Source organism: Clytia hemisphaerica, unplaced genomic scaffold, assembly GCF_902728285.1.
Source record: "Clytia hemisphaerica strain Z4C2 unplaced genomic scaffold, Clytia hemisphaerica genome assembly, whole genome shotgun sequence".
NCBI lineage: Eukaryota > Metazoa > Cnidaria > Hydrozoa > Leptothecata > Clytiidae > Clytia > Clytia hemisphaerica.
The window spans coordinates 252,808-374,703 of NW_027104378.1; the positions used below are offsets into that span (position 1 = coordinate 252,808).

General features: G+C 36.0%; 6 protein-coding genes across 6 annotated transcripts; 1 reads left to right on the plus strand and 5 right to left on the minus strand.

Annotated features, from left to right (window-relative positions):
- Positions 1 to 32,574: 32,574 nt before the first annotated feature.
- LOC136819084 (laminin subunit alpha-1-like) lies at positions 32,575 to 112,740 on the plus strand. The gene is made up of 53 exons (XM_067075252.1): positions 32,575 to 32,960; positions 33,772 to 34,017; positions 34,440 to 34,508; positions 35,122 to 35,199; positions 35,940 to 36,168; positions 36,729 to 36,847; positions 38,682 to 38,870; positions 39,216 to 39,321; positions 39,847 to 39,899; positions 45,687 to 45,795; positions 46,273 to 46,375; positions 48,021 to 48,093; positions 49,080 to 49,364; positions 57,863 to 57,969; positions 58,983 to 59,059; positions 59,713 to 59,856; positions 70,899 to 71,126; positions 71,459 to 71,565; positions 72,361 to 72,538; positions 73,757 to 73,906; positions 74,182 to 74,333; positions 75,183 to 75,296; positions 75,914 to 76,025; positions 76,708 to 76,907; positions 77,943 to 78,116; positions 79,938 to 80,054; positions 80,265 to 80,478; positions 81,509 to 81,726; positions 82,374 to 82,558; positions 86,180 to 86,318; positions 86,766 to 86,871; positions 88,106 to 88,333; positions 89,034 to 89,276; positions 89,621 to 89,645; positions 90,822 to 90,922; positions 91,238 to 91,426; positions 98,040 to 98,235; positions 99,454 to 99,586; positions 99,856 to 100,027; positions 100,868 to 100,968; positions 101,439 to 101,824; positions 102,225 to 102,404; positions 103,210 to 103,366; positions 104,222 to 104,377; positions 104,907 to 105,058; positions 105,385 to 105,567; positions 106,051 to 106,278; positions 106,743 to 106,947; positions 107,488 to 107,827; positions 108,532 to 108,689; positions 108,882 to 109,006; positions 109,383 to 109,495; positions 111,942 to 112,740. Exons 1-53 carry the CDS (start codon positions 32,637 to 32,639, stop codon positions 112,073 to 112,075), a joined length of 8,610 nt encoding a protein of 2,869 aa, XP_066931353.1. The 5' UTR covers positions 32,575 to 32,636; the 3' UTR covers positions 112,076 to 112,740.
- On the minus strand, positions 40,541 to 44,773 carry LOC136819022 (galactosylceramide sulfotransferase-like). Its single transcript, XM_067075180.1, has 3 exons — positions 44,428 to 44,773; positions 43,622 to 43,846; positions 40,541 to 41,936 (listed from the first exon to the last, which is right to left on the minus strand). The coding sequence occupies exons 1-3, from the start codon at positions 44,649 to 44,651 to the stop codon at positions 41,042 to 41,044; spliced, it is 1,344 nt and encodes a 447-aa protein (XP_066931281.1). The 5' UTR covers positions 44,652 to 44,773; the 3' UTR covers positions 40,541 to 41,041.
- On the minus strand, positions 50,486 to 51,538 carry LOC136819023 (uncharacterized). The gene has a single exon (XM_067075181.1). The coding sequence runs from the start codon at positions 51,510 to 51,512 to the stop codon at positions 50,529 to 50,531; it is 984 nt and encodes a 327-aa protein (XP_066931282.1). The 5' UTR covers positions 51,513 to 51,538; the 3' UTR covers positions 50,486 to 50,528.
- On the minus strand, positions 51,640 to 55,579 carry LOC136819078 (uncharacterized). Its single transcript, XM_067075246.1, has 2 exons — positions 51,747 to 55,579; positions 51,640 to 51,669 (listed from the first exon to the last, which is right to left on the minus strand). The coding sequence occupies exons 1-2, from the start codon at positions 55,146 to 55,148 to the stop codon at positions 51,640 to 51,642; spliced, it is 3,432 nt and encodes a 1,143-aa protein (XP_066931347.1). The 5' UTR covers positions 55,149 to 55,579.
- Positions 55,774 to 56,496, minus strand: LOC136819079 (ribonuclease Y-like). Its single transcript, XM_067075247.1, has one exon. The coding sequence runs from the start codon at positions 56,368 to 56,370 to the stop codon at positions 55,774 to 55,776; it is 597 nt and encodes a 198-aa protein (XP_066931348.1). The 5' UTR covers positions 56,371 to 56,496.
- Positions 112,741 to 112,939: 199 nt separating the features above from the next.
- On the minus strand, positions 112,940 to 118,211 carry LOC136819021 (uncharacterized). The gene is made up of 8 exons (XM_067075179.1): positions 117,977 to 118,211; positions 117,678 to 117,811; positions 117,343 to 117,454; positions 116,721 to 116,932; positions 116,025 to 116,287; positions 115,221 to 115,246; positions 114,769 to 114,929; positions 112,940 to 114,093 (listed from the first exon to the last, which is right to left on the minus strand). The coding sequence occupies exons 1-8, from the start codon at positions 118,191 to 118,193 to the stop codon at positions 113,218 to 113,220; spliced, it is 2,001 nt and encodes a 666-aa protein (XP_066931280.1). The 5' UTR covers positions 118,194 to 118,211; the 3' UTR covers positions 112,940 to 113,217.
- Positions 118,212 to 121,896: the final 3,685 nt, after the last annotated feature.

Sequence of the window (121,896 nt, forward strand, 5' to 3'; positions counted from 1 at the left end):
AAGCAGCAATTGGTAACTGATTTTAGCCTGTAGCTAGGGGGGACTAACGGCCATGTTAGGGGTCACCTAAATTCTTTCAGATGGACCTGGGGGCTAAATTCTATGTCTATGTTTGGTGATTTTTTTCTGAGCTTGTTTTTCTTTCATCATAAACTTCACTATGGAATGACTTCTGTCTAAAACTATTGTATTTGTTTGATTGTTTGAAAAGGATTTTCGAAAAAATTTGACGTGTCATTGGCTTAGGGGTCACCTAAAATATTTGGCAACCATGAAAATGAGTAATATGTTCTATCTAATTTTTCCCCCACTCGAAAGTGAGATGTTCCTCTATAGACCCAAGCTTAGAAATGAATATAATAATACCCTTTAAACTGGGAAGGTTTTGACTGCAGGAGTTTATTATACCTGTAGTTCAGTAAGATGTATGTGTTATGTTAATACCATTTATACCATAATTTCTCATAGACAAATAAACGAATAAGGCACTATAATCATCACATGATATATAAAAACCTTTTCTCAAACTGTGATGCTACACTTCCTCATATGTCGAGAATACTTTTTTTCCGCTCTTGATGAGATTTCGTTGATAGTAATAATTATGATTTGACTGTGCAGGTTATAAGAACTATCCGATGAACTTCGGTCATTTCCTTGTGCGAAATGGGCCATACAGGGGGAGGGTGAACAAACCTTTTCAAGGCAAAAAATTATTGGAAAGGTGTGGATCCCCCCTGGAAAATGACAAAATTTACAAAAAAAACATTTCATACCTAAAAGTGAGGGTGGACGAACTAAAATCAGTTTCTTACCCCCTGGAAATTTTAGAATAACTTTTTACCCCCTGGAAAAATGAAAAAACACGCCCTGGAAATTTTCCTCAGATTACCCTCTGGAAATGTTCGTCCACCCCTCCCCCCCTGTATGGATATAAAATGGAATGGCCCAATGCACATTTTGATTAGGTGGCACAGGTTTTCAACCTGTCACTTTCATTCCAAAATGAAATTATTAAATTAATCACTGTACAACAATTCATTCCGTAACATAGAGTTAAATTACGAATCTCCAGCCAGATTTTTCAAGACAGTAAGATTAGCGTCTGTGCTCTTTTCATACGTTGGAACTTTTTCGTACTTGACCGACCCATAAACACAAACCACGAGTAGTATAATTATGATAACTCCCAAAATTGTAAAACCGATGGTATATCTGAGTTTCCAATATTTGAATAAATTCCGGTTATCCTGTATCCGACTGATATCTGAATCTGTATTGTTTTCTTTTTTCGTCGGTATTTTTGTGTCGTTTATGACGCTCATTTGTGAAGAAGAGTTATTAATGTGCGTGGCTGTATTTCGGTTCGTTCCAATCTTATTTTGTTGCAGTCCTATTGCAGATGCCAGCGGTATTCTTGATTCGTAAGAAATCACATCAAAATCACATAGGAACAACATTAAGAAAATCCATGACATATTTCTAAATGTTTTTTTTTTAGTGTATATTTTCTTCCACTGCTTGACTTTCTGTGAAAACGTCTAGCTAGGTAGTACTCCTTTTTCTCTCTAATGACATTCTTAGTTCATAGATGTAATATTATCTTTTCAATGTTCAAAAAAACTTTATTAAGCTCTGTGGTTCTATGTTAATGAGACCCTTAATCGCACCCTAAGAATCCATACTTAAGCCAAATGAATTTACTTTTTCTTTTCCTTTCCAGATACACCCATATTGAGGGGTTTACCTTCGGTCATCACTCTAATCTATTCAAAAACTATCTATCAATACAAGGAGTACCGGTTATTTCTTCGACCTCTTATCCCATTTCACGAATTCCAAACTGGAAGAAGAGAGGCTGCTAGAGTTTTGTTCTGCAGAAGGCCAGGTAAAAGCACTTGATCATTAAACCTAATGTCTATTTCAACCAATCAAATTACGTTCTTGTCACACTCAAAAGTTCAACAATTGACGACTACATTTTGAACAAAGTTTGACCCTGCTACATATTATTATCAGGCTTTTTCGGGTTTGGTATTCTCAGGGGGGGGGGGGTGTTTTCCACCACCCTTGTATAACTTTTGATATAGAAAAGTTATGGACTTGAAACTTGGCAGAAATGTTTTCTACCATAAAAGGAGCTCACAGAAAAAAGTGTCTACTTTACATCGAGCCTTGATGAAACAATTTTACTACAAGAACAACGAGGCTTAAAATCACTAAAAAAATTAGACCAATTTAAGAACAATTGCTGTTTAATTTTTAAGAACTCTTACAAAGTATATGCTTATAAAAGATAAATATGCTCATATTGTGCGCCGTCCCTTGTTTACTTTGTAAGAACTAATCACCAAAAGGTATATCACCGTCTATCAAGAGTTATTGATTTGATTCTTATAAAGAAAATGCTTATAAGAAAAATAAATATGCTTATATCGTGCGTCATCCCTTGTCTACTTTGTAAGAAATAATCACCAAAAGGTATATCACCGTCTATCAAGAGTTATTGATTTGATTCTTATAAAGTAAATGCTTATAAGAAAAGTAAATATGCTCATATTGTGAACCGTCCTTTGTTTACTTTGCAAGAACCAATAACCGAAGGGTAAATATCAATCATGAGTTATTGATTTGATTCTTATAAAATAAATGCTTATAAGAAAAGTGAATATGCTCATATTGTGCGCCATCCCTTGTTTACTTTGTAAGAACTAATTACAGAAAGGTATATCACCGTCTATCAAGAGTTATTGGTTTGATTCTTATAAAGTATATGCTTATAAGAAAAATAAATATGCTCATAATGTGCGCCGTCCTTTGTTTACTTTGTAAGAACTAATTACCGAAAGGTATATTACCGTCTATCAAGAGTTATTGATTTGATTCTTACAAAGTATATGCTTATAAGAAAATAAAGAAAAAATTCAAAACTGTGAAGCTTAAGACACAATAATATATGACGTAATTCAAAGAAAACCTACGAAAATCGTCCGTGGTTATACGAGCATGTAATTTGTAAATTGATTTTAGTGAGTTCGTCCACCGATACTTTACTTTCGATTTCGCAAAAAAAATTTCCGACCCGCGACCCAGCCACGAACGCTGATTGTAATACTTTCGCTAGGCGAAATTAAAAAGAATATCTTTAACGTATTTGCCGGTTTTTAACATACTATTAAAATTGACATTTAAAATCTATGCAGAAGATGAGTAAACTTTTTCAAAAAACAATGATGTCGTTTTTGATGACGTCATCAGTTTTTAAAAAATGTTCTAGAATATTTCTTTAAATTTATTATTGACACCTAAAACCTGTCAAAATTTGCGGTTTGTGTAATTTACGATGCGCGATCCAACGATTCACGATGCGCGATGCACGATCCATGCATATATTATGTTAATTATTCTAATTATGCATTTACAGGTTTTAGTAATCACATATTTTAATTCCTTCTTTTGTATTCCTGGAAAATAAATGTAAAGTATGCGCGTATATAATTTAACCTCAACAATCAAATCACATCAAAACATAAACTTTTTTTCTTTCTTAAAAAAAAACGTTTCTCCGATTAAACCAACCAAAAATTTACAATGTTGTGGTAAAGTAGGGAAGACGTTTTTTAATGAAGAGCGCGTGTATAAACTCACCTTTTTTGAGAAAGATCAAATGAATTAACTTGATCATCAAACAGAGAAAAAGATAAAATAAATAAAAGCACCAGTTGCCATTGAGTTGGTGAAAGGCTTTTATAAGAACATGCCAAAAGTAATGTAGCCAGTAATTCCTTTTTTACCTTATTCACTGTTCTTAAAAAAATAATAAACGTACAAAAATGAGTTTGTGTTTTGATAAATTTTTCGCGCCAAAACTTTTCTATGACGTCTAGGCTTTTTCTTTCATTTTAAAAACGAGTGAGGCATGCGGCCAACCAACGGATTAGAATCCGTTGGGCCAACATTTTCTTTCTCTCGCTATCAATTTTTGTTTTTTCTACACAGAAGATATAAGTTATTTTGAATTATGAAAACTTATTCGTGCATAATTAGAATAATTAACATAATATATGCATGGATCGTGCATCGTGCATCGTGAATCGTTGGATCGCGCATCGTAAATTACACAAACCGCAAAATTTGAAGTCAGTTTGATGCCTAGATCAAAAGTTATGCTAAATTTAAGATTTAATTATAATAATGGTATATTTCAATCTCCAAAATTTACATTTGGCTCTTCGGCTGAAAATATTATATAGTATATATGTGCAAAATCTAGAAAAATATTTATATTTATAAGATTATTATGTATACTAGTGAGATGCTCTGGCCGGTTACGCTAGCAAAGTAGAAATGGTAAGTAGAGTGTTAGTAATTATATCTAGAAGAGTTGGGACGATAGCTAGTCCCTGCGACTAGAAGTAATAAAATTCCAATGCAGCCAAACGAAGATAAACCGGTATTGCAAGGCCTGTTTGTCATTTTCAATATTTCAAGGTGAACATAAAATAAATAACTAACTTTACCTAAAAAAACAACAAAAAAAAAACATGATGCTGGTAGACCACCAATGAAATAAATGATGAAATTAGAAATTAGGTTGGACTATACAAAATTGGATGGGAGATAGGAATTGTAAATACTAACTTGAGCTTGATTGATTGATTTTGGGATTTTACAGGGTTTTTTGCAGCCGAAAAAGTCTTTAATTTCAAACCCGGGGGAGGGGCACTGGGTTTGCGGACTGACGGTATGTGCGGGCCAAAAATTGGCTTTTAAAATTGCACCCTTACAGTGCAGCAAAAGTCAATGAAAATCATACCCTTAGGGTGCATTTTCCCTCAAATTTTCGTTCCCTTTCGTGCAAAAAATGGTCAAAATTCTAGCACTTATGGTCAAAATATCTATTGGAAAAGGTACCCTTAGGACCCGCACATACCCGTCGGTCCTTTTTCCCAGCTGCCCCCCCCCCGGGATTTCAAAGAATTATACATCGCAACACATTGGCAAATTCGTTTAAGGTGAGGAAAATATTGAGTTAAAAAGAGTTATTGAACGGTTTCGGGGTACGTAGGTAGTACTAAAAAGTTTTTACAACAATTTTTATTTTTTTTATTTTAAAAAGTTAAAATGGTCGACAACTTCATCATAGTTTTGGACTTGATAGGTCCCAGCTTCTGTCGTAACAACTTTTATCTTCTGCATACAGTAAGTTGTCAAGTCATCAGTGACAACGTTTCTCTTTGGTTTTTTCAGCAAACCGATCTGTTTGTCGCACAATGTGAAATAATGTAGCACCACTTTTTCCTCTCCATCTTTCACATATGGCTCTTCAGCAACCAAAGCTAATTCAAGCCTTTTGTAGACTACGGCTACATAATCTCCCTTTCTTAGGGGCTCTGGTGGATATTGAGCAACCAGTTCGTACCATTTGGGAACTGTGGTAGTGAGGAGTGAATGAGTAGGGATTTGAGAGGAAGGAGCTGCAGAAGGGGGTGTTGCTAAAAGAGGAGGAGCCGTAGAGAGTGGAAGGGCCAAAGAGAGAGGAAAAGATGCAGCAGGAGAAGGAGTTTCAGAGACAGGAAGAGCTAAAGAGACAGGAGATACTAGAGGTGGAGGAGCTTTGGAGACAGGAAGAGCTAAAGGTGGAGGAGCTGTGGAGACAGGGAGAGCTAAAGAGACAGGAGATACTAGAGGTGGAGGAGCTTTGGAGACAGGAAGAGCTAAAGAGACAGGAGATACTAAAGGTGGAGGAGCTGTGGAGACAGGAAGAGCTAAAGAGACAGGAGATACTAAAAGTGGAGGAGCTGTGGAGACAAAATTGATATCTACGTAAGCGTGACCATTAGACAATCATTCAGAACACAAATAGTGAGAATATATTAAAATTCGTCGTTTGTTTCTTGTAAAAAACACGTTTAGAAACCAAAATTTCATGCTCAAATACTAATACACTTCTGTGCCAGACCCACTGTGAGACCTCATCCCTGCTGGAAAACTTTGCAAAAATTCGTCCCTGCTGGGAAAAAACCCTGGAATTTCATCCTCATTCGAGATTCAATGTTTTAGAATTGCACTCCAAAACCATCCCCACTGGATTTTTGTTCCAACATGGAACAATAAAATTCCCATCCCAGTTGAGAAAAAGTTCCACCGGGGCTGTGAAACATCTATCCCATCAAAAAATTGAGTAATTTGGCTGAGAACATTGTTGTATGCTTATTAATAGTGGTTCTTATAGATAAAGATGCGTTTTTTGAGCCGAAAAATCTTTTTTGCTAAAATCTGCTTCAGCCATCTTTTACCTACGATAATACCCTACTTTCGTGCAAAAAATCAGAAAGAACTAATGATCCAATCGGGCTCACATTCGAGGGTCTATAGTCATGCACCTTTGTGCCAAAATCAGAAACTTTGAATGAGCCAAACTTGAGAAAAGTTGATAACAAACGGACGCACGAACATGGGTTAATTTATAGGACCTCCACCGGGGTAGGTCCAAAAGACCTGTAGGGATTTCCAAGGAACTTAAAATACAGGTTGAAAAAGCCCTAGTTGTTTGTGAGCTTCCGTTACTAATGTGTTGTTCTAAAGGACAAAAAGCCTTCTCTTTCTCTAGAAGCAGAGGCTAAAATTTTAAGCGACTTAAAAGTTTTTGATATTGAATATCTTATCCATGAAAATGTATTATTAACAGCTCCGAAAATGTCTTTTCCTGGGAGGAATACTTTTAAATAACGTCATGAAAGCCCATTCTTCAGGAACGTGTGAGGAATAGATGAGGAACGATAAAGTGAAGAAAAAATATCTCCATTCCTGAGGAACGTTCGAAGAACGAGTGAGGAACACTTAAAAATAACGTCATAAATGTCCATTCCTGAGGAACGCTCGAAGAACAAGTGTGGAACGTTTAAAAATAACGTCAGAAATGTCCATTCGTGAGGAACGATTGAGGAACGAGTGAGGAACACCTTAAAATTACGTCAGAAATGTCCATTCCTGAGGAACGTTCGAGGAACGAGTGAGGAACACCTTAAAATTACGTCAGAAATGTCCATTCCTGAGGAACGTTCGAGGAATAGATGAGGAATGCTAAAACAAAGTTTTGAAATATCCATTCCTGAGGAACGTTCGAGGAACGAGTGAGGAACACTTAAAAATAACGTCATAAATGTCCATTCCTGAGGAACGTTCGAGGAATAGATGAGGAATGCTAAAACAAAGTTTTGAAATATCCATTCCTGAGGAACGTTCGAGGAACGCTGAGGAATGGTGAGGAATAGAAGAGGAATAGTGAGGAATGGAGATGTCCGTGAGGAATGGTGATCGGGTTAGTAGTGTAGCTGGATTTTTATGATGTGCCACAAAAAAGCCATAAAACCTGATCTGGTCGGTGTATAATTGTAAAATTTGGTATACATGATGCTAATAAGATTATATTAAAAGTCAATAACTTTCGGAGTGTTAAACTTTTTTTTTTTCTATTAGCAAAAGAAAAGTGGAAAATACAATGCTGGACAAAAGGTTTGTAGACTTCTGCAATATTTGCAAAATACTTCAATATCGATCAAAAACAAGTCCCCAAGAGGCTCTGGGTGCTTTCCAAACCCATCCAAAGCTGTCAAAGTCACCCATTGCAGTCTAACCGCAAGGGCAAACCACAAGGGCTTGATTAACTGGCTTACACCAGTATCAAAACGCTGATTTTTTGCTTGTGGTTCCCTCAGAAGCAATTCAAAAGCAATGCAACGACTTCAAAAGTGTTTTTCTTAACTTCCATCCACTTTCAGACACATTGAAGAGTCATTTTGCTCTATTTCTCATCATTTTTTACTGAAATTCCATTTGTCTACAACCTTTTGTCCGGCATTGTACCCCCACTCTGATAAGAATAGGATTAATAACAAATTAAAAGCAATTCCAGCCTTTGACTGACTCTCATAAAAAAGAGAACAATGCTATTGAAAATAAATATAAATCAATAGTCGTCAATAATGAAAAAAGATGAGCTAAGTTAAATTCGACCTATCCCCGTTAAACATTTTAATTCACTGGTTCAAAAGTTACGATGGAAAAGTTGAAAAAATTTATATAAAAAAACCGCAATTAGCCTCCGTCTCAGAACGCGGTCAGGAAATTTTGCGGATAATTTCACAGCGAAAATGCATCCAGTGAAATGTGAGTAATGTATCATGATTCAAGTAGACTGACATAATTATACACATAATGCATGTTACAAGTTCTGCCTACGGATTCTCAAGCTCTGCTATAATAAAACTATTACATGTTAGTAGCAGACCCGACTGACCAATGTTATGTAGCAGGTTGAAACGTGAGTTTCTACTGGAAAGATGCAGTTTGTTTTCAAGTTAAATCTTCAAAATAAAACAAACTGTGGGTTTCTTTACTTCCAAACAACCTACCAATAGTTTTGGAACACTCCATAATAAAGGAAGATGGCTCTTCTTGCGGATTGGCTTTCTGATACCCCATATAAACACGATGTGACATGAACAGATGAAAGTGAAGAGACATGATTTGTTGGTTTTTGTTTGATTTGTTGACTCATATATCCCATGGCAAATGGGATAGCAAATGACTTTTCATGTATGCTTAGCTCTACACATGATACCTCTAACTTTGAATGTTGAAAAAAGCATTTTACGAGATGAGTTTCAATTATAATTTTCATGGAAATTTTTAATCGACAGATTTGGCTTGGCGTCAGTTTTATTTGGTTGATGTTTGGTATCGTGATCATTAAAAACAATGAAATGTCACACAGTCACTCTACACATCATGCCTCCAGCCATGATTGGTATCAGAATGTTGGAAAAAAACATTTTACGAGAAATTGTCGATGATAAAAATTATATATATTGACTTATTTTTACAATTTTGGCGGTGTGGGTTTAGTTGGTTGATAATGTTTACACTGTGGGATGGTTTTAAAACAACTGTTATATTGATTGTTGTTTGTTGGAATTGATTACCAAAAAAAAAGAGAACCTTTTTTTGATAAATACTTTTGGTTTCATGAATCGAAAAAACCGTGTGGATAGTATGTCTTGTAGTAACCAATGCAGTGTCTGTTTTCAAATTTTGAAAGCTCTATACCTACTGAATTGAAGCTCTGACTAGCTCTGTTTTTAAAACTTTGAGCCATGTTTTTTTCTTTGTTGCTATTAAAGATAGATTTTTAAATTGTCGTAATGTAAATTTATGGTAAAGTTTTAGTTTTTGAGTTTTTAGTTCATCAGTAGTACATACAGTAGTATGTTTTCAGTAATCATTTCTTGTAAATATAGTAACATTTAACCAGACTCAATGCCCTCATTATATTCGAATTTGTATATTTTTAGGACTGATAAGTACATATTCAGCATATTTTTAGACACCAAAACAAAGCAAACAACATGCCAGTTCTTTCTGGACAAATATATATTTGAGTTCTATTTTAATCAACCCTCTCAACTGCTGATCTTTCAACTATCATTTAGGAGTATAGAATGGGCTTCCATAGTACCATTTTCTTTAAGTATTTTGTGCAAATTTTCAACAAAGAGAAGTAGACTTCTTGACTGTCCTTGTCCCTTATGTTAAAGTTGTTCTGATGGAGGACATTGCTATTTTTGGTAGCCTTCACATATCAATAAGGAGCTTTGGTGTAAATGTTTTTTCTGATGAAATCATACTAATCTGAAACTATTAGGCCTTTATGAACTTTCTAGAACAATCATCTTGCTCCAATCTGGAGAAACACTGGAAAAATAGGTTAGCATTCCCTGCCATAATTTCACAGATTTCCTCTGCTTTCTGCTTGAAAACGCTGTCGTATAGCCGAAAACGAAAGTGAAACTGTGAAAACGTCCGCAAATTCAAGCCCAGTCCTCTTCCGAGACGGAGGCTAATTACTGAGGATTTTGCGAGTTATGTATTCCCAAGGACACTGGCTTCGCTATACAAGTGTCCTTGGTATTCCGTAATCGATTTAAGAACGACCATACGTGCAGCCCAAAATTAGGCCTTTGAAATCAGTGAGAAATCAATCCTTAAGCTTTTTTCACATGCACGTAAAATTTTACTTTAGACCTTACGGTAAATCGTTCGTATATCTGTCTTTTGGGAATTTCCCCGACGTTATGTAAAAACACTACGCAAGCTTAGGGAAATTCCCCACCCTTCAAGGTGTTAAGTAGGTCTTTTGACATTTGAAAAAAGCTCGTTCATTTTCTTGAAAATTGTTGGCCATTTTCAGGCAAAATATGGTCAGATTCTCGAAATTTTACATCTTTAGAGTGCAATTTTTCTCATCTTTGTTGATTTCAACCCTTACACTGCACTTTGGGAAGCTTTGAAAATATACCCTTAAGGGCAGTACATATTGTAGGTCCTTTACCTCGACCCCCCCGGACTTTAAATGTTTCTCAAATTCTCAATAATTCTTTTTTCGATTCTCAAAAAATTATAGATTATAAGGTTTAAAGATTATAAAAAGATTAAACAATTTCATAACCATTATTCAGAAATTCCAAGATATCTTTGTAAACAGACTGGAAGTCGCCCGTTTAAATATTCTGCACCAAAGGACCTCAAACAAGCCAGTCTTGCAAAATGTTTCAAAGTGATATCATGAGAAAGAAGTCTCACAATCTTAAGGTGTTTCTCTGGTTTATCACCATTTGATGTCCAAAGTGCAATTTCACTCAAGTTCCAACTCAAATCAAAACGATGAATATATTCATTTTCAGAACCTCTGTATAAAACCTTTTGTTCTCCTGTTGTAAGGTTATAGGACCAAACTCCAAAACGTTCTTCTACCAAGAATCCTTCAACTCGAACAATGGCACACACTAATGCTTGGTTAAAATGGCTCACAATGTATATCAAGCTTTCGAATCTGTTACTAGTTATTAGATCTGATGTTGGCAAAGTGATTGTTTTTAACACGGTTATCCCAGAAGGAGTAATACTGAACGTTTTCAAGACATGTTGTCTAGAGAAAAAGGAATGTGTCAGAAAAAATGACTTCCTGATATGAAGAATACTTGAGACATGATCACAATCTAAAGTTTCATTTATTAAATAATTTCCAGAGAAATCAATCGCATTGCAAATTAATAATTTACTGCTACTCATCCTGACCACATAAACAATGGAAGCATCGATATCGAGAAAAAGGGATTTGGAAAGGATTTGATGGTTTATAGAAATCCGTTTCAAATGAAATATTTCATTTTCATTGAAACATACAAGATCTAAGATTGACTTGCTGCAACAATCATTACTCGAAGGTGATTTAATGACCAACGTCTTTGCCACCAACCTACAAAAAGGGATACTGCACGTATTGCATCGCCGAGAGTTATTAACTATAGGTGGCAACGTAATTCTGAGTTTTACAAATGATTCTTGATCGCAGTGTATAGTTGTCCCGTCAGGTTCTGTTCCGTCTACAACTCCAGAGTAAACAACAATTTCACCTTGTGGATTTTCTTCGTCCACCACGAATCCAATGAAAAACCATCGTCCTGATGAATGGTCGTAAAAAACGTCATCAGCGTTGATACTACTCTTTAGAACAAGCTTGATGTGATTTTGATTGAGAGTCTTGCAATCTTCACCGACTGAGCAAACCAATATTTGTTTGTGTTGTGATCCAAATTGATCTAAACTGTACCTAACTTGAGACTCTCGTATGCTGTAAAGTCTCTTTCGTGACGAAAATCCACCATCAGTTAGAAAGTACCGATCATTATTAGTTTTCTGATCGTCCTCCCAAGAACTTTCAACTGACGTTGTCGAATTTGGTAGAAAGTTCACTCGGTAGCAATTTTTTTCTAATCCATCCTGCATATTCACTAATAAACACGAAATGGCATCAACAAACACATTTAGAGAAATACGATACCATTCTCTGAAAAGATAATTTATTTATATACAGACAAGAGAAAGAAAGCAAAAAACTATTTGTTGACTCATTAACGTCATATCAAATTTATCTAAACGGGGTACACGTTTTTTTTTATAAGAACAAACTATATAAGAACATAAGGCTTCGAGGCCCAAAAATTTAAGAACATTCTAAGAACATTCTAAGGCTTTGGAGACTTAAAAACATGCATTTTCTTAAGAAATTACATCAAAATGTTCAAATAATGCTGAAAATAAGAATATTTTAAGAACATCCGAAGGCTTCGAAAATTTTTGACGTTCTTATAAAAAAAAAACGTGTACAGATTTAATACGTTACGATGGATTAAATTACTAATAGAAACATACTGTGTATTTAAATTTGAGAGTTTTATCTTTAAATACCTTAACAAACTAAACGCTTTTTTTATAAGAATACTTTATAAAAATAATGATGAAAATAGCCAAAAAATTAAGAATATCGTAAGAATATTATTTCTGCTTTTATCTTCCTATACTAAATGACTTTATAAAAGATGTGTGTAACGCAAGTTGGTAGCAATGCTGCAATTTCGAATGGTCTGTCAGGGGGTTGATTCGAGTTTGAAAGGGTTGATTCGAGTTTGAAAGGGCTGAAAGAGGGATTTCGTGCAGTTTTGAGAGAGAAAAAGTCTAATTTTCTTTCGAATAAGCAGTTGATGGTACATCGTGGTTTTCATTTTCATCTATGATTGAGCGCGAAAATTAGCACTACCCTTTTTTTATCTGTCATCATTAAAAATTATTATAACTAAACACAAAAGAAGCAGTGGAGACCTGGCAGGGTGTGCGGTGCACCACCCAGAAAGATCTGAGAGGGGCGCCAAAAAAGTTTTTCAAGGGGGCGCCAGAATTTGTTGATGTTTAATTTGGCGACGTGGCGCCCTTCGACAGGTTTATAGCGCGCCTTCTATAAATGTAATGTCAATAATTTTTCATCTTTTATCTTTCATTTTTTCATAACCTTTCCAGCACGCTGTTTTTTATATTTTCACGCTGTCTGCGCGCAACTTTTTTTGAGAAAACGCGGGATTTGGGAAATTTGCCATAACTCAAGAATTAGAAATCTTTTGGCAAAAAGTAAATTATCCCTGAAAAGCTAATTAAGTTTTGCAGCTTTTAGGTTGGGTACAAGTTCAATTAAAGTATTCTAACTTAAATGGTAGCTTTACATACACCAATGCTTTTTTCCTCATTTTTCGACAATGTCACTTTTTTGGCATTTTTCACTTTCTATGCAAAAAAAAGTGGGGGAAAGTTAATTATTACATCTTTCTTTACTATTTTATCAATATATACTTACTCATGAAGCCATATACCAAAGATTAGCATCCAAAAACAATTCTACTGGTCACAAGGGCTTTTCAAACATTGTTCACTTTTCTCCTAAATCAGTGTTTTTCCGTCTGCCATCTTGAATCAGTGTTTTTATTTGAAAAGTGCTGACTCACACCGTGATTATAACATTACATCATTATATATCAACGGAAAGCTTAGACTCTCTACTTTCTTTTTCTTTATTTTTCAACGATCAGAAAGCAAGCCAATTAAAGATATTGCGCGAGAAAGACATACCTATCAAATTGCGTATATGTACGGCATTCGGGTTCAAAAGGATAAAACTACTATCAACATTGAATCGCGAAAAGTCAAATCAAGAGAAATGTTGTGTATTCACCAGGGGTTAAAGAGGATGCTAACCCCCAAAATGAGAGATAGCCAAAAAGATCGAAACTTGATGATACTCGCTGTGGTTTATGTAGTCTTATGATGAATAACTATCTCCTTTTTAGAAGATCTTTTATAGCTGTTTGACCTTTCTTACACCAAAATTTTATAATTTTATAATTATTTCTGCCAATTTTGGGGCCTCTTTCAGCCATTGATCTTTTAAGGAGAGTAAAGTAAGACCAGCGGCGGAAAAATTTAAAGATTATCAGGTCATCTTTCTGATAAATTTTTAGAAAACAAAAGTATAGACCAAATCGACTTAATAGGTATAAAATTTCCATTTCAAGCATCAACAGCTCATGTTTTTTATTTGAGGAATTTTATTTGGTGCTAAATCGGTATAAATTGGGGCATCTTTAGACATTTCAAAAGTTGAAAAATAAGAAATTTTCCTTGTTCCGAAAACTATGACATTTCAAATTATAACATCATTGCTTTTTTTCCTTACTGGAGTGAGATTCGTTCTTTCTTTTGTTTAAGGAATTTTTTGTAAGCAAATGAATTGTAAAAATCATGCTTAATCTGGCTTAATTAAGGAATTTTATAGTTATTTTATTTTTTATTCATTTTAAGGAGTAAAGTCTGCCATAGTTTAAGAATATAAACATAAAAGGGCTTACAGTAGTACTGATATCAAATGAGTCACCAATAATGTCATATGATTAGGTTTTTTGTAGTTGAATTAAAAATTGAAAACAAAGAGATCTAATTAGATCTATTCCAAGACAACAGAATTATTGATGCTGGTCTTTTATTTACATTCCTCCGTTTAAAAAATACATTCTTATCCGTTTTTTAAATATCCTTTTAACATATAGCATTTAAAGTTGGTATTTAAAGACTCTATATTGTGTCATTGATGACTAATCACACTGTAATCAGATGATTAAAATTCACTTTGTTTATAAGCAAAACATACCTTGCGAAAATAAGGACAAAAATACGAGAAGCGCCAATTTCATAGTTTGCACCACCAAAATAATTAATTATTAAAAAAGTCGTGTTATGCACAGATATGTAATATGTATTTTACCTGTAGACTCACTCCTCCTAATGCTCCAGTAATCTCCTTTAATAATTCTAATATCGCGACCAGTGAGTACCAGAAACATCTTGGTCTAATCTTAGATTCAAAACGTTCTTTTGATCGCCATCTAGACGAGAAGATAAAAAAGGCCAATAAAGGAATTGGTCTTATTAACTGACTTCGCAAGCATGTGCCTAGGAGATCTCTACTAACCATTTATAAATCTTTCATTAGGCCTCATCTTGATTATAGTGATATCGTATATGACCGCCCGGGAAAGGCTACCTTTGTGCAGAAGCTTGAATCTATTCAATATAATGCCTGTTTAGCTATAACAGGCTGTTTTCGTGGAACGTCTCAAGAAAAACTATATTCAGAACTTGGTCTTGAAAGTCTTGCTGACAGGTGCTTTGCTAGAAGAATGACATTCTTCTATGGAATTATTAACAATTTAGCCCCTTCGTATTTACGTAACTACCTGCCAGTAAGACTTACAGCACCAGGTGGCCTTAGAACAAGAAATCCTATTTATCCTCTTAATATACGAACTGAGCGTTTCCGTAACACTTTTTTTCCGTACTGCATATCTCAGTGGAATGTTCTGGGAGGTAATATACGAGATCTACCTTCAATTATAACTTTCAAAAAAGCAATCTATGAATTTTTGAGACCCAAGCAATCTCATGTTTTTGATGTTCCTGACATTCAAGGAGTGATCTTTCTTAATCGACTTCGGGTCGGTTTCAGCCATCTCAACGAGCATAAATTTAGACATGGCTTCCGCGACACTTTAGACCCTTTCTGTGGTTGCCGAACTAACTCTGTTGAAAACACTCAGCACTTTCTTCTGCACTGCTCTATATATTCCCATTATTCCCATGCAAGACAATCTTTGTTCGACAAACTTCAGACTCTAGGCATTGTTTTTCATCCGCCGCTTAACCCTCCTTTTTTCTGTCGGCTTTTATTATATGGGGATGAAAGTTTGACTTCAAATCTAAATAAATCTATTCTTTGTTCTGTTGTTGAATTTCTTAACGAAACTGGAAGGTTTAGCGGTGCTTTATTTTAGGCTTTTACCTAACAATTGTAGCTTCCTTCTCCAAGAATTTTTCTTTCTTTCTTTATTTATTTTTACATAGTCTAGTACCTCTGGCGATATAACGTTAGTTCCTAGCGGGGGGAGGGACTATATTTTATGTTTAAGTGATGTTTTGTAATATATGTTCGTAGTGTACACTTGTTTTTGTTTCAATAAAGAAGAAAAAAAAAAAAAAGATATGTAATTATTTTGCGCGAAAATGTAATTATTTTGCACAACTATGTTATTTCAAGCTGCGCAGATATGTAATTAAATTTCTGCGCAGATATGTAAGACACGACCTTTTGGACTTCAACTTTATAAGAACACAATACATAACTCTTAAACTAATGATTATTAGCTTTCGGCGTTTGGTTCTTTCAAAGTGAATATAGGATTGTGCATAAGCTAGAAACATTTATTTTTCTTATAAGCATCAACTTTATAAGAACATAATTCATAGCTTCTAAACCAATGATTATTAGTTTTCGGCGTTTGGTTCTTTCAAAGCAAATATTGGATTGTGCTTAAGTTAGAAAAATTCATTTTTCTTATAAGCATCAACTTTATAGGAACACAATTCATAACTTCTAAACCAATGATTATTAGCTTTCGGCGTTTGGTTCTTTCAAAGTAAATATAGGATTGTGCATAAGCTAGAAACATTTATTTTTCTTGTAAGTCGGCCAACAACTCTGATAATTATTGATAGAAACAAATGCATTCCACGCCCATTGCACCGTTAGCCGCGAAAATGATTGGTATGTGAACGTTCCATTTTCATATTGTCGAACGCGTTCTCCGTACATACGTTTTTTCTCGTTTAGAATTCAAAGTTAAATAAAAAATTTAAATCACGACACAAATAAATAAATATAGTGAAACTTGAATCGCAATCCTGTCGAAATCGCACAACAGCGGGTCATGCCAGCCCCAAAAGCATAAGCAAAAGCAATGAAAAATACGGTGAAAAAAAAAATAAAAACCAGAACTGTGAGATGAAAGGCTAAGATGTTTTCAAAATATTGTTATTTAACAAATCAATTCGTTAAGGTTTGGTTTTAGTGTTCGTGTACCGCGAATCTTGTTAGAGCAAACAAACTTTTTGTTCGAATCATGGCAAATTTTTGCATCGCTTTCAACACCTAACACTGCAATAGAACGACAACAGTCATTCTACCGAACCAAGCAAACAAAATACTCAACCCAAAACCGAAAGGAGAGTATTAACCATAAAAATTTGTACGCTTTTAAGGTTAAAAGACTTCGCATTTCGAAAATTGATTTTCCCATGGAAGAAACGTTAGAAAAGGCAAAAATGAAGAGACGTTAGAAAAGGCAAAAATGAAGAGAAAAGAAAAATTACCGTCAATAGGGGAAACTTTTCTAGTTATGAATTGTTTACATCTTAACTTCACAAATTGTAGATCAGAATCATTGAAAAATTGCAGCTTCTCATACCTATGAAAAGTTAATCAACTAAAAATCACGGGCAATTTCAAAATAAATTCCTGTGTTATGAAAACCCCTATTGACAGTTAAATAATGCTACCCTCAAAAAAGTTATAACTTGTCAATTAATTTATCCATCATTGCCATACTTGCCGCATGTAATGTTTCTTTTCTCTTCATTATTGCCTCGTTTCGCTTTGCCTTCCTCTCCTCATATCCTTCCATGAAAATTACCATTTCATTTCTCCTTCTTCCTCCTTTCGGTTTGGGCTTTGACTTTTTGTGACGGGGTTGATTGTTGTGCAGTGCTAGCTAATGTAGACGGGACCTCTTGGTCATCCTTCTTTGAATTTTTACGTGTAACCTCACCTGTAGAGGCCATGGTGTAATCTGGTACTATGTCACGTTTGCGACCTTCAAGGTCGTTTAGTTCTTCTTGGAATTTGCAAGTAGCCCTGCCTTTTGACCACTTTCTCGATTTAGATTTTTAGTTTGTTTGAAGCCTTTGGTGACGGTTCGATGACACTGCATGCACTGGTCGCCTGAAGGAAAGACAGCACCTGCACCAGCGTCAACAAGTTTACAGCTCAGGTCTTGAGCTATCTTCTGCCAAATCTGAAGAAAAATAATAAAATCAATAATCGTTAATTGAGTAGAAACGCCGATGATACTCCTTTTGGGGATTCTACTATTACAGCATTTTGACTTTTTACTCTAATTGTTTTTTTTTTTGTTTTACATAGCCTAGAAAAACTGACAAAATCAAAGTTTTAAAGCAAAAAATAAAGATAAGCAGATTTTTGGAATTTAAAAGCAGGAATTATCAAATTTTAGCAGGATTTGAATTTGCGCGGGATTTGCGCACTACAAGCCTTTTGCCAAGAAGTTGAAGATCGATCAGTCCTCTGCGATTGGTAATAGGCAAATATATTGAATTCTCAAAACTATAGCTATTTTAAAAAAAAGCACTTACCTGTTTTTCTTCTGTACTTTCCAGAATTCATCAAAGAGGTGTAATTTTTGTATGCCTCCAGAAGGGAATGGGTAGCAGCATCTAAAAAGAAATAGGATTCCTTTTCCTCCTTTTTCTTTTGTTTCTTAGCTGGCGGCTCGTCATTTTCCTTTGTTTCTGTTTGTTGTTTGTCTGGGAATAACACCCCTGTATCAGTGGCCCGGTCAGATTCGCCCCGGTCGATAACCCGGTGTAAAAATCGAGTGAAGAACAATGGAAATCTCAGCCCGGGCAAAAAACGAAAACTTTATCAAAAACCCCGACGAAATCTGATTTTTCTAAAGTGCTAAGGCGAGACAAATTTAATTCGTTGTTCTACGGGCAGATCGTTAGTAAAATATGGGTCGGTCGGTCGGTAAAATAAAAATAAAATTTCCATTTATCAGGGTTGTTAAAGTACCGAAAATGTTTTCCAAAAAATATCTGGATGAAAAATTCACTTTTTTTATCTTCCATGAAGATCATGATAAAATCTTTGTGTATGGAATGCTTGGTTTTCTAAATTTTTCAATTTCTTGAATTAATTTTCAGCTTTATTCAAATTTGATTCTTACAAATAACTAGTGTGTAAAATATATTGTAGTGGAAATTCAATATTATTTTTGATTTTAGCAAAAATAGCACAAACCCAGGGAAAAATCTTGACTTTTGACTTTGGCCGGTATTAAAAAAATACCGATTTTCTTGACATACACTGCAACACCTAACTACTACCAAAACATCTCTTACGAATCGTATCATACGATAATAACTACCATTGATGACGAACAAGTGAAGTCGTGAGAAATTTTTACAGACTGAAATCTCTACTCCGGTGGATATTTCTCATTTGAAAGTCACCCCAGTGAACTTTTAAGACCCCAATGGGTTACTGAGACAGGGGTGTAATAGGTTTGGCTCCAACCGCTACTGCCTTCATCACTGTACCCATCAACAACCTTCCCAGGGTAGATACCCATCCCCAACCGGCTCATTTCCATTTCATCAATGGTTTCGAAGGTTTGGGTATCTTGACTGGAATCATCTCCATAATCGTACTGACCTGTAGGTCTTCTTGACTGTCTTGAGTTCATTTTGAATTTTGTGAAGATGCAAACCAATTAATAACAGTGTTTTGGTTTCAATTTTGTTTACATGTAGCCTGGATTGGCCTTAAAACGTTATAAAAAGTCGCTTGTATTTGTGCGTAATTTTATTTTTGTGTCTAGGTTAACTATGTTCAATATGGTGGGAAAATAATTAGTTTGGATGTTATAATTATGCAAACGTCACATTTTAATTTCCATAAATTAATTTGGGGAATTTGGCATTTATAAAAGCGAAAAAAAACACAGGTCTCGTGGGAACCAAAATGCAGCCCAAAATTATGCCTTTGAAATCAGACCCTTTTACAGTGCAGAGAAAATTGTGCCAAATTTGAGCGAGAAATCGATCCTTAAGCTTTTTCCACATGCACGTAAAATTTTACTTTAGACCTCACGGAAAATCGTTCGTAAGGCTGTTTTTGGTGGATTTCCCCGACATTATGTAGAGTTTTTGTTGATTAAGAGGGTCTTACCGGGATTTTCCTTCCGTTCAAAAAGTTTTGAACGTAAGCAAACTCTACATAAGGCCTTAAACACTACTTAAGCTTAGGGGAATTCCCCACCCTTCAAGGTCTTAAGTAAAATTTTACGTACATGTGAAAAAAGCTTTGTGCATTTTCTTGAAGAATTTTGACCATTTTCAGGCAAAATATGGTCAGATTCTCGAAATTTCACATCTTTAGAGTGCAATCTTTCTCATCTTTGTTGTTTTCGACCCTTACAGTGCATTTTGGGAAGCTTTGAAAATATACCCTTAATGGCCCCACATAATATGGTAGGTCTTTTACCTTGAGCGTCCCCCCCCTGGACTTAAAATGTTTCTCAAATTCTCAATAATTCTTTTTTCGATCCTCAAAAAATTATAGATTATAAAGTTTAAAGATTATAAAGAGATAAAACAATTTCACAACCATTATTCAGAAATTCCAAGATAACTTTGTAAACAGACTGGAAGTCGCCCGTTTAAATATTCTGCACCAAAGGACCTCAAACAAGCCATTCTTGCAAAATGTTTCAAAGTGATATCATGAGATGGAAGTCTCACAATCTTAAGGTGTTTCTCTCGGGTATCACCATTTGATGTCCAAACTGCAATTTCACTCAAATCCCAACTCAAATCAAAATGATGAATATGTTCATTTTCAGAAGCTCTGTATAAAACCTTTTGTTCCCCTGTCGTAAGGTTATAGGACCAAACTGCAAAACGTTTTTCTGCCAAGAATACTGCATCTTCAACAATGGCACATACTAATGCTTGGTTAAAATAGCTCACTACATGCATCGAGCTTTTGAAACTGCTTCTAATTGCTAAATTTAATGTTGGCAAAGTGATTGTTTTTAACAAGGTTATCCCAGAAGGAGTAATACTGAAAGTTTTCAAGAAATGTTGTCCAGAGGAAAAGGAATGTGTCAGAAAAAATGACTTCTTGATATGAAGAATACTTAAGACATCATCTACATCTAAAGTTTCATTTATTAAATAATTTCCAGAGAAATCAATCACATTTAAATGTAGCCTAACAGTTTCTTTACTATGACCTGACGATGGTAGCATTTTACTATGTCTCCTCTTCTGGAACACATAAACAATGGAAGCATCGATATCATCGAGAAAAAGAGAAGGGAACACAAAAGTATTCTTTATAGAAATCCGTTTTAAATGAAAGATTTCATTATCATTGAAACATACAAGATCTAAGATTGATGACTTGAAGGTGCAGCAATCGTTACTCGAAGGTGATATAATGACCAACGTCTTTGCCACCAACCTACACATGCGAAAGTTTCCGCACTTTCTGCAGCGCCAAGAGCTGTTAACTATAGGTGGCAACATAATTCTGAGTTTTACAAATGGTTCTTGATCGCAGTATATAGTTGTCCCGTCAGGTTCCGAACCGTCTATAAATCCAGAGTAAACAACAATTTCACCTTGTGGATTTGCTCTGTCCATCACGTATCCAATGAAAAACCATCGTCCTGATGAATTGTCGTAAAAAACGCCATAATCAGCGTTGTTACTTCTCTTTAGAACAAGCTTGGTGTGATTTTGATTGAGAGACTTGCAATCTTCACCGACTGAGCAAACCAATATGTGAGCAACAATTTGTTTGTGTTGTGATCCAAATCGATCTAAACTGTACCTAACTTGAGACTCCTGTATGCTGTAAAGTCTCTTTCGTGACGAAAATCCACCATCAAAGCGAAAAGAGCGATCAATATTTTTCTGATCGTCCTCCCAAGAACTTTCAACTGACGTTGTCGAATTTGGTAGAAAGTTCACTCGGTAGCAATTTTTTTCTAATCCATCCTGCATAATCACTAATAAACACGAAACGACATCAACAAACACATTTCACATACCATAGTGAAATGCAATACTATATCTGAAAATATAATTTATATGTACAGACATTACACACAAAAGGGAAAACAAAAAATTTATTGAGTCATAAACGTCATATCAAATTTATCAAAACGAGGATTACGATGGATTAGCTTTAATTACTAATAAAAAAAATACTAATTAAATTACTATAGTAATAATAAAAACATACAGTGTTATAAACAGGACCCCTCCTCCTTTTTTCAGCCCTATCCAACCCCAAAAGTACCAAAGTAAACTTGAGCAAATTTATCGGCAAAATAAGAGTGAAGATTGTGAATTTTAGAAGCCGTCAAAGTACAAGCTGCATTCACTCCAAACTTTTTTTATAGTCTTCTGCATGCGCTCTACCAATACCGCAATACCAATTTTCAATATTCAGCCCTGATTGTGGTATAAAGATACTTTTGAAGATATATTGCTACATTTCGTTTATTTGTTTGCCGTCCTCGGGATTTGCTCAGTAGTTTTTTTCTGAATTTTTTGCACCATTGTGCAAAAGTGGTAATATCCAAAATGTAATTATTTTTTTTTTTGGGTAAATTTGGGCCAAAAACTTGGACTTTGTGTGTGATTTGATGTATTTGTTTTTTCAGATTTCTTACATGGGCAAGGATGGCAGCAAGGCTCTCTAAAAAGTAACTGAAGTTGATTTCCGGAAAATTTCTGTTGGCTTAAAAAAACGATTTTTTTTTTTGGGGGGGGGGGATTCCTTGCATCATCAGGAGGGGAATCACGATGATACAGTTGACCCTCTCTAATTTGATCTTCAAGGAACCAAAAATTTTCTTCGAACTCTTATAGAGATTCAAATTACAGAGAGTAATCTATAAAACACCCCAGTTGAAGGGACCAATATTTTATTTAAAATTACAGAAAGGTTCGAAAAATAGATACCACAGCTGAAATTAAGCCGTGGAGACATACTGTACGAATTCTATTGCGTATGTCTCAATCACAATAATATCCAAGGAATGCGACGATGGAGAGCACATATTCCAATGTTCAGTTCAAGTTGATGATATAATCTTTTATGTTCTGAGATTATTCTTTTTCACTGACTCTTTTCTACCTTTCTTATTCGTGATGATTGTCATGGTTATTTTTGTTGCGTGTTGAATGAAATCTTAATTAAAGTCTATTCACGATAAGTGTGCACTCTTTTTTCATTTACCTATAACTTTTGAAGAAATTCTTCAATCTTTATAAATTTGGTATCATTGGAAAGATATTAGTGAGTGGAACAATTTGAAATAAAAAAAACCAATAACTAAAAATTTTCTTGATACGGCGCTCTATTCAAAAACACAACCACGCAACTTTGTTGTCATTCCCAGTCCTTTTATAGATGAACGCGATTCTTACAAATTTGAGATAGCTTATTCGTCGGATTGTTATGTTTTCATTCACTCATCCCTTTAGAGCTTCAGTGTGGTGTACAGAAAACAATCACAATCTGATCTCAGGTTACAAAACATAGGATTAGTGAAGAACTATGATCTTTAATGCTGATATCTCGTACGAGGAAGTTTACAAAATCGATTGTACAGCACTTTATGAGAAACAAAATCCGAAAATTCCCCTAGGTCATTATACAAGTAATCAACTTCAGCTATGACGTTAATATTCTTCCTGCTCAGTTCGTTCTTATATATAATCACTGAGCTATATTTAAACCCTAGATGCAAACCCTGTGCCTCAAATGCTTTGTCCATGATTTTAGGACACTCAACAACTCTAACGTTGCAATCTCAGATTTTCTCGATGAAATATTTATAAGAAAGATATCCCACATTGATGTCGTGTCGTTATATGTAAACATTTTCTTTAATTTTTACTTGCTTGATGATGTTTTTCTCACACCAGATTTCATAAATGCTTGGTATTCTTGCGTATTACTTTCAAATTTTTATCCAATAAGGTTACAAATAGAACTTTTTAGAAGATGACAGTCCTTTGAATCGCCATGATAGTTGTCCTTTGCGGACAAAGCCAGTACATCGATTGTTTTCTGAAATAATGAAAAGACAATTCTTCGCTCTCCGCCCTTTTATTCGATGTTTATCCAGAGTCTTTGGGTCTTTGGGGTTAGAGTGAATACGTGTCATGTGTGGAGATCAGTCTGGCTGTTTTAGGGGTTATGGAGGTTTCAGTAACAAAAGCCCTTCTCACTAGCAACTGGAGGACTATCCTATTTTGCTTTGAATTGTTCCGCGCTTTAGATGGCCCTTGCTTCGAAGTACGCATAGCGGTGCATCTCTTAAAGGGATGCAAATCGCTTTTAGGAGACAGGCTGTAAACCAGAACTAAAAGTAATCACTAGACTGTGAAAAGTTTACCCTGGTATCCAGGCTAATAAACCCGTATCACATTTTTATAAATTTGATACGACGTTTATATGAGTCAACAAATAGTTTTTTGTTTTCTTTCTCTTGTCTGTAATGTCTGTATATAAATCGCATCGCACTTCTCTATATGTGAAATGTGTTTGTTGATGCAGTTTCGTGTTTATTAGTGATTATGCAGGGTGGTTTGGAAAAAAATTGCTACCGAGTGAACTTTCTACCAAATTCGACAACGTCAGTTGAAAGTTCTTGGGAGGACGATCAGAAAAATATTGATCGCTCTTTTCAATTTGATGGTGGATTTTCGTCACGAAAGAGACTTTATAGTATACGAGAGTCTCTAGATAGGTGCAGTGTAGATCATAATTTGCCACAACACAAAATTGTTGCTATCATATTGGTTTGCTCAGTCGGTGAAGATTGCAAGACTCTCAATCAAAATCACATCAAGCTTGTTCTAAAGAGTAGTACCAACGCTGATTATGGCGTTTTTTACGACAATTCATCAGGGCGATGGTTTATCATCGGATTCGTGGTGGACCAGACAAATCGAATTGGTGAAATTGTTATTTACTCTGGATTTGTAGACGGAACGGAACCTGTTGGGACAATTATTCACTGCGATCAAGAATCATTTGTAAAGCTCAGACTTATGTTGCCACCTATAGTTAATAACTCTTGGCGCCCTATCCGCATGTGTAGGTTGGTGGCAAAGACGTGGTTCTTATACATCACTTGAGTTAACTTGAAAGAACCTCCAACTCAATCTTAGATCTTGTATGTTTCAATGATAACGAATTACTTCATTTAAAACGGATTTCTATAAAGCATACTTTTGAGTACACTTCCCTTTTTCTCGATATAGATGCTTCCATTGTTTATGTGTTCCCGAAGAGGAGATACAGAAAAAGACTACCGTCAGGTCATAGTAAAGGAACTGATAGGTGTTACATTTAAAATGAGATTGATTTTTTCTCTGGAAATATTTAATAAATGAAACTTTTAGAATTCATATCAGGAAGTCATTTTTTCTGACACATGCCTTTTTCTCCTCTGGACAAGTTTACGAATTAGGAAAACGTTTCATATTTACGCCTTACTGGGATTAACTTCGATTGTTAAAAACTAGCACTTTCCCAACATTAAATTTTAGCGTAATTAGAAGCAAATCAAAAGCTCGATATATCAATGGTGAGCATTTTCCGCATTATGTGTGCCATTGTTGGAGGTAGAGAGTTAAGAAAAAAACGTTTTGGAGTTTGGTCCTATAACCTTACAACAGGAGAACAAAAGGTTTTATACGGAGCTTCTGAAAATGAACATATTCATCATTTTGATTTGAATTGGGATTTGAGTGAAATTGCAGTTTGGACATCAAATGGTGATACCCGAGAGAAACACCTTAAGATTGTGAGACTTCTTTCTCATGATATCACTTTGAAACATTTTGCAAGACTGACTTGTTTGAGGTCCTTTGGTGCAGAATATTTAAACGGGCGACTTCCAGTCTGTTTACAAAGATATCTTGGAATTTCTGAATAATGTTTATGAGATTGCTTTATGTGTTTGTTTATATTTCTAGTTTTTTTATTTCTTATTTTTTTTTTATCTAATTACAAATTAATATAATTACAAATTTCCAACGAAGTACTACCGATTTTGACTCCTCTACTACGAGTTTGCTCATGTTTCAATGGGGCCTCGTGAAAGTCTTACGGATGTTTTTCATCATTAGACATGACTTTGAGTTAGCCTAGAAATCTAAGCTAGTTTGATTCAGCCACTAAAATATATCTGATGGTAAGTTGTGACTTGTGTATTCCAAGGCAAACTTAAAATTCGTAAATACAAAAAAATCTTTAAAGCGCCGAAATGAATTGCCGCTGGTTTGCCTAGCCTTGGAAACGTAGGTCTTAGTTAACTTAAGGCTAACTTTGAGAACGCTTTGAAAATCCTGACGTTATCCTTTTTGTTCGTTTGTTGCAATTTTTCTTGTATTGAGTTTGCGGACAAAACTCATGTGCAAAACACTAGCAAGTGGTGTTGGTGTTAGAGGAAATCCTTCAGAATTGAACCATCCCTTACCAGATAAACTACTTCAAACCGTCACTTGATGATTGGAACTTATTTGAGTTGGTTATTTTATTTTTAAACTTTGTTTTTTGAAGCATTTTACGAAATATTTCTTGTCGATTTGTACCTAAATTAAAACCTTAATTGTTCAATCGTGTAACTATATCGTGCAGCCACCTCCTTAGTTTAGCTTTTTTGACAAATAAATTTATTTAGACAAACAAATCATTTACTTACTTACGTACTTATTAAACCATCGTAAGTCGTAATCTTTGCCTAAACTCACACAAAAGTGTTTAATTTTCTAGGGACAACATGAATTCTTATAGAAAGTGATCCTGGATGTCATCTATTAGATATAGCCCCCGGATGGAAGAAGGTTTGAAGCTGCCGAGATTGCACTATGCAGTAGTGTACTGTCGAATATGAGTGTAGATGTCGATCTGAGTTACTTTGAATCTAGTCACTGGCTCAGCACAGAAGTGCCTCCTGAAACGCCTTTGAGTCAGTTTATTTATGCAATTTTTGATTTTGATATTCACTTTATTTAACGTTGGAAAATTATGAAAAATAGTAACTTAATACTAATACAATCCAACAAGCTCTAATTAAAATGTATAAAAAATTCCATAAGATATATATAATATATATTAAATAAAATATTGAAAAAAAAGAAAAAATACTATACTAGATTTTGGGTAGAAGAGGAGATAATTCTGCAATAGTTACATCTACATGAGATGGTAGTCTCATCTAGTTTATTTTTAAAATCCAAGAGAGTTTCGACGCTTTTGATAACATTCGGAATTCATTCCAAGTCATTGTGGCGCGAAAGGCAAAAGAATCGGTGTAAGCATAGTTTGGAATTTCAAGCAAATCTCCTGATCTTTTTTTACATATGGTTTTCCCTAGAAAGATTGTGTACAATTCATTATATTTAGGACGTAACGTTTTAAATAGCCCGGGCGTTTACCACTAGTTTTATTTCAGAATAATTGGAAAACGCCCGGGCTATTTGGTGTGCTTCCGTATAAAATATTACGTCAAGAATACCCGAATTTTTGTCCTATTTCTCATCTTGTTCCAGAAATCACGTGCTGTTCAAGATTTGATCACGTGCATCATCATCTCCTTCTTGGTGTTCGCTGTAGACGTCAGCATCGCCTTCACCACACTGCAGGTATATAGCGAGTTTACGTATCTACACGTTTTATTTAAAGGTGCTGATTTATCGCCGTCCTCCGCCAATTATTTTTTTCTGCATTTTTTGCAAAGTGTAGCAAAATGGGAATACCCAAAAATTGACGGAGCCCGATTTTCTAAAACAGAAATTCTTTTGGCCCAATTTGGGCCAAAAAGTGGGTTTTTGGACTTTGTTTGAAATTGCTTCATTAGTTTCTTCTGATTTTTTTTACATAAAGACAGAGAGCAAAGTTCTCAAAGAAGTGGGTAAATCTATTTTTTTTCGGAAGTTTTTTTTGGCCGTAAAATCGGATTTTTTTGGGGGGGAAATTCCTTTTTGCCATTTTTAGGGAAATAAGCATTTCTAAGCAAATTTGGGCCAAAAAGTGCTTAAAAATAGGGTTCTTTGGACTTTGTGTGAAATTGTTTCATTAGTTTTTGGCACAGTTATACAAAATGGCAATACCCAAAGTGTGATGAAGCCCGAATTTTCGTGGAAAAAGTGTTGGGGTAAATTTTGGCTGAAAACTACCTTAAAATGGGTTTTTTCAAGTTTTATCTGATTTTTTGATATTTTTTTGAAGGGAAATCACGCAATGTTTATCCCCTGTATCAAATAATATCTGGTGATCTGAAAGACCATTGACAAACAATGAACATTTTAACGTTTTGATCCAGTATATTGAATTTTTTTTTTACAAACCAGAACCTTCACGGGTTAAATAAAAATCCAAATCAACTTGTTTTCAAATAACATGTCTTGGAAAGTGCTATGAACTTGAAATCTTGACCAGTGATAGATAATGATATCGCAGCTTAAAATTTTATTTTTTCGATCCAGTTTTTTTTGGACAACATAGTAGATAGCGCTGTCCGAATCACAAAGCTGAATCTTTTTAGTGGAGATTTTTGAAAGTACCCTAATGGTGGTACTATTCAATGTTGGTAAAAAAAATTTAAACGGAAAATTTTATTAAATTATAAATTGACCCACGTGATTTTTCACGTCTTTGCCGCCATTTCTATTATCAAATCTTACACATGAAATCAGATGAAATTATAAGTGTCCCATATTCTTTATTTAGTAAAATTTACAAGAAAAAAAGGGGTGCTCCATTTAAAGTGCATCGTTGTAAAAATCAGTGCGAAAAAATATTGAGTCAATTTGAAATTAATATGAATTTACATAGTTGAATGTCAAAACGTTTGTTCTTGACAATAGATAATGATTTCGTTAATCTCTTTCAAAAGTTATCTTTTTCAGTCAATTAGTACTTTTATCATTAGTCCTGTGAGAAGCCAAAGAGTGATGAAATGGGTATTGGCTTCGATGATATTAGCATGGTTTGTTGGTGATGGTGGGTTGGTAACATTAACGAATTTCAAATATTTGGTTGAACTATAAGAAGAACAACGTGAATATACGCACTTGTCCATCCGTTCATAACTTGCCCATGTAATACCTATCTCGTCCTCCGGCTCTCTCTTCACAAAAAAAGCCTCGCACTCTCTTCGACACGCATACGCTGTTCTGTTCACATAATATTCTCGCAAACCCACGCAAAGCGTTTGACCATTGAAGAAAGCTTGTATGTCATAATCATTAATTTCATAATTCAAATTTACCGGTTTGTCTATCGGTAAGTAAAGATTTCTCCTGATTGGTTCTTTGTCACATGTTTCTTGCCGAGGATAAATTGAATTTTGACAATGATATACATTCACTGTTATGCTTTTTGCGAAGGGTTCACCATCCAAACCATCGATAGCGTTGCAAATCTTCAAGTTGCTTGTGCCACTTATTTTCGTGTTCACAAATTTCAAATATTTGCTGTCAGCCCAAACACAACCGCCATCGTCACCACATTTTTTTATTCTTTCATAGCCAGCCCATAGAACGCCATTTTCATTCTGAGGTACACCTCTTGTTGTACCTGTGGATGTTTCAAACATATCAGTGCATGTACTTGAACACCGTTGCGTACCAGACCTATGCTCTTGCGTGTCAAAAAAATAAATTCTCTCGGTGTCATTCACATTGTAATCACGATTCTCCACGCACAGTGTCCTACCCATAAACTTCATCATCGTTTCATATCCATAAAGGGTGACATTCAAATCTGTAGTTTTTCCTTTTTCAATGCGCCAATCTTTCTTCAAGAGAGTACACGATTCTTTAGGTGGGATGAGGGTATTTGAACAATCATAAACGTCAACTGTTAGGTTCTCTTGAAGATTTTCTTTGTGATCATCATAATCGTCCCATGTAAAAGTTCCGCTTACTGAACTTTTATTACTACCACAGTAATTGAGCTCCGTCTCAGATTTTTATACCTTGTTTATGTCAAAAATGCTTTGAATGTTGTTTGTCTGCTATTTATTTTATCTTATTTATTTTATCTATTTTATCTTAAGTTCGGTTTACTGAACTTTTATTACTACCACAGTAATTGAGCTCCGTCTCAGATTTTTATACCTTGTTTATGTCAAAAATGCTTTGAATGTTGTTTGTCTGCTATTTATTTGATCCGTTTTTATACATTTCCATTGGTACATTCCTTTTTTGTTATAATATAATGTTTTGATTGAGTATAATAGTTATAATGGATGCCTTGATCAGAAGGTTTCGAATTATTCATTAAGTTTAACCCAAGCTTGTATAATCTATAATCTTTCATCTTTATAATTAGATTTAATTATAGCTTTGCTTTATTATTTTATCCGATTTGGATTTAATTAAGTCTCATCTGGCACACAATGTTGTTTCAACGTTTATCTAACGTTCACAACGTCCATATAACGTTAGATGAACGTTAAAACAACGTTGTGTGCCAGCTGGGATGCAAAGTCACCATTCTCACTCCCTCCCCTGTTATAGAATCCGTCTTTTAAAGAAATCTTTAGCGTTTTTATCATACGTTGTACGTTTTCACACGGTACCGAGCTGGTTTTAATTTTTCTGACGTCATAATTAAGGTTTTTCCCTAATAACTTTTTGTGTGTTGTAAATATCAATGGGCCTAGGGGTGGCATGTATATTGTGGAGGGTATTTGGTCCGTATTTGGTATATTATCATCTCGGGACCTTGAGACCTTCGGGACCTAGGGGGTGCATGTATATTGTGGGGGGGGGGTATTTGGTATATTCTCATCTCGGGACCTTGGGACCTTTGGGATCTAGGGGTGTATGTGTATTTTGGGGTGTATTTGGTATATTCTCATTTTGGGACCTTGGGACCTTCGGGACCTAGGGGTACATTTATGTTGTGAGGATATTTCATATATTCTCATCTCGCAAACATTTGATGAATATTGTAGAGGGAATAGTGTTTCTATATTTTACATTACATTTCCTAGTTTTGCCAAACCAATGTCTTTTGTTTAAAATGAATTTTGAAAACAAGGAAATGATTTCCTTGCTGTTCTGTAATATTCAGAAGTTTTTATGTCTTATAAAAACCCCAGACTGACCAACAACAAACGCTGTATTTCATATTGTACCGTAAAAATACAAGACCGTGTTCATAAAGGGGTTCAGGTAAGCAAGGGATCGTTTTTTGTACATTTTTATGATTAAAAATGTTTGCTTTTTGCTTGCAATACATAACAAATTATCAAGAGAATACTTTTATCTTTTTAATGACCATTCGATTCTTTTTTCGAATGTTTGATGTTCATTTCATCAAAAAAGAGGAGAATTAAAAAGAATTGCAGTGGGAGAAAAACAAAACAAAGAAAAAGAGAGGGGCCCCCCGCCAAGAGACACAAATGGAGAGAGAAAAGTTTGTTGATATTTTCAAGTTAACAATAACCAGTTATCACACTTTTACTCGTACAATATAGGTAGGATATATTTTTCTCGTTCAGAGTTTTCTATATTTTCTATATGACGAAAAATCTGAACTCAAAAAATATATCCCATATTGCACTCGGTACCCTACGATAACTATTACGTATTTATTCTTTTGTTTTTCATGTCATACATATAAGAAAGTCTTCTGTTTTTATATTATTTTTCGATGTTTTTGAGACTATGACTGGTAAAATCTAAAAATTCACCTTAAGAATATGTTAAGAATATTACCTTACCCTTATTACCTTGCCCTTTTTACACCAGCCCTCATTGACGTTATTTTTGAGCTCGTGGCGTAATAAGGGCCGGCGTTAAAAGGGCAAAGATTTTGCAATTCTAATCTAAAAGCGGCGTTAATTCTTTATCATTATTTCTCAATTTAAAGGATTTTAAGTATGATTCTAAGAAGAAAATTATCGATTGTTTTACTCCATATTTAAAACTTCAGTGAAATATTTAATATATTTAGAAATCAGTGATTTTCGATGGAATTTTCAACAGTTTACTACTGAAAAATGACATTTAATGTAAATTTTAGTCATTAGGGCCGCCGTAAAAAGGGCCGTTAAGGTATATGATGATGAAATGGATTTACACCATTCTTATAAAAAAGTGTATGGTCAGGGCCCTTAATGTAAATTTTCAGCTTTTTGTGCAGTGGTTTAGCTTTAAACCCAGCTCTCTTTGAGTTATGCACCCTACCTCGTATTTCAATAGATTTTATTGAAGCGACATCGAGTAGAAGAAATATCATACACATTTTTTATGAGAACATCAAAAAGGCTACGAATGTTCTTTACTTTTTTATGTCTTAAGCCTAAAAATATTCTTAACATGTTCTTATTTTCACCATTTTGTGAGTATTTTTGTCCATTTTCCCAAAAAATCAGTTAATTTAGAGTTTGCCTTAAAATGTTCTTAACTTAAGTTCTTATATTTTGGCCATCGAAGCCTTATGTTCTTATTACACAGTTTGTTCTTATAAAGAAAACGTGTTTTTGACATTGAGGTGTATATACTTGCTTTTGAATGGCGCTTTCAAAATGTGATGAATCAAAAAATCTGTAATTCACTATTCCAGAATATTTTCTATAAGAATTTGAAAGGTTCTTAAAGTATTCTTACTCTGAAGGCTCGTTTAATTGTGACTGACAATTTATCAATAATATTAAATTCGTTTCTTTATCGGTGATAAGAATATAATAAGTAATTCACTCTCCTGTTTTAGATTCCTAAAGTTTTCTTAAAATTCCTTAAAATTGAACAATATCTTTCTAGTAAAATGTATCAGTCTTAATGTAAAAATAAGTTTCTTATAAAAAATTGATTGCTCATTTTCGGTATAAACAAAAGTAGCTTGGTTCAAAAAAAAATTGTAGAAAATGCTTACATTTTGATATCAGAGAAATATAAACCGTTACATCAAATGTGGACAGAATAAGGGTGAATGAAATTTGGACGAAAAAATGAAGAAGAAATCCATTATATCTTTTATTGGTCTGTTTGCCTTAGTTACCGGTGTACGAGGAGAAACAATAGTTGCTAAGGGATTTGATGCTTTCTTGTATCGTCCGGTCACGGCAAATACGACATGTGGCTCACCTGCGGAACAGTATTACAACACTAAAGAAGGTTACGTAGCACCGCGTTCCCGTCTTCTTTCCGTATGCGATGCGTCAAATCCGCACCTGGCGCGACCACCATCTTTCATGACAGATGGGAACGATACGTCGTCATGGCAATCTATCAATAACCAAGATAAAGCTTACATCTCTATTTCTCTCGAACAGGTATTTTTATTACACCCCTGTGTCACTGACCCGCGAAAGCCCCAGCCCCACTGGAAAATTTGGCAAAAATTTCGTCCCCGGTGGGAAAAATACCCTAGAATTTCAGCCCCACTGAGAAATTGACTTTGATTTCATCCCCATTCGAAATTTCTTGTTTAGAAATTGCACTCCAAAACCATCCCCACTGGATTTTTAACAAGGGGGGGGGGTTTAGAAAAACCTCAAATTTTAATAAAGGGGGGGGGGAGCTAATTGCCGGAGTTTGTAGACTGGAGTCGTTTATAATGCGTGTAATACGGTAGTGTAGGCGTTTATTACGATTATTGTTGCGGGATTTAGTTTGTATAAACTAAAAGTAAACTAAAATTGTTCCCTCCATTACTTTTTGCTGAATTAGTCGTCTAGCTTGCTAGACTAGGGGGTTGGAAATTGTACTTCAAAATATGCCGTCTATAAATGAGCTGTCTATAGTTGAAGTAACAGTGAAATAATCCGCCATTTTTAATAGGTAGACCATAGTTTGGTGCTGGCATTTTGATCGATCAAGTCCATTATCTCGTCTCGTTGCTTCGCACCGTTCAGGTTTTTTGGTTGGTTGAACAGATTGCCGGTACCGAACAGCAAAGAATTATATCCTTCAACTGCCATTGCTTGGGAAATACAGAGTAGCTCTATCTAGGTGATTTATATAAGATATCCGTGGTTCGAATTTGTAGAGGCGATCCCATACGCAACATTTTCTTCAATAAGGTTGAAAATTACGTAACTTATTATTAACAAAACTTTTATTCTTTAACTTCTTTCTCTCTAGCCGGTGTATGGTAAACAACTCGTTTTCCAGTTTGGTGATTACCGACGACCAGGACAAATCGCCATTTACAAATCAACAGATTTCGGACGTACTTGGCAACCATGGCATTTTATGGTAACCCAGCAACACGAATGTACAACAGTGTTCGGGATACCTGAAAGTGAAATTTACGTATTACCGGACGAAAATGTTCAACGGGTTTTATGTCAACAGTATTCGGGCTATCCGTTTGATTTTGGTGAAAAGGTAATCAAATATTTTCTTGCGTAAATCTTTTTAGGCCTCGAATAGAAGGGGCAGGGTGGGGGTGGTTCGGAAGTCTTTCAAAATCTAATGAAGGGTCCAAATAAAAGAGATGGTCCGAAATCGTACCCCCAATACCCCCCTCGAAATAGGCTAAAACAGACTATTTAGAGTAATCCAACTTGTGATAGTTGGTAGGCAATTTGATCAATCAAAACTTTTTTCTCGCTTCCTCGTGTTTCTCGCCATGTTAGTTTTTGTTCATATTGAAGAAATTGCTTGTACCGGACGGACTGTGGCCTATAACTGTGGTCTACTCAGCAAAGATGGCGCATTTTTCGCTTCAACTGCCGTGACTTGAGAAGGACAGAGTAGCTCTATTTACTGTTTTATATAACATATCTGTTCATATATCTTTTTTGTAGGTGGTGATTGAATTGAATGGAGACATACGTGGTGACGGTTCAAATATACATGAAGCAAAAGCATTGATGGTATGTTCATTTACCTTTTTCTTTTTTTGCTAGGCTGCTGGCATCCACTAACGGATTCGTGCTCCTTATAGATAGATATATGGTAGATCATTAAGCAGACCCATACTACCTGGGGTTTTGTAGAGGTCTGCGATTCAGACAACTTTTTTGCTTGAGTAGTGACATTGTTTAATTTTGTAGGTTGAGGTTTTTTGCTGTTGTGAAGTAATCAGTAAGTGAGTTTATATATATCGCAAGATATCGAGGGCGACGGTAAGTGAAGTCGAAGCGTGTGTAGTTGTTGTGACCTTTTTAAGGCCTCCTTTAAGTTATTTGATATTTTTAGACCAAAATTGTCGCCTGCGGCTCCAAGATTACAAGGAAAACTCTCTGCAACATGAAATCTTATATTTTCTACAATTTTTGTGATCTTATTCTCGCTAACTTCCAATGCCTCTTTTTTAAGCTATTTGAGATTGCTTAGCAACAATTTACGCCCGTGGTGCATAAGTTTTCTTTCCCCTAAAAAGGTTTTTCCAATCTCGCCTCCCGAAACGAAAACTCGTGGCTACGCCTCTGCTACACCCATCAATTTCGCTTCAGCATAACTAAATCATTTTCATTTCATTTGTAGGAATGGATGAACGTCACCAATGTTCACATTCGTTTTTCTGGACTGTTCAGAAAGTTTGATTACATTGACACTAGATGGGTAAGACCAAATTCCACTTCACTGCCTTTAATTCGATGTTTAAGGGGCCAAAAAAATTCTCTGGGTGGTGACGGTTGTCACAACTGACCTTTATTAACCCTTTATTATCTACCATATTTGATTTGAGCTTTTTGAAGATGTACCCGCAAGAAAAAGTGCTAAAGATTATCTAAAGTATTCGACGAAAAGAGGATCTTGTGCTCTAGATGCACCACTATTGAGTTGGGCTACTATGTAGGTACCACTTTCAAAAACTCCGATCATAGATTTTGGTTAGACGGGATTTAGAAACTGCCAGGGTTTATATAAAGCTCAGTGGTTACGCCCAAATTTGAAAGATGCGGTGCTAACAAAAAGATAGACGATAGAATTATTATTTAATCACTTTTAAACCCTTGACCAGGCTATATTCGCCATATTTGAGTTTTCCTTGACAGTATTACCCGCAAAGAAGCCATTGCAGTGTTAAAACTTTGCCTAGCGACAGACGGCGCTACATCGATTGTGTCCAGCTAAAGTGGGTGGAATCAGCTCTCCAATTTGAGCTTTATATTATTCTGTATAATTATTCGATTCTTACTATAATCCGAACTAGTTATTATAGTCCATATCAAGGAGAAAATAGTGTAAAACTATTTCTATGATTTTAATCTCTCTGTAATTCGAACAAGTTGGACATCCCGTTTGAGTCCGCATAAGTTAAAGTCCACTTTTTATCAATGTGTTTGAATTCTTTTTAGCATCATTACGTGGTGAGCACGATATCCATGATCGCACGATGCGATTGTAACGGTCATGGTGACGGCTTATCATGTCCGCTCAACAAAATTACCGGTAACCGAAAATGCGATTGTCTTGATAATACATGTGGTGATCGATGTGAAAGATGTTGTCCTGCGTTCAATCAGTATCCTTGGAGGAAAGGTTCGCGGACGTCCTGGATTTCTGATAACACGACTGCTTGTGAACGTAAGAACTATGTGATTAACGATTTTTTCAGTATTTTGCGCTATTTCTTATCAAACCCCCTTTTCTAAATGTTAGTACTCTTAATGTGTTAGTCGAACTTGCGGATGATTTCATAATGCACGAAGCAAGAGAACTTGTTAAAAGGATTTGTAGATAAGTCGACGACAATCTTTTAAAAGCTCCGATCGCAGGTTGAATATGAGACTATTTTAATGCAGATGTCGAAAATCAGAACGAAATTGTAAATATAATACTAGCCATAACTTCACTAAATGCCCCTTCTATATAACTACTATAACATGAAAAACAGACAATAATAATTCATAATACAGTAACATTCATCTCAAAAGCATTTTCCTTGAAAAATAATATACAGCTCTTCCGGAAAAAAAACTTTAACACTTTGTATGATATAACTTCCCCGGACAGTACCGAACAATCCCGAAAGAGGGTAACTGCGGAGCTTAAAAGACGATAAACAAACACAATAGAAAAAATTCGAGATGTCAATCCAATATTATCCAAAACCAATCCAAACTTATTTTCTCTTCTTTTCCCAGAATGCAACTGCCACAACCACAGTGACACGTGCCGTTATGATGCTGACGTAGCAAAAAATGAATTGAGTTTAGACATGAAGGGGCAGTACGCTGGCGGTGGTGTTTGTCTCAATTGCAGGGTAAAAATCTTTTTCATTCTCATGAAATAACTTAATTTGTCCAGGGATAACATAAGAAGTTGATTTCAATATCTTTTCCAAAACCCAAAATCTATTGGAAAATTTATTTTGAGAGATGAACTAGAGTATGTCAAAATTAGCTTAATGGTGGTCGATTGGTTAAGGTGCAACTCCTGACCGATCGGTTGTGGATGGCTATCAATATCCTTTGGACCTTTGGATACACAGCTGGCACACAACGTTATGGAAGCCGAGAAGGGTCAGCTGGCGATTTCTTTCACAATCTGTCGAGATTTCTTTCAAGTTGTCCAGAATTCTTTCAAACTGTCGAGAATTCTTTCAAACTGTCGAGATTTCTTTCAAACTGTCGAGATTTCTTTCAAACTGTCGAGATTTCTTTCAAACTGTCGAGATTTCTTTCAAACTGTCGAGATTTCTTTCAAACTGTCGAGATTTCTTTCAAAATGTCGAGAATTCTTTCAAACTGTCGAGATTTCCTTTAAACTGTCGAGATTTCTTTCAAGTTGTCGAGATTTCTTTCAAGTTGTCGAGAATTCTTTCAAACTGTCGAGCTTCCAAAAAAGCATCGAACATTACACTGGGGGAATCACCCTATTATTATCCACTTGTGAAAAGTCCACGTGCCAAGCTTTTCTTTAACGATGTTTTGCCATCATGTGGCAATGAAATTAGGGACATCTTTTGTGGCAATTGTGGCACACAAAAGCAGAATATTATCGTCAACTCTCTTGAAACAGAAAGAGATGTAATTGAGTACTATTTCAGAAGGGGCTTTCAATACTAATCAATTTTATTGTTTTTGGCTCATAACCATGCGTTGAATATGAGTCTAAGCACATTGAAAAGAAGATTGAGAGATTATGGGCTAAGTAAAGCTGGTGGTGAAGTCAGCGACGATCAACTTCGGTAAATCATAAGTAATGAGATTGAAGGGCCAGGTTCCCAACTTGGCTATCGAGGAATGTGGAATAAATTACGGACTACGTATGGGATAACAACTCCTAGAGACACTGTAATGATAGACTCTTAAGAGAGATCGATCCTGAGGGCACCGAAATGAGGAAGGCTAGAAAGTTAAGAAGGCGTGTTTATCAATCTGATGGCCCTAATGACGCGTGGCATATAGATGGCTACGACAAATTGAAACCCTACGGACTTCCCATTCATGGTTGTATGGATGGTTTTTCCAGAAAGATCATATGGCTCAAAGTTTGTAAGTCAAATAACAACCCAAATATCCCGGCTAACTTTTTCATCAGTGCAATTAAAGAATTCGAAGTGCTTCCAAGGGTTGTACAACTCCGACTGGATTGGTGCTTCCTATTTTTCTTTCCCGCGTGTGGAGGTGATACCCATGTCCTGCGTTTAGTTTATGTTCCCGCGGTTTTGATGAGGGAATCTCTATATTTTTTCTGGAAAAAAATGAAATCGCGATTCTTTTGGGAACGCGACACTTATTGGAAGCTCGACAGTTTAAAGAAAATCTCGACAACTTGAAAGAAATCTCGACAGTTTGAAAGAAATCTCGACAGTTTGAAAGAAATCTCGACAGTTTGAAAGAATTCTCGACAGTTTGAAAGAATTCTCGACAACTTGAAAGAAATTTCGACAACTTGAAAGAAATCTCGACAGATTTTGAAAGAAATCGCTAAATGACCCTTCTCGGCTTCCATACAACGTTGTTTCAACGTTCATCTAACGTTATATGGACGTTGTGAACGTTAGATAAACGTCGAAACAACGTTGTGTGCCAGCTGGATACGTTCGTTTTTGGCAAAGCTTTTTTAACTTCAAAACGTTTTTTCATTCGCAGGACAATACAGAAGGAATAAATTGCGAGAAATGTCAAAAATATTTTTATCGTCCACCCGGGGTCGACGTAACGTCACTTGACGCATGTCCACCATGTAAATGCCATCCAGCCGGAAGCCGAGCGACGGGACAAGGGATCAGCTACTTGGAGTGTGTGAGAGATCGAGAAATGGCACTATTTCATGATAGGGTTAGTACTTGACTATTTTTCAGTTAAGTTTGATTAGTACTTTTTTCAAATTAGCTGCAGCAATCATATTTCCGATAATTACTTGAGAGGAAAATACAGCCTGGTAAAAATTTCCTCGGGTCAAATATGGTCAAATTTCAATCGGGAAAAATTCGTCACTTTTGTGAATTATAGAAAGTATTTTGAAAGGGTTTCTCCTTGACAGGAACTGGAAACAAGTTTGAAGACTCGAATAATTGAAGTTCGAATAAGTGAGTGTTTACTGTACCAACAAAATTCACTATTTGGCCTAGATTAATTTGAGGAAAAAACTTGGTTCAACAAATCATGTTTATTTTCTTTTAGAATGTTGGTGATTGTTTTTGTCGGTCCAATGTAATAGGTACCAAATGTGACACCTGTAAAGATGGCTTCTATCGATTGGAATTGAGTAACCCTAATGGATGCAGGTGTAAGTAGCTTAGCTTCAACCCTATTAATTGTATGAGATTTGTTGTAAGTTTAAATTATACCCATCCCATTGTATTGTAATAAGAGGGACTCACTAACCGCCCGACCCGCCCAACGGGAAAGATGGGCTCAAGAATAAATAAAAGACTAACAGTTTGTCTCTGTTTGTAAAGTGGACTTACTTTTGTCTAACTTAGTTTTATAAGAATGACGTATTTTCCTAGTTGTAAATACAAGTTGTATACTTGGAGCAGTTCCCTTTAATTCTACTGACAGTTTTAGAACTGGCATTCATGATATGCACCATTATAATGTCTTCTGCGGACCCAACAGCTGATTGGTTGTAAGTGACATAATTGACTAATTTTACGTCACTTACAACCAATCAGCTGTTGGGTCCGTAATGTAATGTCAGAAGACATTGCACAATGGTGCATATCATGAATAGTGAAAGATTAAGTTTTTCTTTGATTTTATTGCACATCAAAACTCGAAGTTGCATTATTTTATGTTCTATTATATATAGCTTGTCGATGTTATCTAGCTGGAACATTCCAAAGATTGAATATTTGCCATAAGGTGAGTGACTGTTGAATGGACTGACAAATCCCTTTGAAAACATTTTGAATAAATTAGGAGGATGAATGTAAGCTTTAGCAAGATTCACACTTTCAGAAACGGTTATTAAAGCCTCGGGTATTTCAAATTTTCAGAGAATATTTTAAAGGAGCCATTTTTTTAATACAAGCAAGGATTTATTATACACTTGATATACAAGTAACAGATTTTTGCCGATTTCTCGTGTACTAGCTATATCCGCAGTAATGATATTATTGTTCACTCTCCTTCCCTCGTTAAATGATTTTTCGAAGCATTTTTATTTCATTTCTTATTGAAAATCACTCATCCAATTCCCAAAAGAGACTTAAAAATTTCCTGCGAGAGTCAGATTCTTCCACTTAATGGTTAATTATAAGTCGTTATGACGTTTCAAGCTGTGAGAAAGATGCAAAAGACGTGTTGTGTATAAGAAATTTAATGTTGACACCGGAAATTTTCAAACTTCAACCTCGAAAAAACCACCTTGCCACCACGTGCCTCCAAAGGATTTTCATACCACAGTGGAGCCAAGACACTCAAGTCTTATGTATGTTAATTTCAGCTCTTCTGGGGACAGTCTTGGAAAGATATTTCCAATTGAAAATTTCGTGTCACTATAAGCATTTTGTCTGAATTTCTTGTCTATTGATTTTTTTCTCACATTAGATTTCACAAATGTATCCAGCTTGGAATGCTAGCCTTACTTTCAAACTTTTTTTTCTGCAAATGTACAAAAAGAAAGAGCCAGAGAACTTTTTAAAAACAAGACTGATAAATATTTAAAAAAATCAGACACCTTCGAGCCGCCATGACAGTTGTCGTTGGCGGACAAAGCTAGAACATCAATTGTTTTCTGAAACAATGAAAATACAATGATCGCTCTCCGCATCGTTTTATGAGTCGTTTATCCAGTGTATAATAAATCTTTGATACAAATTCTCTGCATTGTTGGATGGTTATTCGAATTTCTTGATCTTCCAGAAGTATGAAGGAGCTTTAAAAAATTTCTCGAACTTTTGTTGATATTACTTGACCAACCAACCAAGCTGAAAGATTCTGATCAAAATAATTACTGCATTTACCACGGCAATCCTACATACTTCCAAATAATCTCTTCGTGATCAACTTTTCTTTTTCAAAGCACGCGTCCTTAATGTTTTTGCCATCCTCCGCTGTAGGATATTCTTTCTCTGAGGAGGTCTCAAACCTTCATCTATCAAAATCTTTTGATAACCATACTGCTGTCCTAATTTCTTCCGAAAATATGTCAAATATTCGACTTCAGTTTTCAGTAGTTTTTGACACAAATACCGATGGTAGGGTATCACCTTCGGATTCATGACATACTTTTGTACATTAACATTAATTTTGAAGCCTTTAACGGTCATTACCCCCGGATCGCAGACATGTTCAATCTCATTTCTCAACTGCTGAAAGTCTTTCAAATCATCCCAGAAACGTTGACCGTAAGATTCGACTTTTTGCCAGAAAGTCTGATTGAAATGGTGATATAACATTGAATCTGCATGGTTCCATTGTAAAATCCTTTCTCTCAAATCTTCTGTTAAATTTGATCGTTTTGTCCTTTGGTTCTGTTTAATATATGAAATATCTTCCAACTCCCAGCATAATTCTAATTTCAATAACACTAGACTCTCGTCGAAATACTCCATAATCATCACTAGCCTGAACTCCGTCTCCATATTTTTAATACGCTTTCTAATCGCATCATCATCTCCCAAATCTAAGAAATCTTGTCCTAAATCGTAGAACATTCCACTTTGGATTAAATTAATCGTTTCTGGTAGGTCATTCAAAACAAGAGTGATATTGTATAAATATTCGTCTGGAAATTCCATAAATGCCCGGACAGGGTCTTTACGATGACGTAATTGTAGAATTCGATCAAATTCAAAGTAAAAGAATGAACTTTCGAATTGTGTGGCTGGATTACGTAATATGGTGATGTAATCGGTATCATCCGCCATTATTAAATCCATCTGTTCCCGATTGTACCTGAAGACGGGAAATAAGAAGTTGGACTTCAAGTTTGTAATCGGGTTCAGAGACTTCCAATAGAATAGAATACTGTGGAATTTGGTAAATTCACTGTTCTTTCGGTAAAAGGAAACTTCGCCAAAATTGAATCGCAACTTTGAGGGTTTCCAGAAGAAAATAAACCGTTTCACAAATTACGTCACGAACATCACTTGCTTCGTTTTGAAAGTATTTCCGTGGTATTAACTCTCAGCGGATTTTATTACAACTATTTCTTATTCATAAAAGAATCATTCAATGTCTCAAGGAACATAATCACTATGGTAATTGTTTCAAAACGAGGCAAATGATGTTCGTGACGTAGTTTATGAAAAGGTCTATTAACCAGAATATCTAGGAGGGGCATTATTGAGTCTTCTTGGTATCCTAAAGTCTATTCACGATAAGTATTTACCTATAACTTTTGAAGGAATTCTTCAATCTTTATAAATTTGGTATCATTGGAAAGATATTAGTGAGTGAAACAATTTGAAATGAAAAAATCTTTAGAAAAATTTCCAAAATGAAGATGCAAATGAAGAAGAAAAAAATGAAGATCTTATAGAAAAGTGCTATGACTTTCATTTTCACTTAAGTGAATCTTTGATCATCAAACGTCATCACTGTGAAAGAATTGCTCAAAAATAATCATTCAATCAAAAGATATCAAGCAAAGTTATAAGCTGATTGACGTCTAAAAACGTTGTTTTCTGCAGTTTTTTGGGGTCAATCACTTATTAACTTTGTATCATAACTTTATATTGAATAAATATTTTAGTGAAATTTTTTCACAGTGATGACAACCTAAAATCAAAAAATCTCTCCAGTGAAAATGAAAGTCATAGCACTTTTCTACAAGATCTTCATTTTTTTTTTCTTTATTTTCATCTTCGTTTTTAGGATTCTTTTAAAGACTTTTTTATTTCAAATTGTTCCACTGACAAAATATCTCTCCAACGATACCAAATTTATAAAAGATAAAAGAATTCCTTCAAAAGTTATAGGTAAAAGAAAAAAGAGTGCACACTTTTCGTGAACAGACTTTAAAACAGTATTGTTAGTTTTATTGAAATTACACCACTTTTTGGTTTTACTTGATTGAAATGACCGTTATCAGAATCATAAAAAAGTGAGCGAAGGGACAAGGTTGGAGTTTCATTTCATTGTTGAAAAGCGTGAGAAAGTCGACTGTATACGCATTAAAAAGCGAAAGAACTAACAGCTGACTGGTTGTAAGTGACGTATTAACTGATTCTACGTTATTTACAACCAATCAGCTGTTGGCCCGTCATGTAATGTCAGAAGATGCATATCATGAATACTTTTTCTAATTCGAAGAAATTTCGTTGATTCTTGAAAAGCGTGTTAGAGTAAGAGAGAGAGGTAGGGTCGCAAAAACACCAAAATAGAAAAATCAGTCCCTCGTAGGGCGCCTTTTTCGGAAAATTTGGGGAAAAAGTTGAAAATTTGAGAAAATTTTGGAATTTCAGTCCCATTCAAGGTCACTTTTTTCGCAAATTTCGGCAAAATTTTTGAAAAAACGAGTCCCACGTAGGGTCCATTTTTCAAACCTCAGCGGAGCACCCCCGTCTGTCGGCAAGGGAACCACCCCCTCCGGGGTAAGAGAAAGTCGACTATATGACGAGGTAAAAAGTAAAAATCACCTTGCATGATTGCACAAGATATTTCCTGGCTGCCCATCCAACCGCAGCAGATCGACATTTGACCAATGGAACATTCTTGGCCAGGAGAATCTCATTTGATCGGCCATTGGAAGGACCATATTGAGATCACGGAGATCACCATATCTGTTGAGGATGTTGGTGACTGTTGTGCTCCCTGTTTTATGAGTCTTAATGAAGACTATGTTTTGACGTGGTTTGCATGCTCTGTAGAAAGATATATAAAAATGAGGCTTTTTTAAACGTGCCTTTCATCTTTCAAAAACTCGACCTTGATATGCCTCGTTTCGACATCGATGCATCGAGTTCGAATTGGATTGTCGCCGTTTGCCACATCCTCTGTCGTCTCTCAAATTTAATAGATGCAAGACAGAAAGTGGGCTGTTGAAAAGGTTTAAATACTCTGAGAAAAAGGAGCAGGCCCAATGACTAAATTGACGTACACCATTTTAACAGGGCCTCTGAAAAAAACAAGGGAAAACACTGGAGAACCTATAAAACCATTGAAACCAGAAAAATAGTTCGGCCTATCAGATCCACTTGCTTAGCTAGAACGACCAATATCTCTTAAAAACACCAGAGTGCGTATGCCTAATGTCTGATGTAATATGTTTTTAAATAGTATATTATATATATCATGTTACAACCATACTACTCTATAATACGTCTAATGTTTGTTGGAATACCGTCAGATTCAGATCTGACGTCTATTGAAAAGGCCGACGATTTCGCTTGCCCATACATTGCGAGCTTGCCGAAGGCTATAAAGTTGAAAAAGCTTCCGTTACCTCTGAGTGACATTCCCTTCCTCCTCAAGCAGCTTTAATGGTTTCTTCAATGTTTCCCATCTATCAACCATATCCTTGATATCTCCAAACTCTTCATCATTTTCAACTTTTGTTATTCGTTTACTTCTATATCGCTGTTGAACATCTTTTTTATCTCCATAATAATACATGATATATGAAACAAAGACCAGTGTAACCACCAAGGCTATGATAAAATAGCGCATAATAAAGCTGTAAGATCCTACATTAGTTAGACCATTCTCTCTAACTATGAAAAACCACGAGGTATCAAAAACCTTTGTCTTTTTTTTTTTTCATCTATATGAATCTTTATTAAGATTCAAATTTGTATCTGTTATAGATACAATCATGCCGAATTGTTCATCCTTTTTCTTGTTGCTAGGCAACTATTGTTTAAACAATGCTTAAAATATTTAAGTAAACAAAACAAACAAATTAATCAGCAAGAAGACCAGGAAGTCAGTCCAGTAGTTAACTGGCACAAGTTGTAGAAATTCTTTTGTGCTAAAGATCTGAAAGTCATATTGTTTCTAATATCTGAAAAATTTGGATTACGGTATTCCCACCAGACCATGCACTGATTTGAAAGCGGGACGCCCCAGCCCTCGTTTTCAGGGATTAGTGGTCCCAACCGCGGAAATATTTTCAGGTAAAAAGGGATGGAATCAGGGAAGCGACACATCCTAGGCTGTGATTATCATTGCTTTCCGATGGGATATTGGCCCATTCCTTTAGAATTTAGCGTGGGCGGCCGCCAATCCGCCTTTGAGATTTTAGATGAAGTAATCAAACTTGGTCATAACAACGTCCATCTGACAACCGCAATATATATAGAACGTTAGATGATAGACGTTGAATCGATGTTGTTTTAAGCCTTGTCTAAGCATCTTTCTTGCTCAAGGATGACACGGCCATCGCAACTCCTTGTTCAAGTCGACGATATAACTGAAAGCTGAAGGATGAAATTTTCTTGCCTCCCTCCTTCCTTGCAGTTATCGCTGTAGGTTGTATTGTATTTATCAGGACTAATTTTCCCCGAAATTATTATTCGAGGATTAGCCATAATTTTTCGCCAAACTTATATCTACCGAATCTCACTTATTTCTCAGCCGTCTGAATACTTTATTGGTTTTTACACCTAATCTAGGTCATAGGCGAATGGAAATTTAAAGTTCTTGTATTATTTCCAATTTAAAGCGCTTCACAAGATTTTGGCTTGAAATTAATTGTTTTTGTAGGATTTCTTTGGTCAGTGTCCATGCAAAGCTAACGTCAAACTTCGTGATTGTTCTTCCTGCAAAGACGGATATTTTAATTTACAGAACGATAACCCCAATGGATGTACTTGTAAGTTTTCTGTTCTGTAAAATATGATATAGTTAAATTTATCTCCAATGGGGATTCATATGGAATGAAATGAATGGTTCAAAATCTTGATTGGTGCCACCACACAACCCTTTCATGGATATATTTCCTTTTTCTAGGGGTGAAATGACAAGATCATTTTTATTCCAAAGATAGGAAGAAAAATTTTGGAATTTCCAGACCTAAATTCAATTTCCAATAAAATTCAGATGCTTTTGTCAAAATATCTTTACAGGGGATATCCTCACAATTTTAAGATTTCTTTTTGCTTGAAAAAGTTCGTCCTACTTTACATGGGTATTAAATGGAACAGCCCAATAAAAACTATAAAAAAAACAATCAAATAAATTACTTTTATAAGGCAATCAGATTATAGCACCCTTTAGGGGTAAGTCACTTTGAAAAAATCTCACATTATTTTTTTTTAATATTCATTATGCACTTTCTCGATACACACAGGGTGTGATTGTGACGTTGGTGGATCGATCAGCCCTTATATATGCGACAAATCCACGGGTACATGCACTTGCCGTGCTCATATCAAATCGAAACGTTGCAAAGAGTAAGTGAACTTGGGCTTTTCCAGAAATAGTCTGTACACCCCCTTTATTGAAAAGTTGTGACGTCCAAGGTGGTTTGTAATAAACTTTCACTGTATTGGGCTGTTCAAGAAATAGTATGTACCTCCTTTGTTGAGGAGTTGTGACGTCCAGAGTGTTTGCTGTAAAATAAAAATCCAGAGGGGTCTTACCCTGAGTATCAGAGGTTAAGTTTTCAAAGAAAATAGTAACCTCTGAAGACAAATAATAGAAATTTTATCGCGCATGTGTCAATCTAATCACTGTAGAAAAAATCAAAGATGAAGAGCAAATATTACCATATTAATGTCTAGCAGACTGTATCAGTATGCAGTTTACTATTTACGAATTCCCCAGAAACCTCCAAGTGTAATTGAAGTGAGTTTCTTTCGTTAGAAATTATTTACATGATCCCCAAATGTATAACAGTAATTACTAAACTTTTAATTATGGAAATGTCACTTTAATTGAATCGAAATAATAGACAGACTTTATGTTATGATTCTCTATCACTGACTCTTTTTACAAAGCATTGATGACTTTTTGTAAGTTGTGTTTTCAACGACGGGAATAAAAATATCGACTATGACGCTCATCCAAGATCTTGGATGGTCGTCATGGTTACTTTTGTCTTCGCTGATTGCGCGATGAATAGAATCTCGATTCGTCGGCACAGCGTAAATATATGATTTTGAGCTGTGCTATTCACGGTAGAGGGGTCTTGTTTTTCGAGTGTAAAAATCCAGGGTGGTACGTAAAATGAGGTGGAAAATCCAGGGTGGTCCAAAAAGTGAGTAAAAACATGCAGTGGGGGGGGTCCTGAAAATTAAGGAAACAGTTTGAACCCGGGGGGGGGGGGGTACTAGGTTTGCGAGGTGACGGGTATGTCCGAGCCGAAAATCGAAAATCAACCCTTTGAGAGACAAAATTTTGGTGATTTTGGGACCCTTTGTGAGACTTTTTCCTAAATTTTGGTCCATTTTTTCCAAATTTTGGTTTGATATTTTCACCAAATTTTTGTCAAAATTTTTGGAAATTGGGACCCTTTGAGAGAGAAATTTTTGATTTTTGTGATTTTGGGACCCTTTCAGAGACTAACTTTTGAATTTGTACCCCTTTGAGAGACTTTTGAGAAATGAGAAAAGGTACCCTTATGGCTCGCACATACCCGGCACCCATTTTGCCTAAGTACCCCCCCCCCCCGGGAGTTTGGACTTTGAAATTACTCACCTTTTAAAGGGGCAGGATTATTATTGAATACCATATTTCAGACCTTTAAACTCCTTTTTTGTGCCACTAAATAGGGACATTTTGACAATAAATTGAAATGTTCTCTCTTATTTTTCACCGACAACTTCAAGCTGTAAATCAAATTGCAAGTCAACTGTAGCGTAGCCAAGAGGGGCACAAAAATTGTGTAGGAGAGCAGATTTTTATGACACTGTAATTAACTATTAATACCCTGAGTAGATAATTACAGTGTGATAAAAATCTGCTCTCCTACACAGTTATTGCGCCCCTCTTGGCTACAGTATTTCTGAATATGATAACATCTAAGAAATCAATTTTCAACAAGTCCTAAATACACCCTTTCTAAAAATAATCAACTTTTTTTCTTCATTTTCATAGAGTTGAAGATGGATTTTATTTCCCGGACATGCATTACATTTCCGCATTACGGTATCAGTACGCCCAAGCTACGGTAAGCAGTGTCGCCATTATGGTTTTTAATATAGGTGACGTAATACTGTGAGTAGGAAAAGTTTAAACTGTTGGTTTTCTTTTTTGTTTATCGAATCAAATACAATAAAAGTCAGCGCCGTAGGAAGCAATTTGATATCGGGGTGGGGGCATAAGTTCAGTGACACCGTGAAAGCTAGCCATGGTTTGACCCGAGGGTGGGGGGATTTTGAGATCTAGAGCTCTAAATGGCTAAAAACACACTCAAAAAACTAAAATAATTCGAATAAAGGCAAAATATTCCATTTTATGAAAAAAATCACTTTTAAAAAAATTATTGAGGGGTCTAAGCTACCCCTAGCAATCCCCCCGGTAGCTATGGCACTGAAATGATAATGGCCTCCCCGACATCAAATCGTCAATCAACCTTTACTGCCATGTCAAATATCAGGGCATAAACCCAATCACAGATACGAACTTTGTGACATTATTTGACCTTTGTTAGAACTCAGTTCCCAAGCCCTGGTAACTGTTTAGGGTTGATATTTGTATATTCTCAAGTTCAATAGAACTCTTTATTTCTTTATGAAGTAATGGACTGTTCCAAAAAATTTCCATACAGGGGGTGGACGAACCTTTTCAAGTCAAAACGAATATCTTGGAAATGTGTGGATACTCCCTGGAAAATAGCAAAATTTGCAAAAAAGATCCTGAAAAAATTATCTTCATCTCTTAAAGTGAGGTTGGACAAACTAATATCAGTTGTTTATCCCCTGGAAGTTTAAGAATAGTTTTTTACCCCCTGGAAACATGAAAAGCACTTCCTTAGAATTCCTGGAAATTCTTCTCAATTTATCCTCTGGAAAAGTTCGTCCACCATCCTGTATGGTTAAAAAATGGAATGGTCCAATCGGCATAGCATTTTTCCGTTACTTAATATTTTTGCGTTTGGAGGATCAATTTTATAAAGATCTATCGGCAACGTTCCATTTTTTTGTTCACCTACAGGACAGTTTGTCAACTAAAATCACTATCCCGCATGATTCAACATACAAGCTTTTTATAGGCTACACGTTACTTACACGCAACATTGTCAATGTAGAGCTACGCATGTCATTAGAAGGTTCTTCGGCTCTTCTTTTCGGTCCTGCATATCCAGGGGCTAGTTTGTTCTTTTGCAATGAAGAATGTCGTGAAGGATTCCAGTCTAGTGGGAATGGTGATTTTGTTTTGAAAGCTGGTGTTTACCAAGTACAAATTTTTTCTCAAGGATCCAACAATGGCTTGAAACTGGTATGTTGTATTTTTTTTGTTTTTTGTTTTTAATTAAGGTGGAGACCAAATTAATTTTGTTTTTTCAAAAAGTCGATAAAAATAATAATGTTGTTCACCACTAAAAAGTTTTTGAACAAATAATATTCAGTTGTTAAAAATATGATCTGTTTCGTTATTTGCTCAACATTTCGGTACTTTTTGGTGCATGTAAAAAGTAAAGTTTTTTTTATTAATTATGCTGTGTCAGCAAAGTTTTTAGGCTCGGCCTGTACAACAATAAAACACCTTTGAGTCAGATAAAAGTTAAATATCTAGACAGTTACAAAACCCTGTCTCACAACCCTGGTGGAACGTTTTTCCTCAGTGGGGATAAAAATTCCTATTAAAATCCCAATGGGGATAGAAATTCCATTGTTCCAAGGTTAAAAAATCCGGTGGGGATGGTTAAGGAGTGCAATTTTTAGACACCGAATTTTCGAGTGGGAATGAAATCAAAGTCAATAGCATACCGTCGCGAATCTAAAAATAGACATTGATTTTTATGTTTGACTGAAATTCAATCCCATCACCCTTTGCGTTTATTACGCTTGCACGCAAATTACACTCAATTACAAAGAAAAAGTAATAACTTTCACGACTTTTGAATTAAGACGAAAAGGATTGTGGGATTGAATTTCGGTCAAATGAGAGAAGTAATAATCATGACGTTTGCACGACGAAGTGTAATTATTGCGGCTATGATTCGATGTTTTAGGAACCTAAATTGATTGAGAGTTCCTTATTGCTTGAATAGCGTATATCTTCTTTATCACTAAAATTTAACTCTAAAATACCCTAGAAATATTCCCTACTTATACTACTTCAAAAACTGCTGATATAATGAAAATCCTAAACAAAGCAAAATAAAAGACCTATTGTTCAAATATAATGAAGATTTAGTACGTGTTCTACGTCAGGTTCAAGCCTGATGAGTTAGCGCTTTTAAACTTGCCAAACTCGTTTATGTACAATGAGAATTGCTGAGTTCAGTTTATGTAATGTACAAACGTGCTCAGATTACGTCATAAACAACGTGTCGAGAAATTTCGAAATGTTTCTTTTCTTCGTTTCTTCTCTTTTCGAGAATGTTCTTTAAATGTTCAAATCGCATTCGCGACATTCCCGACGGCAAATAATAACGATTCATTCGTCAGTTAAATTTTGTCCGTAAATTCTATCACGAGCTTCCAATGCTGCTCGTCTGGTTGAGCGTCGTTTAGGTTGAATCTCCTTTTCGTTTGTTTGTTTGACATCTTGATTATCGTCAATGTCATCCGTGGTTAAATCGTCCTCGACTTTAAAATCATTCTCACATTCCAAGGGGTAAAGTAGATTTAGCGAACGGTTGACGGTATTTTTTGTCGCAAGTAGTACCTTTGCTGCTCTGATCTTTCCGTCTGTGCTGGTGATTAATCCAGTGATTCTTCCAAGTTTCCAAGATCCTCTTGGTGTGTCATCTTTGAGTTGGACGATATCTCCAACGTTCGGTTTCTCGTGTGCTTGAATTCGTGGTGATGATAGACGAGACTTTGTTCGTTCACGGAGATTTAGAAGGTAGTCGTTCTTCCAAATCTTCCAGAATGTTTCTAACATCCGTTGTCCTCGTTTCCATGTGTCCAGAAGTATTTCCTTTGATTCCATTCTTCCCTCGACGTATGTTGGATCATTGATTTCGTCTTGGTCCTCAAGTGTTGGTGTTCCTGTCTTAGTGTTGGGTGACAGAAAGTGTGATGGGGTGATTGTAGTTCCATCATTCAAATCTTCTCCAATGTATACCAATGGTCGTGTGTTCAATATAGCTTCTGTTTCTGTCAGATAAGTCTGTAGTTGCGTTGGTGTGAGAAGTTTTTGCCCAATTGCCTTCTTCAGTGCCATCTTGCTGCTTCCCACCATTCTTTCGTAAAATCCGCCCATCCATGGTGATAGTTCGATGATGAATGACCATTTGATTCCCTCGTTGGCTAAGTATGACGTCACTGCTTCATCGTTGATGACTTTGATCCACGCCAAGTCGATTGTAGAACTAGCTAATTTGAATTGTGCTGCATTGTCTGAAATTATATGGCTTGGCTTTCCTCTTCTTGCAATGAATCGACGCAGTGCCATGATGAATTCTTCGGCTGTCATGTCGTTGACAATTTCCAGGTGACTGGCCCTCACCACGGCGCAGGTGAAGAGACACACCCAGACTTTCTGTGTTGAACCGTCTGCTTGTTTTACTTTTAACGGTCCGAAGTAGTCAAGTCCAGTGGTTTTAAATGGTGTTGATCTTGTCAGCTTGCTCCTTGGGTAAGGTGACATCTCCGGCATCTTGTATGGTCCTCCTTGGTGTTTTCGGCAGATTTTGCAGCGCCTCAATACGTGTTTAATTTCAGCTCGTCCTTGTGGGATCCAGTATTGTTTCCTCATCTCTGCAAGTGTGTGGTTGACTCCGGAGTGGAACAGTCTTTTGTGTGTATCCTCTATCATCAATTGAACAAATCTTTCTCCTCTTGGTAGAAGTATTGGATGGATCATCTCTAGTGGCCAATCAGCGTTTGATAGTCGACTGTGACATCTGATGATACCATTTGCGTCCAGTTGTAGGTTGAGTGGGTTGGTTGCTGTCTTCTTATTCATTGTGACTTTTCCTTTGGTTGTCGTCAAGTAGTGTTTAATCTGTAAATATTTGATCCATTGCAGCTTTGCTGATGCGATCTCCTCTGCTGTCAAATCTCCTTTTGTGGTAACCATCTTTTTTATCTTGAGTTGAAAACGGTTGGCGTATGCTGTGATGCGGAGAACTTTGTTGAATGAGGAATGATTCTCAGCTTTGATTCCGAATGGTGCTTGTATGACATCTTCCTCTGGCTCTGCGTTGGCTGTAGTGGCTGCAATGGATGTCTCGTAGATAACGTTAGATCCTTTGTCTTTTGTTTCCAGTGTCCGTCTGATTGATTCTTTGTTGATTTGATCCACATCCCAGGTTGGCCATTGATTGGGTTCCTTCTTCAGCCATTCTGGTCCATACCACCACAATTTACTTTCCTTCAGCTCTTCAGTACTCATTCCTTTGGTTGGGATGTCGGCTGGGTTGTGTTTAGTGTTGACGTATCTGAAGCTGATGTCATTCTCTTTGATGATTTCGTTGACTCTGTTTCTTACGAATACATCTTTGTTATCTTTCTGCTTCAACCAATCAAGAACACATTTTGAATCAGCCCATAGTGTCATCATGAAACGTAGTGCTCTTGTGGCGATTAGAGCTGACATTAGTTCCAGTCTTGGGATAGTCATCTCATCCTTTGTCTTCTTTGCTTTGGTTTTACCTTTCTTTGTCTTCTTTGGTTTGACATTCTTCTCCTTTGGTGCGTTTCTAGTTTTAGCAAAAACCAAGTTGACGTTGGGTGTACCATCAATCTCTGTTCGAAGGTAGATTGCCGCAGCATATGCTTTCTTTGATGCATCGCAGAATCCAAGTAATTGCTGCTTCTGATTTCCAATGAATCGTGGAAACTGTATTGATGCCAGGTCATTCAATTCTTTGGTCAGATCCAGCCACGTTTCTCTGTCTTCCTTTGTCAATGGGTCATCCCAGTCCATGTCCTTCTTCCAAAGTGATTGTAGGAAAATCTTCAGCTTGATGATTGCTGGGCTCATCATTCCGAGGGGGTCGTATATTGATGCGATAGCTGCCAGGACTTCTCGTTTAGTTGTGGCTTGTTCGGCTAAGTAGCATTTCTTTGTTGAGATTGATAGCTCGTCATCTTCCGTGTTCCAGTTGAGTCCAAGCACTTTAGCGGTCGTGGTTTCAATGCGATCTTCCTGTTTGATCAGGCTGTTGACCTCCTTTGAGCTTGTCAACCATTCTCGTAAATTCATTGAAGCATCTTTGAATAATTCCTTTGCATTCTTGTACAATTCGACGGCTTCGCCCGTGTTGTTGGCCCCTGTGATGATGTTGTCAACGTAGATGTTGTCCTTGATCTTCTGTGCTATTGGTGTGTTTGACTTCTCGATGTGATGTTGGATCGTGGCACCAAGAAGAAATGGACTTGAAATAATGCCAAATGGTACTCTTGCAAATCGGTATACCATCAAGTTGTCGTTGGAGACTGGTTTGGTGACATCCTTCAGCCATAAAAATCTTGTTACATCTCGTTGATCCTCTTGGATGCCGATCTGCAGGAATGCTTTTTCGATGTCTGATACAATTCCAATCTTCTTTGTTCTGAATCTCATGAGCAGTCCACACAAGTCTTCCATGATGACTGGTCCTCTGTAAAGACACTCATTCAAGCTCTTGTTGTCCTTTCGTGTGTTCGTTGTACTGTCTGGCTTGACAACGACGTGGTGGGGAATGTAATGTTTCCTGTTAGCATTGTTCATTTCAGAAACATCTACTTTCTCGACCATTCCCTTTTCAACTTGTGTCTGAATAATTTCGTCATATCGCCTGAGAAGGTCTGGATCCTTTTCTAGACGTTTTGTTAGGGATTTCAGTCTGCCTAGGGACAGTTCATAATTCTCTGGTAATAAATCGTGATCCTCATCTCTCCACGGCCAGCTGACAAAGTATCGTTGACCTTCCTTTGTAACTGTATCGTTGAACATCTCTGTGGCGATTTCGTCTGTGTTGTCTGGTTCGTCTGGTTTGATTCCGATTGTCTCCAGGTTCCAAAAGTCTTCAAGATTGGGAGGTGTCGGTTGTGATTTGTCTGTGATTGTAGCTTGTTGGATTTCCGATAGGATGTTGCTTGATGTATGGGTCATCACAAACAAGGTGCTCTCGGAGTGATGCTTGTCTTTACTTTTGGTGCGTCCGGATATCACCCATCCAAATTTTGATTTCAATACGAATAATCCCTCCTGGACTTGTTTCCTTTCTCCTGTCATGACATCGTTATAATAGTCATTTCCAATCAAAATACCGATGGTTGAAGCTTCGCGGCTTGTAGGTAAGGTGTCTGCTAGTCTGAAAGTTCTTTGAAATTTCATTTTGTCTTCAAGATGAACGGGATGACGATTGATCTGTGCACAAATCTTAGGCACAACGTTGGCTTTTACTTGGAGAATGTTTCCATCCTTTGACTTCAACACAATGGTGACAACGGGTGAAGTCATCTCCTTTGGCTTTTTCCCGCCAAAGGTAAAAACAGTCAATCGGTTTTTATCTTCAATTTCTAGTTTCAGTTTCTCAACAAGTTCCTGGGTTATGTAAGTGCGGCTACTGCCGGTGTCCATTAAAACTCTGGTGGTTTCTGATGTCGATTCTTCTCTATCCATAGCTTCGATCAATGCGGTTTGCATAATGACATTCTCGCCAGCGGATAAGAGTCCTTCTTCTTCGATTAAGGTGTCCTCATCAATCTCCACGTCATCAGCGATCATCCCATTGTCTGTTTCCTTTTTGGTGTGAGTAGGGCAAAGACTTCGATGATGGTCAGTTTTCTTGCAATGGTAACACGGTTTTTGTCTCCTACATCTTCCTTGGTGGTTTTTTAAGCATATGAAGCACTTCCCCTTCAACTTCTCCTTTCTTTCCTTGACGGTTGGAACAGTTTTGCACTCGTCGTTCCAATGTCCCTTTCCACAAAATATGCATTTCAAGGTGCGTTGTCTGGTGTTGGAGAACATGGTTCCATCTCTGTAGTCGGGTCGACGGTTGCCCTGATGATTTGTTTTAGGCTCATGTTGGGCTGCAAGTTCGTTTGCTGCAATATATCTCTGTAAGGTTTTTCTCAAGTTCTCGACAGTCCAAGGTTCTTCTGGTGGTTTTTGCATTTCGATCTGCTTGATGACGGATTCTGGAAATTTTCTTCGGATTAGAGTGATATTCTGTCTTTGATCAATGTGTTCTCCTAGGGCTTCCAATGATCTTAGGTGTTGTTCGATTGTATCGAAAGTTGATCTCAATGAATAGGTTCTATCAGTTGCAACACTCAAGTCCGATAGCTTTGTATAATGGTTATCTATGATCAGTTGCGTATTTCCATATCTCTCCTTCAAAATTTCGATAGCAACGTTATAGTTTGTCTGTGTCAGCTCTAGTCCATTGATCGATTTCAGAGCTGTACCTTCTAGCTGGGAGCGAAGATAGTTCAATTTATCTATCTTGCTAAGTGAGTCATTCTTATCAATTGTTGCCTCAAAACTGTCCCAGAAGGCTTGCCATTTCAATATCTGTCCATTAAATCTTTTAAGCTCTAACTTTGGTACACGTTTTTTTTTTTATAAGAACGTCAAAAATTTTCGAAGCCTTCGGATGTTCTTAGTTTTTTGGATTTGAAGCCTAAAAATGTTCTTAAAATGTTCTTATTTTCAGCATTTTTTGAGCATTTTGATGTAATTTCTTAAGAAAATGCATGATTTTAAGTCTCCAAAGCCTTAGATTGTTCTTAGAATGTTCTTAAACTTTTGGACCTCGAAGCCTTATGTTCTTATATAGTTTGTTCTTATAAAAAAAAACGTGTAGTCGAACAGTTTGTTGTTTCACAGTGTTCTTTTTCTCTAAAGCTGCAGTTGCGGTCGCAGTGGCTGTGTCGGCTTTACACTTCTCCATCTGAACTTCAGACTCGATACGAAGTTTCTCCAGTTGAAATTCTTGTTCTCGTCTCTTTTCCTCAGCTTCGAGTTGGCGATTTTTCTCCTCAGCTTCGAGTTGGCGATTTTTCTCCTCAGCCTCTAGTTGGCGAATCTTCTCTCGTTCCTCCCTCTCAAATTTCTCCTTGGTAGTCTCGATGTAATGTTCCAAATCATCCAAGATGTCCTCAGCTTCGACTTGAAAGTCTTGGTATTTGGTGACTTTCTCTTCATCTTTATTTTCTGATTTCTCGTACTCTTGAATGTCCTTTTCAAATTGTGCGTTTTTCTTGGCTACGGCATTTCTAAGTCTGGTAAGCTCATTAACTTCGTAAATGTTCTCTTTTTCTTTGAGGTATTTCTTTCCCTCTTCGATTTTCTCAAATAATCTCTGTTTTGATGTCTCGATTCTCTTCGACGCCATAGTTTCAATTGTTTCTCTCGTTTACTCCTGTTAATCCTTTGTAATAAAAGATATTCCTCTTGTTTAAGTTTCTTTTTTGAAAGTTTCTCCTGTACCAATTAATATCTCCTTTTGACAAACTTTCTTGAATTTAAACAAGAAGCCCAGAGGGCACGAAGGCCCAGCGAATAAAAGTATGAACTGAACAAGACTTGAGTAGCAGAGGGGATTTGAACCTGGAGTCGCTAATACAAGCCATAGACGCCTTAGACCATTCGGCTATCTCTTATTTACAACAATAAGAAATAATTCATAATATTTAAATCTTATATACAGAGATGTTTTTTTCCTAACACGTGAACAACTGAACTGTTCACATGATAGAGAAATGTAAAAACAACTTTTTTTTAAAAGAACATCTTCCTAAAGAGAAGAAGGTTTGTTACGGTTTGTTACATTGTTTTTCTTAAAACACACTACATCTGTTATGTTCTTATAGTTTTAATAGTTAATTGTATTTTCTCCTTTTATGTTTTTAATCAATAAAGACGATTTCAATTGTTTTTTATTCTGTCAATCATGTTCTAACAGCCAATCAAATCCTTCACAATATGAATTAGCCTGTGCTTGAAAACGCCATATATGAAAACGCGTATCGCCTAGTAAATTGTTACACACTGACACCGGGCAGAATGCTAATGAAAGGCCCAGTACGCTAAAGCTAGCTGGGCCAATTATATAAATCCAATTGTTCCTTTATTATATGGTTCTTTATTTGTTAACGAAATTTCTCTCACGATAACAAAATTTATCCTTGCTTTGTTTTCCTCTGCGCTTGTTGAAGCGATTTTCCTCTTGAATCCATAAAACAACGAATTGAACCACCCTCTGCTACCATGTAATTATTGCGGCTATGATTCGATGTTTTAGGAACCTAAATTGATTGGGAGTTCCTTATTGCTTGAATAGCGTATATCTTCTTTATCACTAAAATTTAACTCTAAAATACCCTAGAAATATTCCCTACTTATACTACTTCAAAAACTGCTGATATAATGAAAATCCTAAACAAAGCAAAATAAAAGACCTATTGTTCAAATATAATGAAGATTTAGTACGTGTTCTACGTCACGTTCAAGTCTGATGAGTTAGCGCTTTTAAACTTGCCAAACTCGTTTATGTACAATGAGAATTGCTGAGTTCAGTTTATGTAATGTACAAACGTGCTCAGATTACGTCATAAACAACGTGTCGAGAAATTTCGAAATGTTTCTTCGTTTCTTCTCTTTTCGAGAATGTTCTTTAAATGTTCAAATCGCATTCGCGACACGAAGCGCTATTTCCCAGTAGGGCTGAAATTTCGGGGCATTTTCTCACCGGGGACGGAAATTTTTATTCAATTTTCCAGTGGGTTTGTGACACAGGGGTGTGTTCCAGGAAGAGGGAAGGAGATACGCCGTAGCTTAGATGAGTGGAAAATAATATATAAAATCTTTTTTTTGTTTCAATTTAGGAACGCTTGATAGCAATCCCGCTGCAATTTATGCAAGCTAGTATCTTAACATCTGAAGACCGAACACTTTTCCAAACTTCGTGCAGCGTGGAAGCAAATGACCTTAGGTAAGCTTTGAAAGTTTTCTATTATGTTTAAACCCATCAGTAAACAATTCGTGGTGGGAGTTACTAGTGGCCGCCTATAGCAGTGCCTATAGACCAAGAGTAAGGCCTGAAAGCCCTGGATCTGTCTATTATGTAGACTAATCTTCTAGTTCTACATCTACAATCAAGGCATATTATTTGAGACAAAGGGCATTTCCCAACGAAATCTTATAGCCACAAACAATTTAGAAGCACTTTAACTTAGGTTGGAAGGTAGAGTTTAAACTCTGAGTTTTAACGCTAGACCTATGAGGACCTTAGGATCTGAGGATCCAAAAGTTCGAAATGGTCTCAATATATCCTGGAAGTCTATAAACCCTCCCGAATTTAAATATTCGATTACATTTAACAAATAGCTTAAAAGCGACCTTTTCACCCGAACTTCAAATTTCTAAAAAAGAGGAAATAACCGGAAATATTCTCAATATATTTTGAACAAGATTGTAATTTTGAGTTGGTTGTGAATGTGTAGTGTGTTGCAAGTATGCATATATGGCGAGTGAAACCTTTCGAGTCTTTTGACTAAAAAATGAGGGTTTTTCGTACCATAGACGGGTCTTTCATACCCTAGACCACTCTCTGAAATAGAGGGAATGTTAAAAATGCCATAACCAACTAATATTCTCTGAATCGAAGACATCTCCAGGACATATGTGCTTATGTATATCACTCACAGATACCTTATGTAAAACACTAGATAGAGCTACTCCGTCCCTATTTGACTCAAAATAATCCGCTATTTTAATAAGTAGACTATAGTTCGGTGCCGGTAATTTGATCGATCAAGCCTTATCTTTCACTTTGCACCATTAAGTTTTTTTGCTTGGTTGAATAAATTACCAAACTGCGAACTACTTTCATCAAAGATGGCTTATTATTTTGCTTCACCTGCCGTTGCTTGGGAAATACAAAGAAGCTCCATCTAGTGTTTTATATAATTAATCTATGACATCACTATGTTCTTTTGCTTCTAGGATTGGTACAACATCAGCAGCAGTTTGTTTGGCAGGTGCTTTCAGTATGACAGTCAAATTCGAAGATGGCGCCTTACGTAAGTTGACCCGGTGGTGTCTTGTGGGTTGTTTTGTACAAAAAAAGACGACATACTGAATATCAAAAGTATATCCAGTTTCTATTTTAAAGGGATTCCGGCACAAAAAATGAAACTTTGTCAGGGCATAGCTATCATGAAAAGCATTTGGAAAATTCAGGTTAAAGTTGTTAATCAGTGATTCTATCCCAAGATATTGACATCCAAAGTTCCAAATTCAAGACATCTGGACTCTGTGGAAGCCATATATATTGATCGGAATCTCTTTAAATGGTTTCTGTTGCTCTTTAAAAGATGTATGAATTGTTGTAATTAATTTATCAATTTCATCAATTGTTTGAGGTTTCTCCAAGTATGGTTGCATAGCAAAAATGATTAGCGGTTGCATAGATATTATTATAACTGCATGACTTAAAGGTTGTGTTCCCATTTCATACCTATCAGACAAATATTTCGTATCGGGGCATGTATTGTTATATTATGCTGATAAGCAAAAAATGTTTTTCTTTTCCTCTTTCTGACCAATCTTGCTCCACATCAGTGTCAATCCAATGTGAAAAAGCTTTTAAATTAATACTGATGAGTAAGCAAACGATATCACTCTTATTTAAAACAAAACCTTTAAAGTCATATCCAATGATTTTTATTCCCAGCTTGCAACTGCAATCCTATTGGTTCAATCAACTCAACCTGCAATAAAGTGGCTGGCCAATGTTTTTGCAAACCCGGGGTCACTGGTCGCGACTGTTCACGATGCAGCCCTGGGTTTTATAACTTCACAAGTCACGGATGCCAAGGTAATTAGAATGGATTTAATAGAGAGTTTATATATATATATATGCACTTTTGAGGACGGCGGTGTGTCTGAACATAAACTAAACATGGTCTGAAGCAAGACACGGGTTGCAATATTATAGCAGTGCGGTCAAAACATGTTATTACTCGAAAAAGTTCACGTGATTTTATTCCCATGTTACTCAAATTTTTATAATTACTTTATTAGTATTGATAAAATTCGAACCAATCAGAAATAAAGGTCATGTAACAAACAAATGAAAATTTCGAGTGAAAGTGTCATTTGACTTCCAAACATTATTTTTGCAACCTGTGTATTTGGAAAAACCCGCAGTCCTGACACGTAAAATCGAGAATGATAAAAATGCTGAGTTACTGTCGTCCTCAGTCAATTAGGATGTAGACAAATTAGAAGTTCGCCATCTCCGTCGCGGAAAAACACCCATACATAAACTCGCTATTGTTTGTGCGTACGGCCGTGGAATTCATGATATTCATGACATGATGTTTTCTACGGAAAGATCCTGGTTTTTGCCAGTAGTGGCAAATTTTATACAAGTTTTGTCTAGTTTAAATTTGCCACTACTGGCTAAAAACGGGGTATTTCTGTAGAAAACATTACGTCATGAATATCATGACTAAAGGTAGAGCGTTCTACTGAAAAAACGCTGCGCAAGTCTGTGGGTTCAACACCCAGCCAAGCTGCACTGAGGAATAGGGGAAATCAGCAGTACGTGAAGAAATCAATAGAAAAAGAGTTGCGCCTTCCCCTGACTGCAGGTAGATAAGCTAGCGAAAGACGAGTTTTCGAGTCGCCCCTATCTTCAGTCGTAAACTTATTCGGAAGGTATGTATAGTAAGAAACATATCGTACGTACATCCAGTACAAACGAGTTTCCCTATAAAACTAAAGAGAAACAGTTAAATTCCTGTCTTCTATGCAAGATTTTTGTTTTGCTGTTGTCTTTTGGCCCAAGAGTCTAAATGATCACAAAAGTGAGCACTCTGTACCAGAGTGTATCTCACGATTATCGCTTTTTAGCGCTCTCGCATTGTCTGTTTGATAAAAAATTCCCGTACATAGAACTCTGTGATGAAGTATGATTTATAAATAACAACACTTCTATCATCGTCTCCACTCTCTCACCAACATTCCTTTGCAGCGGACGGTTCGAAAAATCTCAAATGAGAAAAGGCAATGACAACAGACACTCTACAGCAATGAATTTTGAAATAAGCCGTAGATACTGGGTTTGTGTACAGACAAGCAAATGAGGGCCGTTCATATACTCATTAACTTAGATGATACGCCCCTATATGTCACAGACCCGAGAGAACTCCCTACCCACTTGAAAAATTGGTTAGAATTTCGTCCACGGTGGAAAAAATAACCTACAACTTTATCCTTAATGGAAGATTGACTTTGTTTTCATCCCTATTTCAAATCCAATGGAAAAAAATTGCGCTCCAAAAAACCATCCCCAATGGACTTTTTGACCTGGAAACAATAAAATTTCTTTCGGAAAAAAAGGTGTATTTTTACCGTTTTGTGAGTATTTTTGTCCATTTTCCTAAGAAATCTGGTGCTTTAGTGTCTACAAAGCCTTGAAATGTTCTTAACTTGTTCTTAATATTTTGACCATCGAAACCTATGTTCTTATATAGTTTGTTCTTATAAAAAAACGTGTAATAGACAATGGATTCCCTGTCGATTATTATCAGAAAGAAATTTAGTCAGTTTAACATACTGTATTGTTTTATTTTCGTTTTAATGCATTGTTCCATTGATAAATTTCCAGATATCTATACAAATTAAATCCTTTTTTTTGTAATTTCTCGATTTCTTTACAAAAAACCTTTTTTAATTACCTTGAAAATTGGAAATCAATAGGTTAAAGAACATACTTCATTCTGATCTTAGTTATTTTGAATTTGAATGAGAGCTTTATGAAGGATTAACGAAATCTTTTTCGCTTACTTTTGGACACAATGTATTGTAAAAAACGAAATCTACAGTTGACTCCCTCTAATTCGATCTTCAAGGGACCAAAAATTTTCTTCGAATTAGAGAAAGATTCGAATAGCAGAGAGTAATTTTTAGTTCGAATTACAGAAAGATTTGAATGATACAGATTCGAATTAGAGAGACATGGCTGTTCTATACGTACGGCTAAAATGACGAAAATTCAGATAGTACCGTGGTCCAGCCACAAATAAACCAAAAGCAACCTGCTGCATAATCTTAGAAATACTGATAGACCTTTTCAAAAATTACGTCACGAACATCACTTGCCTCGTATTCAAACAATATCTATGGTGATCATTTCTCTTTAGACATTAAATTTTTTTTTTATGAATAGAAAGTAGTTGTAATAAAATTCGTTGGGAGTTAATCACCATGGCAATAATTTCAAAACGAGGCAAGTGATGTTCGTGACGTAATTTATGAAAAGGTCTATTGGCCATCATACTTTTAAAAAGATGGTCGTAATTATGGTATCAGTTCTCATTGAAATTGGGGACAATAAGTAACAAAAATTAGGCTACTCCAGAAAAAATTTCTATCCCTAAGAAATTTCAATATTTCAGACCTCCTTGATTTTTTTTACAGGGTTTTAAGCTCAAAAAATATTTTTCTTAGCCTAGCAGAGCCTAAGAGCCCATGTGACGAAAGAAAGTTTTGAATCCGCCATTGTGGATATGGAAATTCATGTAGAAAAATAAATCACCCTGAATTTTATTATTTGAACGCTAGGCAAGACCATGCAGGCATGTTCCGTTCAATCAATTTTTGACGACATTTCTGGTCAAAAAATTGAATTTCGATGGTAATTTTCAATTTTCAATTTTCGAGTCAAAAAATTGAAAATTGAATTTTGATTGAAAGTTTCAATTTTATTTTTATTTCTGCCAGAAATGAACTGAAATTTCCAGTATCATCTTTGATTTTCTGATATAAACTTTTTGTATTGAAAATTGAAAATAATATTTTCAAATACTGAAATTTTGTCGTGAAGAATTGAATTTGACAAAACCAAACCAATTTGTAAAAAAAACGTCTCGGATGAAAAAATTGAAAGTTGAAAATGATTTGCAACCAGTTACAAAGAAGACAAAGGAAACAATAGTTTTATTCAGTCTCTTCTTTGTTAGTCTAATTTTTCTCTTAATGTATCGATTACACACGCGTTTACTTCATTAAGAGCTGAAATGGAAGTGGCGAGAGTGAGAGTAAATAAGCACATCCAGACTCAGCCGAATTATAGGTGTTCTAATAAAAAAAATCGGCTAAAGTCAGTACCTTTTCAAAATCTGAAATCTGAGGCTCACATTTTTCTTAATCCGGGGGGGGGGTACTACCCTTGTCGACCGACGGGGGTGCTCCGCTGGACCCTACGTGGGACTCGAAATTTGCGAAAAAAGTGACCCTGAACGGGACTAAAATTCCAAAATTTTCTACTTTTTCCCCAAATTTTCCAAAAATAGGCACCCTACGAGGGACTGATTTTTCTATTTTGGTGTTTTTGCGGCCCTACCTGGGACTCGTGGAGGTTAAAAAAGGTATCCTAACCAGCGGAGCATCCCAGTAACCCACCTTGCCCTAGTACCCCCCCCCCCGGGTTCTTAATATGTTCTTAGATTTAGGCCAATTTCCAGCCTTCTTTTGAAATTGTTCTTATAAAAAAAGAGTGTAGTCAAATATAAAAGGCCAGACAAAGACCAAAGAGTATCCGAAGAGTTAAATATTACGTAAAGGAAATTGCTCCAGCGTGAAATTTATGCCATAATGTATTTATAGAACCCAAAACTAAATTAAGCTGCAAAAGACCTGGAAACTAGACAGCAACAAATAACAATAAAACCGATGAAACACTACTTTTGAGCATCTGTTTTCGTGGAAAAGCAAGCGTGATAAAAAATTGGTTTGGTTTTGTCAATTTCAATTTCTTACGACACAATTTTCAGTATTTGAAAATATTATTTTCAATTTTCAATGCAAGAAGTTTATATTAGAAAATCAAAGATGATACTGGAAATTTCAGTTCATTTCTGGCAATAAACAAAACGAAAATTGAAACTAGCAATAAAAATTCAATTTCAATTTTTTAACTCGAAAATTGAAAATTGAATATTGCCATCGAAATTCAATTTTTTGACCAAAAATGTCGTCAAAAATTGAATGAACGAAACATGCATGCATGATATCTCCAGATAACGAAATTTTCAGACCATGGTTCTGACATTTTTCATAATCAGCATAAATTTGTGATCGATTGGCATCCGTGTATGAAAACGTCCATTCGATTTTTGGTCAATTTTCAATATTTTGAAAATTGAAAAATTGATTTTTTGCAGCAATTTTCAATATTTCATAAAGTTCAAAAATTGAATTTTAAATTTTGATCAAATTTTAATTTTTTTTTCACACCCAAAAAAATTGAGAATTGAATATTCATCCAGTTTTCACTATTTTTCAGTCTCAAAAAAAATTGAAAATGTAATTTTGGTCTATTATTTTTAATTTCAGAAAATATGTTGACCTTTAAAATTTATTGAAATCCCAATAGGGGTCAAAAGGGAATGGCACTAGTGAGGAGGCCTGGGAACTAAATCCAAAACACAACAAATTAACACAGGTCAGATGGATATCTATTTATTATTTCGTATAAAACACCCCTGTTCTCATGACCTAGTGGAAGATAAAACTTCACCGGAGTGAGTCTGATAAAAGATTAAAATCGGCTGCGGGAAGATTTTTAAAGAAACTTTCCACTGGGGTGGAAATTTGAGCCTTTTTTGATTGGTGTGAATTTCGATTAGGTTCTTGGGAATTACTCATATGGCGTTCTAAATCTCCAGATCTACTAAACGGACACTATTTTGTGACGCTAGTTTTTTGGGGGATTTTCTAGTTAATATATATACACTTTTCTACCTGTTTTTTTGCCAAGTGCAAGTGTGCTTTTTGACCGGGTAGCCTGGGCTATATAAAATTTCACCGGGGTGGACAGCTTTTATTTCAATTTCTCACTGGGGTTGAGATCACTCAGCTTCAATTGCCTGGGGTGAGTCATTTCTTCACTGGAGCTTAAATTTAGGCTATTATTTTTCACCAGGTTATTCACCGGGCGGACCTGACAGGGACACTGATTTAGGGGTGTTATAAATAAGTGTTTTCAAATAAGTAAATCTACAACTCAACAGTTGGATTCATATAACATTTAATGTATTCTGTATCGTATCATAGCTGCACACATGTTTTCTTGCTCCCAGATCCCCAAAGAGAAAAGGTTGTGTTGTGGATTTAGTTCACAGGCCTCCTCACTACAACTAGTGCCATTCCCTTTTGACCCATATTGGAATTTCAATAAATTTCGAAGGTCAATATTTTTAATGAAATTAAAAATGACCAAAATGTAAAATGTTCAATCTCTGACTTTTACAACACATATTCATCATGCTTTACTAGTCCCTCTTCAAAATCTTTTTTCATAAATAAGTCCAAAGTGCAATCTCGATCTTCTTTCACAAGATTGGTGCAAAATTCATCCGTGTATGAAAACGTCCATTCAATTTTTGGTCAATTTTCAATATTTTGAAAATTGAAAATTGATTTTTTGCAGCAATTTTCAATATTTCAAAAAGTTTAAAAATTGAATTTTGAATTTTGATTCAATTTTAATTTTTTTTTGCACGCTCAAGAAAATTGAGAATTGAATATTCATCCAATTTTCAATACTTTTCAGTCTCAAAAAAATTTAAAATATAATTTCGGTCTTATTTTTAATTTTAGAAAAAATGTTGACCTTTAAAATTTATTGAAATTCCAACAGGGGTCAAAAGAGAATGGCACTAATTAGGAGGCCTGGGAACTAAATCCAAAACTCAACCTTTTGTCATTGGGGATCTGCGAAGAAAACATGTGTACAGTTATGATACGATACAGAATATATTAATTGTTATAAGAATTTGGAACATTTATTTATAACATCCATAAATTAGTGTCCGACCCTGTCAGGTCCGCCCCGGTGAATAACCCCGTTGAAAAAGATGCTCTAAAATCGGTCTAAAATAGCCTAAATTTAATGCACACGGCCTGTGTGTCAGGGGTTAATTGGAAAGTTATTGTATCACCATGACGTAATTTCAACAAAAGCGTAATCATACAGTACTCAGGCAAATTAAAGGCTATAGCGCTATACTTATAGTAGGGGTCGGATTTGGAAGCACTTCCATGGTATACTCTGAAATACATGCTGATGTCAGCCCGAAAGCTGATTGGCTTAACCGACAGTTATACGCGGTTTAAGAGTATAGCTAAAAATTTGTTATGTTTTCAAAAAAAAATTCAAAAAAAATTGGTCTTTTACTGTATGATTAGGCTTTTGTTGAAATTACGTCATGGTGATACAATAACTTTCCAAATAACCGCTGCTGACACACAGGCCGTGTGCATTAAATTTAGGCTATTTTAAACCGATTTTAGAGCATCTTTTTCAACGGGGTTATTCACCGGGGCGGACCTGACAGGGGCGGACCTGACAGGGCCGGACACTAATTTATGGATGTTATAAATAAATGTTCCAAATTCTTATAACAATTAATATATTCTGTATCGTATCATAACTGTACACATGTTTTCTTCGCAGATCCCCAATGACAAAAGGTTGAGTTTTGGATTTAGTTCCCAGGCCTCCTAATTAGTGCCATTCTCTTTTGACCCCTGTTGGAATTTCAATAAATTTTAAAGGTCAACATTTTTTCTAAAATTAAAAATAAGACCGAAATTATATTTTAAATTTTTTTGAGACTGAAAAATATTGAAAATTGGATGAATATTCAATTCTCAATTTTCTTGAGCGTGCAAAAAAAAATTAATATTGAATCAAAATTCAAAATTCAATTTTTAAACTTTTTGAAATATTGAAAATTGCTGCAAAAAATCAATTTTCAATTTTCAAAATATTGAAAATTGACCAAAAATCGAATGGACGTTTTCATACACGGATGAAAATTGCTGCAATAAATCAATTTTCAATTTTCAAAATATTGAAAATTGACCAACAATCGAATGGACGTTTTTATACACGAATCACCCGTCGTGTGTGCATGTTTCGTTCATTCAATTTTTGACGACATTTTTGGTCAAAAAATTGAATTTCGATGGCAATATTCAATTTTCAATTTTCGAGTTAAAAAATTGAAAATTGAATTTTGACTGCTAGTTTCAATTTTCGTTTTGTTTATTGCCAGAAATGAACTGAAATTTCCAGTATCATCTTTGATTTTCTAATATAAACTTCTTGCATTGAAAATTGAAAATAATATTTTCAAATACTGAAAATTGTGTCGTAAGAAATTGAAATTGACAAAACCAAACCAATTTTTTATCACGCTTGCTTTTCCACGAAAACAGATGCTCAAAAGTAGTGTTTCATCGGTTTTATTGTTATTTGTTGCTGTCTAGTTTCCAGGTCTTTTGCAGCTTAATTTAGTTTTGGGTTCTATAAATACATTATGGCATAAATTTCACGCTGGAGCAATTTCCTTTACGTAATATTTAACTCTTCGGATACTCTTTGGTCTTTGTCTGGCCTTTTATATTTGACTACACTCTTTTTTTATAAGAACAATTTCAAAAGAAGGCTGGAAATTGGCCTAAATCTAAGAACATATTAAGAACCCGGGGGGGGGGGGGGGGGGTACTAGGGCAAGGTGGGTTACTGGGATGCTCCGCTGGTTAGGATACCTTTTTTAACCTCCACGAGTCCCAGGTAGGGCCGCAAAAACACCAAAATAGAAAAATCAGTCCCTCGTAGGGTGCCTATTTTTGGAAAATTTGGGGAAAAAGTAGAAAATTTTGGAATTTTAGTCCCGTTCAGGGTCACTTTTTTCGCAAATTTCGAGTCCCACGTAGGGTCCAGCGGAGCACCCCCGTCGGTCGACAAGGGTAGTACCCCCCCCGGATTAAGAAAAATGTGAGCCTCAGATTTCAGATTTTTTTTAAAAGGTACTGACTTTAGCCGATTTTTTTTTATTAGAACACCTATAATTCGGCTGAGTCTGGATGTGCTTATTTACTCTCCCCACTTCCATTTCAGCTCTTAATGAAGTAAACGCGTGTGTAATCGATACATTAAGAGAAAAATTAGACTAACAAAGAAGAGACTGAATAAAACTATTGTTTCCTTTGTCTTCTTTGTAACTGGTTGTAAATCATTTTCAACTTTCAATTTTTTCATCCGAGACGTTTTTTTTACAAATTGGTTTGGTTTTGTCAAATTCAATTCTTCACGACAAAATTTCAGTATTTGAAAATATTATTTTCAATTTTCAATACAAAAAGTTTATATTAGAAAATCAAAGATGATACTGGAAATTTCAGTTCATTTCTGGCAGAAATAAAAATAAAATTGAAACTTTCAATCAAAATTCAATTTTCAATTTTTTGACTCGAAAATTGAAAATTGAAAATTACCATCGAAATTCAATTTTTTGACCAGAAATGTCGTCAAAAATTGATTGAACGGAACATGCCTGCATGATCCGTGTATGAAAACGTTGAGTTGTAGATTTACTTATTTGAAAACACTTATTTATAACACCCCTAAATCAGTGTCCCTGCCAGGTCCGCCCGGTGAATAACCTGGTGAAAAATAATAGCCTAAATTTAAGCTCCAGTGAAGAAATGACTCACCCCAGGCAATTGAAGCTGAGTGATCTCAACCCCAGTGAGAAATTGAAATAAAAGCTGTCCACCCCGGTTAAATTTTATATAGCCCAGGCTACCCGGTCAAAAAGCACACTTGCACTTGGCAAAAAAACAGGTAGAAAAGTGTATATATATTAACTAGAAAAATCCCCCAAAAAACTAGCGTCACAAAATAGTGTCCGTTTAGTAGATCTGGAGATTTAGAACGCCATATGAGTAATTCCCAAGAACCTAATCGAAATTCACACCAATCAAAAAAGGCTCAAATTTCCACCCCAGTGGAAAGTTTCTTTAAAAATCTTCCCGCAGCCGATTTTAATCTTTTATCAGACTCACTCCGGTGAAGTTTTATCTTCCACTAGGTCATGAGAACAGGGGTGTTTTATACGAAATAATAAATAGATATCCATCTGACCTGACAATGCGTGTATACTTCCGTCCATTCGATTTTTCACAATAAAAATGAAATAAAAATTGATTTTTATCAATTATTTTCAATTTTTCATTTTTGTTTTTAAATTAAAAATTGAAAAAAGAAAAATTGAGATTCAATTTTCAATTTTTCATTTTTTGTCCATGTGGGTGACATTTCTGTCATGATGATGTATCATTTAGATTAGACGGGGGTCTGAAATGGCAATGTTTGTTGCTTGCGCTTAGGCATCCTTTGTATAATATCTCTATCACATGAAACATTTTACACTGTTTTTTAATATTTTTTCCTTATATCATCAAATAATGGTGATGATGTAACATCATAAGTATATACTACCCTTTAAAATTATATCATACTTGGCTTTAAACGTAGCTTCTGCAGATGGGTTCAACCTAAGTATAGTCCGAGATCCGTAAATCGCAATAGGTATACTTACGCAATATAACATGCAGCAGAACAGAATTGGTGGAGTGATTCTGCAAGACAACTGCCACGCTGGAGTAATCGTCTATTTAAAGGTCCTGAAGATGCTGTAACAGGGCTGGGTGGCTCAGAAAGTTTACAAAGATTTCACCAAGTCACGGTGGAGAATAATCGCGACAGCTACAATTTGCTGTAAATCTTTAGAATTACTAAACCTAAAAAAACCTACAAAAACCTTCCGTAGAATGACCATAAACACCTCCTTTCCATAATCCCCACACCGATCCGATCCGGCTGGACATTCAAAGTAACAGATCTTACTGCTAATTTGCCAAAAGCTTCGGTCTTGCATATCATTTCAATTTGTCAATAAGATCTTATATCATTTGATCATTAAATGTTACATTATTATGTTTTTTCTGATCGTGTAATATGTTAATAATGTGATAAAGATATTATAGGACAATATGTATAATATCTACAGCAGTCTGCGACAAATCTATCATCCTAGCTTCACTTTTGCCATGTTCAGACCCCGTCGACCCTAAATGATACATCATCATGACAGGAATGTCACCCACATGGACAAAAAATGAAAAATTGAAAATTGAATCTCAATTTTTCTTTTTTCAATTTTTAATTTAAAAACAAAAATGAAAAATTGAAAATAATTGAAAAAAATCAATTTTCATTTCATTTTTATTGTGAAAAATCGAATGGACGGAAGTATACACGCATTATTGACCTGTGTTAATTTTTTGTGTTTTGGATTTAGTTCCCAGGCCTCCTCACTAGTGCCATTCCCTTTTGACCCCTATTGGGATTTCAATAAATTTTAAAGGTCAACATATTTTCTGAAATTAAAAATAATAGACCAAAATTACATTTTCAATTTTTTTTGAGACTGAAAAATAGTGAAAACTGGATGAATATTCAATTCTCAATTTTTTTGGGTGTGAAAAAATAATTAAAATTGGATCAAAATTTAAAATTCAATTTTTGAACTTTATGAAATATTGAAAATTGCTGCAAAAAATCAATTTTTCAATTTTCAAAATATTGAAAATTGACTAAAAATCGAATGGACGTTTTCATACACGGATGGATTGGTATATAATATGTCTATGTTTAAAGTTTAAAAAAATTTTAAAGGGTTGAAAATCTAAAATCCGCCATTATGGAAATTTGTGCCTGATCCAAATAACGCCACACACGTTTTCTGACTCTTCAAGGACTATACTTTCATGATCAAAAGAAAAGATGACTATACGCCGATGTGCATACGAGAACTAACTCAGCCCCTAGAGTACAGTGGCTGTAAAGGAGTTGACAAAATATGTAATGCACAGACTTGAGAGTGTAATTGTCCAGAGAATTTCCAATGTGGATTCTAGATCCTTAATCATGGATACTTGCCTTTCGCTAGGAATTGTTTGTACCAAGTTTTAATACATTTCATTTTACTTATTTAGCCTGTGGTTGTAAAGGAGTTGACAAAATATGTAACCCACAGACTGGAGAATGTAATTGTCCAGAGAATTTCCAAGGAAGAGTGTGCGATGCTTGTCAATGCAATGGAAATAGTAACAAATGCCAACGTGATGGAAAATGTCTGGATTGCCAATCCAATACTTTTGGAGATCATTGTGAAATGTGTAAACCATCTTTTTATGGAGATGCTTTGCAAGGAGATTGTAAAGGTACGTGTTCATTGCTCTTATAGTTCGTGGATATAGAAATCTAAGGCTAATTTAGGTAAAAAGGGCAATTCTGGGGCGGTTTGTAGAATTACAAAATACCATCAGGTGGGAGCAATTGACAATTAAAAAAATTAAGCAAAAAAAAGAAAGTGTAAGATAATTGAGGGGTGTTCTATTTTCGGTATTTTCAAAGAATGATGACGTCATCAGGTGGTGATGACGCTATCAATGATGCCGAAATTTTTACGAAAGACGCAAATTCAATATCTGGTGAACATTTGCAAAATACATTTTATAACATAGTCGTATCCTAATGATATTCTTTCCCATAGCTTGTGGTTGTCATGCTGAAGGTGCGATCAATACAACATGTCACATGATCACTGGCCAATGTTTTTGTAGACCTGGTGTCATTGGAAAGACTTGTTCACAATGTGACGTAAGTATAGCTGTCCCGGGGGTCACCCAGGTAAAAAAGGGGACTTGTCATTGGTCATGATCCCCTATTTTAACTGACCGTCTGTTCCATTTTAACAAATCCCAGTCGTGCGTCCCCATTTGCGCTCATTGAACAGTGCCCCCTAAAGACCGGTCTCCACTTGCGCGTGCTGTGATCGCACTTTTGGCCTCAGTCCTTTTTACTTCGAAAAAAGGTTACGTCAAAAAAATCTAGGGGACGCTCGCAAAAAATATTTCAGCTTTTTCAACCGTTACGTCAGATCGCGCCAATGGAATTGCTTCATTTTTCTTTTGACCAATAGCGTGGAAGCTTTGCTCGAAAAAGTGCGATCGCAGTGCGCGTAAGTGGAGACCGACCTTAACAGTTTGGTATTGACATTTCTTCATTTTTTGTTTTGCTATTGACTCTCTAACTGATCTGACTTTAGATAGTTTTGTGTTGCGAAGAATTAATTGTGACTTTTAACATAGTCCGTATAAAGATGCCTGGTTTGGTAGCTTATTGTTTTAACTTTTTGTTAGCTTTTTCCTTTGTTAATATCAAAAGATAAAAATCGACTTTCTCAGTTTTTGATCAAGTTAACAAGTACTCCAAGAACTATCTTGGGATTGGTTTAAGATTTAATCACATGATCAAAAAGTGAGCAAAACAAACTAATTACTCAACGCAAGTTCAAGTAAGAAACAATGGAAAGAAAAAAAGGCTTCCAGACCAGGGTTTTTTATATGGACTATGCTTTAAAACAATCACATATCGTTTCTTTCTCCAATTTAGATCAACCATTACGATTTAACGGACACAGGCTGCAAATCATGCCGTTGCAACGAACATGGTTCCGCTCTCCTGCAATGCAACAATGCTGGTGTTTGTTCATGTCTCTCCAGCGCTGAGGGAATGAAATGTGATTTATGTAGCGCTGGTTTCTTCGGCCTCCCCGATAAACCCTGTCAATGTAAGTTTCCCCGATATACCGGGTGCGCCACAAAAAAGTTTCTCTCTTTAAAACCAATTTTCTAGAAATCTAAAAGTTTTAAAAGAACCATTCCTATTTCATTGGAAGGAAGAAAGATAAACTTAAATTTTGATGGGTCATTTATTAAATTCGATTCATTAGATCAAAAGTTATGCTCAATTAAATAAAAAAGTTACTTTCTGAAAGTGCTCAAAGACGTTTGAAATCGACCTATCAAATTAAACAGAAGCATAATCACATGATACATCATTATCTTCGTTTCAGCCATTAAAAATGATAACTAGCTGTCTAAATGGCCTTTTGTTATATAAAGAAAGGTTGAATTTAAATAAAAGGCTGAAATTTGTCAAAAAAGGCAAAAAAATCTGTTAAAATTCATAAAAATACATCAAATATGGGTTTTGAGATACATCCAGCCTTACATAGACTTTATACAATCTTTAAAACAAAAAATCTGAGGAACCTTTCCTTAAAAGTAAATTAAAGTGATTTTGATGAAGATTTTAAACCCTTTTGTCTTTTCAGTTTCGAAATTTATGTGTTTAATTACTGAAAGATGATTTTAATCATGTAAAGGCTATTGCGATTGCCAATATTGATATCAAAATTTGATTGGTCGATTTTCAACGTCTTCGAGCACTTTCTGAAAGTAACTTTTTTATTCAATTGAGGATAACGTTTGATCTAATAAATCAAATTTAATAAATGACCCATCAAAATTTAAATTTATCTTTGTTCTTTTCAATAAAATAGGAATGGTTCTTTCATAATTTCTAAATTTCTAGAAAATTAGTTTTAAAGAGAGAAACTTTTTTGTGGCGCACCCGGTATGTTTCCCGATTTTAGAGTGACTCTCCGTTGAGATGCTTTGGCAAAGATTTCCTTATTCACATACTGCAACCTGATTCTCTCGATAACCGTGATAGATCGTTTGACTTTAGCAGCAGCGTTTGACTATAAGCATTCTTTTGTTAGCCACAAACATCTAAGATGCTTTGCTAAAAATACCCTATTTCGTTACATACCATAACATTTATTTCAAAAACACAATCATTAAATTCAATAAATCTTTTATGATACTCCATTCACTAAACGCTCTTTTTTTAGACACAGATTTATCGAGGCTTACATAATTCTACATGCCATCAAAAATCATTTTTTAGCCTGTGTACTTATCATCTTTTTTTACATCTTTAGCCTGTGATTGCAACTCTACGGGTACAGTGACAAGCACTACCTGTAAGAACGATGTCGATGGTCAGTGCGTGTGCAAAACAGGCGTGGACGGACGCCAATGTGATACGTGCCGTAAACAATATGCTGATTTTGGCCCCTCTGGTTGCAGGCGTAAGTTATCCCGATTTTCCGAAAATTATTCATGTTTATACAAATCGTATTTATTTTAAGGTCTTAGCCTTTGATTTATCCTGGTTATTCCTGATGTGCGGAAACCTTTCATATACAAATGGAAAGTTTTATTCCATATTGAGGAAACTATGTTCCTTTAGCAAAATCTGAGAGACCTCTATACCGAAGAAACATTTGACGAAGTTTAAGGTCTCATAGGATCTTTAATAGGATGGGTAAAAAAGAATCACCTTATGAATTTCTCATCTTTGTAGAATGTCCGCTCTGTACACGTAAATTACAACGTCATGCGGATGAGGTGGCTTCCAAACTGGAAAACGTGCAAGTTGACATGAACCTAACCAAACAGTTATCGACGCTCCAAAAAGAACTTCACCAAACAGAGAATTATCTACAAACCGTGCAGGTATTAGTGTTATTAACCTAAACGTTTCAAGGGGACTGGGTTCCGGTGTGATTTTCGTTACGGATCGAGAGTGTTGATATTAGTTTCGGAACGTTTCGGAGCAAGAAAACGGAGCAGTTCCGTTTCGATGAAAATAGTCGAGCGAAGCCGTTTCGATCTGTCTTACTTTGTAACGTCTTCTTTTTTGACGTTCACACTAGTTTCGGAACTGTTTCGTTTCGGAACGTTACGATGAAAATAGTGGAGTAAAACCGTTTCGATCTGTTTTACTTTGCAACATTTGTAACGTCTTCTACGTTTCAAACTTTGACGTTCACACTGCACTTGTTTCGGGACGATACGGAACTGTAGCGTCTGAACATAGTCTAAGCCATTGAGTTTAAAGCCAGAAGGGCTAGAGTGGAATATCTAACTTTTCCCAGGCAAGAAAAAGTGAAGCATTTATTTCCAATCCAGAACTCGCCTTGAACGCGTCGCAACCGTGACGACGGATTGTATCTAGTGGTTCCGTCGTTTTTAAGGACTGCATTTTTTGAAATCTAGCGACAGATTTTACTTTCAATCCGGCGTTTGTGTAAAAACCACGCGCAGGCGTTCTGGATGAGAAATAAGTGGCTTCATTTCCCATCCAGGAGTCTCGAGTCCAGCCCTTCGGACTTGGAAGTCAATTGTCTCGAGAATTGTCTAACTAAGCTATATCCTCCATCACTGATCGGATTTTGAAACACAAGTAGCCAATGAAACTCGAAACCTTTGCTTATGATTATGGAACAGGAATTTTTGGGCTGAATTTCAATTTTTACGTGGCACGTGGCTATACCTTTAAATCTTTTCCTTTCCAACTTTCAGTTAGAAGGAGTGATGTTCGAAAACCGAATATTACGTGGACAAAGAGATTACAATAGTCTCCATGACAACAAGCTCATAACGTGGAACGACCGGCTCTCCAAACTCATCAACCAGGTAAATTTGTTGACTGTGTATTTTTTTAATAGGATCTGTCTTACGTTACCCTGAGTATCAGAGGTTGAGTTTTCAAAGAATCTTGGATTGTCGTCATGGTTACTTTTCTCTGCGTTTATTGCGCGCTGAATAGAATCTGAATTGGTCGGCACAGGTCGATATATTATTTCGGCCTGTGATTTTGACGGTAGTCTTACGTTGCAAGTTCAAGCAAATAGTATGTGTTTTTCGCTGGAAATTTCACAGAAGCAAATTCTGATCTTTTAAAACGAAACTGAGCAAAGGAAAACTTTGTCCTTGATATGATAATCTTCTCTGTACTGTAGACTGGAGTCTTTTTTGACTGAACTTTGATTTTGGATGATTTGAATGACTCTGAGGCCAGTGAAGTAGAGCAAGGATACTTGACAGAATTTTCATTTTCAGATACTATACATCGATGTGTTTTAAAGCAGATATTCAAGTTACAATTTTTTGTCTTTTAGCAAGAAAACAGTAGAATTTTGACGTAAGAACCGTGTGTGGACTCATTTCAAATATTTCAAATTATGATATCTCGACTTTGTGAAAATGACAATAAAAAGCCAAAAAGATTCTTTATCTTTAATTCTTTGCAGATCAACGAAGTGACGTCACGAGCGATCGGAATGAAACCGTCAGCATTGTCCATTCAACAAAATATGGAGATTTATTATATTGCTGCTAAAGCTGCTTCGCAGAAAACATCAGGTTAGAGAAAAGTTACTGTTTGTCGTGCAGAATTTTCTTACCTTTGCATAGATTAAGTTAAAAGTAACTGGTATCTTAAACTCCATTCGCTATAAAGTAAAAAGTGCGCACTTTCTGCAGTAGGGTGATATTCTAACTACGCTGAGTGTCATTTTTATCATTATTATGGCTCTTTACTTATAATCATTTTAGTCACAAATATATGACCTTGTCTACTACAATCACTTTCTTTAGTGAAATTTGTTTTGATATAAACATTTCACTAAAGGATTGCCTAGCGAACTTTTGTTTTCGAGGCCGATACTCTTAGATGCCTAATAAACGAGTGATGAAATAAATGGAAGGGTTGGAAAAATCTTCAAATAATAAATAAACGAGGGGACTTATCTAACTCCCCCCCCCCAAATAAGGTAATTATAGACTAAAGTCTGCCTAAGGGACAATTTGACAACTGGAAATATTTAATAAAATTTATAAACAGAGGGTCCTAATAAGGTCCAGGGGTCGGAAAAAATCGATAAATTAACAAACAGTCGTTTATTTGGCACCTAAGAGTGCCTTTTCAACAAGAACAACAAAACAAGACAGAAATTAACCAATCAATCACGAATATTCTAAACAGAACTATCGAGATTTAGCTTTAGCTTTATTGACAATCAATTCGTTTTTCCTATTTTTGCAGAGGCACAAGAGATAGCTCGTGATGTATTCTTTTCCCATCTAATGAATTTGACGTCACTAGCCTCAGATGTTGTGAAGAAAGGTTACACTTATGTGCAAGACGTTCCTACATTCAAGTTTGAATTCTATCAACAAACCATTGACGATGATTTGACGGCTTCCAATACTTTGCTGGGAAATGTAACCAGTATAGGAAAAGAGGTAGGCTTAAATTGTTGAGATACGAATATCTTCCCAAATGGTCGGTTTTCATATGTGTCCCAGTTTCGAAGCTCCAAGGGGGGGGGGGTAAGAGTTCGAATAACTGAAAAATTTGTTTTAACTCCGGATTACAATTTAACCTTAATAAGATAAAGTAATGAGGTATTGTGGTTCAGTTGAGCGTATTAAACGCAAAGAAATTGATTGATGAGTGTAAATCCATGAATGTTGAAACCTGATTTTTTAAAGAAAAAAAATGTTTCACTTGACGATTTCCCGATATGGAAAATTCGAATAACTGAGGGTGATTTAGCCTATAATTGACCCCAAGGGGAATAGAAATCGCTTCAAATAACTGAAAAGTTCGAACAACCGAGAGTGCCTGAGTTGGGTAAGCAGATCCAAGGGGAACGCCATCTCAATTCGAATAACTGACTCATTCGAATAAGTGCAAGTTCGTATAGCCAGGAGTCTACTGTATGTGCTTCGTTCCCATCGTTAGTATCACAGTGTATGAATATTGCACTGTGACGACAAACAGCAGCGCTATTCAACGCACATTCAGTGGATATAAAAAATCATGGCAATCATCTAGGATCTTGGATGAAGCTGTACCAATCAAATCGCTGAAGACGGATGATAAAGGAGGGAACTTTCGCAATAACTTGTGTGATTGACAGGTCTTTTCGACGTTTTGATTGGCAAATTTTTGCAAACAGTCAAATTTTAAACCTCTCGTTTTCACAATACTAATTTTTCATTCATGTGAGTTATGTGAAGTGGGGGAAAAGTTGGTAGAAGGGTCCAAAATGATATAGCCTGTGCCAAACTTTTCTTCGCTGACTGAAAAGATAACGCGAAGTTCGGTTTGTTACGGTTAGGCAACATTCCGTGTCTGCGGCATCTTTTCGTAGAACAAGTTTTTCAAAATGTTAAGAACGCCCGTGGGCGGGGTGGTACAGGCTAACAATGATAAGAAGCTGTGTTTTAATTTTTCAATTATCGAAGAGATTCTACTATATCTTTCTTTTTAAGGTTCAATACCAAGCAACAGTAGCTTCGGCTTACCTTGGAGCTCTTGCGCAAAGTGAGGCGTACTTTCAAACTAAAGAGAGAATATGGGCGGCGTCCATGGCGTCCTTCTTGATGGAGATTGAAAATGTTCACAAGAAAGGAGATGATGTAAAACTGCTTCTGGACCAAACCAAGGTACTGCATTCTTTACACGCTTTTTTATAAGAATTCTCTTTTTTGAGAAAATTATCCTAAAATATTCTTACAGCATGCTTAGGTTAAGACTAGATTTAACATTTAGTACATATTTCTTAAGCATAAAATGGCATTTTTGTGAAAGGAGTGAGCCTTACTTGGGGGTAATTGACAATTTATTATTGATAATGCTCTAAAATGGCATTCCTAACTTGAGTAGCAAAATTCCATGATGGTGATATTCTTAGCATATTCTTAATTTTGGCCATTTTCATCATGGTCATTCTTATAAAGTGTATTCTTATAAAAAAAGCGTGTATTATGACGAATTGGGCCTTTAACGCAACTAGTGGAAATTGATTTTGACTTTGTCTGGAATGCGCCCTTTATTAACGAGGCCAGGCTAAATTATCCGAGTTCCTGAAATGAACACTACCAAAATATGTTACACCCTCTTATCTTTCTTATCTTTCTAATGGCTCATTAGGGGCTCACTTATCGCACCAGGGCTCTCACAGCTCCTCAAATCTCCTTAAATTTGGTTTTGCTCCTCAAGTCTCCTCATTTTTCTTGATTTTTCCCAAATTTCTCCTTAAATCTCCTCAGATTTGGAATTTTGAAAGCTGTGGCGGGAACGCTGTCGCACGTATCAAGCTTTTTTCACATGCACGTAAAACTTTACTTACGACCTAGAGAACGGGGAATTTCCCAAAGCTTACGTAGTGTTTTAAGGCCTTATGTAGAGTTTGCTTACGCTCAAAAAGTTTTGAACGGAAGGAAAAGTCACGTAAGACCTTCTTAATCAACAAAAACTCTACATAATGTGAAGCTAGTAAACTAATCATTGATGAATAATGCAAGCAGAGACTGGAACTGAGCCAACACGATATTAATGAACTGAAAGATGAATAGAAATCAATAGAGTGGGGCTCAGGCCCTCGAGCCCAGACCCCTGAATAGGGCGAGCAAACATGAGCGAGAAAAGGAAAGAAATCAGGGACTTGGGAGAAAGAGCTCGAAGGAAGAAGACTTGGAAGGAAGGGCTCGAAGGAAGAAGACTTGAAAAGGAGAACTTAAAGGAGAAGGACTTCAGGGACTTGAAAAGGGGAAGTCGAAGGAAAAGGACTTGAAAAGGAGAACTTGAAGGAGAAGGACTTGAACAGAGACTATCGTTAATTACATGCCAGAGTTACTAAATTATTTGATGTTATTTATGTTACGCTTATTTGATATTTATTGCTTAATTGGAAAAACAGAATTGATGTTGATTGAAATCTATTAGCGTACCTTTACTACGTGTCCATAGACTTATCCCCAATAAGGGATACCCTGATCGAAGGAACAGATAAGTGATCTGAGAGGTCCCCTCAATAACTAAAGGGTGACCCCAATCGCCTAACTTCCCTTCGTCACAATAATGTCGGGGGAATTCCCAAAAGACAGCCTTACGAACGATTATCCGTAAAGTCTAAAGTAAAACTTTACGTGTATGTGAAAAAAGCTTTACGCAGCATAATAAATTTCCATAGGTATTGGGTAATTTTTACAGACAGCATTTTGGGCTATGTATGTCAGTGTGAACCAAAAATATACCTTTTCGACCGTAGTCGCGCAGTCAGGCGCGTACCACTTTATTATTTAATTTACCACCCTAAACTCGACCCAATCCCTTTTTTGCAATTTTTTTTAATATGTCTTTAGGCGCGAAAAAAAAGACTGAGACGGTTTTAGGGTGGCAAAATAGACAAAAAATTGCCCTCGCGGCAATTGGCGGCTACGGTCGAAAAGTTGTATTGCTTCATCTTTTTCTTTTTTTTACAGGAACACGTGGACGCACAACGAGATTTCATATCCTCAATTCAAAACGAATCACAAGCGGTTGATCTGCTTCTCAAAGATAACATGAAACTCTATAAACTTACTCATGGTCTTTATGAGGTATTTACAATCACAATACATTTTATCGAAATATTGTGTTGAAATTTAGATTGCACTTATCCTTGGGTGAATACCTGAGGGCATTTTTCGTTCATTTTTAAAAATTTTGACGCCTGGGGACTTCTTCGAAAAGTTGGGAAATATACTGAAATCGAGCCTAGTGCGGTGCGTTCGTTCGAATGTGCTAATTTATTCTCTTATTATTCATAGCATGCATTTCAAAGCACGGTGAAAATTGTTGGTGGTGTTGAGGTCATGTTTTTAGAGTACAACCCACAAAACAAAATCCTGCGTGTCAACGTGTTACGTGGATATTCCTTGGCCGCACGCGATCTTCCGTCACGCAAGGCTGACCCTTATTTCAAACTGTCGATTCATCCAAAGTGGTTCAACCAGGGACCTTTCCAGTCATCACCAGAGATTTGTAAGTTCCCTCCAAGCTGTTAAATTACAGTTATGTGTCTGTATCTCGAACGCCAAAGGGGGGAATCGGTAATTATTCTATTTTAAAGGAAGAGATTTTGGCGGGAATTTAATTTGGCGAATGACCGAAAAAGCTTTTTAGAGGGAATTTAATTTGGCGGTTAACTTGAAAATTTTAATTTTGCTGGAATTTAATTTGACGGATGAAGGACATTTTTGTCCAAAAAACGCCATTAAAAAAGGAGAAACCTGTTTTAAAGCCTGAAATCGCACACAGTTGGGGGAATAAATAGAGCAATTTAAATTTGGCGGGAATTTAACTTGGCGGATGACGAAAAAATAAAATTTGGCGGGAACTTAATTTGGTGGAATTCCACCAAATCCGCCAAATTAAGTTCCTGCCAAAGTTTCTTTCCTAATAAAAAAGGAAAAGCTAGCCAAATATTTTTGAAACTAAAACTACCGATTGTTTGCTAAGAATGTTAGATGAAGCGGTTTTAGTGATAGGGACTTTTTTTAGCGTGATTGCGTGATCAGAGGTCAAAACGTGATTTGAACGATTTTTGAGCCGTGATGCGGGACTTTTTCAAAGGGATGCGTGATTATCCAAATTGTTTGCTGTTTTACGTGATCTTAATTTAAAATATCTCCTCATTTTTCGAAATTTGGAGTTCGGGCAAGAAAGTCGCTTTTGGGCTAATTGATAAATTTATTCGAGTATTTCAATTCGGGAGGGGTTTATAGACTTCCAGGCTATATTCTGAGCATTATTGGACCAATCTTGAACTTTTGGATCCTTAGATCCTAAGCTCTAAAAAACTCAGCGTTAAAACTCAGAGATAAAATCTACCCTTCCAACCTAATTTAGAACGCTTCCAAATCGTTTGTGGTTATAAGATTTCGTAGGAATTTCCCTTTTTTCTCAAATATTACGACCATGATTGTAGTTCAATAAACGCCAAAAGAAATTTTAACGGTCGTCTGTTTATCTGTAGAATATGTTAACTTTTAACCAACAATTCCTTTTCCAGCTACATTGGATCCAACTTGGCAATGGCCCATAGGTGGTACCTATTCATTTTTCATTCGTTTGGAACAGATGCGAGAAACACAACTTGTTATTCAAGTCTTTGACGGAGATGATGAAAATGATGATGATTTTATGGGTGAAGCTGTCATTGATATGAATAAAATTCTACCTATTATTTTGAATGGAGCAACACAGAACACCTACCCTTTAAAGCCTCAGGTAATAAAATAAAATGAAATATATCCTGTATTTTTAACTCAAACCCTGTAAATAAATTTTTGAATAAAGCTACACAAAATACTTACCCTTCATTCTGAACTGTGCCTAAAAATTCGCCTGAAAAGCGAAAACTTAAATTTAAAAACCCACTTTCCCGTGGAAATAATTGACGTTTTTGTTTTTTTGGGGCCTTGGGGCATAAGCTACCCGAATGTGGGATACGATACTTCGCTGGGGCCCAAATATGGCTACTTCCAGCGCGCAGACAAAACTTGGATCATCGTCAAACCACAACATCTTGAACAAGCCCAAAAAGAATTCAAAGACACAAACATCCACATCACTACCGAAGGAAAAAAACAGCACGGAGCTGCCATCGGTTCAGACGACTACCGCGATGAGTTTGTCACTGAGAAGATCAGCACCTGGATCGGCGAAATTGAGTTATTGTCGGAGATCGCCAAAATCGCCTCTTAAGAAGCCTACACTTGCTTCACGGCAGGTTACAAACACAAGTTAAACTTCACCATGAGAACCATCCCCAACATTCAAAAAGTTGGAAATGTTCACATTTTTCGACGAAAAATGTTACGCGCTGGAAAGGTTAAATTCTACTTTTTGGTACTCATTTTCTACGTTTTATCCAGGGTTATTCACAAAGGTGGCTTGCGACGTTTCCAGGACCTGGTGAAAATGGTATTGAAGATCTTCAAAATATGCTTAGTCAGCAAATTGATTTTGTGCAACGATTACTGAAAGAAACCAATTCAACACATGCTAAGGCAGTTGAAAAAGCAAATCAATTGCAATCAGAAGCTCAATTACTCAAAAGGTGAGAAATTTCAACTGAAGTTTAAAGTACAGCGGTTAGAACTTTCGACATAGAGTAGTTATCTTGAGATTGGCATGACCTGTAAAAAATAGGGAAACTATTTTTGGACCTACCCCGGTGGGCTGTAGGTCCTATAAATTAACCTCTGTTCGTTCGTCCGTTCGTTCGTCCGTTCGTTACTAGCTTTTCTCGGGATTGGCTCATTAGTTTTTCCTAACTTTTGGCACAAAGATGCAAAATGGTAATGCCCAAAATGTGACGGAGCCCGATTTTCGAAAAAAATTCATTTCCGGTCGAAAATGCCGGAAATATGCCGGAAAAACCGGTTTTTTGGCATTTTCTCGAGATTTCATCATTAGTTTTTTCTGATTTTTTGCACAAAGATGCGTATTAGCAATGCCTAAAACATGGATTAGTCCGATTTTTGAGAAAAATTCTATTCCGGCTGAAAATGCCGGAAATACCGGAAATCGCCGTTTTTGCAGATTTTCATGGACTTTTTCCTTATTATTTCGTTGTTTTTTCACACAAAAACATTATTTGTAGCAATGCCCACCATCAAGCATGGTTTAATTGTCAATAAAAGTGATTTTTGAAGCCGGAACTTTCTAAAAATCGCCGAAACGGAACAGCCTATTTTCGCCGGAAAAACGGATTTCTTGAATTTCTCGAGCTGTACCTTTTTTATTTTTTCATGAAATTTTGCACACTGATGCAAAATGGAATACCTAAAATATGACAGAGCCTGATTTTCAATTAACGTACTTTTCCGGCCGAAAATGCCGGAAATATGCGGAAAAACCGGTTTTTTGGCATTTTCTCGAGATTTCATCATTAGTTTTTTTGATTTTTTGCACAAAGATGCGTATATTAACATGTCTAAAACATGGCCTAGTCCGATTTTTTGAGAAAAATTCTATTCCGGCTGAAAATGCCGGAAATATCCCGGAAATCGCCGTTTTTGCAGATTTTCGTCGGACTTTTTCCTTATATTCGTTGTTTTTCAACAAAAACATTATTGATAGCAATGCCCACCATCAAGCATGGTTTAATTGTCAATAAAAGTGATTTTGAAGGGGAACTTTAAAAATCGCCGGAAACAGCCTATTTTTCGCCGAGAAAAACGGTATTTCTTGAATTTCTCGAGCTGTACTTTATATTTTTTCATGAAATTTTGCACACTGATGCAAAATGACAATACCTAAAATGTGACGGAGCCCGATTTTCGAAAAATATTTTTTCCCGGCCGAAAATGCCAGAAATATGCCGGAAAACCGTTTTTTTTTACATTTTCTCGAATTTTCATCTTTAGCTTTTTCTGATTTTTTGCAGAAAGATGCGTATTTGCAATGCTCAAAACATGGCCGAGTTCGATTTTTTCCGGTTGAAAATGCCGGAAATCGCCGTCTTTGCAGATTTTCATTATATGTTTTCCTTGTATTTCTATGTTCTTCACACAAAAACATTATTGATAAAAATGCTCACCATCAAGCATGATTCAATTGTCAATAAAACTGATTTTTGCGACCAGAACTTTCTATTAATTTTTCCCTACAACCCTTCCCTCTCCCCCCATCAACAATCAATGATGAATTTATTGCGTTATGCATTTTCGCTAAACGATATATTTTCTGACTGATTTTTTTCTCCTCGCATTGCTATCTAACTTCATCATCAGGTAGGTCCATTCAGCATCTAGCTTGTTGAATTTCAACTGCGGAGAATGGAATTGAGAGGCAATCTTATATTTCACTGCGGCTTAAGGCCGGTCTCCACTTGCACGCGCCTCGATCGCACTTTTTCGAGCAAAGCTTCCACGCTATCGGCGCGATCTGAAAAAAGATGAAATGTGTTAAACTTTTTTTCGAGCGCGCGCTACATTTTTATGACGTGGAGACCGGCCTTTCCCTGGTAAAAATTCTTGAAAAGTTCTTGAAAAGATCTTATCAAGAAACTTTGCTTATTCTTTTTCAGTTTCTTACTACGAACGTGCCAAGATCTTTCAAGATCTTTAACGATCTGATACTAGACTCTTTTATAAGTTTTGAATAGGATTCTTGTCCCTTACAGTGATTCAAGATCTTGACGGAATCTTAAGTAAAAGTAAGTCGGACGTTACCCGAAGGCTCCTCTTTCGATAGCTTTCTACCTGAAGGTAGGGGAGGGATTGCTCCACTTACCCTTAATCCTTCTCTTAATTGCTGAGCATCAAGCAGAGAGGCATCAAGCACCATTTTGGAAATCCTTGGTATGACCGGGGGGGTGAACCCACAACCTTGTGCACCGTAGACGGATGCTCTACCACTGCACTACGGTCGCTGACGAAATCATACTACTATCCCCGTTCAGTTATTGAATTTTAGGGCCGAAAGCTTCGCTCGAGTGACAGCATTCAACTGATGACCTCGTGAATACTTCCCATTAATCAACTATTTCATTAATACAGTCAATGATAACAAACACACAAAAGAAAAACCACTTATCGTATTTCGAAGCTGACCAAAAACTGCTTCGTAAATACTATCCTTAGAGATTGCTCTCCTTGCGTCTAAGACTCCCTCTTATGAAAAACATCTTAACCGAAATTCACGTGTTTTAAGATTCTTAACCCAAACTTGATAAGAACCACTAAGAATCCTAAAGCTTCTTTGCACATAATAGTTAGTAAAGATTTGGAAGTCTCTTTATAAAACTTTACAAGTTACGCAAAGAATCTTAAAATATTTAATGGCTTAAGATTTCGTAAGATTCTACTTAAGAACTTAATAAGAAATAATAATTATCTTACTATAAATACGCGGGAAGAATCTTGACAATTCTTAGCGATTTCTTTACAAGATCTTTAAAGATCTTTTTGTTGGAAGAAATTTTCAAGATTGCCTAAGAATCGTTGTAAGATCTTACAAAGATTTTATAAGATTCTTACTTGTTAAAGATCTTGAAAGATCTTCAACGATCTTTTCAGATCTTATCAAGAATTTTTACCAGGGTTAGACCATGTTCGCACGTAACGGTTCCATTTCGTTCCGGAATGAAATGAAGACATTCTATTGGTTAAATTGAAGTTTTAATTCACTTCTAACCAATAGAATGGCTTCATTTCGTCTCGGAGCGAAACGGAACCGTTACGTGCGAACATGGTCTTAGTATTTCCCCTCCAATCTTTTAGCTTTTCAAACATTACTTGATCACGTCATACATTTGATAAAAGTCCAGAGGCATCTAGAGCTAATCTCCGCTTCGATCGAAAAAGAGATTAGGAATGGGTACAAGATTGTTCAATTAATCCTAGTGACTGAATCAAACTAGCTTTAGATTTAGTATTCGAACACACAGGTTGCAAAATGAAAGTCATATTACGCTTTTTACTCGAAATCTTTATGTGCTTGTTACATGACATTTATTTCTGATTGGTTCAAATTTATTGAGACTAATAAAGTTATCAGCTGTAAGTTGTAAAGCGAGTAACATGGGAGTAAAATTACGTGAACTTTTTCGAGTAATCACATGTTTTGGCTACATTGATATAATTTTGCAACCCGTGATTTAAATATTTAATCCTAGTGACTGAATCAAACTAGCTTAAGTTTGATATTTTAATTCTGTCTCTTTCATTTTCAGTTCGTTCACGCAAGCAAAGAGTTTATCTTCACGAGCTGTTGCAGCAGTCAATACATACAACCAAATTTATCGTTTGATTAATTCATCCATGTTGTCCGCAATGACTGCTAACCAATCTGTACAAGCCATTCAAACTATAGTAAGTTGCCAGGGGGTGGCACTCGATCTGAAAACTACCGTATGTGCAGGGAGAATTAAGGTCATCAGAAAAATTTAGCCTAATTTGAATAAATTTGGGCAAGAAAATCAACCCTTACGATGCATTGTCTTGAAATTTGAAGGCAAAAAATCGTCAGATTTTGCCAAAATGCTACCAAAAAAACTTTGGTTTTTCTCAGTTTTTACACCCTAAAAGTGCACTTTCTTTAATTTCAACCCTTACAGTGCACTTTTGGAAGCCTGAAAACGTACTGTTAAGGGCTACAGCTACGGTAGGTCGATTACCTTGAGTGCAAAAGTTTGAAGTTAGGGAGTGATGTTATCTAATGGGTTAATTGGAGTTTTAAATTAGAAAAAAGGTTACTTCTCTATTATCATTTATTGAAAGCCTTTTTACAAAAATTTTGATCTTATTCTTCAATTTTAGTTGAAGGGAATTTCAGTCAGTACATTTTCGGCACGAGCAAATGAAGCTTTGTTAGCAGCTCAATATTACCTGATGCAAGTTCGAAAACGAAACGTCACATATGCCGGTAGGTTTTATTATTACATAAGTGTCTCCATTACATATCAGTCCCATATTCCATATCAGGACAGTGTCTTACCTCCGTGTCTGTAAAATACAGAGTTTATGTAGTATGTGTGTTTTTCTGTGACGGAGACGGTAAGGTTCTAATTTGACTAGATCCTGACCAGCTGAGGACGACGGTAAATCAGCACTTTTACCGTCCTCGATTTTGCGGGTCAGAAGTGCGGGTTTTTTCAAATTACTTCAGTCACTTTACTGTCCTCAAAAGTGCAAATACATAAACTCGCTAATGGCATCATTCGAGGGAAATTAAAGGTTTTATTTTTACATTAACGTTCTTGTTTCATATCAAGAAAGTGTCTCCCTATTGTTATATTGTGCTGACAATACATTATTTTTGTTTTCCTCTTTCCATCTTTGCCTAAGAAGTACCTCCTCGGGGAAAGGTTCGTCCATCCCAAAATAAAAACAAGACGACTTAAAGTCGAAAATTTCGCCTAGAATTTAAACTACATAGGAAAAACAAGAAGTAGAGATTGAAGCCAATTTGAAATCTACTTTACATCAAGCCTTGATGAAACAATTTTACAAGAGCAACGAGGCTTAAAATGGCTAAAAAAAGAGACCAATTTAAGAACAACTGTTGTTTAATTTTTAAGAACTAATAAACAAAGGTAATTTTACCGTCTATAAAGAGTTATTGATCTGATTCTTATAAAGTAAATGCTTATAAGAAAAATAAATAAGGTCATATTGTGCGCCATCCCTTGTTTTCTTTGTAAGAACTAATTACCGAAAGGTATATTACCGTCTATAAAGAGTTATTGATTTGATTCTTATAAAGTATATGCTTATATAAGAAAAATAAGTAAGCTCGTATTGTGTGCCATCCCTTGTTTACTTTGTAAGAACTAATTACCGAAAGGAATATTACCGTCTATCAAGAGTTATTGATTTGATTCTTATAAAGTATATGCTTATAAGAAAATATAGAAAAAATCAAAACTGTGGAGCTAAAGACACAAAGATATATGACGTAATCCAAAGAAAACCCGCGAAAATCGTCCGTGGTTATACGAACGTGTAATTTGTAAATTAAATTTAGTGAGTTCGTCCACCGTATCAAGCACTTTCGTTTTCTAATTTTTTTTCCGAGGACACCGCCGCCGCGAAAGGCTATCGTAATACTTTCGCTATGCGAAATTAATAAATAATAATGATATTCTATTTCAAACTAGGTATGGAAATGGAGATTCGCTCAGAGACTTTTGGAAGCAATGGGATTCACATTCCTCCAAAATCCTCCATAAAAATCAACAACATTGAATACCATCCAAACATTAACGGACACACAATCCTATTGATTGATTATCGGACAGGCAGAATCGAAAGTGTCCAAACATTTCGGACGGATATTGACATTTCAGCAAGTTCAGCTTACAGTGCATATCTGAGTAGAATACCAAGTAATATTTTTTTATCTTCTTTAGGTCTTTGAAATTTTGGCTCCATTAGATTTGATTTTCTCGTGGTCTTGAAATTGGAGAGTAGATGTCTATTATTGCCTCACTTTTGGATTTTTATCAAATACTGAAGTGTATCGAATAGTGAGCAGTCTCCTCTCCCTATTCCGAAATTAATAGAACGTCGAATTAGAGAGTGTAAACTGTATATTGCTATTTCCCCTAACTGATAACTTGGCTTGGTAAAGTTTTCTAGTTATCTGAAAAATATTGTACAGTCCACTCTCTCTAATTCGAACATCTGTTATGCGAATCTTTCTGTAATTCGAACTAACATATTGGTCCCTTTATAAGTTATAAGTAAGTATAGTAGTTTAAATTACTCTCTGTAATTCGAATCTTTAACCAATAGAAGATATCGGCTTTCCGAATTCTCCCCGAATGATTACCCATGATGCATTGTGCTAAAAGATTCACGGACGATATCGACTTTCCGTGAATTTTTTTGCGCAATGCATCATAGGTAATCATTCGGGAGAACTCGGAAAGCCGATATCGTCTATTCGAAGACAACTTTTAGACGCATGAAGATCGAAATAGCTACTAATTATTTAATCAACTTTTAAATATCTTTCCAACCTAAATTATTTCGAATCAGCATATAAATAACAAGATATCCTTTTTTTCATTTATTTTTTTTCAGCCGGAAAAATCATCATCATTGTTAAGCAAGGCGAAGGAAGCATTCAAACTGCTGACAAAAATGACGTCATGAGTCGATTATTAGAACTGGGTGGGCGAGCACCATTTTTCAGCGGACATCGAGGCTCGTATATTTTGTTAGGTTTTCGTTTGCAGAGAGGAGAAAATATTCCCTGGATTACACAAGTGGCGAAAGTGGAAGCAGGTGGAGCAAGCTATTTGAAGAAGACAATTACCTTGAAATGTAAGTACCACCTTTTCGGTTAATAGCGATTATGTTAATTATGTGTTTGAGATAAGTCGAAGGAGACAGTATAAATCATAGTTGACATGTCGCCAAAATTGCCCCCACTTTGCTCTACGACGGTAGAAACACCAAAATACCAAAAATGATAAAAAGTGAGCAAAGGCGATATAGAGATGTCAACTATCGACTTTGCTTTGCGTCGTGCGTCGACTTCGCTTACCGTCGCCATCGATATCCTCAGTAAAAAGTTGTACCATTATGTGGGGCTTCCCCTGTGTCAACCGAACATCAGTGGCGTTTTTTTGTATTTTGAAACCAACTTTGCGTTTTTACGATTTTAGCTAAGAAGAATTTGTTACCGGCTAAGTAAAGCATTGTCATTGACTTCAAAGCCCTGAAGGGTCTAGAAACCCTTGTATGTGAAATGAAATTAAGCCATTTATTTCCCATCCAAAACCCGTGAGCATAGCTTCAGCCACTTTTCTAGCTCCCCCCAACAAAGTAAGGTCCCCCCAAAAAATTGCCTTGTGCTAGGTCCCCTAACACTTCAGGTCCCAAGATAAACTAAAACAAAAACATTGTTCTCCCGCCCCCGTAGAGAGAAGTCAATAAAAATATATGCGAGTACAGTACACTGATAAAAAATAATTTACTTGTATTAATTTAATTTTACCAATCTTATGCTTTTATATTTTATATTTTGTATTGAGTCTCAGTCAGACATCTAAGCCCCCCCCCCAACATCTAGGTCCCCCCAAATATTTTGGTAATTTTAGCCCGAAGTACTTTAACGGCAAAATTTATTAGCCCCCCCCCCCCACAAAGTAAGGGGGGCTGAAGCTATGCGTGACCCGCGTGGTTTGCACACAAACGCCACATTTAAAAAAAATATGTCGCGCGAAAAACCAAGATAGTGTTCAATTCAATCCGCCATTTTAAATGCGGCGTAAATGTTAGCATGTTACGGATTTATTTTTTCTTGCTTAAGAAAGATTAAAGATTCCTCTCTAGCTCCTTTGGGGCTTTAAACTCAATGAACATTGCTAATCTTTCTCCCACCACTTGATCACTTTGTTGGTCGTGTTGGTCACGTGTTTTACCTTCCATTGAGGTGACAGTACTGGTACTGCAATGACTTTAAAGTGACGTTAATTATAATTCAATAACAAAAAAACGTCAATCTGTAGTTTTTTGACACCAAAAAAAATTACATCGAATTAGAAAGTACTTTAGGAAACTGGGTCTACTTAATCATCTATAAAAGCCCTATAATAATAACAATAATAATAATATTTCTTCGTTGTAATTTGCAAATCGAATGTGCCCAGGGGGGGGGGGTTATTTAGGCAAAATGAGTGCCGGCTATAGGGCTACATACACTACACAATATATTGTCGGGCAATATATTGTCGATATATTGCTGAGTGCCACCATAAGTGTCCCTCAAAAGTCCCAAAATCATTAAAAAAACGAACGTCGGTTCCAAATCGAAAATCAAAATTGATTTTATTCATTTTTTCACCCTGAGAATTTTATTGCCAGGCCAATTTCTTTCACGGGGCTTTACACGTGGAGTGAGATTAAACAACTTTTCCCTGTTTTGAAGAAAAGTGTACTAGAACTAACTCAAGAAGCATCAGCCGGTAAGCAATTTAAAGGTTTAAATTCTAAAATATTCCTTGAAAAAGTTTCGAATTTTAGCGTTTTCTAGAGGTTTATGCCTTACAATTTTAGTTCTTTAAGAGCTTGACGTATTCTCAAAAACTCAGATTGTGCCAAAATTTTGAAATCCTTTTGAGTAATAGTAAAAGAGTTAACTTAAACTAACAACATTTTGTTGCTAAATATTAAACAATCATTTATACAGAATCAATTGGCAAAATATAAACTAGAAAATAAAAATTGAATACTGAAAAATTAACTACTGAAAAATAAACTACTGAAAATTTCCGTTACAGCGACAGTGGTTCAAGCCGCTTTAGATTCCGCCAACATTATGGTCAAAGATGCAGTGCGTTCGGCCACGCAAGTTTTAAAAGAAACACAAGCATTATTACGAACCGTGGACGAACTGACCTTGAAATATGAATATCTGATGACTGCATCTTCGAATGTCACTAAATTGGTTGTCGAAGGACAAGCTAAAGGTAGGAGTTTTTTTTACATAAGAACATTTGCGTCGGCTCATCCTTAAGTTAAGAACATTTTAAGGCTCTAAGACACGGAACTTCTTAGGAAAACGGACAAAGATACTCAAAAAAATGGCGAAAATAAGAACATGTTAAGAATATTTTTAGGCTTTATATATCCCTGGACCAAGCTATATCCACCATCTTTGCTTGGAATCTTTTTTGAACTGGTACCCGTAAAGAAGCCATTGCAGTGTTAAAAATTAACGTCTAACGGCGCTACATGATCAAAAGTTTTCGAGGGAAAGGATGTCTAGCGCTCTCGATTTAGGACATTTACACCGCTATTGAGTAGTGCCGCCATTAGGGTACCACTTTTCGAAAAAACTCCGATCAAAGATTTTTCTTGGCGGGGATTGAGAAACTTGGTCTAGGGTATACTACTAGAACAGTGCTCACATCACTGGATAACGACCGCCTTAAATTTGATGAAGAATTCATCGGTTTAGACAATGATCCACTTCGACACTCTCGTTTGCGTGATTTAACTTGAAAATATGGATATTTTTTTATAAGCATTGCACTTATAAGCATATCTAGGCTCAGATATGGGGAAAAATTAAGCATATGGCAAACATTACTTGAGTTGAGCCTACGAAAAATGTTTTTTTCCTGATTTTGGCTGGAATTTTGCGGATTTCCAGTATTTCCCTTAATTTGTGTTTCAGATCTAAGCATCCCCTCAAGCATTTTTCAGCCTTATTAAGCTTTGAACCTAAGGGTCTCTATGCCTGTTTTCGGACTTTTGTATGCTTATAAAAAAGTACATGTATAAGCTAAACTACTGTGTCAATTAAGTTGTGTTACTTGACGAGAACAGTGAGTATATTTTGAGTTGTTTAATCACTTGTGGTTTAAATCAGAAGCTAATAAATACTTTAAGTTGTTTTATTTACTTAACATTTATCTCCCTAGCGGGGCGCCACAGCATGTTTTTCATCTATTCGTGATTAACATCGTTATCTCCGAAAAAATGCTTTTTTTATCTCCGTAGTAAAACGCCACACATTTCAGAAAACCAGCGATTCTACAAATATCTCAAATTTGTCTCAGCTGCTCAAACCTTTAACCGACAAAACTCTGCAAAACGTGCAGAATAGGCATGAATGGGCGAGTCAAATTTTAAAATATTCAAAAGGATAGCACAGTTCTGACAAATTTTGAATCCAACTTTTTTACCCGTATACAGCTCGGAAAATTAACCGCCTTCGGCGGTCGATAAAGGTCAGTGATTTTAAAAACCCCCGTGTCACAGACCCGCTGGGCACCCCCACCCGCTGAAAAAAAGTCCAAAATTTTGTCCCCGGGGAAAAAACAGGCTAAATTTGCCTCCGGGGAATCCCCACTGAAAACTTTTAATTTTTCTAGATCCCCACTAAGTAGCTCTTCAAAATTTTTATTTCCTCCCCAGTCCCCACTGAAACTTGAAGATTTTGAGAAAACCCCGCTACCCGCCTATGCTCAAAAACATCAACAGAATTTATACAAAACTTTAGTTTGAAAACTTATGTTAAAAAACTGCTAATTGCTATTCTATCTTTGATTAACTCTTAACTGATAATCTTTATCTTTAAGACTCATTGTCAAGCAACTTCGAAGTTGAATTCATCCAGCCAGCCAATTTTTTTTTAACATCCAATTTAGATTGTCTACCATATTTGTTTTGATTTTGAAATACCTATAAATATATATTTTGCACGCTCGCAAGCTAAGCGAAACAAACTGACAGATTTCTTTACCTAAGTAGTACGCGCTCAGCTAGGCTAGAAAATCTCGATTTTTTGTTATGAACAGGCCTGTCTAGAATGTGAGACACGAGAAAAAACTGTTTAAAGTGGTTTTAAACCTTTGTGGCCTGCAAAATACAGCATACGATAGGGCTATCTAGTGACCAACAAAGACAAAATTGTTGAATTGATTGCATACGATACTGAACCTGTCAAATAGTTTCGATATCAAAGAGATTGTAAACAGACTTCTCAAGACCATGAATGTGATTTTTGTTATCAAAATTATGAATCGGTCAATGATATTGATAATAGACCTTTTTTCAAAGAGGATGTCCTGTTGAATTATTATGTAGTCCAGCCATAAAAACAATGATAGAGCCATGAATAATTACTGTATCATGCATATTGTAATAATTATGCATGGTTTTATCATTGTTTTTCTGCTGGACTACATAATTATTCAACAGGGTGGCCTCTTTGAAAAAAGGTCTATTTGACGTGCTTCTTCCCAAACTCAGAGCTCAAACATCAAGTGAAATTTCTTGAACTAACTTGGGAATATGTTTCAAATTCATTTTTGATGGATTATATTCCTGTTCCGCTATCATCCTGACATGCATATACACAATGTAAAGAAACCCAAGCTATGATTTAAAATAAGTACCAAGAATTCATTTGCTTGACTGAGAAATGTTTTTCATTTTTTTTGGAATTATTGTGAATTATTTTATGTTTTGGCTGGTGTCTCTTGGAATTTTAATGAAAGTGACATAAGGAGAAATGAATGTAGAGGCATTATATTACTGTTTTTCTAGTTTTTATATTTTATTTCATATTTAATTTTGTTGAAAAATGTCCATAAGCTTCATTAAAGCTTGATAATAGATTTTTATTTAATTCAAAACAAATGAACAACTTTGACTCAAAAAAGCTTCAACATAACTTTTTTTTCTCTCACAGAGGTTTTGATATAATAGATTATTATACACAAAATTTCTAACAATTTTCTCTTTTGTATATTTTCATGGCTCTCTAGTCTCCCTTTGTGAGGCTTGTGATATTTTCATGTTTTTTAATAGAAAATGTGTACATTATTATTGTTGAGATACCTATTTATTCAAAAAGTGAAGTTTTTAATTTCATAAGCAACGCAGTGCTAAAGGGCTCAGGCCTCAAAATGGCCTAAAAGCAACTTGGCTTAGGAACTCTAGACCTGAGTATGAAAAATTTTTAAACTACTAGGAAACCCATTATTTTCCTTTTCCACTCTGAAAAGACCCTGAAATCTTGCTATACTGCTTTTTTACTGTCAAAAATTTGAAATTTGAGGCCATATTTAGCCAATCTAGAGGTTCCTATTTTCAAAAATTTCCTGGCCCGTCGGCCCCAACCATGGTGGCGCCTCCTTAGACACTTATGTAGCCGTTACGTCATAATACCCGAGATACACCACTCTTTTTAAATCCTAAACGCCCCTGTTAACGTAATCAAATACAATTGATTCCGAAAAAAGTTGGGTAATATTAAATTGAGAGTCGATTGCTTGATCTTGTACCATTGAGCCAGGATGCTCATTAGGATCATAGTATACAAAATTCATGTCCGAGATCACGAGGACGTTGATCTCATCAAATATATATGGCAACTGTCCTAGGAAAGTAGACACTCCAATACAGCTTGTCTATTTCTTGTTATAGCTGTCATGTTAGCAAATAGTTGCTATTCTACCTGTTCAAGATGAAAGGTCTATGTTTGGAAATTTTGGCCAAATGAACTTAGGGCGGAAATGATATATAAGTAATTCAACTTAACGAGCCTCATTGACCCAATCAAGACTGGGTGAGAGGAAAGAAAAATATTATTATGCATTATGCATATCCATATAATTACATAAAGATTTAAATAAAATTGCTTGCTTATCACACTTACTGTACTGTTTCAACAAACTTGGAAAAAAAAGAAAATTTCGAAATCCCCACTGAAATTTTTATTCTAATTCTGTGTCCCCACTGGTATTTTCTGTCTTTGAAAAGTCCCCACTGGATTTCCAAAGAAAATTTTTTATCCCCGGTGTAATTTTAAAAGCCACCGGGTCACTGAGACAGGGGTGTTTTTAACCAGTTTCAATACCAACGAATACGATAGATTTCTTACTATAAAAATCCGGAGTGATATTATAAATTTTCCAATCTGCGCTATTTCGACCTTCACAACCACGTATAAATTGACGGCGTAGATTAATGGAGAATGGGTGTAGCAAAATAAACGTCATTTTTTTCCAATATGTTTTTGGTAAATGCTCTACATTTATTTGATTAGAAGGTTCAGAACCTTCCCATGGATTAAAGTGTTTAGAAGATTCGAAAGTTTGCAATGTCAGCTCCTTTGATTCTTCATCAATCTCCTTTGTTCCAATTATAAGTTTTGAGTCATAAAAAATGGATTCACTTTCACAACCTCGACGTTTTACATTATCGTACCAATCTGCGTAAAAGTTATCAAATTTTAAGCCCCGTAAAATGTCATGTTTATAACTCTCCAAACCCCATTTAGCACCTGTGCAGTATCCATCGGTGTGCTTTTCAACGACCGATTTCAATTCTTTGATTTCTTTCTCGTTTTCTTCTTCTTTCCTTTTTAATCCTTCCCATTCTTTTTGTCCAGAGTTTGATTCCTCGAGTTTTCTTTTTATTTCTGTCAGTTTTTGTTCATTCTGTTTCTCCCGTGTTTTCAATCCTTGAATTTCTAGATTAACGGTAGTCAGATCAGCAAGTCTTGTTTCCAATTCCTCGACTCGTACTCTTTTCTTTGGTGGGCTCTCCACTAAGACTGTACTTGCAGTCGAGTTTGCTTGCTGCATATTTTCTTCAATCGCCTTCAATCTTTCGCTCAAGGTTGTAATTTCCGTTTCAAGATTTTTCTTTGCTTCTGCTTTTACAGTGTTTAGTTTCTTCAATCGAGTCATTCAATTGTACACAAAGCTCTTCAAATTTCTTATCAATCTTCTGTTCCCATTTTTCTAAATCACCAGGCGAGCCAACCGAGTCCTTTGAATTTTGACCGAATTGAACTTTTAGTTTTAGTAATTCAACTTCATGCTTCATTGTCAGGTTTTCTTTCTCCAAAACAAATGTACTGATTTTATGTTCCATTTTCAGTGCTTGAATCTGCTGTTCATATGTATATTTCTGCTCTGCAATTTCATTCTTTAGTTCTTGGTTTTCAACCACCAAGTCCTGGATTGTTTTGGTTCTATCAATCTCAGCTGAATCCATTTTCGAACAAAAAAATTTTGATTCTCAAGCTTTAAATTTAGAGCATTTACAAGTCACAAGACAAACAGAAGCAACACTTTTTATTGATTTGTCTTATCTGTGCATCGAAAATACAAAAATAAACCAACAGTGACACATCATGTTGACTTTTAAGATCGAATTTCAAATTCCACAGAAAATGAAAGTTGGACGTTATGAAAATAGGAAATTGAACAGCCTCCCCGTGTATCCCACACACCTCTTCTGGTTCTAGGAGTATTTAACCAATTTTTCGTCGAGGTTTTTGGATTCCCAACCATTAAACCTTCGCTTTTTCTCAATATTTTATTACAAAACGGGCGGTGCGCACGGGCGGTGCATAAACGTACCGCCAGTCTCGGTTTCTTTATATCTAAAAATGTCTGGAAGGTTCGCAAAGTCACTATAATTTATAAAAAAAGTATATTTGACGAGCTTGAACTTGGCCTCTTTGGATGTTAAAATCCGTAAATCCACTTCCGATAGTACACGTTTTTCTATAAGAAAGTTCAAAATGTTTGGAGCCTTTGGATCGTTCTTAGCTTTTTTAGTTTTATGCCACAGTTTTATAATAGCTTTATCCTAACTATATAAGGACATAAGGCTTTGATGGCCAAAATGTTAAGAACAAGTTAAGAACATTTTAAGGCTTCGCGGACTCAAAAACAGCCAATTTCTTAGGAAAATTGACAAAATACATAAAAAACGGAGAAAATGCTAAGAACATTTTCGAACAAAATAAGGCTAACAAAAATCCAGAATCAGTTAAAAAATAAAGAAAGAGATTTCTAATAACTATAACTGACTTTTCTCGAGTTTTTCTACAATATATTCTCTTCTGGTAATACTGTAGGAGTATTCAATCTTCAGCATTACTACTTTTTTCTCGAGACGGTTGGATCTACCATTCCCTCATACGTAGACGATGTTGTCGTCCGTTGCAATGATAGTAAAGGCGGGAAATTATGGCGGTATGGTGTTATGACGGTATACGGAAAAAAAAATCGGCGGGAGAGTTTCAAAGACTGGCAAACTCTACCTACTGTAAACTCTTTTCGGCAAAAAAGCCGTATAAGAATTTTCGGCTTTGGGCTTTTTTCTTAGATAGTGATTCGTCCTAGACTATAACATATAGTCTACCCCATGCGCTGGCAAATCATTTTCAGATCCTAAATTCTTTTAAGTTTTACGTCATAGGTTTAAACTCAGAATTAAAACTGGCACTTAAAAACTATTTGTGGTTTTAGAATTTTGCTGCAAGGAATTCCCTTTTGTGCCAAATATTATGCCTATAAATGCAGTTTATTATGTTAAAGAGCGTGTATGGTTCCTTATTACACGAATATTACTAGTCATTTTATTAGGAAACATGAATTGAAAAGTTTCGTGTTAATAAAACCCCCTTATTTAGAACCAGCCGCTGTTTCCTTGAAAAAGCAGAAAAATTCGTGTTAATTTCAGATCGTGCAGATTCCAAGGCCGTTAAATACTTGCCTAGTAATATTTGTGTAATAAGGTATTTAACTTTTCCTTTCTTTCATTTAACAGTTTTAGCAGCAGAAAACAAGATCCAATCACAATCATCCAGTATTTTGAAAGCTGTCAACATTCAAGACTCATTTACAACCATTAACAATGAAATTCATCAAATGCAATCCTCCATGACCAACAAATTCAACACTTTACAAAACATCGCTTCAGAGCTACCATTTACAATCAATTTCCAAACAGGCGCTTCAGCAACGTAATTATGATTATACTACCTTATCGGCCTTTTTTACACCGGCCTTTATTGGCGTTATTTTTGGGCTCGTGGCGTAATAAAGACCGGCGTAAAAGGGGCCGGTGTTAAATTAGGGTCAGCGTAAAAAGGGCCGATAAGGTATTCCATGCGCTCTATTATATCCTATAAATATTAGAGAGCGTCTACTCTATGTCATTTTTCTTTGTTTTCAAAGCGTATAGAAAACCTATTGTCTACACATGAGCCTTCACTGTCAAATCTAGACAATGCTGGTCTTTAAAAAAACTATTGTTTTGTTGAGGTTTGCGATTCAGACCCTTGGGTGCACTCGATTAAGAGACCACCGTATGTACGGCCAAAAATTAGGCCTTTAAAATCGGACCTGTTACAGTGTAGAGAAATTGCTGCTAAATTTGAGTGAATTTTGGCGAAAAAATCTATTTTTACGGTGTATTTTCTTGAAACTTTTTGTTTATTTTAAGGCAAAATCTTGTACATAAAACTTTTTATCATTTTTTACACCCCTAGAGTGCACCTTCTATCATTTTGATTGTCACAGTGCACTTGCCTTATATGGCCTTACCTGGCTCATATATAATTTTTCGGATTACGTTAACACTCGCCAAGAAACTGAACCCACGGTCTTTTTTTCTAATTTTCTTTTTAAGAAAATCGCTAGTTCAAATTTTAAAGGCTTATTTCCGGATCTAGAAGAAGTTAGAATAGCTCGTTGGATAGCTTAGAGTCTCCAATTTCTTTTGCGCTCTGCGGACCTGACTGAATGATGGAAAGGTGCCCTGTGGCGAAAGCTTCAAATCAATTCGCTAAAGGACAGAACAAAGTAAAACATGGCCAAATTTGGAGGTTATTGGATCACTCATTGACCAAACATGCGGTCAAAAATGGTAAAAATCTCAAAAAAGTGGATTTTTGTCAAATTTTTGCATTTTTTGACCTCTTGGCTTAAAATCTCGCTGGAAAGACTCACTTTTGAATTTTTTTTTTTTTGCTTGACCATGAAGCACAATCCAATTTCTACGAGTTAGAACAAAAATGACGATTTCTAACTCAAACTTGGCATTACAGGAGGGCATATAGCCCATGTCAAATATACTGTGGGTTTTTGTGATTTAGTTCGAATTATAGAAAGATTTGAATAATAGATTCTCGAATTAACGAGAGTCCATTGTACTTACTACTTAATCATTATTTTTCCAGATATTCTTTTCTTGAAATGACGAGCTCTTCATACGTCAATAAGCTGTTCATCACCGTTCAATTTGACGTCAAGGCACACACATTAAATGGCGTCTTGTGGTATTTAGTGACACACCCTGCTGCCACCCAGAAGGTCAGTAAGCACTTGAAGAGCGCCTGCCTGCGTCTTACCTGCGAATCACAAGTTTTTGCCTAATCGAGGAGAACCTACTTACTAAATCTCCAATGAAACCATCTATTCTGTACAATACTAATTCAAAGCCCTGATAAGTACTTATTCTAAATAGTAAAAATAACAAAAAAAACCCTCGCGAAAAACTCATTTAAAAGATGTCACGGGTCCTAAGGGTTTGTCCCCTATTAAAACAATCTTGTTACAATTACTGTTTTCCTACTTTTAAGTCTGGTGTATTTGGGCTTTACCTTCAACAAGGGTATGTTTACACGACCTTCAATATGGGAAGTGGTGACGTCACAGGAAGGAACAATGCGCTCCTTAAAACAGGGGAATGGTATCGAATCAGCGCAACATTCAGCCCCAGATATGCTTATCTAGTTGTCCGTAGTCAGACTGGTGAGTGATATTTTCTTCGTTGATTGCTTTTCTTCGTTGATTGCTTTTTTGATAATTTTTATCTTTTAATCTTAGCCCAGTGAAACAGACTAAAAGTACTTGATGAGATCGCCATACACTTTCTACTTTCTAAAAACAACCAGATTCTGGCACATTATTTTGCAGACCGCCTAAGTAATGACTCAAAACTGAGAATCGCCATAGACTACCGGGCCACTTAACCGCGACATCCTGTCTATCATAAAGCCTTTTAAGTGGATTCGTGATTATCGAGCTCGTGGATATGAGAGGGTAATACCCTATTACCGTAACCTCTACTCATTGAGAATTGGTAAAACATGAATGTGGCCATTTTGTTTGACTTTGTCGTTTTCAACTCGTTTTAACTGATCATTTACGATTTTGAATCGCAATTATACGATACATGCATTCATAAAAAAGGCAAAGTATAATATTTTCTCATGAATTTTGCCCTTTTACAATGAAGTGAATACATCGCTCTCATGTTATCTTCTGACGAGACTCGATCTCTCGACCATGTCGTTCGCGGGCATATTTGCTTTACCATTGAGCTACGGATCCATGTGGAACCCGAGGACTCAAATACCACTTTCTAGAGCTGGAAGTGAATTCTTGTCTACTGACTGGATAGAGACAATGAATTGGGAGAAATCATGGCTTTCTAAATCCAAGGCCTAGCAGACGTGATCTGACGTCAAAATCCAGTAGGCCTATTTTTGAAGTTATGATTTAGAGCGCCATGGGAGAAATCCATCTCTACATTCCTAGTGTGTTGGAATCAATAGTTCCTAAATTTTCCTCTGTTTTTTTTCCATCAAGGTTTCTCAACGTTATCGAGAATCTCAACGTTCTCCAGTACCTTCTTTATACCAGTCAACGGTGATTCAAGATGGTATCTTAACAACGTTCCTCAAAGCATGGTAAGGAGAGATTTGATTTATTCATGATATGCACCATTGCAATTCTTCCACGGACCCAATAGCTGATTGGTTGTAATTGACGTATTGACTGATTTTACGTCATTTACAACCAATCAGCTATTGGGTCCGTGATGTAATGCCAGAAGACATTGCAAAGGCGCATTTGATTTATAGAAAATATCTTATGATAGGTTTTCATTTACGAAATCTAAGAATTAGTTTAAGTTATAAAGTCTCTTAAACCTCAAATCTCACTATAACTCGAATGTCTCCTTAACTCAAACAAGTTTTATGGTCCCTTCAGTTAAAAATGCCTTATAAACCTTACTCCATAACTCGAAATCTCTTAACTCGAACAAATTTTACGGTCCCTTCAGTTAACAATACCTTATAAAAAACCTTACTCCATAAATCTATTGTCTATGCTTTTTTACTAATTCACTTATTTTATATTTGACCTCAATTTACAGTCGAGTTGGATAAGCGTCGGCTCTTTCTCCGGCATTTACGACAACGTCCACGTTAACGGCTACAAATACAACGTATGGAAATCCGTATCCACGTCGGGCGTCACGTTATACGCGCCATTAAGAATGGCGGCGCCCAAACTTACAAATGGGTCCGCTTTAACGTTTTTTGGAAGCGGATACCTCAAACAACGGATGGGAACTTTCCAAACAAACGGAATATATTCCGAAATAGAGCTTGAGTTCCGGACCTTGAAAGACAACGTTGTCATTGTAGGCGTGACGGGACAGACCGGATCTTTTGTGTACGGACTGTATATGTTCGGCGGCCGTGTCATGTTCCAATTTGCTACCAGTCAAGGAAATAATAACGCCATTGTTACTACAAGGTATTTTATTGCTTTTGTATGAGTTAACCACAAAATCAAGACTCTAAAACTGATAAAAAAGTAGTAGCAAAAGAACAGTGTTCTCTCTGAGGACTACGTTTAAAGCTCGTACCTTTAAAGATCAAAATATGCCCCTGACAACCTTCCTTCCTGCGTGTAATCAGCTTTTATATGTTAACTGGTAGCAAAAAATAGCACATAGTAACGTAAATACAGCCTTTGATTCACGGGGACGGGGACGGGGACGGGACCCTGTTAGATATAAATGTTTAGTAAAACTGTGAATTCTGATGGATGCCAGAGTTGATATTTTTCCATATTCCACCCGAAAGTCAACACTTATGTAAAATAAATTTAAAATCTTTTTTAAACACATTCATCTTCTTTTGCCTTGTTATAGAGCTACATACAATAATGGACAATGGTATCGTGTAAAAGCCTCACGAACTGGAGTCAACGCAACACTCTCTGTTCAAAGCATTTCAAGTGGATCTGCTTCGGAATCTAAAACGGAATATATCGGGTTAACGGATTTACCGGAAGGAATATCAATCATTTTCGGTGCTTCTTCGGGACAAAGGTAATTTAAATTGATGGATTTTCTTGATATGTCATTTTAGGTTTCTAAACATACGCATTGATTGTCTGATAAAATATGTTTGGTGTGAGTTAAAGGAATTATCAGATGATTTCAGATATTTTACCTGTAGATTGTTAGTATTCGTTTACAATGTTTCTGCGATACGGTTTTCGTCTCATTTACACATATTAGAGCTTACGCACAAAAAGCTACATTTTAAATAGTTTAATGGGTTCGAGACTAGCCTAAAATCTAAGCTAGTTTGATTCAGTCACTAGGTTCAATCTGATGGTAAGTTGTGACTAAACAACTATTGTATTCCAGTATCCCAAGGCAAATTTCAAAATCCTTAAACATTAAAAACTTTAAAGCGCCAAAAACACATGTTGCCTAAGCCGTGTGAATATGGGCTTAGTTGACTAGGCTAGTGATTAACATAACCTCTCATATTAACCCACCAAAAGTTGCGTGAAAAAAGATTATGTTTACCAGGCTTTCTTGACGTCATATATCTCAATGTTTCGCAATGTTGTACTAGCGGATACAGATTTTGAAGTCATTCAACCTTGGTGACCTCGAGCTCAGTTCCTTATGAGGTCGACTTTCCCTAGTTCGAACTCAAACTCGGGGAATCTTATTTGTTCGAACTACAAAGAGATTCGAATTTATGAAAGTATTTTAAGATGATTTCCTCCTTTACGGGAACTGAGAATTAGTTCGAATTGTAGAAAGCTTCGAATAGAAGCTGGAAAAGGCGAGAATCTACTGTAGGTCTATTATATTTCTGTTACTTTCACCATTTCAGCCCTGTGCCACCCCCTGTGAGTGGAGTATTTGCAGGTGATATGAAGAATCTGAAATTATCCAACTCTATAACAAGTTCACTTCAAATGAGAAGTTTCAATGCATCGGAGAATATCGAAATGGAAGGTGTTTCTTATTATGGTATGATTAGTGGAAAGGTAGGTTCTCAGCTGGCACACAACGTTGTTTCAACGTTTATCAAACGTTCACAACGTCCATTTAACGTTAGATGAACGTCGAAGCAACGTTTTGTGCCAGCTAGGTTTGTCTAGAGATTAGTATACCCAACCTCGTCCCCATGCCTAATCTCGTTGGGCTTTTCCAGAAAAAAACCGTATACCCCCTGTTAAGGAGGTCCATCCCTCTGTGGCTGGAAATGCTTTAACCCCCTGAAATTCCAAGCAATTTCAGGTTTAAACCCCTCTTCTGAATTTTGGTAGGATTTAAAAAACTACCCCTATGGAATTCCAGCTATTTTGACAGATTTTGTATCTCCCTATGAAATTTCGCCACATATCAAACCTTGAAATGAACCTCCTTAGCAGGGGTATATGGGTTTTTTCTGGAAAAGCCCATTTTTTGATTGATGAAGAGTTTAGGTCTGTATGTTTTCCCTTTCAATAGTTTAAATTAAATATTTGGTCTAAAAAGTTCAGACATTTTACAAGTTGGCTAAAAATAGCTTACAAAACCCAAAGACGTGTCACAAGTCTGTCTCTGTCTGTCTCTGTCTGTCTGTTCGAATTAGTTGGTGGTTTTGTGTTCGTTGTAAATATATTAAGGAATGGAATATTATCAAATATAAATCAATATAGTATGAAGATTAATAGTGGAAAATGAAGAAGAGAAAAATCAACTTCTTTTAGAATTGTGTTATATCAACGTTTTCGTATCAAGACATTTTAGATCGCCATCAAATTTTGAAAAGATATTTATGATATTCGTTTAAGTAAGAAGAGCTATGCTAAAAATTTTTGTTCTAAAGATTTTTTTCAAATCATCTGCCATCTTAGATCGTCAACGGTATTCGTTTCTATGGTTACATGTGGTGGAGTCAGTCAGGATCTTACGCTTCTATCACAACTTATCAGACTGTACCCATCAATTCCATCTTCATGAGTTTCAAAACAACCGATATGAATGGATTACTTCTCTACAAACCAGGAAATGTAAGTGAAATAATCAGATTCTTCACTGTCTTCGTGAAAATTTAGAAATGAATTCACCCCCAATGTTTTCAAGAATACAGTGGCCTCTCTCTAATTCGAATTTTTACAATCTTCTAGTATAATCATCTTTCTTTAATTCTTATCAGTCCGACCAAGGGTAAAATACTCTCTATAATCGAATCTTTCTGTAGTAATTCGAACAAATTAAGCTTCCCATTCGAGTTCGGATTAGCGGAATTTAACTGTACAGTGGAACTAGGCTACTGACATCCACTAGCGGATTCGTGCTCCTTCGTGCTCCCTATACTACCTGGGGTTTTGTAGAGGTCTGCGATTTAGACTACAGTGGAACCTGAAATAAGTGCACATCATCGGGAAAACGGATTATTGTCCGACTACCTGAATGCGCACCTTTTAGAGTGTTTTAGACTGATTAAGGGGGGACTAAGTACTAGCTATTTTTTCAAATTTATGCATTAGACTATCACTAACCACATTTCTCGATGAAATTATGCTTGTATTTTTACAGGGCATCATGGCGCATGTGTACATGAGTATTTTATCAGGAAATTTGGTTGTGTTGGTTCATTTATCGGACATCCGGACACCTTTCATGACGACCAACTTGACGTTGAGTGATGGGAGATGGCATAATGCAAGCATCGCTTACACCAAGAATGGGTTAGCGTTTATTTTCAAAACTCTTCTGATCTTTCTAAAATTCACGCACAAAATTTCGGGACACCTTATTTAATCATTTCTACTATTTGTTATATCCTATATCTTAAACCCTCGACTATTAATCAAACTTCAGAATAGAGAAAAGTTTCAATAGTCGAGGCTTGTGGATTATTTTTTTTTGGCAAAGTCGACTTTTCTCGTAGTTTCCCGTCTTTGTTAATATACCGGATACACGTGGACGTCCTTTATTTTAATTAACCTCCTATATACTGTATAATGCCAAGACTACAGTCGTTCTTATCTATACTTCCGTTTTTATATTTAAGGTACCAGATACATGTCGACAACAAGATGTTATATGAAGGATGGTTAGGGAATAATGTCAATACAATGTTTGGTACAGGAATGTTGTATGTTGGTGGTGTACCTAGTCAAATGCCTCTTGCTAGAGAAATGCCCATTCGAAGATCATTGCAAATTGATTTTGATAGCTTTCTCGTCAATCTAATGTAAGTGAATTTCAATAGAAAAAATAAAACCTCTACTGTATATGGGTATGGTACATTGACGTTTATAAACCCTAGACCAAGCTAATCCACCATCTTGAAGTTTCTTTTGAAATTTGTACCCCCTAAGAAGCCAATGCAGTGTAACTTCAGATTCAAACGGCGCTACATCACAAAGTGTGATACCAATAGGGTAGTGCTCAAAAAATCTCCGATCTAAGGTTTTGATTGGCCGAGATTGAGAAAGTACCTCCAGGTTCCGTACTCTAAAGTCCCGAACGGACTCCCCCCTTTTTATTTATTTATTTTTGCTCTAAATAGCCTGGTTTTAGCTTATAAGTACCTTATTTTGGGGTTTTACCATTTCGGACCCTTTTATTATTCGGACTCTGTTGTATAAGTCAACTGTCTAAACTACAATATAGCTGAAAGATCAAAGAGAAAAATTCTTGATAATCTAAAAAACGCAATGATTATCTTTTTCAGTGAACAAGACTTCACGAAGGCGTTCACCAGTGGCGTATCTTACGCAGGAATTACGCCCGGTCATGACTCGGCTGTGGCGCCAAGTTCATGCGCCGCTTCGTTCCCGTACCTGATGTACCAACCGGACCCTTTACAAGTAAGATTCGGCCGCGCCCCATGGTCCGGCTTTCAGAGTTACATTGGATATCGTTTGCCGGCTGCAGTTGTGCGGAAATATTTTAACAGCAGGTATGAAATGGATTTCTTGGGTCAACTAGATATTTTATTTTTACTGATTTATCAAAGATGATCATAAACGTAATATTTGTTTAAAATTTCAAAACTAAATATTCGAAACAAAACTTGAAAGTAGAATAAAAAATTGGAAATTTGGATAGAAAAAGAATTTTCTATGGGCATTGCAAGAATTGTGCAAAGTCAGGGGGTCATGAGGTAAATTACGATGTTCAGGGGGTCCATCTGATGCTTTCCAGGGTCAAAACACGTGTCCAGGCAGGAGATAGAAATGTCCAGGGGTAGATCATTTACAAAATAAAATATCCTTTAAAACACCCACCCCTCTGATCAGATTCTTTTGGAAGGGCCCATTCAGTTTTCTGACCTGTGCTATTTTATGTTAGAGATCTAGGCTACTCTTAAAGAATTTGAATAAATTTGAAAATTTTCCGTTTGGATGATTCATATACTTTCAGTTTTGTGATCACGATGAGTTTCCGAGCAATGGTTGGGAACGGAGTTATTTTCTACATCGCTAATAGTGAGATCAACCCTACTCAATATATCTCACTGGAGTTGGTCAAAGGACAATTAAAGTACGAGTTCTCAAACGGAAAAGGGAAAGTCAGTATTTCTTCTGCGAACGGAACTAATTATGCAGACAACGGAAAATGGTATAAGGTGAGAGAAATGTTAAGATTTTTTCTTTAAGAGTTGGCAAAATGAAGATACCTTACTTATCGAATGATTAAAAGTATTATTTTAGTTTAAAGAATTAAATTTCTCTAGTTTCTATTCGTCGTGATATTCCTGAATCAATATTTTATACGGAAGCACTAAAAAAGGCCGGGAGTTATATTCAAATTAAAAATAATGACAAAGGCCCGGGCTATTTTGGGTGCATTACGTCGTGAATACTATGAATTCAAATTATATTATTGATATTTTTTTGGCAGGATGTGCAGATCCATTTCAGGGTTTCGATGTAAAATTGTTTTGCTAGCCTTTAAATGTATTCATAGACAGCACACAACGTCAAAACAACGCCCATGTGACATTCATAACGTCCAAATAACGTTATTTGAACGTTATAACAACGTTGTGTGCTTGCTGGGTTACTTTGATTTAACCAGTCCTTATTGAAGCACGTGATCCCATTCAAAAGGTCACGCCTTTATTAATGCATTGAAATCTACTAATATTTTTGAAATAATAATTTAGGTGTATCTATTGAGAATCTATCAATTTGGCGCAATGTTGATTCCGGAAACTATGGAATACCGGAACTCCCGGCATTCGGAACCCACAGTACCGTTGAGTCTTTCAACGCCGTTATATATCGGTGGTCTGCCTAATTACGTAAACGCACCGTCGCTAACGCAACGTAAATACGGCTACAATGGATGCTTACGTAAATTTGAGATTTCTTCCGGTTTTGATACGCATGCGTTGGATTTTACGTCCCCAGATTTGGGGGGAACGTCAACGGGAACGTCAGCCTGCTACTCAAATACAGAACACGGCGTGTTTTTCAACGGAAAAGACTCTTGGATACATTATGGTGAGTGGTTTTCAATTTACAATCATGGTCGTAATATTTGAGAAAAAGGAAATTCCTACGAAATCTTATAACCACAAACGATTTGGAAGCGCTCTAAAGTAGGTTGGAAGGGTAGAGTTTCAACTCTGAATTTTAACACTAGACTTAAGACTTAATCTAAGGATCCAAAAGTTCAAAAATAGTCCAATAATGCTCAGAATATAGCCTGGAAGTCTATAAACCCCTCCCGAATTGAAATACTCGAATAGATTTATCAATTAGCCCCAAAATGACTTTCTCGCCCGAACTTCGAAAAACGAGGAAATAAGCTAAATTCTCAATAGATTTTCGCCATGATTGTACCTTTAATTTAGAAACACTTTTTTAACAACCTTAATATTCTACAATTTTCTGTGTAACTATAATAAGAAGACATGTTACACTTCGGAAAATGGATCGGTACCAGAATCTCCACGACAAATTACTGTTTTTTTTTCGGGTTACACATTAGGGTGATTTAGCCTAGATTAGGTCCATGGTGTTTAGAAATCATTTCCAATAAATGAATCCCGAATAAAGACACATAAACAGATCCAAGGAGAAAGTCACCATCCTATGACCGAAAATTGTGAAGTTTTTATCCATATTAAAAATGAAAAATGAAAATTCGACTTCAAACACTTCCAATGGTTAAAAATAATTGTATTGCATTTATTTATTTACAGCAAATAATTTCGAGCTCCAAACGGATTTCACTCTTCAAGTCAAATTTCGAACGTACAAACGAGATGGGCCTTTATTATACCTTTTCTCGACCTCCAGTGGATCGAGCACTTTAAATCAATTTGGAACGATGGTTCTGCTTGAACTTGATGATGGTTCGGTAGGTTTTCAAACGACTTTAAGACACACCTTTGTTACTTATTATGCTTAGCATTCTATTGTTCTTAAACAATAGAGCCATTGTTTAGGGACCAAAAACTGAGCCTGCATATGCTTATGAACGTTATGCTTATAGAAAAAAGAATGTATCAGGATCTCTCAAATAACGCTCAACCTCGATTTTTGTTTTCAGATTAACTTTCATTACAAAGCAAACAACCTTGAAAGAGCACAAACGTTCACATGGACACACCCTTCGTCGGATGAAAGACACTATCTGTGCGATCAAAAATGGCACCGCGTCAAAATCGAGAAGAGGTTTAGATTCATCATCAATTTTTCCTTTCTTCAAACTTTTGTTAAAAAGCTACACGTTGAAGCTTTAGGATGTTCTTAACTCTTTCAGTTTTAAGCCTAAAAATGTTCTTAACATGTTTTTATTTTCACCACTTTTTGAGTATTTAATGTTCTTAAGCATGGCGTTCTATATTAATATTAATTTAGAACGCCATGTTCTTAACTTGTTCTTAACATTTTGGTCACCAAAGCCTTATGTTCTCACCTCAGTGAAACACCCCCGTCGGTCGGCAAGGGTAGTGACCCCGGGCGAAAAGCTAAGCTTCTCCAAAACTTTCATTCCTTTAAATTAATTAACCAGTCTCGCTTCCAAACATAATTATTTTGTCATTTCTAGTGGACCCACATTGAATATCATTGTCGATGACGTCATGACGTACGGTGGAGGAAACGTGAATCCAATGAACCGAGGTGTAATCAACGGCATGATGTTTGTCGGTGGAACCAAGTGTAAGATGAGTTCTTTCTTCTTGTGGTACAGTGGGGTCTCCATAACTCAAACATGCGCGGGATAAACGATAAACATGTTGTAAAATTAAAGTCTGAAAAATATTCACGCTTTTTACTCGAAATTTTTATGTGCTTGTTAAATGACTTTTATTTCTGATTGGTTCGAATTTAGTGACAGTCACTAAATTCGAACCAATCAGAAATAAAAGTCATTTAACAAGACACTGATAAAATTATCAGCTGTAAGTTGTAAAGCAAGTAACATGAAAATAAAATCACGTGAACTTTTTCGAATAATTACATGTTTTGACTGCATTGATATAATTTTGCAACCCGTGTATTTTCTTCGAGTTATGGAGTAAGGTTTATCAGGCATTGTTACCTGTAGGGACCAAAAAATTTGTTCGAGTTAAGGAGACATTCAAGTTGTAGGGGTTTTGAGTTAATACGGAGACTCCGCACTGTATTCTTTTCTCTTAGGGAGTGGTCAGAAAGTATCTACTAGGGGGGGGTGGAGGATTCTAGGGGGGGGGTTCCAAAACTTTTTCGAGGGTTTAGGGGGGGGTTTCAAATTTTTTTTGAGGGTTTAGGGGGGGGTTCCAAATCTTTTGGGCAACTCAAGAGAAAATGTAGGAAGTCTCATTTCATAGTTTTATGTTTCAAGATTTCAAAAATTTTTCGGCCTGACGGCCGACAACTCAGAATTTTTTTTATTTGATATATGTCATACTAACATTATTTGGGCATCATCGCCTTGCCCTTTTGGTTTGTAGAATTGAGCTAAATGAGGAAAGTAGATTAGTGGCTTTCACAGCTCATCAGAGTGGTTTGAAAAAGTACTTTTTAGAAAGAAATTTGTCAAAACAAAGTGTCTTTTAGCTAAAATGGTGGTGAAAAACATCGACATTTTCTCCCGTCGGCGCAAACCATGGTTGTGCCTCCTTAGTCTCTACTAATATCTTATAAATTATATACACAGAGCTTTGACAGACCCTGGAAAACCTGAAAATATAGGTTTATAGGGAAATTTCAAACTCAGAGAATTTTATTTTTCAGACTCCTTTTAACAACAGAATAGCTTGTATTTTAGGGTCTCGAGTACCTTCGGGGCCAACCATGGTGGCCCCTCAGGATATTTTGAGTAATTGAGTAATGCCTCTGTAATGTAGGGAGATTATGTATCAGGGAAAATAAGCCGTAATTTTCTCCCAAAACTTTGGGAAACTCAGAGAAAATAACTCGTTGATTCTTATTTTAACCCTGGACTATTCCTATAGGAGATCTACCATTTTGATTGACGTTTACACCACGGGTTTTTTTCTTTTGTTTACTTCAGAGAAATTCCGTCGTAACCATGGAAATCGACGGAAAAAATCCCGTGGTGTAAACGTCAATCAAAATGGTAGATCTCCTAAAGGACTATACTCAACTTTACAGGGCTAAACTATCTCCCTTACCTAATTTTGACATAAAAAACTGTCATACAAACAAATAATACTCTCTGTACCGCATCTGTATGAATTCTTTTTTTGCGTAAAAATTTTTCTAGTGGGGGGGGGGGCGAAAAAATATTGGGCCTTATGAGGGGGGGTTCGAATTTTTTTCCCAGGCTAGGGGAGGGGGTGCGAAAGTATTTTGGGATTTTTCAAAATATCCTCCACTCCCCCCTAGTAGATACTTTCTGACCACTCCCTTAGCTGCTATAGAAGAAAGTTCCAAAGCCAACTTTGATCTTAGAGTAAAATATTAAGTCTCAAAATCACTGACCTTCGTAAACCCTACGCTAAGCTTTATCCATCCACTTTCTTCGACTGGAGTTTTTTCTAGTGGTACCCGTAAAAAAACCTTGAAATGCTAAATCTTTGTCTAACGCCAAACAACGCTGAATCGCAAGTACTTAAGGAAAAGTAAATCTAGCACTCTCGATGCATTTACAATGCTATTGAGTAGTGCTATCTTCATGGTCTCATTTTCAAAAAAACTCCGATCCAAGATTTTCGTTGGCCGGGATTGAGAAACTGCATCCAGGGTTTATAAAGTTTAGTGCTATCAACATCCATCTGACATCCAAATATCGTCTTTGAGACAACTTTTTGTGTACCAGTCTGAAAAAGTATCATCTGAATAAACTTACTAAAAGGTATGAGTGAAATGAGTGAAGGTAGAGAATCTATCACCATATTTCCCCAACACCTTACCTGGAAGTGCTTGATATTCGAACATAGTCCATTGCGGTGCAAGTTTTTGATTGAAATTTTGACACTACCAATCGGCAGAATGTTATAGTTAGACACAGTAATAGCCTTGACTATGATCTGGTTGGTTAAAGAGTACAGCAATAGCCTTGTCTTCGTTTCTTTTATTCAGCTGACATGTATATGGCTGAAATTGCAATAAATACCTAGTAGTAGATGCGGTAATAGTTTCTTTCTTTCTTTCAATTTAGCTGGCATATCTATACCAAGTACAACCAAGAATTTTGAAGGATGTGTTGAACTGGAAATGCTTGGAACGCCAGATACCACTTTCCAGCGGAGCGTGGATGGAAACAATGTCGTATTCGCTTGCCCCACTATTTAAGATAAACTGATTGCACTTGGAATCATTGACTTACGAGCCCAAAGGGCTAGACTCGAGACTCCTGGATGGAAAATGAAGCCACTTATTTGCCATCTAGAGAACGCCCGAAATCAAATCAAATTGATTTGTGTTTCGATTTTTGGATCGACTCATTGTCAAAAGGTTGTGAATGAGAAGTGTTCTATCAAGTCAAGTCACTTGAATAAATTTCTTTGTAATTAAATTTGTAAATTGTAAATAATTTTGTATAGTAGGCTATAGAAGGTCTCATTTCGTAATTCTTGATATTCGTGGCAGGCGTTACTGAAAAACATCGAAACTTGCCTTTATTTCAGTATCAAAGAATACGTCACGAATATCATGAATATATCCCAAACATAGATAGGTTTTAATAAGGTTATGGTTTGATATAGAAATTCTAGGAAGGTCATTCGGAATTAAAATGGCATTAATTTTAAATATTTAACTCGAATCAAAAATTCAGTTTTTTTATCAAAAATAAGAAAATTGTCAAAAGATTTCCATAAATTTTTTTAAAATGCTCAGTGATATAAAAGATTGTATAAAAATATGTCAATTTTAAATATTGTAAATATTATTCCTAGGTAGTCAAGCTTTAAAAGATCTAAAATTTTAAATAATAATAATAATAATAGTGTTTTCTCAAACAAATGATGTTTCAATCAATAAATATAATCCCCTGCGATGCCACACCCAATGAAAATGGGTCCTAAAAATGACGCTCTAAATTAATTTAGAGCGCCATGGTCTCGAACCCTAGTGCTGCATGGGATGATTGACCGATTCACACTAGACTTATAAGCGATTGTCTACTGTCCTTACAGATAAAGATTTTTTGACTTCACTTGACCTTAAGAGACTCGATTTCCTTGAAAATTGAGGTTTGATAGGCGAGAAATAATCTCGTGTACCGATTCATAGGTTTGATACAGTATTTTCAATCTCATTCTTTCAGCATGCCACAACAAGCTTTGAAAGTTGCAATTTTTGATTTATATTGATGCTGTAACTTGGCGTTGTTCTTGACCATGAACACAAATTTAATGTTTAACTCATTCAAGACAATTCATCAATCACTTTGTTGCTTACCTTCAAGCTTTAGAAATCAAATAATGGTAACATCACGGGTCGATAATGACGTCAGTATAATTTCCACTCGGCGCATGGTTACCATTTTGAATAATTATCGGGTCTTTATCAGTTTCTGTAGCTTTCATGAATTCTATATCGGCATAATTCGATTTGGGAGGTTTAGGTGGTGGTGTAGAATTTGTACTATTTTCATCAGGCTCTGTGGGGCCGTTTACATTTTCCGGTGTTTTGTCAACAACGTTTTCGGTTTCCGGTTCTTCCGTATTGCTTTCATTTTGTTCCAATTCGTTCGTACCTGCTACATCAACATTTTCCACTGGTTGTTTTGTCGAGTCATCAACTTTGGATGAATCCGTTCGATCAAGTTCATCAGGTAATCGTTCGTAACTCGAATGAGTCGATAAATTACCCGATTCAAGTTCCGGTGTTTTCAAACTTTCGTTGAAATTTTTTTTTAACGGTAAAGGAGTGATTGTGACTTCTTCGTGAGTTTCCGATGATGTATCGTCATCTCGCTTTGGTTTTCGAATCGAGGTCCGTTGTTGTTTTTTCCGCATACTGGAACCCGGTTTAAAAGAAGACATTTGCATTGGTGCTTTACCTTTTCCGACATACGGTAATTCAACCTCGTCACCCATGTCCGGTTTCATTTCTCTACTATCCGGATCATTTTTGGTGGGCTTTTCTTTCAATTCTATTTGTTCTTTATTTTTCTCTCTTTCAGCTCTGCTTTTAGGATTGAAAGAATTACAACGACCTAATGCTTCGTAAGGGTTTTCATCTTTGGTTGGTGATTTGATAGCATCATCCGCTTGCAAAAGTTTGGCGCTCACTCCGTAGTTTGGAATGTCTTCTATGTTCGCACTCTCCCGTTTTTCGTACGCTCCTTCAATGGTCACACCTACCTAAAAAAATAGTAAAAAATATCCTTTGTGTCACCTTAATACCACAAATTCATGAAGCCCTAAGAGCTACAATCATGGTCGTAATACTTTAGAAAAAAGGGAATTTCAAACGAATTTTCAAAACCACAAACGATTTGGAAGTGCTCTAAGTTAGGTTGGAAGGGTAGAGTTTTAACTCTGCCAAAGCACGGCATCTATCCCTTCGGGCTTTATAAATCTATGCTTAATACTCGCTCAAGGATTAAATGATTCACTTTTGGCTGTTTTTTTTTAATTTTAATTCGAGAACGTTTAACCTGCCTTGATTCTATCTTTCGGACACTGTATGATAACAACGGAGTGTCTTCAACGAAACTCAATGATCAAAGATTCAAAATACTCTCCCGGATGATTTTGGAATGTCTAATTTTGGATTACAGTATTTTTACAGGCTTTTTGAAATCATAAGCTCCTGGTATATGTTTTGACAGCGGACCTTCAATTCACGCATTCGCGCAATGTTTTTTCGCAACTCACGCAATTTTCGTTCACGCAAAGCTTTCCAATTCACGCACACACGCAATTTTTTTTAAATTTTCACACATTCACGCATATGAAGAAATCCCATTCACGCATTCACGCAAACCGCTTGGAGGGGCCCCTAAAATGATAGATAGTTAATGAAACTCATATTACCTCATCGTAATCAGGCCATATAGGTTTTGGAGGTGTTTCTTGGTCACTAGTTTTCTTTTGTTTTGTTTTCTTCGATTTGTTCTTTTTGGTTGGAGTTGCATAAAGTTCTTCAATGTTGTCTTCATCAACTGGACTACCAGGGTTGATCTTTAGTAAGGGCACTGTAAAATAGTATAACAGTAAATTTGTCACAAACTCGTAGATTCTACCAGGACTCAAGAAACGGACTCTTTTCCAGAGTCGAGAAATGCCTATTTAAATTCTATGGTTTTTATGCTGCAAAAATCAAAAACTTGCATCTTGAATAGAAAAACAGTTTAGAAAAAAAAATATAGAAAGGTTTTTCTGAGGACCTTCGGAGGAATCTCAAGGTGACATAAGATCTCAAACCATCAGATTGTCCATTTAAAAGTTTTTCAAAAAATTTTGTAAAAATTGAAATTGAAACTTACGAGAATCTCGATTTCTTTTCCAGCACCTGAAAATTTAAAAATAAATATATGGGTTAGATTTTGACTAAATCCATTGCCTCGGTTTATTTTAGCCCGGATCAGGATGTAAACTTAAATATTTTGATGTTTTTGTTTTGCAGCCTGGTGTCCCTAAAGCAAATTGCATTCCAATATCAGAAGGCAATTAAGCACACAAGAGTATGTATACTTTGTCAATTCAAATATTGTGCAAACCGAAAAATTTGTCGACCCTGGGTTTATAAGCATCTAGGTAGACCGAGTTGAATATAACAGAAACATCAAATAAGGGAATGATTTACAGCTTGGATGCCTAGAAAAGTGCAACGACTAAGTTGTAGTATTATACCCAGACAATGGATATCTAATGAAGTTTCAATTAATGAAGTTTCAATAACTCGAAATAACACTTAAAAGTGGTATTCGATCTTGAGCTTCGGAGACGAGCTTGTGCGAGGGTTTGCTTTCCTTTTTGGAGTTAGAGGAGAACACAACTTATAGAGTAACATCGTCCGTTACAGTGATATTAAAAGCGGGAAAATATGGCGGTATGGCGGTTTACGAAAAAAAATTGGCGGGAGAGTTTCGAAGACTGGCAAACTCTACCGGCTGTAAACTCTTTTCGGCAAAAAAAACAGTTTGCGAATTTTCTTCGGCTTGGGCTATTTCTTAGATGGTGATTTGTCTTAGACTATAGCATAGTCTATTTATAGAGGTTCGATTAGAGAGATTTCATTGTATGTGTTTCCCTTTTGAGTATTTCACTAATAGGTTTCTAATCCTTACCTCTTCCGACAGAAGATTACAAATAAACAACATCCCAAAACAATAAGAACTGCAATGCATGTTGGGATCAAAATATATAACAATAATCCTTTGTTCTTATCATCCTCTTCGTTACCAAGGCTTATGGTTGTAATGGAATCGATAGTGGTTGCTATGGTAACAATGATGACTGTTCCATTTTTCGCCGTTGACGTTATTTTTGTTGTCATTGGATGTTTTGTTGTTGATGTTATCAACGGTTTGATAGCAGTCGCGTTTGCTTTCTAGAGAAATGAAAAAAGAAAATAAATAGTGGCTTTGAATTTCTACAAAGGTCACACCTTCGGAAAGTAGCTACCTTCTTGGTACAAATCTCTCAAAGTGACACGAGCCTAAAGATACAGTAGAGCTAGTCTCTTTAACTCAAACCTCTATAACTCTAATGTCTCCTTAGCTCAAACAAGTCCCTTCGGTTAACAATGCCTTATGAAATAGTCATAATTAACAACGGTTAGGCAGGTTGTGGTTAGTTTAGACATACTATGGTTTAAATTTATCAGATTTTACAGAATTGGAAATATCACTTAAAAACACCTCCTACTTTTATTTATTAGTGAAGACAATCATGTGCTTGGATATCTAAGGAAAGTAATGGTTCTGGCCCTGTTACCGTTTAAAACTAACGGGGATCTTTGAGATTGCAGGTGTTTTACTTACAATCGACTTTGTTGAATTTTCAATTATTGGTTCCATTGTAGTTAATAAAGGAGATGGTGTTACAACTGTTGCATTGGTCGATGAGTTTGTTGAGTCTGTTTGATTGGATGTTGAAAATGTCGTAGAAAGTGTTGAATTAGTTGTAGCTGCTGTTGTTGCATTTACGAAAGTCGTAGAAGCTGTTGTCTGCACTGGTGTTTGATCCAACAAATCTATAAGGAAGTGATATCGTTCCTATTACGGATTCTTTTCATACCTCTGTCTCGATGACCTCAACTGTAACTTTTCATCCAAGATAGATACAAAGCCCTCCGATATCTCGGAATAGGTCCTAAGTACAGGGGAGCACGAATCAACGGACAGACAACTATTGCAACCCTTTAGATACTTGGAGAACGGTGTTCAACACAAGGCTGAACCTGTGACACATTTATCTCAAAGAAAGTAATGAAGAATTTCTAAATACATATTGAAATCACCGAAGTTGAAAGTTTTCAGAAAAGAAAGAAATTAATTCAAATTTTTTAATCTAGTAGATTGAAGCTGACACTTTTAATACCAAGAATCATACATCAAGTATAAATAAAGTGTCATCTGAGGTAAACTGAGGTTAACTTTTTACCTTTCTCGACGAATCCAGGGAAACTGAAGACGAAACATGTTGTATCGTTTTTCTCATCACTGCACAGAAAATCAGCTTTGAATATCCAGCCACCTAGATTATCACAAGAACTCTAAAAAGTACAAAGTGGATGTTGTATTTCTAGAACCTTAGCCAATAAACATTTATGACAGATGGTCAGAGTTTTCTGCTGATGCTTGTACCCTAACCAGGGTAAGAAAACCAAAATTTTCAAAGAATTTATAATTTCCCCACAAACTTCTCCAAAAGTCCTTCCGAACTACACGCCGTGACTGGTGAAAACTGTTAACAATATTACAATATTACATATTTACCTTTATTGTGTTTGTTTTGTTGTTCAGTGTAAAACAGCCCTTATTAAAAGGGACCCATATTTGGTCGGTATTCCGGACATTAATGGACGACAATTTGCAGTTAACCGGTACAGTAGACAGCGGAAAAATACAATCTGGTAAAGAGAAAAATAATCGAATACTCTCAAGTTCCTAATAAACGTACTTTAACAAATAAACATATGGGGTTGAAAATAGAGGCATAAAAATCTAGTTAAGGGATATTTTCACTGAGGTTAGGGGGTAAACAATGGGTATTTTTAGATTTTGCAAACACTTACTACTAATAGTCTTTGGATCTGTACATTGAAGCTGTTTTTGTCCATCTAGAAGAGCTATTTGGTTTTGTGGACAAGTTATATTACTTTGATTTGACGATGAATCGTATATGACGGTTTCTGTGAAATCTAACGAATTAGGAATCGGTACACGTTTGATTGACGAGTTGCCATATGTGCTGAGTATGCATAAAACCAGTAAGAAAATTCCACGATACATTGTTTTTTTATAGTTTAGCTGAAAAAACATTACTAACGGTTCAGTATAGTGTTACTCTTGGGTACCTAATAGCCGGGGGGGGGGCGCTAATTAATTTTTTAAACATTTTCCACCCAGGACATTCTTATTCCAGCCCCCCGCTTATTGATTTTTAGAAATTTTTATTTGAAAGTTTTGCCCTAATTCTGCTGTTTTAGCCTCGTTTTCGAAAATTTTCCACCCAGGACATTTTTATTCCACCCCCCCCCGCTTATTAATCTTTGAGATTTTTTCCAACCCCCCTGCTTATTCCAAACCCCCCGGTTATTAGGTACCCGAGAGTAGCTGAGAGGCTCGGCCTATATAAGAAAATTTTGACGTGTGTACCAGACTTAACGGAAAAAAACAGAGGAAAGACAGTGATAGGCCGAGTATTAATGAAGATACAGGTTCCTGGCGCAGAATCATATTGGCTGTTTTTTAGCAATTGTTGAAATCACGTGATATCATTGTTTTGATTGGAAGTGCGCGAACCTGATTGGCTAACCTTATCAACGGCTTTTTTGGCACGAAATTCAAACCAAATGTAACCAAATTCAAACTGGATCATAAATACCATACTCTCACTGAGTAGCTTCTGATGGGATTTTTTATTATGTGTTGCAAGTTTTGGTTAGAGAATATGGATCTCCAGACTAGTATAGTGTTTTCTCGTTTGAAAATAAAATTATCAAAACATAATTTGTTGAATTCTATCGATACAAAAATATTCGCCAGGAATGTTAGTTATCATTGTCCACCTCTAACCAAAATGCAATGTCAGATATAGTCGAATATCAATACACCCCTTTCCCCTAGACCCGGTAGGGTTTTTCAGTCTAACAGACTGAAACTCGATGGGGATTGATATTCCCATATTTTTTTATAGCTAGAGATATAAATTCCATTGTTTTAGAGTCAGAAAATTCAATGGGGTGAGAAAAAGTAAATATTTTGCAGTGAGGATTGGGTCATTTAATTATTTTCAGTGTGGACCTAAATTGGAGTATAATTTTCCACTGGGTACGATATTGTTCCAGTGGGAAGGGGTCCCAGTAGGGTCCGTGAGAAGGGGGTGTCTGTATGGGTCAATTTCGACTGAAACAACTTGGGACCTTCTACCTACCGGAAAAAATCAGTCAAAATTTTTTTAAATTATAAAGGAAAGATACTATGGAAATCAATCGGCAATTAGATAATTACACAACGAATTATTTTCACTAATGGAAAAAAGAACTGAACTCTCTTTTGGGGCAAGATGACGCAAGATGATTCAAAATTGCAAAGCAAGAGACTTTTTATCCTCGAAGAGTTCTCACTGCTACCACTGCAATAGTGGTGTCTGCAGCAAAGTTGTCTTGAATACGCGTTTTTTGTAAGAACAAACTATATAAGAATATTAGGCTTCTAAGGCCAAAATATTAAGAACAAGTTAAGAACATTTTAAGACTTTGCTGATTCTGTACCGCCCGATTTCTTAGGAAAATACAAAAAATACTCACAAAATGGTGAAAATAAGAACATGTTAAGAACATTTTTAGGTTTAAAATTCAAAAAGTTAAGAACATCCGAAGGTTTGAAAATGTTTGGATGTTCTTATAAAAAAACGTGTACGGAAATCCAGCACTCGATTTCTAAACGTATTCCTAACACGACTCTCCGTAACTTGAATGTTTCGAACAACACTTCTGGTCGCAAGGTAGCAAACTCTTGAAACAAGTCTCTACAGCTCAACTTTCCAAACAAATTTCAAAGCCCCGTGCGTGTTGGAGTTAAGGAGGCTACACTGATATCTGCAATATCAAACAATTTACTCTCCATCGACTATCTGTCAAGGAATAGAAAGCGACTTGTTCTGATTTTTATTTCATTGCATATAATCTTGTAAGCTAGATTAATCTTATTTCAAAGTTCAAAGTTCAGGAGAATTATTTTAAAAACAAGAAGACAGACAAAATTAGATTAAGTAAGTCCAGGGAAATTTACAAGCGAAGCCTCCTCCTTTCTAATCAAATATTTTACAAGATTGAAACGACAGGAAAATTCTTTTTCAACTTATTCACGTTTACTTCTCAATGGGACCAACCACAAGTAGCGGGCAAAAATAAAAATAATTCAAGAAAACAAATTTGGTCGAAAACATTTGACCTACTGTACCCTGTCAGCATAGTCCGTATAAAAAACCCCGGTCTGGAATCCTTTTTTTCTTTCTATTGTTGCGAACTTTAACTTGCGGTCAGAAGTTATTTTATTTTGCTCACTTTTTGATCATGTGATTAATTTTTGAACCAATCCCAAGAGGAGTACTTGGTAACGTGATCAAAAACTGAGCAAATCAATTTTTATAATCGTTGTTAACAAAGGAAAAAGTTAACAAAAAGTTACAATAATAGGCTCCCAGACCAGAGTTTTTATACGGACTATGCTGTCAGCGTAGATGATGATTTCAAGTTACACAAGCAAAGCCAATCATAGACAACTCAAAAACCGACAAACTCGTTGACGAAAAGTCATTACTTTACTTAAAGAGAAGGTTATTAAAAGAAAGGGATGTCAACATTTTTAATGAGGCGCTAAACAAAAACAAAAGCTTAGATAATTAATTACCCTAGCATGGAAGCAAACTTTCTCATTACTCTGATTAACGTATTTAATGACCGCATATCCAGAAATTATAAAGGGAATACGTATTCAGACGGTCACTCAGACGGAAAAAGCAAAGCAAAGAAATACAATAGGCTAATCTTGATGTTCTTTTCGATGTACTCTAAGAAATCGAGTGTTTTAGAGTCCGCGAAACCTTAAAATATTCTTAACTTGTTCGTAGTCTTTTGGCCATCGAAGTTTTATGTTATTATATAGTTTGTTTTTATAAAAAACGCGTATGTGCAGACCTATTTTTGTCTAAGCGTCCCCTGGCTTAACATAAAAAAACGAACGTGTGTGGGGTGTGATGTAAATGGAAGCTCGTACTCTTAGAAAGAGTCAAACACTCGACATAACTAGAAATATCCAAATCTATTTTGGGAATTGTTCAAAATTACTCTCTGAATATTCAACAATACAGGTCCGGCGGACTTCAGCCTCCCCAACTTTGAGCGAATGAGATTTTTTTTTTCTCAAATTCCTAGCAAATTTTATCTCATTTTGAGCCTCCCCACTTTTACGGTTCTTTCGTCAGGCATGCGACTAGATTCCAAGATTCTTCAACCATTCTTAATACGTTTCGCACAAAAATGTACACAAAGTTTCCTTATACCAATGACATGTAAAAACTATGTTTTAATATTGGGAGAGTCAAGATTTAACTTAATGAAAAATTTGACAGCGACATAAAAATTCATTAAAAATGACGTTTTAGTGCGAAAAATAAACGTAGTGATGACAATACAATGACAACGTACATAAGAAGACTATAAAACTAGCCTGTGAGATTAGATCTGTATCTTTACATGACTTATAGGATTCATCTGACATCTAGTAGATCGTCAACACACGTTTTTTATAAGAACAAGTTAAGAACATTTGTAGGCTTTTGCGAACCCTAAAACATATTTCTTAAGAAAATTGATAAAGATACTCACAAAATGGTAAAGTAAGAACATGTTAAGAACATTTTGATCTTTTTAGGCCTAAAACTCAAAAAGTTAGGAACATCCAAAACTTCAAAAAATTTGGATGTTCT

Bases quoted from the DNA above. Each gene is read 5' to 3' on its own strand.
- LOC136819084 (XM_067075252.1), top strand. From the start codon at position 32,637: ATGAAGAAGAAATCCATTATATCTTTTATTGGTCTGTTTGCCTTAGTT. The intron at 59,857-70,898 runs GTAATTAGAATG...TTACTTATTTAG, and splicing joins CACAAGTCACGGATGCCAAG to CCTGTGGTTGTAAAGGAGTT. The intron at 75,297-75,913 runs GTAAATTTGTTG...AATTCTTTGCAG, and splicing joins TCTCCAAACTCATCAACCAG to ATCAACGAAGTGACGTCACG.
- LOC136819022 (XM_067075180.1), bottom strand. From the start codon at position 44,651: ATGCGCTATTTTATCATAGCCTTGGTGGTTACACTGGTCTTTGTTTCA. The intron at 43,847-44,427 runs GTAACGGAAGCT...ATCTTTCTACAG, and splicing joins GAAGGGAATGTCACTCAGAG to AGCATGCAAACCACGTCAAA. The intron at 41,937-43,621 runs GTGATTTTTACT...TCCCGTCTTCAG, and splicing joins ATCTTGTGCAATCATGCAAG to GTACAATCGGGAACAGATGG.
- LOC136819023 (XM_067075181.1), bottom strand. From the start codon at position 51,512: ATGACAGCCGAAGAATTCATCATGGCACTGCGTCGATTCATTGCAAGA.
- LOC136819078 (XM_067075246.1), bottom strand. From the start codon at position 55,148: ATGCAAAAACCACCAGAAGAACCTTGGACTGTCGAGAACTTGAGAAAA. The intron at 51,670-51,746 runs GTATTGAGGCGC...ACCTTACCCAAG, and splicing joins GACGAGCTGAAATTAAACAC to GAGCAAGCTGACAAGATCAA.
- LOC136819079 (XM_067075247.1), bottom strand. From the start codon at position 56,370: ATGGCGTCGAAGAGAATCGAGACATCAAAACAGAGATTATTTGAGAAA.
- LOC136819021 (XM_067075179.1), bottom strand. From the start codon at position 118,193: ATGTATCGTGGAATTTTCTTACTGGTTTTATGCATACTCAGCACATAT. The intron at 115,247-116,024 runs GTAAGGATTAGA...TTAAATTTTCAG, and splicing joins GTAATCTTCTGTCGGAAGAG to GTGCTGGAAAAGAAATCGAG. The intron at 114,930-115,220 runs GTAAGTTTCAAT...ACTATTTTACAG, and splicing joins GAAAAGAAATCGAGATTCTC to TGCCCTTACTAAAGATCAAC.